The following is a 120,474-nucleotide window of genomic DNA, read 5'->3' as shown; positions in this document are numbered from 1 at the left end:
TTCCCAAATAGTCCAATACGAACTATTTGATTTCTTATATCACAACTCGGTATATTAGGTTCAACAATAAAGAGAAATTCTTAAAAGAACTCTCTATTTTTCTTTTTCCGCTGCCGCTCACACAGACGGAATAGAACAAGGAAGTGATTCTTCAAAATTGACGAATTTTTTTCTACCGAAGAAGCTCACATCTGCCACTTCAAAATTGCTGCCTACCTCTGCATTTTTCTCCCACACATACATTTATATATATGTTCAACCGAAATGCCTAAATGAAAATAATGGGCCAAGTCCAATTTGAGATTCACAATCAAAATTAATAGGCTTTCTTCCATTTTGATTTTTTGTCAAAATTATAATATATATATATATACTAATCTCTATCATGTATGTACTTTCATGAAATTTTATCTCCACAATCTCAACATTCTCTCACTTGAAGATAAAACAACGATCTTACCTCCCACTGCATGTAAACCTAGAACTTGAGTTCTTAAACATCTTTAATTTGAAGTTTAGTTTGATGCTTGTATGCTCTAAAATAATTAGTAAATTTAACATATGTTGTGTAGGTTCAAAGTTGAGTAAAGGGAGGCAATGAAAGAAGGAACTTCCTAAGTATTAAGCTTGAAAAACTAAATTAAATTATGTATGAGTTGCTCTCTGGGGGCTAAGTGTTTCAAACACTTAGTGAAATTTTAGGAGTGGAAAAAGGAGAGAAAACTAGGCATGAAGCCTTGGTGAGAGTAGTAGGAGGAATTAAGAATGGAGGAAGTAAGTCCTAAGTGTGGAAAACCAAACATTGGCCATGGAAAACTTGTGATGGGAGACTTTAGCTAAGTGTTAGACAATAAAGCAACTTGCGCGATCGGAGGGCATAGGACAAGTGCTTGATATTGAGAGGTTGGTCGAGCCAAGCATGAAGATATGAGGTAGTGAGGTGCGGTTGAAGCATGAGGTGATCGGGTGAAGTTAGTCTCGGCGGTGAGAATAGTCATATGGCCGAGAGAAGCATGCATGGGAAGGTTACTTCTCTTATGTTTTATTTGTTAAGTATTAAGGAAAATAATTTTATAATCCTAATTAGTGGACTAAGTGGCAGGATATTAGGTTTAAGCTACAGAAGATAACATTGGAGGTTAGTTTATTGGTGTTGTGGGTTAATGTTATTAAATGTTAAATAAAATATCTCATATTTTATTAAATAAATAAAACGTTTGTACATTAAAATTACAAACTACAGGACCCACGAGATTTAGGGAATCAACCCCAACATCTATGAGATGAATTCAATATGCCCATAAATATTGATTTCTATGCATGTTTTATAAACCCTGGAGTTTGAAAAGCTTGATTGATTTACAGTATTCCCTTTTTATATAATGTATGTTGGTTATTTATTAAATAGTCATTCACTGGGCTTCCCAGCTCACACATTCAAAATGTTTTTATTTCCCAGGTAGCGATCGAGTTCCAAGAGCCTAGCTTACAACTGTTAGTCTGCCACACATCTCCAAAGGCCCCTCTAGACTCAGAAGTTTATTAGGTCTATATTATGTCTTTTGTAATTCTATAGTCATGTACATACTAGATGGGAAGTAGAGAAAACTCAAGTCTGTAATTATAAAGTAGATCTTGTGGATTGAACCCTAGTCTGTAAATATTTATGTGATGCTTATGGAATGTTGGGTTTAAGTCAATAGCTATATAAGTATGAATGCCTCTGAGACTTGAGTAGAGATGTCTGATAATATATATATGTATACTTGTTTATTAGGTTATACAAGAGCGAGGAAGTAGGTTACAGGTACTAAATAAGCAATGGGTGTCATAAGAGGATTGACATTTACTCTCTTCACATCTCCTTCCAGGTTAAGAGGGTAGCCTAGGAGGGGATGTAACACTACAAAAACATAATATCTTGGTGAACTCCAAGACTATACTCCTACATAAAGGACAACCACGTACTCTCATTTTATCTCTGATCTTCTTGGCATACTCCAAGGTTCAATATAAAACTTGTAAAATTAACACAGTAATAAAACAGGAAACCATCAGATGATAATTGTAGTTCATCTATTCTTGCCCCGAGGTATGAGCAAGCTACGTGGAACTGTCCCCTCAGACATAAAGGACAACCACGTACTCCCACTTTAGCTAAGTGCTGACATCTTCTTCAACCCTTAATATATGTTCTTGAAGAAGATACATTCTACACATGGTTTGACTCTTTCCTTCAAACCTGCTGCCAAGCTGGAGGCTTTATCTTTGACCTTAGCAACTGCTTTGGTCTTCCACTTTGATGCCCTTATTCGCTTCTATGACTTTAACAATTCATTCAACTATCTGATAATTGATGGCTTGTGATAGCCATCAACTTTCTCTCTCAAACTTCCTAATTGCTTCTGAACTGATGGACATAAATGAGAATAATGGGTTAAGCCCAGTTTGAGATTCACAACTAAAATTAATAGGCTATATATATATATATATATAAATTTCCATCATGTGTGTGCTTTCATGGAATTTTGTCTCCACAATCCCAACAAAGACAATATAAACTATCTAAAAGCTTCTTGATTTATCTTGAAGACTGTAAGTAAATATCTCAAAAGAAATGCTCTAGAAACGTCCTAGCATTTCTTTAGGCTCTAAGTTTTAACTTTAGACAAGAATAATTCATACAAATATTTAGGATATTTTTAGGATCACATGCCTATAAATAAAAGAAGTAATCCCATATGTAAGTCAAGAAAGAAGAAAAAAAAGTTAGAGAAATTTAGAAAGAACGAGTAAAAGTGAGTGCATGAGTATTGGAAGAGTGAAAAAATCTTCTTTCAAGCATGTCTATATTTGTACTTCCTTCACAAAATTTTCTTTCTCGATTGTTACTCTTCCTCTTGTGCCAATATCTTCGATAAGGACAACATTAGATAATCTTTTAGTACAACTATTAAGACCAAACAAAGAAATATGTCTTTAGAAGTAGAGTAACTTGGATTAAAAATGTTAAATAACATAATCAAGATATATATATTTTACTAAAGAGAGCAGGTAGAATAACTTCAAACAGAAAACAGCCAAGCTATAGCCCATAACATCCAATGCCACAACACAAAATCTATGGCTTAGATCATATTAAAATCTCAAACACATCACAAATTCACCTAATATCCACTTTTAGTTTGTCACTTAACCCTTGAAATATTTTTTTAAGCAACCCCAATTTTCAAAAACAATACTTAAACTAACACAAGAGCTTGAGTTAAACAGAGAAGTTGAAATTTGATAAAATTTTGTTGAAGAAAAGCAAAAATGGCGAAGGCAAAATCAGAGAGTGGAGATCAAGTTCCTCTGGGTTCAAAATTTAGCAATCCAATTGGAGAAGGAGCTCAGAGAGGGCTAGCCATTGTGGACTTAGTGCTGAGAGTAATGGCAATCATGGCAACCCTGAGTAGTGCAGTAGTAATGGGCACAGCCAATCAAACTCTGCCATTTTCAACACAATCTTCACAATTCAAAGCCAACTATAAAGATCTTCCTATGTTTATGTAAATTTTACCAATTTCTTTGAATTCTTACTACACATGGTCCATTTTGTTCTAATATTTACTTACAAAATTCGATTTAAATTTTTCAGGTTCTTTGTGCTTGCAAATTCCCTAGTTTGTGGCTATCTCTTTCTATCTCTTCCTCTATCCATCTTCCAAATTATGGAAGTTGCTTCAGTCACTCCAAGGCTTATTTTGCTCATCTTTGACATGGTATTTTCTCTCTCTCTCTCTCTCTCTTTTTTTCTATTAACTTTGTTATTTGTCTTTGAAATTTCAATTATATGTCTAATAGATTCGTGATATATTTAAAATTTTGATAAAATTAATTAATTTATTTGATATAAATTAAATTTTATATATAAGGGAATTATAAAATTTCCTCTATATAACTATTTGATTTTTTATTTTTAATTTATGAATAGTACTTCTAATTGTGAATTTTTATTGTTATCCAACTTTCAACGATACTTTCAAAATTTAAGTTAAGTTTTAATAACTACAAAATAATAGTTTAAAACTTGTTTTTGTTTTTAAAATTTGGTTGAGAATTTAAATGATAACATAAAAAGATGCAGTCAATTGTAATAAATTTGTATGAAAACAAACTCACTTTTCAAATACCAAATAGTTATCTGACAAGGGACCTCTAATTTAATGTCTAATAGATATGTCAATTAAAAAAAAACAATTAGACCGAAGACTTATTAGATAGAATAAAGAGATGGTAAATTTATTGAGTATAAATTTGAAAATTCAAATCTACTATGTATAAATTTTTTAAGTTTAAGATCAAATAAGACACATTTCAGAGTCAGGGACTAAATGTACAGTTTTTTCTTTTTTTTTTTTTAATTTTGTAATAATAAAGAGTTTGTGTATATCTTTACTTTCGAGTGTTTGATGGTTCTTTGTGGTTTTATTCAAATGCATGGAAGATGGCAATGGTGCTTGGAACCGCTGGCGCTTCAACGGCAGCGTCTACAGTCTACTTGGCGTATCGAGGCAATGCTGCGGCCAATTGGGTTTCGTTTTGCACTCAATTCGACTCTTTTTGTCGACATATTTCTGGATCTTTGATTGGCTCTTTTGTTGCAATCCTTACTTTTATGTTTTTAATAATTATTTATGTTATAGCTATGCTTCGACGCTCATCATGAACATAGCACAATGATTAATAATAGATTGAAGTTCACATTTGAAAACTTAAAATGTTTGAATCTATACTTTAGTGTGATATTTTACTTTTGAAAAATAGATAAATAAATAAACGTGAGGAACTTTCCTGATTTTCAAGTGTGTGATTTTTTTTATTAATGGGGTGTGTGTATGGAAGAGATTAGAAAACATCATTTTAAATCTTCTCCAATTTTTTCTTTTTTTTCTTTTTTGCTGTGATGATTATTCAAAAGAGGCTCGAGAAAGGATGTTTTGAATAATCTAAAACAAAGTATTAGTAGAAGTAAATTAGACAATTAATAGACTATTTGACTTTTACGATCTTATCTTTGAAATATTAAATCTAATTTTTTAATTTACCTCATTTCAAGTAATACTTCAACTAATGATTAATGTATATTTAACCAAAAAAGAGACAAAATAATAATAATAATAATAATAATAATAATAATAATAATAATGGCATGTTCTAGTTTTGTGTTTGTGTTGTTAATTGTTAAATATTAAGGAAATCAATATTTCATTGGTATACTTGATATCATGTTCAAAATATTATTTAACTTCTAGCTGTTAAATATATTTAACAATTTTAGGTTGAAAAAGAAATATATAACCAACTCTTTTTTTAAGATCTAAATATATCTTTCCATATAATTCATACCTATTGAATAACAATTTTATTTATTATGATGTTTTTAGTCTTTAGTTTTAGAAATTATATTGACTTCCTCAATATTTCTTTAATATATTTGGCAGTCAAATTTTAAAAATAAAGATAAATTTTGAAAACCACATTTTAAAAACAAAATATTAAAAATCAAATAGTAATCCAACAAATCTTAAGTTTGCGGCTTTTCTTTTCAAATGAATTTTGTTTTTACATAATAAATTTTTCTACAAAGACAATTCTGTCATGAAAAAATTTGATATATAAGATATTCCTCAATGTCTTTGCTTAACAATATAAAATAGTAATAAATATTAGCCCTAATACTATAAGACCAAATTAGATTGGACCATATACTAAGAAAAATTAAAAATTAAATTGGACCATGATTAGAGTCAAAATTTCACTAAATGTAACTTAATTAATGAAATTTGAGGAAAGGTAAACGCTCGCCAAGTTTGTAAATTGGAGGGACCTCACAAGGAAGTGTCAATGAATAAATGTTAAATGATAGGTGAACTTTAAAAAAATATTAAATTATATTTAATCAACAGTATCAGGTACTTTTTAATGATATTAAAGTTTAGTTTGATAACGATTTTGTTTATAATTTTTTTTTTTATTTTAAAATTTTATATTTGTCTCCTCTCAAATTTTCAATTATAGTTTTCATCTTTGTTAAAGGAAAAAAAATTTACAACCTTTTTTAAGTTTACGTGACACCTTTGTAAACGTTACTAAAAACCGGATAACAAAGTTTATGAGTAGAAATAATGGTTAAAAATCACTTTTGGTCCCTAAACTTTCGTAGAAGTAACAATTTAGTTTCCGAATTTTGGTTTGTAACAATGTGGTGCCTATGTTTTCAATTTTGTAAAGGTTTAGCCCATGAACTTCAGAATGTAACAATTTAATCTCTACACTTTCAAAATTGTGACGATTTAGTCCCTAACGTAAAAAAATTCATCAAAATTAAAATGTCAATTTTTAATATTTTATGATGTAGATTTTGTATTTTGTAAAAAAATATTGAGTTTCTAATTAGTTTATTGGTTTGTTTATGCATGAAAATCTCATTAAACCATAGTATTCATTTCTATGGTAAGAACTAAATCGTTACAAATTTTAAAGTATAAAGGCTAAAATTGTAACATAGCAAAGTTTCAGGGACTAAATTGTTACAAAATTAAAAGTATAAGGACTAAATCGTTACAAACCAAAGTTTAGGGACTAAAATGTTATTTCTATGAAAGTTTAGAGACTAAAAGTGATTTTTAACCTATTTATAAGCTTAATTTTCAAAACCGAAAACAAAAAACCAAAAGCCCCTTTGATAAACACTTGACTTTTAGTATTTAGTTTTTGAAAAATAAGTTTATAAACATTATTTACATCCATAAGTTTCAATTTTGTTATCCACTTTCTATTCATATTTTTAAAATTCATACCAAGTTTTGAAAATATACCCATTTAATACCCATTTATTTTTTTAGCTTTAGTTTTTGAAAATTAAAATTTTTTCCTCTTAATTTGTTGGCTTTAGTTACTCAAGCTTGTTTGACCGAACGGACGACGACAACAACATGCATCTGGGGAATGATTCTACTACCACTACACCCACATTTTCCAAGCTCAAAAGGAGGTTTCGATATATATGCCTCCTTAGCCAAAATAAAATCTTTTCATGTGGACAAGATGAAGTTTTTTTTTCTTCAAATAGTGTTTTATAATGAACCAAAAGTACAAGTCATTTCTAACACTCTTGTGAGTTTGTTTTTCTTTTTCTTAATTTCGTCAAAAAGAAGTCATCTAAATTAAGATATTTCCCTATATGTATGATCAAACCTAATAAATTTTTAGCTCGATAATAACAAAACAAAATAGGAGCTCTTGGTTTGGCTGATGTCGATTCGTATGGCAATTCGGACTCGACTCAGGATGAGGATTCCGCTTTGAATAATGTTGCTATGAGCCGAAAGAGCTGGTAAGCTATCTCGCTAAACGAAAGGAAAAAACACGTACGGGTTGCCCTTATTGCAAGGGGCGGGGGCCAGTCAAAGAAGGTCAGTCGGACTTGGTTAGGACCCTTGATCTGGTTGAACTAGGTTATTCCATGCGATAATGTATGTGTATCGATATCCTCTTCAGGACCAGTTGCTTCTGATTTTTGTTTATACGTTTGGAGAAACCTGCTAAACCCACCTTTCTTATCCAATGAGATTTAATCTTTCAGCTCAAACTTTTCAATTGTCCTTAGGAAAAGGTAGTCGTACTCTTACCTTTTCCTTTTCTTGCCCTTTGGTGTCATTTAAAGTAGTAGTGGTAAACTTTCTAATGAAACAATGAATAGCTTCACTCTGTTACTTCAAACATTTGTCATTGTCGGAGTACCCAAGGTTTTAAAGAACAAGAAATCAACAAGAATTAAATCTTTATTTTCCAAAATAATTAAATAAAAGAAATTACAAGATATGGTCGTGTGGCTCGTGTCATCCACGTGTAAATTATTAAACTAACCAAAGAGCTTAATCATGTTTCCTTAACTTAGCCCACAGTGTCAAATATAAATAGTATGCTTTATAACACATGTCCCGACAAATGAAACTCAAATTCCACCAGTTTAGGCGATGATTAGTCAATAATTTAATAATTATATGACTAATTCCATTCAACCTTATGATGTAATCGCACTAATTTATTTATATTTATATTAACACCTGTTATCCCACTCCTTTATCCCATTCAGAATAAGTTCATTCTTCATTACTTTCCACGCGCCCCTTTGACCTTGCTTTTTTTTTTTTTTTTTAATTGAGTTATGGTATTTTTTAGACCAATCCAAAAATTCGGATCGGTTTGATTGTCAACCTAAAATATCACTCCAATACTACTTAACCCATGAATTAGGTTAGGTTGTTGGGTTATAGTTTTTTTCTTTTTAATTAAAAGTATGTAAATTTTTATACAACAATAACTAATAACTAAAATCTTATAAAATTCAAATGTTAAAATATCATATATCTATGATATTTATTACAAATTTTAAACAAAGATAAATATCATAACAATTTTAAAATAAAAATATTAAAAATTCATAGTAATTAAATTTATTTTTAAAAAAGGAAAAATATATGTATGATCACATATTATTATTATCTGTCTCATTGCTGTAAACCGACTTGTCGTTTAGGATAAGCAACACCTTGTCGAATGGCGGTGGCTTTCGTGTAAGAATTGGCCTACTACACAAATAAAAGCAAAATTAAAAATATTTAAATACAGCCCTCATAGGCCAATTTCAATGTATACATGTAGCATCCATTACTATTCTGTTTAGATATAGAAATTTGTCTTTTCTACTTCGTTCGGATATGAGATTCCTAAAAATAATTTTAAAAAAACAATAAAATTAAGAGATACAAAAATTTACGTAAAAAACACCAAATATGAAGAAAAAGTACGGGATCAAAAGAAAAAGTTACTATATAAAAAGTAGAAAAAAATTACTATATGAAAAGTAGAAATTTATCTATAATTCAATTACAAAGAAAATATTCTCTCGAACATTATATTACTTACACAATTTAGGGCTCGTTTGAATTGACTAAAAAAACAATACTTTTGAAAAAAAAATTATTTTTATTTAAATTCTTTTAATAAAAACGGTTTAAAACAATCTTGAAAAATATTTTAAAAACAATTTTGAGCAGTTGTCAAACAATATAATTTTTTTCAAAATTATTTATTTTCAAAACTAAACACTTGAAAAATTAATCCAAACACATATACCATACTTAAAGTCTCTAGAATTAGAATAGGCATAAATTGTTTTTATAGTGTTTATAATTCATCACTTTCTTAAACTTTCTTTTATGTCTAACAACTACTCTTTGAATATTTTATCAAAATCCAATAATTTTTCATTTCAAATATTCTGTCAAAACTCAATAGGATCCATATTCTTTATCAAATAAATAATTGAATACAAATTTGAATTACATTATACTTTTTTTTATAACACATAATCTCGAATAATTTAACAAATCTAAACATAGTTCAAACTAATCTAAATGTATGATGCCGACCTACGAGATCAAAAGTTTTAATCCCTCAATCTCATTGGTTGAACTAAAAAAAAGACTTGGAGTAATTTCTTGTGCCTGTAGAACTTAAAATTGAAAAGAGCAAATCAATCAACTAATTACACAGAATCTCTGCACATTGAATCTATATTGGAAACCATCACTTTCCCTGATTTCATTATGTAAAGATATCATCTTCTAACCTTAAACAAACAATATTCACAGTTTTTTTCTAAAGTATATTTGGATCTAGTTTCTATCATGGGTTTGATTTTGAGAGCTTTGTTTTTTCTTCTTCTTTCATCGGCTCAAACCATTCCAATCGTTGGCAGGATTGATGAATATGGCTTGATTAAAGAAATTGTTGTTCTGATTCACTTGAAAATCTGTTGAAGCAGAGGAGTAATCTAATGGCATTTCCCCTTGCTCTATTTTGCCAACATTTGTATAAGCTGCAGTGTTGTTTTGAAACCCAAGAGTTGGGTTAATACTTGAATTGTCATTGAAAAGCTGAGAAATTGGGCCTAAATAATCCAAATCCAAGAGATGGGTTATTGAAAAAGTCCTTGGAAATTTCATCATTTGTTGTCCATTATTGCCTTCTGTGACGTCGTTTCTTGTTGGTAATTCCTCTGTTTTCTCCTCTAATAACCCTTTGTTTGAATGTCTCTTCTTGTAAATTCTACACAAAACCCAATCATCCAACTGAAACAAACACAAAAATAAACAAAACCCATTATTAATAACTTTATCAGATGATTTTGAACAACATAAACAAGAAAAATTCCAAAAGAGGTTCTTTGAAAAAACTTACTCTCATGGACCCTGATTGTTTGATTGATTGCTTGTTTGATTCAATCAAACGATACTCATGCATAATCCAATCAGTTTTAACACCTTTTGGTGGCTTCCCTTTGTAAAAAACTAAAGCTTTCTTTACTCCAACATACTTTGATGCACTGTAAATCGCCTTATCGGTTCCGGTCGCCTTCCAATAACCCGATACCGCCGCTCGATTCGGCCGAACACCGTTCGGGTATTTTCGGTCTCTTGGGCTGAAGAAGTACCATTCATTTTCACCAGAATCAGCCTTCTCTGCAGAAGTTAATGGTCAAAGATGAAACACATGAGCAAATGAACGTAAAATAGTGATAAAAGTGAAGGTAAAGTTGTAGATATTACCAGGCAAATCCCAAGGATCGAATTTGTAGATATCAACTTCAGGGATTATGGAAACAGGACATGGCTTGGAAGTGGCTTGGTTTCTGAGGTAAAACATGATCAATTCTTCATCAGTTGGGTGAAATCTGAAGCCGGGGGGAAGCTCAGTACTGCAGTTTTTCTCCTTCATTTCTGAAGTGATTTTTGTGGGATTATCTGAAAGAATGTCGTATTTTAAGATAAAAGGCAAAGCAGAGGAAGAAATGAAGGTTTTTGAAATGTTGGAAAGGAGATGAATGGGGCTTTTATGTTTGGTGGGTTTGGTCGTTTTGTGTGAGTGGCAGCTTTTTATTGGTTTTCTCTTTGACTTCATCTTCCTTTGTTGGCGGCTTTCTAAGAACCCCATAACCCAAAAAATATTAAGTGCATCTCAGATTATATCTACCTTCAGAATTTTTTTAATACCGAATATCATATTGTCTCTGGTCACCTTATAAATTTATCTCATAAATATTAATAGGTTCTACATTAATATCAATAGAATCCACTCTATTCTTAAAAACACGTTGACTATCGTATAATAAATGGAAGGAATACTCTCGTAGTATAAAAAATTTTCTCTTATCATCTATGTACAACTCACCCAAATATCCAATCTCAAACACCGATATATTTAATATAAGCCTAATGAGAACTCGAATCCCTCTCAACTTTATGCTCTTTATATATATATATATATATATATATAATTGACATAGGAGTAGCTAGTTCAATGTTAAATATGGCTTTCGACTTTTTTTAAATCTAGATTTAAGCCTCACTCCTTACATCTTTCTTTCTTAACAACCTTTCGATTATAAAGTCTCCCGTCAACAAAATTTCTAAATTTATCACTGATGACAAGTGTCATGTGACAAATTTTTTTTTTTAATATTATATATTTTTTTTTAAAGATGCATGAAGTTATTCTTTAGGGTTTTATTATTATTATATTTTACTTTATTGACGTGATAAGGTTATCCGAATATTGAAGAAGATGCCATTTTAAAACCATCTGGTGGTCTTATCTTTCACACTTCTATCTTCTTCTTCTCCCATTGAATATTTGACATTTGGGATTTTCTTCATTCCTCCACAGTCTTCTTTTGTTTTCCATTCTTTCTCATTTAATCCACACAAACTAAACAAAACAAAATTCGAAAACATTTTTCCAAATCCAATAATAGAAAATTTGCAATTTTCCAGTATGCTAATCAAGTGTTCGTAACCTATTTTGTCAAATGCGGCGTTTTAAGACTTAAAATTTCATCATCATGATAGGAAAAATTTTTGGATAATTTTCTAAATATTTAGTTGTTGTTTGATGGAGGACTCTTTCATAAGGCTCAAATGAAATTCAACTCGCTTTTTTAAAACATAAATTTTATAATATTTTATTTGTGTCATTACAAAGTAAAATTATCGTATGACTCTCGTTACTTACTATTCATTTGTTTTTTCATTTCTTTTTCGATGTAATTTGCACTCCTTTTTTTTTTTTTTAATTTCTTTGTTACTCGCTACTTGATTTATCTGAAGGAATGGAAACTCAAAAAAAATGTCAAAATGAAAGAAAAAAAAAAATTCAACGAAATACATGTGTGGAATGAAATGGTTAATTTCATATATTTTTTATAGAAAAATATCGCATCAATTTTTCAATATCTATTAGTCCTGTTTGATTTAGAGACAAGAAAAATATATGTGAAATATTTTATATTAAAAAAAATGTATAACTAATTTGAAATATCTAACTATACTAAGGATCCAAAATTCAAAAACTCATTTTAGTTAATGTTTCCAAACGACTTTTCCTAATTTAAATTTTAAAAATCCTTCAACATTTATTATGTATGTGAACACAATTAAGAGAATAGAATATTTTAAGATATTTAGACAATAAAATTACTCTTTTTTCTTTTTTGCGACATTTTCAGTAAAATGGTTAGGTATATATCACGGTAGAAATATGAAGAGATATATTGTCTTTATCCTAATGGATTATTTAATTCTAGATGTCACATGGTCCTCGATAATTAAGGAAGTTTCACGAAGGACAAAAGAGAATAGTCCTACGTAGGATAAGGAAAGAGTTGTGATTAGGTGATTTAATTTGACTGTAACTAAAAACTGATTAGTGATTGGTAGAAAAAAAGAGACGATTAGAAGCTGCCACGTAGCAGAATTTGGCCTCGTGTCCCTTAATCTTGGAGTTCAGAGATTAGGATAAGCACTAAAAAGGAAGCGAATTAGGCGGAGAAGATTGATTGCTTGTGGTTGTTATCCATCCAGGTCAGCCATCCACGTCGATAATTTTTATATTCTTAAATTTTTAATTTTCTACGCTAAATGACGGCAGAGGTTGACGCGTGGCATTGGGATCAGTGAGGATTCCATTTCTTCGATTCTTAATGATGTTAATTAGAAGAATATTCTATGCAGATGGGATTTTTATTTATTTATTTATTTACTTTTGGTGGTATGGTCATATTGTTTGTCTGACGTGGAATTTCTAGTCAAAATTAGACGTTTGAATTTTTCTTTATGATATCAATCAAGATATAAGCAATGGCGGAACCAGAAATTTTATATAAAGAGCACTATATGTAAAAAAAAATATCTATAAATGAATGCAAAAAGGTATTCATAACTTTATAATTAACTAATTTAGTACATTACAATTGCCTTCTAAGAATTTTCATGTTTTAAAATTGATTCATAATAACTTCAGTATCTAACTTATCAAATAAATTATTTTCAATATAGGCTATAAAACAATCATTTATCCATTGATCTCCCATTCAATTACGTAATCGAGTCTTCACAATATGCATAGCAGAAAATGTTTTCTCTACAGTAGTTGTGGCGATAGGTAAAATCAACCCTAAAGTGAGTAATCTGTAAAATAATGGATAGACCTTGTCTTTATTCGTCAGGGCCATTTTACTGTAAGATTACATATATTTTTTAGCTCAACAAACTCAATATTTGAACAAATATCAATAATGTAATTTTTAAGTTGTCCTCAAGCATGGAGAGTTCAATAACTGAAAAGTCTTTTGGGTAAAATTGAACGAGTTGACTATGTTTTTTTTCTATCAAAAGATAAAAATGAACTACTTGGATTTAGACATGTCACACGGAGAAGCAATTTAGTATTTGTTTCAGTAAAACGATTATTCAGCTCTTGAAGTTGCATATCAATAATGGCATAGAAAACTTGAACACGATAATGATGTAAATTTTTAACTGGTTAAGATTTTCGTCTTTTTCTTCCCTAAATTAGAAATAGGTCATCCAGAACTTCAATATCATGACTATGACAGATATTGAACACGATAATGATGTAAATTTTTAACTGGTTGAGATTTTCGTCTTTTTCTTCTTCAAATTGGAAATAGGTCATCCATTTACGAACTTCAATATCATGACTATGACAGAAATCGGAAACCATATTCAACAACGAATCCCAATAAAACTCTCTTGTTCTTTTGCAATCTTTCTTTACAAAATTTAACTTCTTTGCATTGACAATATATTGATCTTTTCTTTGTAATGCTTGAGACAAGTAATTTGTGATTCCCAAGATAATTTTTATAAAATGTATATGAAAAACAAAGTCAACAAATAAAATTGAACTTATTAGAGTCATTTATTCATATTTTTGTTACGAATTTGCTCCACCTTGCATAATTGCCTCAAGTACATCAACTATTGAAGAGAACATTGTCATAAAACTCATTAAAGTGTAGTAATGTGATCCCATCGAGTATCTCTTGGTCGTTTAATCATTGTCTCCTGATTTAATCCTCAACCACTTAATATTTCACCATTATTTAAAGCTTCAAAAATTTTCATTCTATATTTCTCTCGTAGAATATCTCAACATTTTGTTGATGCCCCAATTATGTTCTCTACATTTGTAACAATAAAAACAGACCTAAGAGCTCATTGAAGCTGATGAGAAAAACAATGAATGTCAAAAACACATTTATTTTCTTTTAAAATAAATGCTTGTAATATATTGAACCGACCTTACATATTACCTGCTCTATCATATCCTTGTCCTTGTAAATTAGAAATGCTTAACCCATATTGAGAAAAAAAAATAATCTATAGCTTTCTTAAGTGATAAAGAACTTGTATCATTGACATATATGATTCAAACAAATTGTCCAATCACATGACCTTTATCCACATATTGTAATACAATTGACATCTACTCCTTTAAAGATACATCTTTTGATTCGTCTATCAAGATAGAAAAATGTTTGTCACTCATATCTTTTATAACCATATTAACAACTTCTGCTGTAATGGAATGGACTATATATTTTTTAATACTGGGTGAAGTCAATTTCAAATTATCTGGGGTATTTTTCAAAGTCACGACTTCAATATCCTTATTATGGTTGCATAACCATTGTAAAAGTTCAAGAAAATTACCTTGATTCTTCGAATCATCTGTCTCATCATGTCCACGGAATGCAAGTTCTTGTCGTAATAAAAATTGAATACAGTTAATTGATGCACCTAATTGAGTTTGGTCAGACATCCTATTTAAAAAAGTCTCAATATGTTATTTTTGTTTCAAAGGAGCCTCACATTTACCCAAAGTCGTATTGTGTGCACTATTAGGACCACCAACATGAATATACAATTTCTATTTTTTCTTCCAATTAGAAAATCTTTCACTAACAAAACTGTCACCTCCTAACTTCTTACTTTCTTTTGGTTTGAATAGATAGCTACATAAACAAAATACGCCATCATTTAAAATGCTATATTCTAGCCAATTAGAATATTCACTAAATCAAGCTGGGTCAAATCATCTTGACTTTGTACCAAATTTCTTAAGTGGAAAACTGAAAAGTATGATTTCGAGGCTGACAAGGACCTTTTAGCAAATATGCTCTACGAACTTGATCTCGAACATTATAATTATAATAATAAATTTTGGTTGTTAGACCAGGATATGCGAGTTGCTCTTTTAGATTGAAATCTGTATAAGATCAATCAGAACTCAAAACATTTTTCTTCTTTGAAGATGATATCTCTATTGTCTCTCTCTCCATATTGGTTTTGAATTAACTTTATAAAAATTTTAATAATAAGAATAATACATTCTATTATATAGATTTAAAAGCATAAAAACTTAAAGTCTAAGAAGATTTTAAAACTTACTTACTAGTTCGTATATCCAAACGAGTGACAACAAATAATCCTCTAACTTGAATTATGAAATTAATTTAAAATACATGTACAAGTTATGTGAATATAAAAATAATATGGAAACAAACGAAAATATATAGAGAATAATGTGAATATTAAAAGTATGTAAAAATTTAATGGCACAATAAAAATATCTCTCCATATTGAATTAGAGCTGCCTCTACAAAAGTATTCACACTAAAAATATTAAAAACTATTATGTAGATTTAAAAATATAAGAAATAAAAAGTCTAAGAAAAATTTCAAATTTACATATCAATGATATGATACATATAGCCTAACGAATAACAAAAAAATTATCTTGTACAACTCTAAAACTAATATATATAATGAAAATTGCGTAGGAAAAGAAAAGTAAACATTACCTATTCAAGATAACGCTATTAAGAATTGAGATTAAAAACTTTCCTAAATTTCAAAGGAAAAAACTTTCACATAAGATAAAGGAATTGCAAGTCTCGTGTAGAATCAATCAACCTCTTAATCATTAAACCACAAAGGGGATTTAACAATATATGCACATTTATTAATGAAATTATTAATTATTACTTAAAATTTTATATTAAAAATATAAAAATCGATAATTTGAGAGGCACGTGCCCACCCCTCTGTGGCTCTCCTTTGGATGTAACTTGAGTGGATAGCTCTCATGGATTTGATGGGAGGATGAATAAAGCTGGTGCCTTTAATAAATAGTCAGTCATATATCTATTTTATTTTTGAAAAAAAATTAATATATACTCTTGAAATTTAAAGTGGTATATATTAAAACTTCAGACTAATAATTTTATTTCCAAAATTTTAATCAATTTGAATTTTTTTTATTAAAAACTGGTATTAATATTAATGTATATGTCACGTGTATAACATTTCCTTAAATTTGAATTGGAGAAAAGGTAAGAATTGAATAGACATAGTAGCAACTTTTTATTAAATTTCAATGATTTTTCATATACTCTACTTTCTTTAAAGAAAAAAATCACGTGATAAATTTTCTTGATAATGAGGTGGGTTTTGGAGAAAAATATTTTTATTCTAATGATTTTGAGTTGATTATAAATAAAATGAAGTTAGTAAATAGTCTAAAGTTATTTATTTATGAAAGTTTAGCGTTTAATGCTATAATTATTAGTCTAAAATTTTAATAGATATAGACCCTATTTGGTAATAATTTGGGTAATATATTTTTTAAAAAATTAAGTCTATAAATACTATATATATATATGAAAATTGACTAAGAATTCAATCTCTATTTAGTAAATATGAAGAGTGAAGATTATAGTAAGAGAATACGAAAAAAAATAAACGTAATTTTTAATATTAAAAAACTAAATAGTTATGATAAGAGTGTAGTTGAAATTTTTCCTTAATTTCTTTGATTAAAAAAATTTCCACCTAATTGGAGGTCGTAAATGGATGGGATTAAATGAACTTTAAAATAATATTTTAGCATTACATAGTCATTTATTGTTATATTAAAAAACAGTATTTTATTTATTCATTTATTTTTAAAAAAATAGTATTGGGAGATGGTTAATTAAAAAGGAGGAAAGTGGTGACGAATGCGATGAGATAAACTTTGCATGCGGAACCAAGGGGATATGGATGCTATAGATTTTGGTTTGGTTTTGACATCCCAAATTTAAAATGTTTGGATAAATTTTTTTAATAATTATTTTTATTTTATTTTTTAAATGCCAACGTGACAAAATTAGAAACGACGACCAAGATGTGACAACCATTTTAAAATGAAACAATCTGGTGGGTAATGCATGGTTTGTTGAATTAGATAATCATTCTGTTTTAACAAAATTACACTTTTGATTAAGGTGTATATGGGTTTGATTGAAGATGGTATTTAGATTGTTTGGATTGCATTAGGTTGTTTGATTATAACTTATTTTTTAATTAATTTAAATATGTAAATTTATCTACAATATATGATTAATAACTAAAATTTCATAAAAGTCAAATATTAAATACCAAATATCTATGATATTTATTACAAACTTTAAATAGGAACAAACGTCATAACAGTTTTAAAAAAGAAAAATAGCAAAACTTTGAACAAAGAGATATAAATATATATGTATATAAATTCGGGTTGGATTGGGTCAACCCGATTTTTTTTAACCAACCCGAGACCCAATCCAATCCAACTATAATAGAAAACTTCCAACCCAACTCACCTTAAGAACAAAATTGACCCAATTCAATCCTTACAATTTAAGTTGGGTAGTTCAAGTTGTTCAAATTATCAAATCTTTTGAACATCCCTGCTTCTTATTTGCAATTTGAGGTAGATTTCATTTTAAAACTCAATTAGTACTTAGATTTAGAACATTTTCAAAATTAGTTTTCATTAGATAATTCTATTAGAAAAATTTCAAAATGGAATTGTGTCCAAGGAATTTGTAGACTTCACAATTAAAAATATCAATTATATGATTTATTAACTTCTTACATTGTGGAATGACTAAACAACTCCTTGTACTAACAACTCCCAATGCCCCAAAACACTCCCGCATAGTTAGAGTATTGATATAATTAGGGTTGGGGCGGGGTAAGGTCGGGAATGGTCCCGCCCCATTCCCCGTATTGAGAAGTCGGGATTAGTGTTAGAGAATCCCGTTAGGGATTAGGTCCCCGTGGGAAAAAATTTCCTGTCTATCATTTTTTTTATTTTTAATTATTTTATTTTTATTTAAAATCAATAAATTTTTATATTTATATTGAAATGGTATACTTTTGAGGTTAGGAGATTGTATTGTTATTGTTTTGTTTAATTAAATTAATAATAAAAAATATTTTAGCATTTCTTTATTTAAAAATTTAATAAAAAATAAAAAAATAATTATATTATGAAATGAAATTTTAAAAAAAAATTAGGAAAAAAGAACAAAAACAAAAAATAGTAGCTTTAAAGCTACTCTTATATATATACACACACATAAATAAATATATGTATTAAAAAAATTAAAAAATATATATATTTTTTTTTGGAGGGGGGGGGGGGGGGGTTCGGGGACAGGGACGGAGCGGGGATACCCTCCTATCCCCCCATCCCTGGTTCAAGGACTCGTTTTGACCCTATTCCCGGTAAAACCGGGGATTTCCCGCCCTGATCGAGGTGGGTACCCACAGAGATTTTTGCCAACCCTAGATATAATATCAAATTCACCATGCATTGACCTATGAGCTTAAAGCTTTAAGGCCAATTGATGATTTAACATGGTACCAAAGTAGAAGGTCATGTGTTCAAATTTCTTCAATGTCATTTCCGTAATATTGATTTCCATTTGTTTGGTCTTCTACATATTTCAAGCCCACTAGTGAGGGGTACTAGAAGATTAAATGTTCAAATCCCTACTCTTATTCACATGTTGCTTAACTTTTTTTTTCTTAAAAAAAAAAAAAAAAAGGGAATAATACCTTTTTGGTCCCTAAGTTTTGGCTTTCGTTTCTATTTGGTCCATAAGTTTTAAAAATGTTACACATTTAGTTCTTAAGTTTTGAGTTTTGTTTCATTTTAGTTCCTAAGTTTCAAATTGTTACAAATTTACCCTTGAGATTTAAGTTTTGTTTCAATTTGGTCCCTAGATTTCAATATTTAACATTTTTTTACCTCGATTTTTTATTAAATACTCAATTTCAATCATTGACATTAATTTCTATTGATTAATTAAAAATAATTATGAAGTGAAATTTTAAAAGTGATAAAAAGAGTGAAATTTAATTAATTATAATTTTTAATGATTTTTATTTATTAATATAAATTAACTCTAAAAACGAAAAGTGAGCATTTAGTAAAAAAATGAGGTTAAAAGTATAAATCTTGTAACATAGTGACCAAATTGAAGCAAAACTCAAGTGTCAAGAGTAAAATTGTAGCATTTTGAAATTTATTTTGAAATCTATGTACTAAATTGAAACCAAACTCAAAACTTAAACTAAATGTAGAAGATTTTGAAATCTAAAAACTAAATAGAAACTAGACCAAACGGTATTTTTTGCCAAAAAAAAAAAATAATAATAAAGAAAGAAAGAAAGACATTAATTCAAATCTCTAACTTTTAATTGAGGATCTAGTTTTTCTAGTCCAAGTTATACTTACGATCTCCATGTATAATGCATTTTTAAAACCTAACACCTATATATTAATAAACAAATCTGTAAGCATAAAATACTCTAAGAAAAGTGTACTTGTAGAGATCAAAGACTTAAACATAGATTCAAATTCAAATTGTTTCTCATTATTAAGAAATATAATAATAAGGATAATATTTAGGTACATTTCAAGATGCATCAATCTTTGTGTATCCTTTCTCATCATTCACATAAAGAAATATTAAGACATTCTAAAAATGAAAAAAAAAAAAACAAAATTTACCACATAAAAAATTATAATTAGACAATTTAGTGGGATATACAAAAATAGATGTTATCCAAGATACACCAAACTAATTTTCTAATAATAATACCCACACAAAATAATTATAAACAAACCTAAACCCCACCACACAAATTACCATGATGAAATAAAACAAGTTGTTTGAGTCTTTATTGAATATGTTCTTCTCTAATTTGAGGAGGAAGCAATTCGTACAATAAAAAACTAATTCTGTGCCCCATAGGCTTCACAAAACAGAAGCAAATGGGAAGAACAAAACAGAGGAAAACAGTAGGGTAATCTATAGCTAACAAAAGCTCTAGTAGCCATATTCATGGCTGCCAAGTTCAAGAAGAGACCTCAAAGCCTGTTTCTTCATCACTTTCCCATAAACCCCTCTCCCCAACTTCAAAATCCTCTCCATTTCCAAAACCCCACCATTATTATTACTTCTCTTATACCTTTCCACCATCATTTTCACCATTCTCTCATCACTCCCCACTGCATCTACTACACTATCCACTACCATTTCCATTCCTTGAATTCTTCTTCCCCATTTCTTCATTGCCTTCTCTGAACTAAACACTTCATGATATGCCCCCCAAAATGAAGCCCTCAAATACCCTTTTTCTTTTCCTCTCACCATCCGTCTCCTCATTCCTTCTTCCAACTTGTAAATTGCTGCTCCCATTTCACTTCCCCCGTTCATTCCCATTTCAATCTCTTTCATCTCTTCTTTGTTGCTGATTTCTTCTTCGAATCGACACCTTTTGCATTTGCAATTGAAGCCCCATGTCTCCGACATTCTCTTGCGGTCTTTCGACGACGAAAGAGGATCAAAATACGCGAATGTGATCTCTTCCCCTGTTTTTATGTCTCTAGATGCGTGGACTATAATGTGATCTCCAATGTGTAAGCGTCTGGCATTGGGGATACATGAATGGTTGATGAAAGAAGGTAAAACCCACAGCCCAACTCCATAGTAATCGCTGTTTTTGCCAAGAACTATAGCAGAAGCTGCATCTTCAACTAGGGAATTGATATCCAAAACACTGAGGATGTTACTCATTTCATTTGGGCTAATCTGATCCTCTGTTTCTGGCTTGAAGACACTCATTTCAGGAACCTCGAGATCCTCCTCTACTTCACCACACGAGAGTAAACTAATCAAATTCTTTGTTTTGGTACTTTTTGTGACAGAATCTGTGACTTTATCGACGAAATTCTTCCACATTACCAATTGGGCATTTTCGTCGCTATTTTCTGGCAAAATCCCTCTTTCAATCGCGATTGCTTTGGTTACTAGCAGCAAAGTCCCGGAATCTACATTCTTCGTTGCAAACAGCCCACGTCCACTAATCCCAGATCTTCTAATCTGTACTGGACCGATGAATTCAGCCAAATCTGGGGATTTCACACGAAACCCATTTAGAATCCAATCAGAGAGATCGAAAGCTCCAGTCTTTGACAAATGTTCGAGTTTTTTGCATTTCTCAACATACCCATTAAGATCATCGGAGTTTCCACTTACCTGTGGATCAACCAGAGCTGTTTTGAAGCATTCTAATGCCGAAGAGTACCTGTTGAGATTCAGCAGAATTTTACCTTTACAGATCAAAGTTTTGAAGTGGGTGCTCTCGATTTTCAAAGCTTCTTCGCAATCATTTAAGGCTTCTTCGAAATTTCTGAGCTTGGATCGTGCTTCGGCTCGGTTGCAGAGGGCTAAACAGAGAGATTTTTGAAGCTTGAGAAGATGGTGATTTGTAGTCGGGGTTTGATTTCTGCAGATGGTGATGAATTGAGAGTAGGTGTAAACGGCGTCATTCCATTCTTCTCTAAGCAGGAGCTCTGTGGCTTTAGATCTGAGAAGTTGCATTTCTGCTTCCTCCATTTCTGGGTCCTTGAGCTCTTGATGTTGGTCCTCCATTGCCATTTTCGAAGTTGAGTTAAAATGTGAAAATGGTTGTTTTCTTTTCTTTGATAATCGTTGTAATTTCTGAGGAAATTTTGAATTGTGGGATTGTAACGGTCATATTGCGAATCTTTTTCCCTCTCTCTTCCATTTGGACTCCATTGCTTTTAAAAAGTTTAACCGTCCAACGGTTATGTCGGGGCCGTTCATCTTCTCCGACATTTTTTCTTTGAAACGGTTCATTTCGACATTAATATAGTAATTATAATATAATTTATTATAGAATTCCTGCCGAGGAAAATATGAATTAAACTCTAAAAAAATTGAGAAGATACAAAATGACACATCATTTTTTCCTTTTTTTTAAAAAAATTTAATATTGGATTTTGAAATTATAAAATTGTTGCGATTATTATTTTTTCCCAAAAGAATAAAATTGCAATAAGAAAAAGAGACCTTACAGGTTAATGCACAATCAAAACACACACAAAAGGAAGAGAAAAAACAATCACATGATTTTTTGTCTGAATTAATTGTAAAGATGGATATATTCATTTGACAATTTCAATCAAGCTCTAAAATTCCAATGAGATATCCTATCGGAATACATTCTCCAAAATACCCTAGCTCAAAGCACAATCAAAGAATAAATGGTCTTGAATTTTAATTTTGCCCGTGTATATAACATAGACATGGGGTACTAGGACATCACCTACTAGGACGATCACGTGTTTGTAGTCGATTTCAAACAAGTCAAACAATAAAAGCGTGTATGAGACAACTACTTCTAAACTAAATGAGGCTAGACTAAAGCATCATACATGATGTCTAGACTGTAAGGAGTCCTATCCATTAGTAATAGAAAACACTCCAAAATAACAAGAGAGTCAAATCACATAAGCCTCTCTCTCACCCTTAGCTATTAGAGACTGTATTTCAAGAGTTTATTCAACATTCTAAACTTAGAATAAAGTTGTTCTAGATAGGACAACGTAAAAGAGTAACTTCATTATCCATTTTAGATGTAGAATACTAGAATGAAATTGTTTCAAATTTGGAGCGAAGATTTAAAAGATTTAATAACCACAACAACAAGGAATTAATAGAAACAATAAGAGACGAGATTGGCTAAAGAGATCATAGCAACGAATGAGAAAGGAGAAAAGAAAAGAGAAATTCAAATTTAATTTAATTTCATCAAGTCAGCACAATACAATCAAGAACTGAATTAAAAGAAAGCTTGCAACTATTTTTTCAAACAGTAACTTAAAAAAACACCAAATCCTACAAAAAGTGTAATTTACCTTTGAAATTTTACCCATTGACATTGAGCACAAAAATCTAATAAAGTTAGCTGAAAAGGTGGACCTTTTGGATTGGTAGTGGTAGCGCTGAATCTTTTCTTTTGTGGCATAGGGCTTTGGGGACAGGTCGATGAAAACAAGCGATGAACATGGGCGCTACAATCCCTACGCCAAATTGTTCCTCACCGCCCTCTCCGCCATGGTGGCGGAATCCACCACCTTCCCCATAGACCTCACTAAGACCAGGCTTCAGCTTCACGGCGAGTCTTCCTCCTCCTCTCGCTCCACAAATGCCTTCAGACTCGCTTCAGCTATCGTCAAGGACCAAGGTCCCTTTGCCCTCTACAAGGGATTGTCTCCGGCGATTCTCAGGCACCTCTTCTATACCCCCATACGAATCGTCGGGTATGAACACCTACGATCCCTCTTCCTTGCGTCCGATGGCGGCTCTGTTCCCCTCCATGTCAAGGCCCTTGTCGGTGGACTCTCCGGCTCCATTGCTCAGGTTCCAATTCTCCACATTATCATTTTATTAAAGCTCCGATTAACGATATTGTACATTTTAAAGATTTGCATTTGCAACTGCAATGTGGACAAATTTGGCACAATCTAGTTATTAACTATTCATGAAATGTATGATCTCTGGAACAGGTGCTGATCTTCCCTATTGTAATATGTTGGGATTGATTGGTGTTATAGAATTCTTTCAATGCTCTGAATTTTGTGAATCTAGGATGAATCTGAAACTCACAGCCACCATCTAAACTGTCATTTGTGAGTTTGAAAATTGACACTTAAATGTCTAGACCAGTTTACCTGTATCTTGACTACTTGACTAATCTCATGGGATAACTTCCCTATTCTTACCACATTTAGGTGTCAAGGAAACTCCATAGATATGAAATCCTAAGTAAGTGGCCATCATGAATTGAACGCATTCTCAACCCTTATCAAACCCAACTATGATGGTTACAGGATATAAATTTTACTCTAAACCCATGTGTCAAACTACCATTAAATTCAAAGCTATTGATATTCTTAACATGCTAATGCTACTTCCTTTGCTAAATGTCAAGATCTTTTTTGTGTTTACCATTAGTATTACAGGTAGTGGCAAGTCCTGCTGATCTTGTTAAGGTGAGGATGCAAGCTGATGGGCGTCTAGTGAGCCAGGGTCTGCAACCCAGATACTCAGGACCTCTCGATGCCTTAACCAAGATAGTGCACGGAGAAGGGATTATTGGACTTTGGAAAGGGGTTGTCCCAAATGTTCAAAGAGCATTTTTGGTTAACATGGGAGAATTAGCGTGCTATGATCATGCTAAACGTTTTGTTCTTCAGAATCAAATAGCTGGAGATAATATTTTTGGCCATACCTTTGCTTCTGTAATTTCAGGTCTGTGTGCAACTGCTTTGAGTTGTCCAGCTGATGTTGTAAAGACAAGAATGATGAATCAAGCTGTTAGCAAGGAAGGAATTGCCAAGTACAACAGTTCGTATGATTGCCTTGTTAAGACTGTTAAAGTTGAAGGATTGAGAGCTTTGTGGAAGGGGTTTTTTCCTACTTGGGCTAGGCTTGGTCCTTGGCAATTTGTCTTCTGGGTGTCTTATGAGAAGTTTCGCAAACTTGCTGGGTTATCTTCCTTCTAGTTAATCATTGTGTTTTTTGTGCCAAAGCAAGTAAACGTAGAGATATTGAATGGCTTTGTCATAAGCAGAACTAGTTTTTAAGTTTATTTGGTATCAGAATTGTGGATCCGGTCCTGTAGATTGATGACCCGAAATTGGAGGAAAATAAAATATACCCTACTTCTCAAAATAAAATATACCCTATTTATGTGAAATTATCAAAATAGAAACTCATATACATAGATTGATCTCTCGCTCTCTTCACCTTCTCCTCTTTCTCGCCCTCTCTTGGTCTTCTATCTCTCACTCACTTTTTAAGTTTCAAAACTCTTAAGTATTAAAAAATGGAGCAAAAACCATTTTGTGCTTTTATATTGAGTTATTATACAATTATTTCTAGAATAATTTATATTCCAATGTAAAAAAAATGTAACAATTGAAACTGTAATTAAAAAAAATTTGATTGGTTCAATACGATTAAAAGTTGATCAAATATATATCTAGGTATTCATTGCTACCTTCTGAGAGAGTTAGCCATCTAACAATTGAACAACATCGAAAGAAAAATCTTTTAACATACATGATCCAATGCTTCAGATGTGGTGTTCGCTTGAATCTAAAAATTATGTTATTCCGATTAATGAACTGCCAAAATTATTGCAAAAGCTAGTTTCCAGAAGCAGAGATGGGAGGATGGAAGATTCTATCACCAGCTGCTTTGCGCTCTTTCCTGCATTTCAGCTGCTCTCTCCTCCTTCAACCTTTGTGCAATCTCTTTAATCTTGGGGTTGAAGAAACGATCTCGGACGAAATTCCTTTCCTCGGCTTGTATCTCCTTGATAGCACTTGGATAAGGGTTAGGAGGAGGTTTCTTCCCTTGAAGACGTGCAATTTGCTTCAAGCGAGAGTAAGCCTTCTTTTTCGCCTTTTTCTCTGCCCGGTATTCCATCTGGATGACAAAAGACATTATCAACAAAATGAAGAGATTCAAGAGAAGTATATGAATAAAAGAACAGCAACCATACATTGGCTAATGCCATGGCTTCCTCCTCATTGACACCCTGTTCCTTCAGTTCAAGCACCCGCAAGCCAAATATTCGGGCTGGAGGAGGATCGAAACTACAGAACCTGTTGCAACAAAAGCCAATAGACACACCATCTAGATATCAAAATTTCGTCAATGCAAGATAAAACTCAACAAAGATACATATGCTTCAATTTGAACCACCTATTTTAGGAAAGCTGAGGTCTATTCGAGATTTATCTCAAAGAAGAAGGCAAATTCTAAGAGCATGCACAACAAGTGACATCAGAGACTTTTTTATCAGGTGATCTATTTTAAACCAAGTATGTCTCTACTGATTGATTAGAAGCCAATAGACATACCATTTAACAGGAAACAGGCCAGCTCTTGAAACACGATTTACTTTTGTTTAAGCCGTAAGAAGTGGCTTCACTCTAGTTATGATATTGATAATATTCGGCCTCAAAAGAATTAGCTGTATGCTTGAAATTCTCACTGTAGTTGGACCGTGGTTAAATGCACAATGCAGACAGACATCCAACAACCAATCGAAAAGCCTCTTAAGCAGTAGGCATGTATAACTCTAATTCATAGATATCCAACAAGAGTGTTCAACATCATGTGTAATTCAAACCCTTTAAGGTATAGAAGTTCCTCAGGAACCTAAAAACTTGAGATCTAATTTCACTTCAAGGCAGACAAGTTGCTATCGAAAGACGAAATCAATCCCTCATTCCAAACATGTATGATGTAGTAAAATGTGACAAACTATATATATAAAAGAAGTATCATACTTGATGGCATCTTCGTATTTTGAATCTGGATGTTTCTGGAAGAACTTTTTTACATATACATCCTCAGGAAGATTGATTGTCTTGACTGTTCCATCTACTCGAGGAAACGTAGGAGGTGGCGCCCTGAGCAAGAGTTTAATGAATGAAGATAAGATGATTGTTTCAAACAGTTGATCTTTTTATGCATTCATTGCAACCGCAGTGTGCTCAACTCGTGAAAAGGAAACAACAGAGGAAAAAACCCAGAAATTTGACCCCTTCCAAAGTAATTTCTCAATAAGCAGTTTAGATTTATTTAATTCAGTGACGAGTGCCAAAATTCACCAAAAATACGTCATATACATGATAGATTGAGAAACTTGAATCTAATAGTATACCAAAAAGTTCGACTAATCTAAGAAAGATGCTTTTGACAAGCTAAAACCCGAAGGTTTACAAACAAAAGAGGTATATAGAAATCCACCCCCCGATTTAAGAACAAAAATTGAACATTTTCAAGATCCTAGAGAATCAAATACTCCTAAACAGAAAAAAAAAGGTAAGAGGAGTGAGGAATAGAAGAAGAACTGACTGCTCCATGGCTTTGAGCCAAATGGGTTCTGCTTTGGCCAAGCCCTTGACGAGCTTTCTAGTCTTAGTTAGCAAGTCTCCTTTCATGAAGGACATAGCTCCTCCTTTTTGGATTGCGAATCGATCCAATGAACTACTGAATACAATGAAAATGAGAAAATCAGAAGCTGATAAAATATTACAGTAAAGCAAAACTACGCCATGAATATCATTAGGGTTTGAAACTAAAAAATCAGGATAATTAATGACTAAGATAAAGAGAAATCGAGCAAAGAAAAATTGCCAAACACTGACGAAAAAATGAAAAATAAAGAAGAAGAGGAGGAGAAACGTACCAGACGAGACGAAAGTGATGAAACTAGAGAGACTTCGGCTAATCTCTACTTCTCTGGTTCAAGAATTGGGCAAGAACAAGAAGGCATAATGGAAACCGCCAGAAATGCAACCGCCCGGACCAGTTGAACACCGATCCGTCCGGTCCGGTTCGTAACAACGGTTTAGGTTCTCTTACACTTTTTACTTACGCCAGTTGGAACAAACACAGTGTCATGCATGTGACTTAAAATTTTCTATAATAAAATTTATAATTAATAAATATTTGATATGAAATGTAGTAATTTAAAAATAGTGTCTAAAATAATGTCTCGAGTTAATTTACTATGAATATGGGATATTTTGAATGCCATTGAAAATTTATTAGAAGTTTTTTTTAAGGGAAAGTAAAATTTTTAAATAATACTTATATAATTGAATTTAATAATAGTTGATATGAAATTTAAAAGTATAAAAAGACCAAAGAAATATAGAAATAGATTAATAAATAAAAATAAAATATAAATGATGTAATTAGAATAAAAGTAAAATATTGGTTAATTCTTTGATATATCCTTCTTGGATGATAATGATTTTTAGAGGGGGAAAAAGAATGAGAGAAAAATATTAAAAATAAAAGCCAATTTTTAAAAAATGAATCTTGTAGTTTTCCCGAAAAAAAAAAGGTTGTTTGTTATTTTTCTTTGATAAAACCTCTTATTAAATTCTCTCTTCTTCTTCTTCTTCTTTTTTTTTTCTTCATATATTTGATTTAAAAGGTCAATTATAAGTATTTAAGATATGTATTCAAAATCCCAAATAATACAATACCAATAAAATTATAAGGCTATTCAATTTTATTAATTCAATAAAAATTAAAAAGAATTTAATGTTTTTGTAAATTTATTGTGGAGAAAAAATACATAAAATAAGTCATGTGTTCTAAAAAAATAAATAATTAGATAATGGCTAGGTAGTAATTGTTGCTTTAAATTAGTTTTTTTTTTTTTAAATCTTTCTGTCGTAAAATTGAGAAGCATAACGGAGACACGGATATGGAGAAAATATTATATGATAATAATAAATAAAATAACTAAAAGCATAAAATAACTAAAATTATAAAATTGGATAATATGTAAATTGAAGTGGAATTCTCACCAATGTATATATCTCTACAAAATCCACAAATGACCACTTATTTATAGGGAATTTTGGTGACACACTTGGACACTATGTACAGGTGGTTGAATGACACATAGCCAACACATGTGATAATGAGAAAATGACACTTGGTATTGCACTAATGGGCATCTATTATTTTATATAATATTTATAATACTCCCCTTAGAAACTTATTATTAGAGATGTTCAATTTTTTCGCAGGACCCCGTCCCGAACGGGGTGGGGATTCCCCGATTAGGCGGGGAATGGGGGAGGGAGTGGGGGAAAAAAATTTCCCATGAGTTAAACGGGGACGGGGACGGGGAATGCATTCTCCATCCCCGCCCCCGGCCCCGTCCCGTTCCCCGTCCCCGCCCCGATTAACTTTTACATATTTATTTAGTATAGTTATATAATGTTATATTATTATTATTATTATTATATAAATATTACATTTAAATTTAAAATTTGATTATTTATTGAGAAACATCATGAATATGTTTAAATTGAATGTTTAAATTTAGATTATATATGTGAATAATTTAATTTATATTTATTTATTTCTACTAAAAAAATTTATTAACTTTTTTAGGCCAAAATTTGAGTAATTTATCTTTAAATTCAAATTGTCATATAAAACTAACCATGATAAACAATTTGGTGATAAAGTTAATTATTTAATTAAAATTTGCTCACAGTAGTGATTAAAATTAATTGACTTTTTACAAAAAAAAAGAAAAAAAAGTAACGGGAAAAAATTCCATGCGGGGAATCCCCTTCCCGATCCCCGTGGGAAATTTCACGAGGATGGGGAATGAAATGAGGAGCGAGGACAGGATGGGGAATAGCATCCCTGGCCCCGCCCCGCCCGTGGACATCTCTACTCATTATATATATGAAATATGCCTCATTAAAACCTTATTAGGAAAAAACCACATGGAAAAAAATCCTAGTAAAGGAAAAATAGTACATATTTCATAGAATTTATACTTTCAAAAGAATATATTTGCTCCCCCTCACGAAAACATCACTTAAGACCTCTGAGTCGTCGCATTCCAATGTTGTGCACCAATTTTTCAAAAGTTACGATTGGTAATGTCTTTGTAGATAAGTCTGCCAGGTTATCCTTCAAACAAATTTGTTGTGCAGTAATGTCATCATTTTCTTCAAGATCATGAGTGTAGAAAAGCTTCTGTGAAATATGTTTTGTTCTATCTCCTTTAATATATCCTACTTTGATTTGGGTTATGCAAGTTGTGTTGTCTTCGTATAATATTGTTGGAAGGTTTTTATTAGAAGACAAGCCACAAGTTTTACGAATGTGTTGAGTCATTGATCTTAGTCATACACATTCTCGACTAGCCTCGTGAATTGCAAGAATTTCAGCATGATTTGAGAAAGTGGCCGTTATAGTATGTTTCATCGATCGCCATGAAATAGCAGTTCCTCCACATGTGAATAGATAACCTATTTGAGATCTAGCTTTGTGTGGATCAGATAAATATCAAGAATCTGCATAACCAACTAGATTAAAATTTGATTTATTTGAATAAAACAAACTCATATCGATTGTTCCTCAGAGATAATGGAGTATATGCTTAATCCCGTTCCAATGTCTTTTTGTAGGAGAAGAACTATATCTAGCTAAAGTAAATCTAGTCTTGTATTATTAGCAAGATACATAAGTGCACTATTTGCATTAAGATATGGTACTTCAAGACCAAGAAGTTCTTCATTATCTTCTTGAGGTCGAAATATATATATTTCTTTATATCCAATGAACGGACTTCCATTGGAATATTTAATGGATGTGCTTTGTCCATATAAAATCTTTTCAAAATTTTTCCCGTATTAGTTGACTGATGAATAAATATTCCATCTGCTAAATGTTCAATTTGCAAACCAATGCAAAAATTTGTTTTTCCGAGATCTTTCATCTCAAATTCTTTCTTAAGATATACTATTGCCTTTGAAATCTTTTTAGGAGTTCCAATTATATTTAAGTCATCAACATATACAGTTGTAATAACAAATTCTGATTGTGATTTCTTTATAAAAACACACGGACATATTGGATTATTTTGATATCCTTCTTTCAATAAATATCTACTTAGGCTATTGTACCACATCTGTCCTAATTGTTTCAATCCATATAGTGATCTCTGTAACTTTATTGAATACCATTCCCGAGAATTTGATGTATATGTTTCAGGTACCTTAAATTCTTTTGGGATTCTCATATAAATATCGTTATCAAGAGATCCATATAAATATGTTGTGAATACATTCATAAGATGCATATCCAAACTTTTATACACAGTCAAGCCAATTAAATATCTTAATATAATTACATCCACCACTGGAGAATATGTCTCCTAAAAAACAATACCAGGTCTTTGTGAAAAATCTTGTGCAACTAGTCTTGCTTTATATTTTGTAACCTCATTATTTTCATTTCTTTTCCTCAACGTATCCCACATGTTTAACACCTTCAAACGTGTTCGGACTACTGATCCAAAAACCTAGCGTTTTGCAAGTGAGTTTAATTCCACCTCAATTGCTTATTTCTATTGAAACCAATCTTTTCTATGTCGACATTCTTCAACAGATTTTGGTTCAGAATCATCATTTTCAAATATAATATCAAGAGCAACATTATACGCAAAAATTTTGTCAATAATTACATTAGTTTGATTCCATCTTTTTCCTGACATGACATAGTTTATTGAAATCTCATTATTATCTTTAGGTATTTCACCTTCTATACTAGTCATGTCGAGAATTTCTTTATGGGTATTTACATCCTTAACCAAGTCTTCTTGACTATTAATTATTTTTCTTTTATGAGGATTTTTATCTTTGAAACCCACTGGTCTACCACGCTTCTGACGTGTTCCAGACTCATTAGTGACAACTTGTTGTGTTGGGATATCAATTTTTTATGGAACATGGGTATATATGGCTTAGTTACTATCTTTGTATCTATAAATGCATATGGTAATTGATTTTCTATATTTTGCAAATGAATTATTTTCTTAACTTCAAGTTCACATTGATTTGTACGGAGATCTAATTGAGACAATAACGATGCATTCCATGTAATTTCTTTTTCCAACTTCTTAATTCCTCCCCCTAGTGAGTAAATACATCACCCGTCAGGGGCTTAAGATATTTAATAATTGATGGAAAATCATATCCAACATATATTCCTAACCTTCTTTGAGGACTCATCTTAGTGCGTTGAGATGGGAAATATTTGGCTCATGACCATAAGTTAATTGTAATGACGAGTACTTATGATAAGCTACTGGCCTAATATGTACAAGTGACGCTGCATGCAAATAGCATGTCCCCAGATGAATGAAGCTTAGCTCTCATAAGTAATGGTCTTGCAATTAATTGCTTTTATAAATGATTATGCTAAACCATTTTGTATATGAACATGAGCTACAGGATATTCAACACTTATCCCAATTGACATACAATAATTATCAAAAGCTTGAGATGTAAATTCACCAGCATTATCAAGACGAATATTCTTAATTGTATAATCAGGAAATTGTGTTATTAACTTAATTATTTGAGCAAGTAACCTTGCGAATGCAAGATTTCGACTTGATAATAAGCACACGTGTGACCATCTGCTGGATACATCTATTAATACCATAAAATATCTAAATGGTCTACTTGGTGGTTTAATGGGTCCACATATATCACCATGAATTCGTTCTAAAAATGCAGGTGATTCAGTCTCCATTTTAGCTGGTGATGGTTTAATTATCAATTTTCCTTGAGAGAAGCATCACATGATAATTCATTAGATTGAAGAATCTTCTGGTTCTTCAATGGGTGTCCATTTATTTTCAATAATTCTCCTTATCATTATAGATTTTGGATGACCCAATCGGTCATGCCAAATTGTAAATATGTCTGGATTCATGACCTTTAGGTTCATTGTTGCATATGTTTCAATTACTCATATATGAGTATAATATAATCCAGAAGATAAAGCAAACAACTCTTCCAATATACGTTTTTCATTTGAGACAGTGGATATGATATATAGATATTTTACATTATTCTTACTATCAGTCTCAATATGATAGCCATTGTAACGTATATCTTTAAAACTTAGAAGATTTCTCTTTGATTGACTAGAGAACAATGCATTGTCAATTGTAAATTTTATTCCTCTAGGAAAAATAATATTTGCTTTTCTAAAAACATCGATTAATTTTGCTGAACCTGATACTGTATTTACTTTTGCTTTCAGCATTGTCAATTTGGAAAAGTATTTTTTTCTTTGTAAGTATTGTATGTATAGTTGCACTGTCTGCCAGACATAGATTTTCTTTGCTCACGTTTGAGTCACCCAACATATGAAAATGATCCATGTTTCTTCATGAAAATAAAATAATTACAATAAGAAAAACAACACTTAAAATATACAAAAGTTACTAAAAAAAAACATTAAGATAGATAAAAGAAAACAACAACATTAAGTCTAGATATTTTCAAAGTAAAAAGAAACACTTAATGTGCCACTAATTGTGCCAATCTTCTCTTCAGGAGATTCAAAGAAGTCCGCCACATCTAAATTTGTCATATGGGATGGGTCAAATATGTCATTATCTTGGTATGCAAAATTTGCTTCCACATTTTTCTCTTTTTTCTGCAGGAAGGTTTGATAGAGGTCAACTAAGTGTTTTGATGTACGACAGGTACGTGACCAATGTCTAGCCATTCCGCATCGGAAGCATTTATTTTCAACACTATTTGAACTTTTATCTTGTGGAGTTTTTTCTTTGTGATTATCATTTTGTGTGGTTCTTTTAAAATTTAAATGATTAGAACGACCACCATGAAAATAATAATTATTTCTTCGTCTTCCACGGTCATGACCTCGACCTCGACCATGATTATTATTAAAATTCACAATATTCACTTCAGGAAATGGTATTGTTCCAGTTGGTCGAGATTCATGATTTTTCATCAATAACTCGTTATTTTGTTCAGACACTAGAAGACATGAAATTAATTCAGAATATGTTTAAAACCCTTCTCTCGATATTGCTGCTGCAGGAGCGTATTTGAGACATGAAATGTAGAAAATCTCTTCTCTAACATATCAACATCAGTAATTTTCTCTCTGCATAACAACAATTTTGAACTGATTTTAAATAATGTGGAATTATAATCACTTACTTATTTGAAATCTTGTAGCCTCAAGTGCATCCACTCATAATGAGCTTTAGGAAGAATTGTTGAGGTTGATGCCCTAAACTCTTGTAGGGTCTTGTAGTTTGTAAATGCATGTTTGAACAAACGCTTGTGGTGTAATAATATGAGATATTTTCTTCACTGTTGTCTATGAAATATGAGATATTTTATTTGCATTGACCACAACCAATAAACTAAGATCTCTGGTTATCGTTGTAACTTAAGCATGTATGTGGAGATATACAAGTAGATCATGCCTTAAGTGATAACCTAAATGGTTTGTAGTATATGAATATAAGAGGGAAACCTTATCCTGGTGACACAACGGATACGACCCGCTTTTTAAATAGTTACAAGTGTTGTGACGTGTTATAGATGGTCTAATCCTGATCATTCATGTGGAGACATGCGAGCGGGAGTGTTCTATACAAAAGAGTTTGTATAAGACTGGATCACAAAGTGTTTAGTCTCATTATGTAATGCTATTCATGACAGAGACTTTCATTTCACTAGGATGACCATAGGTAACATGGCCTTAATCCTGAGTGAGTTGGGAACTCCTGCCTATGAGGGCGGTTCTTTGATTTACATGGGTGCGAGTGGCCAGATTGCCGACTCAAACCTACCACTTTGGGGATTCGTCTGATTGGGGAGCTGGAAACTCAGCTACACAAGATGAAATTCACTCCTTCCCAAGAAGCAGAGGTAAGTAGATAGATTACTCCCTTAAGGGCTGATTCCGGGACTTGAACGATGTGGCACCACACACCTTCTCATGGCCCGATAGGTGTCCACTCATAGTAGGACTATGATGTATTGTTCATTAGATGGATTAGTGATACTTAAGAAGTTAGATGTAACTACAAGGGTAAAAGGTAAATTGGCCCAACTATACTTATGAGCGATCTGTGAAGGGTTCGTATTGTTGACTGGTTATATCTGATGGACACAAAAACATATCTGTAGTGAAAAGAGTGCAGCTGTCGGTCTTTAGTGGAGTGTCCAGCAGTTAATGGATGGTAGATCTCGTGATTAAAGAGTTTAGTCAGCTATTCACGTACTGTTGGAGCTTTAAGCTACAGATCCATAAGGTCCCTTTGGTAGCTCAATGAATTCAAGTTGAGAATCAGTTTTTGGGTCAGTTTGAAGTGTTAAAATTGACAAGAGGAAATTTGATCATATATTATATGATGTGATATAATTGACATGATGTATGAGATACATTAATTGGAGAAATTTGGTATAAATATGATTTATATTGAATAAAGGAGAAAAAACTATGGTTTAAATGTTACATATGATGTGATATTAAAACTATAGGTTATAAAGATAATATGATAAGTTAGTTATTATATTTATTTATAATTAAAACAATTATGAGACAATTGTGGGTGGTTTCTCCTTTAACAGTGCGTGAAAGTGGGAGGTTATATTTAGTTTTCATAACTGAAGGATAAAATGAAAAATGTTTTCATTTTATAAGTAATCGCTTCATTAAGTGCATGACCAATCGTTTAGCTAACTAGAGACTGTACGACAACCTTCTAAGCGAGAGTCTAAACGATCGTGTACTAGCGCTTTGACTAAACGATCGCGTGGCAAGCAAGATTCACTAAACAATCGTGTAAGCGATCAAGCCTGTTTTTCTAAATGATCGTGTACCTGCTAAGTTTTACTAAACGATCAAGCACAAAGTCTATACGATAATTCTCCCACTTGCTTGATCGTATAGTTTGATCGTTGCTTCCTTTATCCCTCTACCAAATCCAACAGAGTCCGCACTTCCTAGATTCTCACTCCGAGAATACCAAGGTTGCCGAGTGGTGGTGTCTAAGCGGTTACTTGTTCGTGATCTAAATGACAACGAGAGATTTGGTTAGACGGTTGTAGCAACAGCGAGAGGTTACTGGTTCAAGTCTTCACGAGAGCGAGAGGTCTTTAGAAGAAGAGTATTTCAAAGGTATGTCTCTCGTTTCCTTTGTATTTATTTATGAACGCATGTTGTAATTTGTTAGAAAATGCATAACTTATTTGTTTGTTTGTGAATGCCTTTAATTCTATCACAATGGATTTGGATCGATCGTGCTTCTGCTCATGGGTTCTCTTTGATAAGAGTTCCTTCAAGAATAACTGTTTTTTGATGATCATACCTCTCTTTCAAATTTTTCCACAAGATACAGAGATCTTTTATTGTAAGATACTCCATTTTTAATCCCTCGTGGATATGATAACGAAGGAAAATCATAGCTTTTGCTTTAGTCCTGACTGGATGCCATATTTCCTTCTTTAATAGTCCCCCCAAGATTCATAACATCTAGGTGGATTTCGACATCAAGTACCCATGACAAATAATTATTACCGTTAATATCAAGAGCGACAAATTCTAATTTTGTGAAGTTTGTCATGACAGCACTATCATAAAATATTGTACTTATGTTCGAAATTTAATAGATATTGAATATGAAAAATAACATTAAATTTATTAATTATAACAAATAGGAAAAAACTGATATATCTTTAGGACCTACCTTTAGCGGAAAAAACGACAGGAGCTCGTGCTGATAACGTGTTGTAAAATTGAGGAGCATAACGAAAATACAAATATGGAAAAAATATAATATAATAATATATTTGTTGGATTTTATGTCCTAAAACTCGTAGTTTGTAAATTGATAAACATATTCTGTTTTGTTTTACGATGAAATTGTTATTGAAATTATAATATTGAATCCAATAAACTAAGGTCCTGAGGCTATTTAATGTAGACTTGAACTTTATGTGATGACATAAAACATGGATCAAGTTCGAGCATATAGACTAAAATGGTCTATAGTATAGGGATAAGGTTGGGCGCCTTGTTCTGGGGACACTATGAATGCAACCCACTTTATAGTTAGTTCAAACAATGTGATCCTGAAATAAGAGATATGTGAGTGGGGGCATCTTATGCAATGAGTTTGTATAGGATTGGACCATGACTTAGTCACTTTTACTTCATAATACCGTTTACTATATAAAACTGACTAATTCAAATTTGATGACCTAGGTAACTCGATCTCAATCCTGAGCTAACTATGAACTCTTGTTTATTCGGGATTATCCTTAGATTTGCATGGGTGAGAGCAGCTCAACAGCGTTGGCTCAATAAACCTCCCATTTTAGGGGTAAGACCGGGTAAATAGCTGGGGACATAGGGTGCAAGACGGACTTCCCTCCTACCCGTCTCGTGTTTCATCAATATTTATATAATAATAATAAATAAATAAAATAACTAAAATGATAAAATTGGATAATATATAAATTGGAGTGTAATTCTCACCAATGTAAATATCGCTACAAAATCCACAAATGACCACTTGTGGGAAGTGGTGCACTTGGACACTATGTATAGAATGACACATAGCAAATATATGTGATAATGAGAAAATGACACTCAGGCATTACACTAATGGGCATCTATTATTTTTATATAATATTTATAATACTTTCCCCAAATTAGTCACTCATTTCTTTTAGATTTTTTTTTCATATATAAGGCAACAAATAAGTAATTCTAAAAAAAGTATTTCAAAAACATGTATTTTGATATCCAATCCAATTATTTCATTTAAGTAACAAAATCAAACTTGAAGTTTGAACATCTTGATGCCACCATGTGTTATATTCACTAGAGATTTAATTATTATTTTCTTTAAGCCCACCGAAGAATAAAAGCTATAAACATTGACAAAATATCTTAATTTCACATATCAAGCGATATTATATTCAATTTGAATTTATGTTTATTTTATTTCAATCTTACTCTATTTTTTTTAGAAAAATATTGTTAATCAAATGAATCTCCATCTAATTAAGATTTAACCCACAAAATCTGACATTGATGTGTTAATTTCAATGATTATGAATGTAAACCTTTTAACTTAAATTAAAAAAAATAATAATTGACAAAAAAAACTACTTTCTTGATAAAAATCTAAAAAATTAAACAAAATTGAATAAAAAAAATCTAAAAACTTAACGTTCAATCTAGAAGTAATAGCGTGATGGTTCCACAATTGATTTCTGTGAGTAAGGAAGCAATTGAGTTTATTAAAAAAAATACAAATGAAAGATTCAACAAAGAAAAATCACTTTTATCTCCCTAAATCTATGCAAACCAGATTTAAGTATTTTACCCAATAAAATTCTAAAAAATCAAACAAAATTGAATAAAAAAACTAAAAACTTACCGCTCAATCAATAAGTAATAGTGAGATGATTCTACAATAGATTTGTGTAATGAAGCAAGTTTCTACAAAAAAAAAAAAAGAAAAAAAAAAGAAAAGAAAAAAGAAAAAGAAAAAGAAAGAAAAATAATGGATACAAATGAAAGATTCAACAAAAAAAAAAAAATCAATTTTCTTTACCTAAATTCATGCCAATCCAAGATTTAAGTTTTTCTCTTGATAAAAATCTAAACAATTAAATAAAATAGAATCAATAAAAAGTAAAAATATATCACTCAATCAAGAAGTAATAGTGGACGAGGAAGTAATTGAGTTTCTTAATATATATATATATATATATATAAATATAAATGAAAGATTCAATAAAAAAAACAATTTTATCTTCCTAAATACTTAATAGAAATCTAAAAAATTAAATAAAATTGAATTAAAAAAAGAAACTAAAAACTTACTGCTCAATAGATGATTCTACAAATGAAAGACTCAACACAAAAAAAAAAAAAAAAATAAATAAATTTTCTTTCCTAAATCCATGCCACTCCAATATTTAAGTTTTTCTCTTGATAAAAATTTAAATAATCAAACAAAATTGAATCAATAAAAACTAAAAATTATCACTCAATCAATAAGTAATAGTTTGTAGTTAATTTGTGTAAGTAAGGAAGCGATTTGGTTTCTACAAAAAAAAAAAAAAAGTCAATTTTCTTCCACTAAATCCATGTCAATCCAAGATTTCTTGATAAAAATCTAAAAATTAAACAAAATTGAATTAAGAAAAACTAAAATTTACCATTCAATCAAGAAGTAATAGTGAGATGATTCCACCATGGATTTGTATTTGAATTTCTACTCCTGAGATTGTAAAATGGGAAGAGTAAAAGTAAAATTCTCCCATGGTAGAGAATTAAAGGGTGAGAATTAGATGAGAATGTGAACATACATCATAACAATCACAAAAGGATTAGAATTAACTAACCTTTAAATCAAGAATTATGAAAGGGAGGAAGGGTTGGGTTAAATCATAACTAACCATTAAATCTAATTCTATTTAGAAAAGAAAATCATAAAATTCAAGGGTATAATGGATATATGTCAAAGAATGAAGGGCAAAATAGGAATGCAAAAATTATCTCATTTTGGCTCCCTTTTAGTATAGAAGAGATTTTTGTTAGCTCCTCATCTCTTTAGAACTTATTTTACAATATTAATGGAATTTTGGTTTAAATACTACTTTGATACTTTACTTTTTGTTTTGATTCATTTTGGTCCCTAATTTTTAAAATATTCATTTTGGTCTCCATAGTTTCAACTTTAGTTCATTTTGGTCCATATGTTTTTAAAATGCTCATTTTGATCTTTATATTTTAAACTTTGGTTCATTTTGATTGTTATACTTTTTAAAAAATGATCATTTTTTGTCCATTCATTTTCATTTTTAAAAAATTAAAATGGTCATTTTATAAAAATTCAAGGATCAAAATGAACAAAAATTGAAAATATAAAGATCAAAATGAACATTCTAAAAGTAGATGAACCAAAAGTATAAGAACCAAAATAATATTTAAACCTAGATTTTTGTAGTAAGCATTTTTTCCCCCTCATTCCTGCAAACACTTGAATAGCATGCATTTATTTTTCTCTCAATGTATTGTAATGGACTACACATAATAGTATTTTTCTTTTTACACCTTTATTGTTGCAAGCAAGAAAAAAAAATTAGTGGACTATCAAAATTGTTAATTAATTTATGAGACCCACTTTTTAAATTCTAATTAACGTGTAAAAGCCGGTAGTAGAGGAACTAGGATTTATTTATATAAGGGTCATTAGGTAATTTCACCACTCAAGACTCCAACTCTGCAAGTCTAAGTTAACGAATCTACTAAGCATGAAATCGAAATGTGTTTGTAATATAATACCGAACTTCCAATTATGTATCTATTAAACCTGTAAATTTGAAAAAAAATATTGAATAGGTCTAGGACTTATCAAATACAAATTTAAAATTTATAGATCTATTCCACTAAATAATTTAGATATTTCTTTTAAGTTTTTTCTATTTTTATTTTTATGACAAATTTAAAAAAGAAAAAAAATCAGAGGCTATTAGATAGAAATATAAAAGTTTAGAAGCTAAACTGGTAACTAAGTTTAACTCTTTTATAATGATTTGGTAATCCTGTTCAATAAAAGGGATAATTTCTCAGTGAAGAACCAATCAAGGAATTTCATTATATCCCTTTTAATTTAAGATCGTTCAATTTTTTTTGGTATTTTGTAGGGGTAAATGATACAGAGATACATTAGAAAATGTATTTTATATTCTATGTAAGACATAAAGTAGTTCCATTTAGGAACTTCTAATGAAGATATGTGAATTCATTAGGTTCTACAAAAAAAAATTGTTTTGTTTTTGTGTCAATTCAAAATCCGGAAAAAGGTTTTATAAGATTGAAAAGGTCCGTTGAGCGCCTCATGGCTATGTCATAATAGATCCGAACACTTGCCCCAGATCAACTTCCAGATCATAATTGCTCTAGTGAATAACTAAATAAAAAAAAATAAAAATAAAGTCTATCATCAAGTATAAACTAACTGAGTTTTTCAAAAATATATCAAAGAAACCTGAGGTATGGATTAAAACACAGAAGGAACAAAACAGCTAAAGCTTGCAAAAGATATCATTCAGGTACTCATAACTTCAAACAAAGAGAGCAGATACGACAAAGGGCAGTACCAGAACGATTCCTTTGCATTCCCTCGTAAGCATAATTTATTAGTGTTAAACTAAATTTCATATGATTTTTGCTATTTTCTGTTGGATACCATATGTAAAATAATTTGTCATTTCTAGGGGACTATGAAAAGTAATTGAATGGTAATGGTCTACTTCATAGATTTAAACAATGCTCCTGTGACCCTGTCCATATGATTGTCTAACTTATAGCATAATCCAGTTTCAGTAATTAAAACATTTTGACCTCCTTTAAAGTGTATGTATGAGGTAACATCCTCTTTCTAAAAGAGGCCAAAAAAAAGGTCTAAGTTTAATATTTCATTCAAGTAGTTCTACTATTTTCATGTATTAGGGGGAAAATTGCATTTCAAATAAAACGGCAAGGCATGGGGACAAATTTCATTACAAGTCACTGAATGTTGTTATAAATCCTCATGGTGAACAAGCTTAAGCCCCCAGCTCATGTCTTCACAATGTCTTACATGTGGAACAACTTTACCGGTATCTATTCCTTTTTTTGCCTTGCAGTCATAGAATGGAGGAGCATGAAAGCAAGGCTCCATTGACATCGCTCTACGACATGGTGGATCGGGTGTGGTCATGTTCTCGGCCTTGTAAAGAATCCATGGCTTCGATCCGCCGAGTCCTTGAGCCACATACCCGAATGTTGACCATGCACTGGTCACCAATACATCGCTTAAACTTAGAAGGTACATTTCTGCCCATGCTTTCCTATTGTGAGTCTTCTTCTCTGTCTGCTGATACATTTCGTAGCTTGGCTGATAAACTGCAATAACCTCTCCGGTTTTAGTCGGGTATTCCCAGTACAAGGTTCTCAATTTTTCATAATATCCAGAACTTAAAGATGTCATCAAAACAGCTTTTACTCTTGGGCGTTCCGAAGGAACAGAAGAGAAGCCTTCCTTGTCTACCTCAGGCAATAGCTTCTCCTTTAGAGTACAGCCTAAAATCTGATCCATTATATGTTCGAATGGCCCCGGTTCACTCTCAAACACTCTTACTTGAATTCCTATTCTTTCATCAGCACTTGATAGATATGCTTTGTAGTATCTCGTTATTAGTCCCCAAACATGATTCGATGGGTGGAAAAGATACCGACCAAGATGATGGAAGACGGTATCTTTTTGGGGGAATAAGATACTCAGTTCGTGCTTGAAAGATGGGATCAAGAAGAGAGAAGGAACAAAGTAGTTATCTGTCTTCAGTATTAGCCAAGGGACCCTTCCTAAAAGAGCCTGTTCTTGATCACAGAAGAAAAGCTTGTCATGATCATCATAATCATGAGCCAAGTGCAGGTACAGATAGGATGGGAGTGATTCTAACGACATGTTTAGAGTGTTCATCTTAAGCATATTTCCATGACGATTAGGAGATTTTGAATCAAAGTTGCTGAACTGATCCACCAAGGGGAAGTCATTTGATAGCAACCAAGATTTTTCAGGGAAGGGTTCACAAAATAGATCAGCCATATCCTTCCCTGGGTCGACAAGCAAGACACGATTGGTAAGGAGGGCATAGAGGAATGCAGAAGCTAAAGTGAGTATCTTGTTTCCCAAGCCACTATAAGACATCCACACAACATATTTACACTCTGTCAAACTAACAGTACTGCCAGATCTGAGTTGCTCTACTGCTTTATCATATGGTTTCGTATGGGGACCACACCGCCGATGAAGTGCTTCGTAGTCTCTAAGCTTTGAGAGGAGGTAAGAAGAAGGTTTGTGGGTTGAAGTTCTTCGATATAAACTGGATTGATATCTGCTCAAACATGATCCTTCATCAAATCCAGGAATGAGAAGACCTCCAATAAGTTTGTCTCTATTGGAGAGTTGAGAGAAACCGTTTTCTGAACCTATAAATCGAAAACATGGAAAAATGAAGAGAACTAGTAATCAAAAGAGTGAATGAGCACTACAATTCATTATAGACTTGTATAATTCAAAATGCACAAATTCCAAAGTTTCTGTTCCCTCTCCTGTGATAATCAGATATGAAGTTGAATCCACAAATCTTAATAATGTGATTTTGTCTATCTTATGCCATAACATTACTCAGAAAATGGACGTATCATAGTGAAAGGACTTTCATAAACAATGAATTAAGTTGTATACTTTAAGAACATGCAAGATGCAATATAGATAAAAGAAACCGAGACAAATGATAAGCAAAGATTTCATGTTGAGTTTCTTAGAATATTGACAAAAAGGGTTATCAATGGTTTTCTTTAAGGATGTAATTATATGAGAAGCTCCATAAACAGTTGAGCTAGAAAAAACTAAATTCATTTTAAAGATGTAAGATTGCAACAGAAGGAAGAGATTAATTGGAAAATGTTAAAGATTCTATGGAAATGTGTACAACTCAGATCTCATTCTCAAACTGACAAACCCAAATGTCTGCTCTATGCATCTATATGCAGAACCAACCAAAAGAGATTTAATAATGATATTCATAACATCAGGAAAGACAACAGAGCTAAAATAAACAGTTCAAGAACTTAATCTTTAAAGGGCCAGCAACTACAAATCATAGACATTAATGATTGAAATTTTGGAAAGATCTATAATTAAAGAAATCAGATAACTGTACAAATGTTTCTGATGCAGAACCAACCAAAGAGCTTTAATAATGATATTCATAACATCAGCAAAGACAACAGAGCTAACAAAACCAGTCCAAGAACTTAATCTTCAAAGGGCCAGCAACTACAAATCATAGACATTAATGATGGAAATTTTAGCAAGATCTATAGCTAAAGAAATCAGATAACTGTACAAGGTTTTTCACTACCCATCACATGAAAATATTAACCTGAACTCTCAGAACCGCTATTAGTGGCCACTCTTCCCAATACTCTGGCTTCGGCAAAACCCAGAGAGAGATCCACCGCCGGATTCCTAAGCATCAAAACAGCAAAAACAAACAACGGAAGACCTATAAGCAAAGTAGTCAAGATCTCCTTCAGCTTCATATCTCTGATGCATCCAGATTTCGTAGCACCGTCCACCGATGCCCGGAATCGGAGGCGATCTATGGACCTTGAATACGAAGTTCGTCTTCTAAAAGCTCTCGTCATTCAAAATTTCGAAATGGGTAATGTGGAATAACCTGGATTTCTTCAGGTTTTGCTCGATTCGATTACGAAGTGAGAGGAAAGCAAAATGGGTATAGGTTTAAATTTCTACAGAGTTCAACAAACGTGGCGAGATGATTCAATTGTTAGTATTTGTAGTCGGTATCGCCATTGATTCAGCATTGACTGCAGAAAGGAACTAAGCGGAATATAAAGCAACCCCATGATTTTGAACTAATCTACACTGATTTGTCAAGTAATTCAGGGTTAATTGGATAAGAGAGGTAATTTTTGAAAAGAATTAGGGAAAGGGGGTTGTTTAGAAATAAAGTAGGAAAATGCTGTTTTTTTTTTTTTTTTTTTTTTTTTTTTTTAAAGGTGAAAGTGAGTATTTAATAGTAATAATATTTATATTACTATTAATATTGATGAAAAATGATTAAAGATGGGAGTATTTAATAGTAATATATATTAGTTAATTTTAAATAAATATAATTAATTAAGTTATATTTTTCATCACTATTAAAAAATAAATTTAAAACTTCGTTTCATATAGAATTATTTTAAATTAATTAATTGACATTAATGTCAAATGATGAAACTGAGTATTTAGTGTCAAAGTTAAAGTGTGAATTTTGAAACCTAAAGATCAAATTGGAACAAAATTCAAATCTCAAGATAAAATTGTAACACTGTGAAACCTTGAAACTAAGTTGAAACAAAGCTTACTCAAAATTAATTGATTAAAAATATGACATTTTAAAACCTACAAATCAAATAGAAATTAGACTTAAAATTTAAAAATAAAAAATATATTTTATCAAAATTAATTGAAGTTAAAAGTGTAAATCTTGAAACCTATAAATTAAAAATTAAAACAAACATTAAATCTTACTAGTATTACCTCGAAAAAAAAAAACTCAATGGTAAAATTGTAACATTTTTAAATTTTAATTATAGTACTTAGTAGTGTATATATGATGATATATCGAGGTTAAAGTGCAAATCTTAAATTTTATAGACCAAACTAAAACAAAATTCAATTAAATGGAAATAGAACTCAAAATTCAATTAAATGGAAATAGAATTTACTCAAAATTAATTGATTAAAAATAAAACATTTTAAAACATATAAGTGAAATAGAAATTAAACTAAAAATCTAGAAATAAAATTATATTTTATAAAAAAAAATAACATTTGACAATCTCAATACTAAAAAAACAGTTTAAAAGGAAAAAAATGAAATAAAGATAACAAAAAAAAAAATAGATGGAATTTTTTTATTATTATTTTTAAAGAAGTGGGTGCGTTAAAAAACAAAAATACAACACCATTTTCCTAATTTATTTCTAAACAACTTCCCTTCCCTAAATTTTTTTTTTTCAAAAATTACCCCTCTTATCTAATTAACCCAGTAATTCAAGTCGATTTACTACGAAAAATCTGTAGTGATGTCGAGCGTTGGACTTGGGAAAAGGGTTTAAAGACAACGATCAAAAGCTTAGAGGGGACAAAATGTCAGTTCCATGGACAATTCTTTGCCAATTTGGACAGTAACAAATGCAATAAAAATAGAAAAAGAGAAGGGAATTTGATGTAAAATGGGGACAAGTAATTAAGATTAGAGATATAATTATCTGTTATTGGATGTAATTTATAGCTCATTTCATAAATAATAAAATCTATATATTAATGTTCATTTTACATCTTTTTTCTAAACATAGGTTGATTTTAGGCTTTAAAAAAATAGCACTATTTTTATTTAGTACATACTTTTCCGGCTAACTATGAGACTAGCTAGTTTCAAGTTCATCCCCAAATATAGTACAGTTAGGATTTTTGAAGTAATGTCGTGCATAATATAATGATTAAGTCTAATTGTTAGGAGGTTGTTGATATCCTCAATGATGAATCTTCAGACCTTTTGGAAGTCTCCTATTTCATCGAGAATGTGAAGTCTATGATATTTGAATTAGGATCTATTCCTTCTCCCATTTGAAGTGTTGACACAATTTTTTGACTCATTGTCTTGCAAATAGGATGTTGAAAGAGCATGCACATTCTCTTCTTCTTCCTTCTTATCCAAAGTGTTTTATTTTTTTATCGTCTCATGATATATTTCTATCGGTTGTTTGTGATTTTGTTTCCTCGTCGAAGAAAAAAAACATTAATATATATTTGAAGTTTAAGCTATGTTCTCCATTTGTAAATATTGAAATAATAGATGGAGAGGTGATCATAATTCGATGGTTAGCATGTACTTATTTTCTTGAGATTTGAGGTTCTCATACTTTTATTTATTTGTACTAAAAAAATCGCAGTAACAATGATCCAAATAATTACTCTTTAAACTTGAAGAATTAAAACATAATAATTTAAATAAATTTCTTCTCAATTTCTTACCATAGTTGTCATTAGAAAAGTTAAATTATTAGCCAAATTTCAAATTTCCAAAATAAAATTTTAACAACTTTTTCTTTTTTTAGTTTTAAAAAATTGGCTTGATTATTGAAAAATATTAGTAGAAGGTATATAACAAAACACAGAATTTAGATGTGAAAAAAGTGTTTATAGACTTTAATCTACAAAAACTAAAAACAAAAAACCAAATGGTTACCAAATGAAGCTTTCAATAGCTAAAATAGATATATTTTGCAGTATTTTTCCCCACTTCAACAATTATAAAAGTGGTAATCAAATCACCGACCTCTAAAATGATAATTTGTAACTTATCTATTGGGTTATGTTCTAATCAACTATACTCATTAAAGTGGTACACCAAAGTAGATATAAAACGTTTAAAATTGAATAGTCAAAGTGAATTTAACTCAATGATAATTGATATGACTTTTTCCATCAGGAATTAAAAGTTTCATTCTCCATTCCGATCGTTGTACTAAAAAAAATTTTAAAATTTTAAAATTTGAATTCAGAATTTATGATTATTTTCACATATGGTCCCTCTTTTCATATATGGTCCCTCCAATTCTTAAAACATAGGTCACCGTCCGACAAGTGATGGCGAGACAAGGGCATTGACAGAAGAAGCGAATCGGCATCAATTAAATGCCAATTCAAAATTGTTGGTTACCATTGGGACAATTAAGTATATTAAAATAAATGAAATGACTTCTCCCTACTTGACTTGCTTACTAGAATGAGAAAAAGGAAAATAATATGCTTTTTTTTCTCTAAGTGGGATAAAAACAATTTAAAAACATTCAATTTTTAAGAAAATAGTACTGTGAAATTGTTAATTAGCACTAAGTTATGCTTGTATCAATCTATAATTTTCATACTTAGAGATATAAGGGTGGAGTTGTTCTTTTCGGCATAAGAAAAATAATAAAGTTAAAAATAGAAACGAGATTATTAGAGTAGTACTTTTTTCCTTCCCTAGATTTTTTTTCTATTAGGTTTTTTTTCTAGTAAGACTTTAACGAGACATATTTCATATATGTAATGAGCATTTGAGAGGGAGTATTATATATATTACAAACATAGATGCCCAATGCTTAGTGTCCTAAAAGCCATTTGTCACTCTTTCATTTTTTCGTATATTATTCTTCATATTGTCTATGTGTCTTGAAATTATACATCCTTAGTGTCCATATAATTCCACTACCTACTTGTCATTTTGCCTATAAATAGTGGCATTATGTGGATATTGAAAGTATGCACATTGGTGAGAAAATCTATTTCATAATTCCACTTTGAATTTTCATATTATCCTATTTATTTATTTTCTAAATTTTAGTTATTTATTTTATATATTTAATATTATATTATATTAATTATATCGATTTTCATGTTTTTGTTGTGCCTCGTTTCGCTCCTCAATTTCACAATACGTTACCAACATGAGCCTCTGTCGTTTCCCTTGCTAAAGATAGGTTTTTTTTTTCTTGTTTCGTTATAATTGGTGATATTAAATGTATGTTCAATATATATTAAATTTCTAATATAAATACATTTCTTTCTGATAGTGTAACCATGAAAAATCTTACAAAATTAGAATTCACATCCCTTCACATTAATGGTAATAATTATTTGTCATGGGTGCTTGATGCCAAAATACATTTGGGTGCTATAAACCTGAAAGAAACGGTTAACGAAGGGAATACAATGACCAGTCAAGAAAAGACAAAAGTCATAATTTTCCTTCATCCGAGGGATTGAAAATGGAATATTTAATAGTAAAAGATCTCCACATCTTGTGGAATAATTTGAAAGAAAGATATGATAATTAAAAAATCATTATTCTTCCTAAAGCTCATTATGAATGGATGCATTCGAGATTCCGAGATTTCAAATAAGTAATTGATTACAACTCGCTATATTTAAAATCAATTCCAAATTTTTGTTATGCATAGAGAAAATTACTTATGTGAATATGTTAGAAAAGACATTTTCTACATTTTATGTCTCGAATATGTTCTTGTAGTAGCCATATTGAGAGATGAACTTTAAAAAGTACTATGAATTAATTTCATGTCTTCTTGTGGCTGAACAAAATAATGAGTTATTGACGAAAAATTATGAATTTCAGCCAACTAGAATAACATCATTCCTTAGAGCGAATGCAGTAAATTTGAATAATCGTGGTCAAGGTTGTGATCATGGTCGAGGTCGTGACCACGGTAGAGGAAAAAATAATTATTCTTTTCGTGGAGGTTATTATAATCATCCAAATTTCAAGAGAACCACATGAAATGATGGTTATAAAGGAAAAACTCCTGAAGATAAGAGTTCAAAAAGTGTTGAAAATAAATGCTTATGATGCGGAATGACTGGGCGTCGGTCATGTACTTGTCGTGTGTCAGAACACTTAGTTAATCTCTATCAAGCTTCCCTGAAGGAAAAAAAAGAAAAATGTGGAAACAAATTTTGCCTATCAGATAATGATATATTTGACTAATCCAATATATCAAATTTGGACGTGACGTACTTTTCGAAAATATTGAATAGAAAATCGGCCCATTTGATGGAATGACAAGGACTTCCTTTGATTTTGAAAATATCCAAGATTAATGTTGTTTTTCTATAAGAATCTATCGATCTTTCATGTTTTTTTAAGCTAAGGTTGATTTTAATACTCCAAAATTTGTTTCACTATGTAATTATTTTGTTTAATAAAAAATCATGAATAGTTTCCATATGTTGAATGACTAAAAATTGAAGATTTATGTCTGGCAGACAATACAACTATGCACACAATACTTACAAGTAGAAAATATTTTTCCAAATTGACAATGCTGGAAGCAAAAGTAAATACAATATTAGATCCTACAAACCTAATTGGAGGATTTGAAAAAATAAATATTATTTTGTCTAGAGGAACAAAATTTATCGTTGACAATACATTGTTCTCTAGTCGAACAACGAGAAATCTACTAAATTTTTAAGATATATGTTGTAGTACTTATCATATTGAGACTGATAGTAAAAATAATATGGAGTATCTTTATATTATATCTACTGTCTCACATGAAAAACGTATAATGAAAATTTTGCCTACTTTATCTTTTGGATTATATCACACTCATATATGAATATAATTGAAACATATGCAACAATAAACCTCAAGTTCATAAATCCAGATATGTTTACTATTTGGCATGATAAATTGGGTCATCAAGAGCCTATAATCATGAGAAGAATTATTAAGAATTCACATGGACATCCATTAAGAGCCAGAAGATTCTTCAATCTAATAAATTATCATGTGATGTTTGCTCTCAAGACAAATTAATCATTAGATCATCAACAACTAAAGTGAGAACTGAATCACCTACATTTTAGAACGATTTCATGGTGATATATGTGGACCTATTAACCCACCAAATGGACCATTTAGATATTTTATGGTATTAATAGATTCATCCAGTAGATAGTCACACGTGTGCTTATTTTGAGTTGAAACCTTGCATTTATGAGATTACTTGCTCAAATAATTAAGTTAAGAACACAATTTCTTGATTATACAATTAAAACTATTTGTCTTGATAATGCTGTGAATTCACATCTCAAGCTTTTGATATTATTATATGTCAATTGGGATAAGTGTTGAACATCCTATAGTTCATGTTCATACACTAAATAGTTTAGCATAATCACTTATAAAACATTTACAATTAATTGCTAGATTATTATGAGAGCTATGCTTCCTACATCTGTATAGGGTCATGCTATTTTGCATGTGCGTCACTTGTACATATTAGGCTAGTAGCTTATCACAAGTATTCGCCAATGCAATTAGCATATGCCCATGAGCCAAATATTTTCCATTTGAGAATTTTTTTTTATGTGCAATATACATTCCAATTGCTCCACCACAAGGTACTAAGGTGGGTCCTCAAAGAAGGTTAGGAATATATGTTAGATATGATTCCCCATCAATTATTAAATATCTTAAACCTTTGAAGGGTGGTGAATTTACTGCATGATTTGCCGATTGTCATTTTAATGAAACAAATTTCCAACATTAGGAGGAGGAACTAAGAAGTTGGAAAAAGAAATTACATGAAATGCATATTTATTGTCTCATTTAGATCTTCATATGTATCAATGTGAATTTGAAGTTAAGAAAATAATTCATTTGCAAAATATAGCAAATTAGTTACTAATGCATTTAAAGATGTAAATAAATGTTTTTTTTTTTAAATAATGATATTTTAATAATTACTAACAAAAATAAGGCTGGGTTGAAAGTATTGATAAAAACAAAGTAGTGGAATCGTGGACCCGGTACATGATTATCCCTAAATCGTGGACGGGATCCACGACTTCCTTTGCAGTACGTGAATCTACCACATCTGGGAGTGATGTGCCACTCACAAACTACCACATGTATAGGCATGCAGTGTTGACCAGGTAATCGTGGACGACGGATAGCAGACGACGACTGTGAAGGCGACAGATGGCAGCTGTGAGAGAGGCAGAAAGGGAGGAACTTTGAGATGCGGAAAAAAGTGAAGGGAGTAGGTTGTGGGGCTGCTTTTGGGACCACTAAATCGTGTTGGTGGTTGAAAATTTGGGATTATGCTCCATAGATCTAGTATTGTGTAGGATTTGAATTGTTTTATTTATTTACTATTTTTTTTTGTAGTTTAATATTATAAGTTGGACTGAACATTTGGGCTGCAGTTGTTTTTTTTATTTTAATATTATAACTTTGGATTGTTTGGGCTGATCATAAAATAATATTTGGACTATTTGGAGTTTTGATCTAATTGATCTATTTGAATCGTTTAAAAGAAAAAAAACTTTTTAGACCGGTCATAAAATAGAGTTTGAATTATCTTTTGGACTGATTTTGGATTGGCTGTTAGTATTAACGTATTTTTTTGTTAACTATAGCATTTGTAAAGATTTGAGTAAATATGTCAATGCATCTTGAAGGTTTAGTCATTCTTGAACTTGGAAATGATTGAGACAGTGATATCGACGTAGAACTTAATGAATTATTTGGAAACGATAGAAGTGCAGTACATGATCGTGAGTTAGTACCATGAGTGATGCTCACCCAAATAGATTGGAACATTACTAATTCAACCTGTGAACGAGGATCAACATTGGAGGAAAAGAATAGATGTGTAAATAATTCTAATTTAATACAAAAGGAATGTTATTTGACACTAAAGAAGATCTACAACTGGTCGTTAAAAAAAAAAACTACGTGATAGAATACTATGAGATTGTTGTAGTAGAATCAAACCAAGATATTTGGTATGTGAGATGCAAACAGTGGAAGGATAGTTGTGATTGGAGGCTACGAGCATGTCGGCGTAAAACTCATGGGATGTTTGAAAAAACTAGACTTGAAATGGAGCATTCATGTTTGTACTCAGAATTGGCACAAGATCATTCACAGCTTGGTTCAAATTTTATGAGTATTGAAATTCAAAATATGGTTAGAGCTGATCCAGGGGTTCCTGTGGCTTTACTTCAAGAAGTAGCTAAAAAACAATATGGGTATAATATTAATTATAGACGGATGTGGCAAGCTAAGAGAAAAACATTGATTGTTGTGTTTGGTGATTGGAAGAAATCATATTTAGAGCTTCTATATTGGTTGAATGTTGTTGTGCATTACAATTCTGAAACATGATCGGATTGGTATTTCTTCCGTCTGATGTGCCACGTATGACTATTTTTGATCGAGTTTTCTGGTCCTTTGGTCCTGCAAGAGAAAGGTTCAAATATTATAGACAATTAATTCAGATTGATGGAATTTATCTGTACGAAAAATATAAGGGAAAATTATTGACTATTGATGCAAACTGACATATATTTTCCCTTGCTTTTGTTATTGTTGAAGGAGAGAACTCGTCCAGTTGGTCATGGTTTCTATGGGCATTGCGTGAATCCTAACAATATGGTATTTGCTTAGAAATAGCATGCTACTAACACACAAGCATTAGAAATAGTGGGGCCATTGATACTGCTACAAGTATGAGCTTATGAAAAATTTAAAATTATAACAACACAAGTCCAATTACCGGCCCCGGGTCATCGTTCGTTCAGTACTAGATATTATTTTATTTATGTATTTATTCAATTATCATTTTATGTAATAAAATAAATTAATTGTGTTTTTAAAATTTTTTAGATGGAGTGGTATATTAGCTGCCTCTAAATAATCAGTAAATATGTTGCTAGTATAACGACAAATATTTGACCGACTGATGCACAATCAGATAACAAATGAATATACAAACTTTTGGGTGTCTAATTATTCTTTTTTTTTTCCCCAGAATAATTGGACGCTATACACGCAAAATATTTGGTTATTACTACCTGATTATTGTTGTGATGGTCAAGACATTTGGTTGACCGTTAGCCCTTTATATGCTTCCATATAATAGAGTGACATCAACCAAATCGTGTGTTGAGACAGTTTGGTATGTGCGAAACGATTCCTTCTTTGTGCTATACACTCCCGACATTACATTAGATTGATTTGAGAAGTAAGTACAACCAAGACTGACATCAAATTCACGCAGGATATATATCGTACTGACGTGCACGTCATGATCGTTGTGTACAGGGAGAAATAATGAATGGACCAGCTCTATTAGATGTCTATTTTTTCTGGTACGATTCAATTACGAGACGATTTATCACACCTGACGGCGCTTACTTTACTGCATAATAAGAGTTTAATTATCTTACATTTCCACTATAACAAATATCACATATGATAGCTTTGAAAACACTATCGTAAACTTTTTATGCCATTTCTTGAAATGCTGTTGTAGGCAATATTATTGAAAGTCATAGGCTTTTCATAGCATTTTCTCAACGCAATAAAATGTGCTATAAAAAGTCCATTTTTGCTAGCATGTTTTCAACGCTATGAAATTTTTCATAGCATCAGCGAAAACGTTATGGTTTTCTTAATAGAGTTTTGTATAACAATGAAAAAATGCTATAAAAAACATATCATAGAGTTTTTAGGCATACTGTCATAGTTAATGTTATTGAAAGTCTCCAAGTTTTCATAGCGTTTTTCTAATGCATAATAAGCTATAAAAATTCCATTTTTATTGCATAAATTTAGGGTTATGAAAACTTTTCATTACATAACAGAAATGCTATGAAATACGTTTAATAACAGTTTTTATAGCATAAAAAAATGCAATAAATATATATAACATATTTAATCTCATTGTAGTATCTGCTGTTATATATAGGAAGCAACTTTTAATATTTTTTTGTTGCATTTGTACTACTATGAAAGTCAAATATAGCTTGTATAGTATTTTAAAAGACAAATTATCTCAAATATTTGTAAAATCAACTTCAATTATATAAACTTGTAATGCAAGTGCATTTACATCAAGTAAGAGTATAAATATATATACATCACTCGTAGTATAACTTTTTAACCACTACAACACTCCAACTTACATTATAGTAATAAAAAAAATAAAGTAACCTCCCTACTTTCTTTGAGTTACACCATATAGTCTTCACATCACATTGTCCGATTAGTGTCTTTTAATCGATTTCTACAAAAGGAATGTATATTTCCCATTAAAGAAACCTCAAACTCATTAATCAAATGTGTTTGCACAAAAATAAATAAATAAGCTATCATTAGTTTAATAGATTTATGACAATCCTCCACATAGCTCATAACACATAAAAAGAAGAACAATACTCACCTATCCAAATTATTTTACAACATAGTCCTAGTATTCAACTACACTAATGGTGCCTAAGTGCCATTCAAGACCAAAAAATAAAGCACATATACTACAACAAAGAACATAACACTATTGAATATAAAAATACTCTAGTAAGATTCGCATACACTTCTAATTTTTGTATCCAAACCAATTATTGATCGCTTCTAATGCTTTGCCAAATTGGTTACAAAAGCCAACAAAAATCACCCACATCATGCAAGTGAACTTGATTTATGTATTAAAAGCCACCAATACAAAGGAAGTCAAGAAAATCACCACAATCCTAATGAAGTCCCACAAAGAATAAGAGACATTATTGTTATTACAGAAAGGTGAAAACAACTTCAAGGTTGTTACAAATCAGTTACATTCAAGCTACCTTTATATACACTTTGTAACTACATGTAAATGTAAGAGAGAGAGTAGAAAATACAGAGTGATTTCAAGAAAGGGTTACAACTTATCTTGTATCAATCTCGTAACTCCCCTAATAAAAAACTCTCGTCAGCTTCTCCGTGGAACGTAGACTATCCTTAGCCAAACCACGTAAATCATCGTGTCCATCTTCTTCTCCGATCTTCTTTGTTCTATTGTTTACCGTTTAGCCACCTATCGTGTAGTGTTTAGCCATCGATTGTTTACCTCGGCACCTCTACCGCGTAGACCATCGTCGACTTGAACCCCATCGTCTAGACGATCTTCAGTAAAGCCTCCATCGTCTAGATGACTCTTCCCTTATCATCTAGACGACTTCTTGCTTTACCTTCAATTGGCTAAACGATAGCAGCCTCATCGTCCAGGCGATTTTCGGCAGCATCTCTCTCAGGTTCTCTCCTTTCTTTTCTCTCTGTTTTCTCTGCAAAAAGAAAAGTAAGGAATAGTCATTTGAGTTCTACAAACCACATAAATACCTATCTCTAATCACAGCCATCAAGGTGTAGGGTGGAGATTTCTCATCACACGGATTGTGCTTTTAGCACATTGTTTTGTGTTTGTGTGTTAAAAAAAGGTGGTATCCGGTATTCAGAATAGGGCCTGGATCCATTAAGCCCAAAAAATCAATAGTGTAGTGTGTTATCAGCCTATCATTTTCATTTCAAGCCCAACAAGTGGTATCAGAGCCTGCAAGAAAGCTTCAAGATTAGTCAAGATTCTAAAGAAGCAAAATCTTGGAGCTTTTCAGTTAGAATTTAAAACAAATATGGCAGTAGCAAGGTATGATATTGAAAAATTCTGGCGATTTTGGCTTATGGAAAGCCAAGGTCAAGGCTATCTTGGGACAAAAAAAAGGCACATAAGGCCCTAGAGGATCCAGCCAAGCTGCCAATCACTATAACAGAAGAAGAAAAAGAAAACATGGAGCTAATTGCTCATGGAACACTGGTTTTAAACTTGTCTGACAGTGTTCTAAGGCAAGTGATCGACCAAGAGACAACTTTTAAGATGTGAAGCAAGTTGAATGAGCTATATGAGACTAAAAATATGCCTAACAAACTTTTCATAAGGGAAAGGTTCTTTACCTTCAAGATGAGTGCTTCTAAATCATTGACAGAGAATCTAGATGATTTTAAGAGTATAACTATTAAATTCAAGACTCAAGTAGAAAAGATTGGGGTAGATAATGAAGTATTTGTGCTTCTCAACTCATTGTCGGATTCCTATAAAGATGTGAAGATTGCCCTAAAATATGGGAGAGATTCCATAACTACTGATATTTTTATTTCTGCTCTCAAAATTAGAGAAATGGAGCTTATAACTAGCAAGGAAGACAAACCTAGTGCAGAGGGCTTATTTGTCATGGATAAGTCAAAAGGAAAAAGGAAAACAAAGCTCAACTGAAGAGGGGAAAGAAAAATCCAAGGTTAGATGTAAATATTGCCAAAAACTTGGACATCTAATCAAGGATTGCAGAACTTTGAAGTGGAAGAATGAGCAGAAAAACAAGCAATCATAACCTCAACAGAAAGTCCAACCTAATCAGTCAGGTGAAGCCTCAGTTTGTAAGGACTCTTACTTCTATTCAGATGCTTTGGCTACCTCTAATTGGAAGGTAGAAGAATAAACTAATAAGAACCTAGATTGGGTTCTAGATTTAGGGTTTCGTTCCACATGACACCCCATAAAGACTGGTTTAGTACCTACAGAGAGTTGGATGGAGGATCTGTCTACACGGGTAATAATAACTTATGTCTAGTGGTTGGGATTGGTTCAGTCTCACTGAAACTTGAAGATGAAACAGTCAAGCTATTGAGGAATGTCAGACATGTGCCTAAGCGGAAGAGAAATCTAATTTCACTAGGCATGCTTGATTCTATTGGTTGTAAATACAGAGGTAAGGAAGGCTACTGTGAAGTCTTGAAGAACGGTAAGCCTATCCTTAGAAGGGTGAAGATTAATGGTGTGTATGTTGTTCAAGGAGTTCAGAAAGTTTACTCAGCTTTGATTGTGACTCAGAAGCAGCCTACTGAAGGAGATCTTTGGCACAAAAGACTCTCACACATTAGTGCTAAAGGTCTACAAGCTCTTGCCAATCAAGGAATTCTACCTAAGGGAGTTCATCAAAGCCTATCCTTTTGTGACCATTGTGTGATAGGGAAGACTACTAGGCAGAGTTTTGTGAATGCTCAGCACACAACCAAGGCCATTCTTGACTATGTGCATTCAGATCTATGGGGTCCTTCACCTTTTCTGTCCTTAAGTGGAGTCAGGTATTTCTTAACCTTTGTTGATGACTATTCTAGAAAAAGTTAGATCTATTTCCTTAAATCTAAGGATTTAGTTTTTGAAAAGTTCAAAGAATGGAAGATTATGGTTGAAAAATTATCTAATTGTCAAATTAAGTGTCTAAAAACTGACAATGGGCTTGAGTACTGTGCAGTGGAGTTTAATGTTTTTTGTAGACAATATGGTATAACTAGACACAAGACAATTAGGTATACACCTCAACAAAATGGGGTGGCAGATAGATTGAACAGAACAATAATGGAGAGAGTAAGAAGCCTATTGTCAGATGCTATATTTCCTAAGAAGTTTTGGGCAGAAGCAGCCTCATACACTTTCTATACACTGAACAGATGCCCCCATGCATCTCTTAACCTTCTAACCCCTGAAGAAAGGTGGACCAAACAACCTCCTAATCTGAATAACCTAAGGGTGTTTGGTTGCACTGGCTTTGTTCATCAGAGTAAAGGGAAATTATCTGTTAGAGTTGTGAAGTGTATGTTTTTGGGCTTCACAGAAAGTGTTAAGGGGTTTAGAATGTGGCACCCTACTGAAATGTATATGCAGAGATCTAATTCTAATGTTTCAGCACCTCAAATGAAGAATGATAAAATTGAGGTGGAGCAAATTCTTATCCCTAGTTCTGATCCTTCAAGCTTTGAATCACCTTTTGATCAACTACCTCATCTTGAAGAAGAAGTACAAGATGACATTACTGATCTCGAGCAAGAAGAACCAGATTTGAGAGGGTACAGCCTAGCTAGAGATAGGTAGAGAAGAACTATTGTGCCACCTTCAAGGTATGAAGACTACTTAGCTTTGAATGCTTTTGATTTATCTAATGATTCAAAACCCTCGACCTTTGAAGAAGCAGTGAGTTGTCCTAAAGCTAAGTTGTGGATAGACGCAATGAATGAAGAAATTGATTCACTAGTAAGAAACAACACTTGGGAGTTGACACCTTTGCCAAAAGGATGCAAGCCAATTGCATCCAAATGGGTGTACAAATTGAAGGAAGGTTTCCTTAATGATCAAGGACCTAGATATAAAGCTAGGTTGGTTGCTAAAGGTTTTACACAGAGGTCGAGTGTTGATTTCAATGAGATATTTTCTCCAGTGGTCAAGCAGACTTCTATCAGATTGTTGTCATCTATTGTGGCTCAAAATAACCTAGAGCTGGAGAAACTAGATGTTAAAACAGCTTTTCTTCATGGCTTCCTAGAGGAAATTATCTATATGAGCCAACCTAAGGGGTATGAGGTCAAAGGGAAAGAAGACTGTATGCCTACTTAAAAAGTCTATCTACAGCCTCAAACAGTCCCTTAGATGCTGGAACAAAAGATGTAGTGATTTTGTACAGAAGAATGACTTTTATAAAAGCTCCTATGACAATTGTGTTTACATAAACACAGATTCCTACACTCATCCTATCTACTTGTTACTATATGTGGATGACATGCTTTTATCAGGAGAAACTATGAAAGAGTTAAATAAAGTAAAAGATTTACTCAAGTCAGAATTCGAAATGAAAGACATGGGCAATACAACAAGAATACTAGGCATTGACATTATAAAAACAAGTATTCTAAGCATTGATCAGTCATAGTATTGCCATAAATTGTTAAAGAAGTATCACATGACAGAGGCCAAATCAGTATCTACTCCTCTAGATAATCATTTCAAACTCTCAGCAGAGAATTCACCTACAGAATCTGACATTGAACATCAGAAGATAATATCAATAGTCCCTTATTCCCAAGTTTGGGAAGCTTAATGTATCTAATGGTGTCTACAAGACCTGACATTACCTATGCTACTAGACTGGTGAGTAAATACATGGCTAATCTGGGTAAAAGGCACTGAGAGGCAACAAAGTGGATAATGAGGTATCTTAAGGGTACTTCTAATGCTAAACTAATGTACCAACAGCTTCCAGATAGTGAACCAGAGCTGATTGGGTATGTTGACTCAGATTATGCTGGAGATCTAGACAAGAGAAGATCATTATCAGGGTATATCTTCCTATATGGAAGGTGTGTCCTAAGCTGGAAGGCTACTTTACAATCAATAGTAGCCCTTTCTACTATTGAGGCAGAGTTTATTGCCTTTTCAGAGGCATAAATGAAGGTCTATGGCTAAAGGGTCTCCTATGTGATTTCGGGATCAAACAGAATAAAGTGAAGATATTTTGTGATAATTAGAGCACCATACATTTATCTAAGCATCCTCAGTACCATAACAGAACTAAACATATTGATGTTAAATATCATTTCATTTGAGAACAGATAGAAGCAAAACAGGTTGAAGTTCTGAAAGTACATACCTCCGAGAATGCCTTTGACATGTTGACAAAGACAATCACTCAGCTCAAACTTCAGAAGTGCCTTGATATTATAGGGTTTGAGCTGAGAGGCAGAGGTTAAAAAAGAAGACAGTCAGTTTAGAGAAGCTGAAGAAACACTTGAAGTTTATTTCAAGGTGGAGATTGTTATTACAAAAAGGTGAAAAAAACTTCAAGGTTGTTACAAATCAGTTACATTCAAGCTACCTTAATATACACTTTGTAATTACATGTAAATGTAAGAGAGAGAGTAGAAAATACAGAGTGATTTCAAGAAAGGGTTACAACTTATCTTGTAACTCCCCTAATAAAAAAACTTCTGCCAGCTTCTCCGTGGACGTAGACTATCTTTGGCCGAACCAAGTAAATCATCGTGTTCATCTTCTTCTCCGATCTTCTTTGTTCTATCGTTTACCTTTGAGCCATCGATTGCGTAGCGTTTAGCCATTGATCGTGTAGTGTTTAGCCATCGATCGTGTACCTCGGCACCTCTATCGCGTAGACCATCGTCGACTTGAACCCCATCGTTTAGACAATCTTCAGTAAAGCCTCCATCGTCTAGACGACTTCTTGCTTTACCTCCAATCGGCTAAACGATAGCAACCTCATCGTCTATGCGTTTTCTGGCAGCATCTCCCTCAGGTTCTCTCCTTTCTTTTCACTCCATTTTCTCTGCAAAATGAAAAGTAAGGAATAGTCATTTGAGTTGTACAAACTAAAGAAGTGCCTATCTCTAATCACAACCATCAAGGTGTAGGGTGGTGATTTCTCATCACACGAATTGTGCTTTTAGCACATTGTTTTGTGTTTGTGTGTTAAACAAAGGTGGTATCCGGTATTCAGAATAGGGCCCGGGATTCATTAAGCCCAAAAGATCAATAGTGCAGTGTGTTATTAGCCCATCATTTTCATTTCAAGCCCAACAATTATAAAGCACAAAAACATAGCAAACAAATCCAAAGTTTTGAACAACAAATTCCATTAACATAAAATAGAAGGAAAAAGAGAACAAACAACATGAGGATTAGAAAAGAATAATAATTATAATATGAAGAACTAATAAATAATAGAATAGGCCAACATTCCAATTATCTCGTATGTGTTTGACTTCTAGTAAAACGAAGCAAGTACAAAACAAGGCACTTCAAATCATGCCAAGAGTGAAGGTTTCCAAGAATTAGTTAAAACCACCCTAAAAGGTTGAAAGAGTTCCATTAAATCTTTGCAAGCAAAAGCTACAAAATGTATTTCAATTAAAGGTCAAATTTCTAAGGTAGAAAGAATGCAAATATATGATCGCATCTTGAAAGATGCTATTTTATTTTTCAATGCAGTATGATTTTACCCTACTCTAAGTTTCCGTACAAAAGAGCGTCATTATTAATTTGATGTTCTTCGTTTTAGCTATAGTTATAAGTTTTCATGTTGGTGACATGATTATTGTGTCTCAATAAAAAAAAAATTATAGAATTCTAGGGAGAAAATTTTGATATGCTAACTGGATCTACTGCAAACAAAGAGCAGACAACGCATTGCTGACCCCAGAAAAATATTTCAATGACATATAAAAGTATGAGACAAGCTAGAACTAATTCATGTGAGGAAAATCTGAGGTAGGTAGAGGTAGCATCAATTGAAAAGTAAGTCGATCTAGATACTCCTATCCCGTTAAACAGTGGATCCTCGACTTGCAAGAGCGATATAGTTTGTTGCATCGTGTTATCCCATGTAAGAACAAATTTAAATCCCATAAAAAGATTTGAAAACTAGAGATGGAAAGAATGACTAGACCTAATAGTTTGTCAAAATTAATATTCTTTTGGAAGCCTAATTAATTTGCTTTTCAATAGATCAAAGTTTTCAATTAAAAGTAGAAAATGAGACAATTAGCTCTTCAATAAGTCAAAATTTTCAATGTAACCCAAAAGCATGATGACACTAATACAATGTTTAAGCATTTAAGAATTATTTGAGAATAAAATATGCAAAAATACAAATTGTTCTTTAAAAGCTTTAGTTTATAAAGTGACCACCTTGTATAGAAATAGAAAAGCAAGTCAAATTGAAGTGCACTACAGTTTATTAGGTGTCATTGCATCCAAAGAAACTTAGTTCATATTCTGTAACTCAAACATTGTTTTAGTTCACCAATCAAAATCATTCAATATCACCGGTGAAAGAAGAACAACACATTCACAATACTTATCAATAATAAGCAATTAATCCAGTCATCAAATACTAATAACAGATAATGGATACTGTCATGAAAGTCAGTCATCAAATACTACTAACAGATAATGGATACTGTCATGGAAGTCCAACCACATTGAAATAACAAATGTCTCCCTTGATTGATTTCATCTGTGTTCACACATTCACGGGAAGAAATTCCGGCTTTAATGTCAGTTGACAACCGACATTAAAGACCTTTAGTGAAATTTCAACCGACATTAAATGTCTTTAATGTCGGTTGCAACCAACATTAAAGACCTTCAGTGAAATTTCCAACCGACAATAAAGCTTGTGTTTTTTTTTTTTTTAAAATTCTTAACCGACATTGATGCCCGAATCTGTCCTTTTTTTTAAAAAAAAATTTCGTTGCCGAATCCATTTTTTTGGTCAAAAAGTATAACATGACATATCATCATCGAATGATATGGCTATGACATATTATTCATGTATGGATTGTAAATCTATTACATTTAATCCACAAATTCTGCTATAAAATTATAATTTAAAAGGCTATACAATAATTCAGGCCTTGAAAACACAAATTACAAGTAATACAAACATTATGATTTTACAAACATTATGAGATTACTGTCCCTCTCCACTTGGTAAGTATGGATCCCTTCATAATTCTTCTTGAACAATCCCCATAGCTTCAGTAGTGTCTGGTTATAGGCATCTTTGTCTGACCACTGTTGTTCAAAGGATCACAAATAAAAAAGGTTTAAGACAAAGGATTGAAAGTGAAAATGTGATAAGAATTCATGTAACATCCCAAATTTTAGGAAAATTTAAGTTAATTATCTTAAATTATTGAGTTTGAATTTCCCTTTCATTTGAGAAATTGAGATTAAATTGAAATAATTGAAAAACTTTTATTGATTAAATTGAATTTAATTGATTAGATATTCGAACTGATTATCTTGAAAATATTGAATTTTGTTTCCCTTTGATTTTGGATTTTAGGGTCAACTTAAAAAAAAATTAAAGAGATAATTAATTTTATGTGGTTTAATTGATTTAAATATTTGGAAGGATTTAATTTGTATCAAATTGATGAATTTTATGCCCTTTAATTTTAATTTTTGAAGCCTAAATTAAGATAATTTGAAAAGTTAATTGATTTATAAATTTAATAGAATCTTTGGAGATTTTGGAGATATTGTGATAAAATATTTTATTTATCTTCTAAAAATTTGAAAAAAAATAAATAAAAGAGTTAAGATTTTTTCGAAATTAAAGGAGAGTGAAAAGAGGTAACTAACTGTGTTTATTGGGAATGTGCATAAATGGTACATTCAAGGTAAAATTCTTGTAGTGAATGTGTTGGATCTAAAGTTCCCCAAGAAAAAGCATAAAGAGGTTGCGATACCAAATATTTACTCCTTTGTTGTACTTGCAAAACAAGAAAACTCAATAGTTGAATAAATTAGAGAATCTTCTTTTTCAAGATCTTGAAGAAGAGAAGCTTGGTTACCTAGATATGAGATACGAAGACAATGGAAAATTTTCGGCAACATAACGATGCTATCACAACAAACCAAAAATTTACCTTGAATTTGTTCAAAGAAACACACTCCCAAAAATATTTCACAACTATTTGTTCTCAACAGAACTATCAGAATTCCCAAAAAATGAATATTCAAAACACATACATCAATGAGCAAATTTAACTCCCAATGTACTTCAAACCTCAAAAGTTGTCACAAAGACTACCATAGTGCATGAATAACCCACAAACTACCGTAGTGCGACCTACAAACTCGAGCACCTTGAATCAAATCTAAACTATAAATAAATAGTACCCATGAGTCGTAAACTACAAACCTCCCTATGAGGATTGCACCCGTCCCATTCCTGTTTGGCAATGGAGTTCATAATTTCAGCTAACATGAGCTATTAGACAAGGGGGTTACACATAGAACTGTTGTCTAGACAAGTAGCCCAACTTGCAAGTAAATGAGTGTCTAGACAAGATAATACACATTAAAAATTCCCTAGGTTCCACAATTAGTTTCTTCAACTTGCTTGCTTCTGAAATCATAATGTTCTAATATATCTTATTTTGATGATTTTTCGTACTAATTATCAAAACTTTATTCATACGACTCTTTGGGGCTAATTTTGAAATCTTAAATACAAGACTATGAAACAAATTATGATTTACCATCTTATAAAATAGAAAAGATGATAAGATTTCAAGTAACAACAGAGGATACTGCTACTATTTTTATTCTATATTAAGAATAAACCAACTTTAATGCTATTCCACATTAAACATATACCAAGTTAATTTTATGAAATTTCCTAGAGGCAACAGAATAGAATACCTTCTTCTGTAGTTGGATTTGTGCTCCCTGATTCGAGGAGGTGCAAATTCTGGACCTTGAAGAAATGATGAATTATGTCTCAGAGGAACTCTAAGAAGAGAAGCTGATGCTATAATACCTCCTAAAGCACGCACAAGCTCACCCTAGGAGAACAAGTCCAGAAGCTTAATAATTAATATTGTAATTGGCTGCTGGCAAACTCAAGTATCAAAACTAAATATTGGGTTTTTGTTTTTAATCCGGACTAATGTAGGACCAATCTTGGAGTTTTCTTGAATCTAATCTTTATCGAATAATACCTCAAATACAACCTAGGGACCCTATAAATAGGGTAGAAACCAACCCATGAAAACAACTAAACTTATGGTGGAACATTTTAACCACAAGTAACTAATAAAAAATTAAAATAGAAGATATTAAAATAAAGAAAAGTTATTACACAGTAACACAGTAATCGAACTAAAAATAAAACCAAACAAAACAAAATCATTCCTACATCACTCACTAATCCTTAGGAAGGCTTCACCCACCTAAGATCAACTCTAAGAAACTACAAGAATTTTAAAATACTAAATGTTCTAAAGAAAGGCTTACACCCAAAACCTTCCAGAGAGAATCTGAAAATATCCCAAGCAAAGGACCACCCAACCCTTGGGTTTAAAGATAAACAAAGTTATCAAATTTATTGAAGAAATGTTGGGTGCTTAATAAATTTATCAAATTTTAAATAACTAGGTGATATACATACCTGTATAGGTCCTAAACAAATATCTATCCACTTAATTTAATAGATTCTATATGATCAATCATAGAGTCTTATCAGTTTGATTAGGCTATCTAGAATTTATTTAGCAAGAAACAAATTAAAAGGTCCGGGAAAAGCAACTTGACACACCTAATGAGCTGAAATCAAATATCTTGAGAAGAAGTGTACCAAATCAAAATTTGGAATTCAACTTGTACAATATGATAAATAACTTAATTGCTCTATTGAAGAATGTGAACGATTACTTCTAGTAATGGCTAAAGATATTGGACTCTACAACCTGAAATACAAAGTTAAGAAATACCCCTTGGCTTTTATGGGACAATACAGTATCTTTACGATTTATAGAAAAATGGACATCTGAACTTGAAGAAGAAAGTGGGAGGTGAGATGGTGTTGGTGACCACTAAGCATTGAGAAAGCACAACATCAAGGGCATTAAGATAGGCATCGAAAGAAAATAAGGTAAAGAACATTAATTCTCTAGAGATTGATTTATAATAATTTTCTCTTCGAGGGAGCATCATACATAGAAGGGATTGCAAGATTCCAGCCGAGTAATTACAAACATCCCAATGTAAATCAAACTCAAATAACAACAATAAATAACGAATAGAGACTGAAGAAACAGAACCGAGAACAAAAAACAACATATTTCGTAACTCGTGAAATCCAAAAGATCATTCACTGATCCAAACGCAAAATAAATAGATAAATAAATAAAACAGAAACCATTCTGTCTGTTATCTTTCCAATTTTGATGAAAAATGAAGCAAAAAGATGCAATGGAAATGGAAATGGAGAGAAAGGATATCAGAAACTTACTGGAGAAGAGCGAGAGAGTTGACGGATGGAGCGGAGAGAGCTAACAAAGGTGGCCTGGAACTCGCCATTGGTTTGTAGAGGGAAGAGACAACGTGAATATTGGAGACGAGCTTCTAGATTCAAAGATAGAGAGGATGAGAGGACGCCAGAGATAGAGAGTCGACGATGGAGACCTAGGGGTTTCACGTTGTAAGGAGTCGATGACGGAGATAGAGAGGATGAGAGGACGCCGGAGATAGAGAGTCGACGAAGACCTTGGGGGTTCCGTGTGGGTTGTGGGTGAGTGAAAGACTGAGAATGAAAGGAAAAAGAAAATGGGAGGGAGAGTGAAGAGGGAAATGAAAAAAAAATGGGGGGGAGGGAAAGAAAATCAGGGTTTTTTTATTTTTTTTATTTTTTTTAAGCGGATCTTTAATGTCGATTTTGAATCGATATTAAAGGTATACCTACAATATCAGTTTAAAACGACATTAAAGATCCACTTTTTTTAAAAAAATAAAATCGACATTATACATCCGGTTTCACTTTTTTCAATCGACATTAAAGGCCAAAATTCTTATAGTGATTCATTACCAATTTCTGGGACGGTCTATCAATGAATTGTTTGAAAAATCTAAGGCTAAGAGATGCAACTTGCATGCCTCAACTGGAACTCTTTCAACTGTATTTAATAGCAAGGAGAGTGACCAAAATCCTATGTATTACCAAAGTAAAAAGGATTCATTTAATGACATGTAAGAATATAATTTAATGTACAATACAAGATAGTAAATCCAAATGAAGAACAAACTTTTCCTAGAGTAAAAAGTGAGAGGATCAAATCACAAAGCAAATTAACTACTAGGAAAATTCTAATAGCTACTTAAGAATATGAAATGCATAGTTCTCCCATTTAAATAAATATGGAGTTCCATCTCAAAACCACCTAATGATAATTATTGGGGTTCATGCCTTAAATCTCGTAGGGTTCTATAGTTTGTAATTGTATTGTACAAACGTATTATTTATATAATAAAATATGTGATGTTTTATTTGACATTTAGTTGCATTAAATCCACAAACCAATAAACTAACATCAAAGGTTATCTTATAGCTTAAACATATATGTAGAGATATATAGGTGGATCATGTTTAAATGCTAACCTAAATGGTTTGTAGTAGATGGATAAGGCTAGATACCTTATCCTGGTAACACTAATAGTACGACCTGCTTTGTAGATGTTACAATTATTATAAAGTACTACAAATGATCTGATCTTGATCATTCATGTAGATACATGTGAGCGGGGGTATTCTATACAAAGGAGTTTATATAAGATCGGACCACGAAATGTTTAGTCTTATTATATAATGTCGTTCATAATAGAGATTTACATTTTACCAGGATGACCATAGTTGACATGACCTAAATCCTGAGTGAGTTGTGAACTCCTGCCTATGAAGGCAGTCTTTTGATTTGTATAGGTGAGAGTAGCCAAATCACTGACTTAACAAGCCTACCATTTTAGGGATTCGTCTAATTGAGGAGCTGGGAACACAACTACACAAGAAAGAATTTACTCATTCCTCAACGTCAAAGTAAGTAGATAAATTGCTCCCTTAAGAGCTGATTCTAGGGCTTGAACAATGTGGCACCACACCTTTTCATGGCCCGAGAAGGGTTTGGTCATAGTTAGACTATGATTAATTATTCATTAGATGGGTCAGTGGTATTTAAGGAGTTAGATGTAACTACAGGGGCAAAATGGTAATTTTGGCCCAGCTGTACTTATGAGCAATTTGTGAAAGGTCATCGTATTGTTGACTGGTTATATCCAATGAACACATAAATATATCTGTAGTGCGAAGAGTGCAATTGTCGGTATTTAGTGAAGAGCTCGACAATTAACGAATGGTGAATAATTTAATTAATTATTCACATACCATTGGAGCTTCAAGTTACAGGTCCATGAGGTCCCCTTTGTATCTCAACGGAAATTAATAAGAATCAATTTTTGGATTAATTTGAATTGTTCAAATTGATCGAGGGAGTTAATTATATGTGATATAATTAATTTAATCTAATCATATATGATATAATTACTATAATGTATGTAATACATTATAATATAAAGTTTATTTGAGAGGAAATAAATACTTGAATATGATTCAAATATTAATTATGTGAATTGGATTCATATAATTAAATTTAATATAAATGACATTTATGTTAAATAACGTTATTGAGGGAATTAAACTATAGATTATATTGTATTGGATACAATATTAAACTATATGTGTTATATGTTATATTTGAAATAACATATATTTTAATATATACTATATGATAAAGTGGTTATCATATATATATATATTAAAGTTTTTATAAAATTAATTTATTTTTTAAAAAAAAAATTGGGAGGGAGTTACTCCCCAATTTTTGGTTATCTTCATCCTCCTTTTCTGTTTTTCGCAAATACCATCATAGAGAAAAATCATAGAAACGTCTTGAATTTTTTTTCCCATCTCCTCTTCCTCTTATCTCTCTCAATTTTCCCTCTTCCAAGATAGTCATAGCCCACACCTCCTTGTGGTGGTGTTTCTTTCGGTTCGGGTTTTTTTTTTTTTTTTTTTTTGTTGAAGAATGGTTCTTCAAAGGTAAGGGTTTCTAAACCCATTTTTATTTTTCTATTTTTCTTTAGCATATTGTTCATCAATTATATGCATGATAATTCTGTATAATTTTCTGTAAAATTTATATTCTGTAAATTTTGGGTTTAGGTCCAATCCCGTTTTCCGCTCAAGGACCTTCAATGGTTCCTTTAATTGGTATCAGAGCCAGGTTTTTGGCTCAAAATTTTCCAAAATTTTGGAATTATTTTACAGTTTTTTGGTGAGATTTTGCATTCTATAATTTTCATTTGATGAATGATGTTTAGAATTGTTGGATGTTTTCGTAATTGACACTTTTGTTTATCGCTTTCCTTTTACAAAGTTGGTTTATAAGGTAATTGCTATTGAGTCTATATTTTAAGTCCTTGAGTCGTTCGTGAGTTTTTCGGTGTTGATTTAGAGAAAAGGAGACCAAATTCGACAGAGAAACGATAAAGAAAGCGGTTGTACAGTAGAGACTGTATCGCAACATTGATGAAGAACAATGTTATGTTCTTTTTGTAGCATTGTAATGCTCCAGATGGAAAGAACAAATTGATTCTTGTCCAGTTCGATTCATAAACCATTTGGTTCGCTTGTGGTTCGGTTCAAGCGATTCAAGTCCCGATTCACTTGTTTTGAACCGGTTGATCTTTTGTTTGTGTAATAGTTAGATTTTTTTATTAATTAAATTAATATAGGTGTTATATTAATTTAATTAATTGTTTAAGTGTCCAATCCTGGTTCTATAATTTTCTTATTAGTTATGCATTTGATGTTTGATTTTATTTAAATATATATATCATATAGTATTAAATCCCACCATAGATTATGCATTTAATTTCATGCATCATTTATATTATAAGTATTATAATACATATAATTGTATGATTTGATTAATATAGCATGTTCATGCATCATATAGTATAAATGTTATAATATATGCATGCATGTATTAATAACATATACATGCATCAACTATATTATAAAAGTTATAATATAGTGTATGGATGCATGTTTAATTGTATGTTATTATTTATTTCATTACTTAAGTATATAAATGTTATGTATGTTAGTAATGAAATGGAATTGCATGAAGCATGCCGACACTTTAAGGTAATTTATAATTGTTATAATATTAACTAAGGTAATTTATAATTGTTATAATATTAACTAAGTATGCTTAACTTGCGATGTATGATTTTAATTTATTTCTTTTGCTTATAATTGTAATAATAAAATGAAATTAGAAATTAAAATCAAAAATTCAGAATTGCATGCAAACCTTAGGTTAAAATCATCTTTTAAAATTGTTTTTAAAATATGATTCATATAGACCTAAGATCGCATTTCTAATGTGATTAAAAATTTAGTTTAATCTTTTATCGGTTTAATAGGATTAAATTAATTTTAATTAAAAGATTAACATTGTAACAAATGTATCTATAAGGAATCTTTTGTCTAAGGCTAGTGCTATCTAGGCTGGGGTATTTAAGTTGACGGAACGTATCACCCTTACTTGAAAAGGTGAATTAGATAGATTTGTTACAAGCATGCAATTATTGGTTAACGTTTGTTAAAGTGTTTAATGAACCTTGATAAAAGATTGTTTAACTATCTAAAGAAAATATTGTTTTTGGGCAAATTAAACAATCACTTAGTTAAAATTAGTAGCCCAATTTTCCTAAGTTAACTAACCCTAGGTAAAACGCTCAGTGGGAGGAAAATGGGTATCTGTTACACTTACAAGAAATGTTAAGCGTGTTTAGCAATTTTTTGACCAAACAATGGTGACTGATAGTTACAGTAACAAGGAGTTGTTCTATGTATTGGTTGAGAAAGTCTCATTTTAGTGAAGGAGCATTTGATCACCCTATGGTGGCTTTTGTCCTATTTCACTAAAGCATCATTGTAAAATAGATGTCACTTAGGGTACATTAGATTATTTTGCTAAAATTGATTGGTTTTTCTAAGTGGTTTAATACAAATAGACTAATATAAATAATTTATATGGTTTCAGCAAATTTGTTCATAATGAATTTCGCGACTTTTAATTTACTCACGGCCAAAAAACTAAAGGGCGATAATTACACAACTTGGAAAAATACAACCAACACTATTTTTATCATCGATGACCTCCGATTTGTCCTAATTGAGGACCGTCCTCCCATTTCAGCTTCAAATGCTGCTTGAAATATTCGAGAAGCATATGAGCAATGGACACAGGCAAACGAGAAGGCCCGATACATCTTGACAAGCTTTTTTGAAGTATTGACCAAGAAGCATGAGCCCATGAGATCATGGAGTCCCTAAGGGGAATGTTTGGACAACCGTCCGCACAGCTCAGGCACGACACTCTGAAATACATCTTCAATGCCCGTATGCAAGAAGAGGCATCTATTAGAGAACATGTTCTCAACATGATCATCCACTTCAACGTGACAGAGATGAATGAGTTTGTCATTGATGAAGCCAATTAGGTTAGCTTTATCTTGAAAACTTTACCTGAAAGTTTCCTACAGTTTTGTAGCAATGCTGTTATGAACAAAATTGACTACAACCTGACCACTTTGCTCAACGAGCTACTGACCTTCCAGTCTTTAATGAAAACCAAGGAACAGAAGGGTGAGGCAAGTTTTGCTTCATCCTCTAAGAAGTTCTTCAAAGGTTTGACATCTGGGACCAAGTTTGTGCCTTCTTTTTTCGACACCAAAAAGTGGAAGAAGAAGAAAGGTGGAAAGGGGAAAATTAACCTTCCAGTTGTGTCCAAAAGGGCAAGAAGGCCAAGGCTGCAAAGGGAATATATTTTCATTACAACCAGAAGGGACATTGGAAGAGGAAATGTCCCAAATATTTGGCGAAAAAGAAGAAGGCCAAGCAAGGTAAATATGATTTGTTTGTTTTGGAAACCTGTTTAGTGGAGAATGATGATTCGACCTGGATAATTGGTTCGAGCCCCACTAACCCTGTTTGTTCTTCATTTCAGGGAAGTTTCTAGTGGCAATTAGAAGATGGGGGAGATGATGATGCAGGTTGGAACTGGGGACGTCGTCTCAGCTACAAAAGTGGGAGGACTTCGACTTTGTTTAAAAAAATCATATGTTATATTAGATAATGTATTTTTACTTCCAAGTTTGAAAAGGAACCTTATTTCTATAAAATGCCTTTTAGAACAAAACTATACTATCTTTTTTAATGTAAATAAAGTGTTTATTTATAAAAAAAAAAAAATGGTGTACTTATTCTGCAAATCTCGAAGATAATCTTTATGTGCTAAAACCATTAGCAACTAAATCCCCCCTTAACACTGAAATTTTCAAAACTATAGTAACTCAAAATAAAAGACTTAGAATTTCTCCTAAAGAAAATGGTCAACTTTGGCACCTGAGATTAGGATACATCAATCTCAATAGGATTGAGAGATTAATAAAGAATGGACTTCTAAGCGAGTTGGAAAAAAATTCTTTACCTGTATGTGAATCATGCTTTGAAAGCAAAATGACTAAAAGATATTTTACTGGAAAAGGTCACATGGCCAAAGAACCCTTAGAGCTAGTACATTCAGACCTCTATGGTCAGATGAATGTAAAAGTAAGAGGAGGGTTTGAATATTTCATCACCTTTACTAGTGATTATTCAAGGTATGAGTATGTTTATTTAATGCAACATAAGTCGGAATCCTTTGAAAAGTTCAAAGAGTTTAAGGCCAAAGTTGAAAATGCATTGAATAAAACAATTAAGTCATTTCGATCTAATCGAGGTGAAGAGTTTTTGGATCATACATTCCAAAACTATTTTATGGAGAATGAAATTGTATCCCAACTCTTAGCACCTGGTACTCCTCAGCAAAATGGTGTATCAGACAAGAGAAAGCAAACTTTGTTGGACATGGTTTGATCTATGATGAGTTATGCTTCCTTACCTGATTCGTTTTGGGTTTTATAATATAGATTGCAACGTATATTTTGAACTGTGTTCCATCCAAGAGTGTTAGGAGAACACTCTAAAGAAAATAAAGTGTTTATGTTGACAAACGCTACTTTTCTAGAAGAAGACCATATAAGATAGCACAAGCCCCACAGTCGGGGTAAGTAGATAAATTGCTCTTTTAAGGGATGATTTCAGGGCTTGGCCAATGTGACGCTACACCATCTCCTGGCCTGATAAGGGTTTGGTCATAGTTGGACTATGATTAATTATTCATTAGAGAGATTAGTGATACTTAAGCAGTTAGATGTAACTATAGGGACAAAACGGTAATTTTGGTCCAACCGTACTTACGAGCAATTTGTGAAGGGTTAGCTGTCGGTCTTTAATGGAGTGCTCGACATTTAATGGATGGTGAATAATTAATTAATAATTTAATTAATTATTCACATACTATTGGAGCTTCAAGTTATAGGTCCATGAGGTCCCCTTTGTAGCTCAACGAAAATTAATGAGGATCAATTTTTGTATTAATTTGAATTGTTCAAATTGATTGAGGGAGTTACTTATATGTGATATAATTAATTTAATATAATTATATATGATATAATTACTATAATGTATATGATACATTATAATATAAAGTTTATTTGAGAAGAAATAAATATTTGAATATGATTCAAATATTAATTATGTGAATTGGATTCATATAATTAAATTTAATATAAATGAGATTTATGTTAAATAACGTTGAGAGAATTAAACTATAGGTTATATTATATTGGATACAATATTAAACTATAGGCTATATGTTATATTTGATATAACATATATTTTAATATATATTATATGATAAAATGGTTATCATATAAATATATATTAAAGTTTTTATTAAAATTAATTTATTGTTAAAAACAATTTTTGGGAGGGAGTTGTAACTCCCCCCTCTTTCTCTCGAAAAACGTGATAGTGGCAGTGTTGGCTATCTTCATCCTCCCCCTTTGTTTTCCATAGAGATCATCACAGAGAAAAATCATAGAAACTTTCTGAGTTTTTTTTCCCCATCTCCTCATTTCATCTCTCTCAATTTTTCTACTTCCAAAATAGCCAGAGCCTACACCTCCTAGATTATCGTCTAGAGAATCCAGTGGAATACTTGTGGTAGTGTTCCTTTCGATTCAACGTTTTTTGTTGAAGAACAGTTCTTCAAAGGTAAGAGTTTCTAAACCCATTTTTTTTTATGTTTTTCTTTAGCATGTTGTTCATCAATTAAATGCATAATAATCCTGTAAAATTTCCTGTAAAATTAATATTCTAAAAATTTTGGGTTTGGGTCCAATCTCGTTTTCCGCTCAAGGACCTTCAATGGTTCCGTCAATAATGAGAGAAATAACCAATGTATCTCATAAGATAATGCTTTTTTAAAACCACCTAGTTCCAAATTATGCATCTCCTACCATTTACTATATTTATCTTATCAATGTGAGATCCACAGCATATCCTCAAGATAGTACCTCTTTGGGTTCACCATTCTTAGGTATCATTTTTCTACCATCTACTCTATTTATTATAACCACCTTCACCAACCAGCACAATGATTAATACACCTCTCAAACTAAAAATAATATATATGAGAAATATCCATATTCCTCCTACATACAAATCGCAAAATAAGTATCTATTTATTATGTTACATCAACTAAAAGTTGCAGATATTGTTCCAAGTCCTATCTAAGACCACTGTGTTGAATATCATAGCAATTTTAGTTCATCAATAGACCGAGTTATTTGAGCTTTGTAAAAGGCTATGCATTAAATCTTCTAAAGTTAAATATTCATAACTTAAGATCATGATTTTTTTTTTTTTTTGTACATCATGTAGAAAATTGTACAGTACTAGTCCAGAACATAGAATTTGTTTGTTTTTGTTCTCCTTTTTCGCTAGGAAAACATTAGTTAAATTTGAGAAAAAAACAAATGCAACATAGGAAAATGAATTGTCATCCAATATGTTGTAGATTTCTTTGTGTGTGGTTTCTTTTTAGGGGTTTGTTTCTTGCATGTCCTGGACACATTCTTAATATTTCTCAACGAAAGTTTGGTTTCTTTAAACAAAGCTTAAAAAAATTATAGTGCTATATACTGCAATATACTATATGTTGAGCAATGGGTGAGCTTGAAGAAATCAAAGTAGAATTTATTTGTGTTTGAATATTCACTTATCCCAGGTTTAGCCTAGCCAACATTTCAAGGAGTAGTAAAGTTTCCTCCAACAGTTTTCCAATTCCTACTTTCCTCTTTAATAGTTTATTCTCTATTATTCATTTATGAAGGTGAAGAAAAAATATTGGTAATAAGTATCAGTAGATGAACTGACTACCTGGTTTGAATGAAGATCCAAGGATTCTCAAATGAGAAAGTGTCCAATCTCCACTACTAGTGTACCAACTGAATTATGCTTATAATTTGAAATCAAAATACTCAATCAAACTAAAATGTCAAAAGAAGAAAAAGAGCATAATATAAAAAAGCATTGCAATCTAAACCAAGTGTATGATAATGGATGGAATAGTACCTCAACACAACAATTCTTCATTGAATGTGGAATTGATGAAATTTCTACAAAGAGTATATTTTGAAAGCCTTGTTAAAACATGAAATGAAATCGAAATGGAGTGGCCTTATCTTTTGATTTTTTCTTTTTCGTTAATGGGTTAAGGGCGGGGGTTCCGTTATAAATTAAAATAGTATACCCAATCCGAATCAACATATTTTTTTGTTTTCGTTAATGGTTTTCTTTTTATTTTCTCCTTCTTCATTGAGCGACACTGTGAGAAATGAAGAGGAATCGACTAATTGAATTGATTATCAACTAGGTTAAGAATATTACTTCAATTTCACCAGAAGTTCATATCTTGAAGACCAACAGTGTAAAATCAAAAGCAAAGAGCGAGAAGAAGAATAGTTCGTACTGTCCAATTAAACAAATGGGTCGGAGAAGAAAAATCCTATCACACATTTTTAAGGAAGCTCAATTGAGAAGGGACTTCATCACTTGATCATGAGTTTGAGGTTTCATGATCATCATTGACTCATTAACATTGTTGGAGATGAGGAATGTTGTCGTTCGTCTCTAGCAAGGGGTTGAGTCGTCATCGTAGTGGGAGGGCAACATCAGCGGTGGATGTTCATCGAGGAAGAAGGCCAAAATGTAGTTTAATACATATTTGGAGATAAACTATACCGATTGAAGATTGAAGGCTGGAAACAAGGAATTAAGGATTTGAAGTTTAGAGAGAAGGAGAGTTTTGTTGGAGAAAAAAATGAAAAATTGGGGAAAAAGATCATAAAATTGTAACCTTAAATTTTGAGTGGCAACCTAAAAAGAAACCGCACTTTTTTTTGCAACTTAAAAAGGAATCACACATTTTTTTTTTCAAGTTTTCTATAGCACTTTTGAACCAATGCTATAAAACAATGCTATAGAAAATGTTATTTCTTGTAGTGTTCCCAAAAATATGATATGAACATTATTTAATATTAATTTTTTTCATCGTGCAAAATAATTTTGTCCAAGATGTACAATAGTATTTAGTACAAACACAATTTACTAGAGTTTGGTTCAATGCATGACCAAACCATGCTAAATATATAAATTATTATACAGTAGATAAGATGATTCACTACTACAAAAACAGTATTACTTGACGTTTTTTCACAGTCAAGTATCAATGTTACTTGACATTTTAAAAATGTCAAGTAATCCAATACCAAGAATAAAAGAAATTTTTTTACTGCCTAAAATCGTCAAGCCACAATCTACTTGATACATTATAACTGTCAAGTATATCAAGTCTCTTGACTTATTTTAAGTGTCAAGTATTTTTAAGTGTCAAGTATCTAAATTCTTGACATTTATTATGGATCAAGTTTTTCATAACTTGACAGTTTTTACTTGTCAAATGTAATTTCTTCTTAACACCCAAAAACTGGAAACTTAAGGAATACTCGACACGTTTTGCTTATCAAGCTTTTTTTTTTTAAACTGTACTATTAGAAATTACCTATATAATTTTTTGTTTGGAGTCTAACAATGATACTCTAGATGAGATTCAAGAAAGACTGAGTGCTTATTGTTTTTGGTATATTGGGAACCATAGCCTAAGGTCTCTTTATATACTAGTTCAATTAGGGTCCACATTAAACCCTAATTAACTAGGAATGAGCTTCTACCCATTAAGTCCATACTCAATTAGGAATCTAGGACCTTAATTAATTAGATCACATAATAGGGCCCAATCTAATAAAATAACCCAATGTGATAAATTATTAATCCACATACATAGCCCATACTTTAATTAAACATATTATTATTTAAATATGTCTAACAATCTCCCACTCGGGCTATGTCTATGTACCTAATATAATTAAATCACATAAACCTTAAGCGCGCATAAACATGTTATTTCAATAATAGAATTCCCCTTTAGTTCAATCTGGTCCATCTCCTATATTAGCATGGAATCAAGGCGGCTTTCGTCACTGCCCTTGTAACTAAACCTTCCTTGATCACCAATTCCAATACATTCAATGACATAGATCAAGTATGGATGGATAGCATGGAAACTACATCAAAGTGATCTGGATCATGTCTGTTTTCATCTAGTCCAAATTCCTTAATAAGATCATTCTAAAAATTTTTATGCTAAACTGCATGCATGATAAACAAGTTCAAATAATAAAACATAAACCATCAACTTTATTCTATATAGAAAATAAACAAAATAAGGTCAAAGAACATTCTCAATAACAAACTCCCACTAAATCATGGAATCAGAAAAGTGACTAACACCCATGTGAGTAACATGCTCATGAAAAACTTTAGGTGGTAAACCTTTAGTCAATGGATCTGCCACCATAGAGTTTGTTCCTATGTGTTTTATCAAAATTTGACCATTCTGAACTCTTTCTTTAACAACCAGAAACTTCATGTCTACATGCTTTAACTTCGTATTGCTTCTGTTGTTGTTGGAATACATCACAACCGACTTATTGCCACAAAATAATTTTAGTGGTTTTTCTATGCCAACCACTATCCGCAACCCAGTGACAAAATTTCGCAACCATATTCCATGATTGGATGCCTCATAACATGCTATAAACTTCGCAGCCATGGTAGAAGAAGCCATAAGTATTTGTTTAACACTTTTCCAGGATACAGCTCCTCCAGCCAACATGAAGATATAGCCTGAAGTGGATCGTAAAGTGTCTTGACATCCAGCATAATCAGAATCAGAATACCCAATGATCTCCAAAACTTATGATTTCCGATAAGTGGGCATATAATCTTTTGTTCTCTGTAAATACCTCATAACGTTTGGCTGCTTTCCAATGATCCATTAACTATAGTGCTATCAAACCAACCTGGGGATGGATCATTGGAAAATAACCAAATGGGTTATGAGAGAGGGCGGGTATTGGGACTAAACGATCGCTTAACTATGATCGATGGGAACGGGAGGGCACTTGATAGCGAGGGGGCAGGTATGGGACTAAATGATCGCTTAGTAGTACTAAATGATTGCTTAGTAGTATTAAACGATCGCTAAGCTATGATCGATGGGAACGGGAGGGCACCGGGTAGAGAGGAGGCGGGTATTGGGACTAAATGATCACTTAGTACCATCATCTAGTACTAAACAATCGCTTAGCTATGATTGATGGGAACTAAACGATACGTTGGATTTTCTAAACGATAGCACTACATGATCGTGCTAAGCAATGCGATGAAGTGCTACGCGATAGAACTGAGCGATCGTTTAGATGTAGACTTAAGCGATCGTGGCGTGGAAATTAAACGATACGTTGGATTTTCTAAACGATGGCACTACACGATCGCTTAGCTACGACTCGCGCTAAGCAATGTGATAAAGTACTACGCGATGAAGTGCTAAATGATCACTTAATCGCATCGCTTAGTGCACGTCATAGCTAAGTGATCGTATAGTGCCATCGTTTAGAAAATTCAACGTATCATTTAGTTCCCACGCTACGATCGTTTAGGTCTACATCTAAACGATCGCTCAATTCTATTGCGTAGCACTTCATCGCATCGCTTAGCGTGATCGTGTAGTGTCATCGTTTAGAAAATCCAACATAACGTTTAGTTCCTATCGATCATAGCTAAGTGATCGTTTAGTACTAGACGATGGTTCTAACGATCGTTTAGTCCCAATACCTGCCCCCTCTTTGCACACCCCCTCTCTACACGGTGCCCTCCCCTTCCCATCGATCATAGCTAAGCGATCGTTTAGTACTACTAAGTGATCGTTTAGTCCCAATACCCGCCCCCTCTCTGCGTGCCCCCTCTTTACCCGTTGCCCTCCCGTTCCCATCGATCATAGCTAAACGATTGTTTAGTCCCAATACCCGCCCTCTCTCTGCATGCCCCCTCTCTACCCGGTGCCCTCCCCATATCCAGTCCCAATAATCGCTCAGCTTCGGTGAATATTCGTCTAACTTTTCTTCACATTGCTATACGATCGTCTAACTATTTTTTCATGTTTTTTTTATATAAAATATCATTCTGGAAATAATTTGGTGTAGATAACTTTTTGTGGGGTTATAAACAAATTAAATTTGGTGGAGGAATTTTTAGTGTTGGAATGTGAAAAATATTTTTTTGTCAATTATTTTTGGATAAAATAAGTTTTTTGTGAATAAATCTTTGAGGTGGAGAATTTTTTTGAATTAATTTGGTAGGTTGGTTGTTGAAATTGAAAGTGAGAATTTAGTAAGGGGCATAAGAGTAATTGTCCAACAAATCTTTTTCATGCTTATATCATTTTCATCATAAGGAGGTCAAATATGTCATTTTTGTCAATTTTCCAACTTGTAAAGAACACTGCAATAATACATAAACTAAAATAATTTATGTTGCATACACACTAGGAATAACCTACATATATATAATTTAATTAACGAATAAATATGTTTATACTTCCTTTTACGTTTTTCATAATGTTTGTTTTCAACATTTTTGAATATTTTTCTGGTATTGAAAGATCGCAATAGCTGTGCAGATTAACCAAGCTACAAACTGGAAAAAACAGCAGAAAGTTGGACAACAGTGCGGATTTTTGACAGATTTTCAAAACACCATGTTCTTCAAAATTCCAATGAAATTCAATATTAACTATGAAACCACCTTCAACTAGTATTTAACTCAAAGAATTGATCAACTAAGTTACCTTCAATTTTATGGACTGAACCAAAGCGAATTGAGATTTCTTATGCATATGAACAAGCCACCATGGTACGAAGTCCACCTCATCTTCTGTCTCAGTTATCAAGTTTGTGAAAGTTCTCGGCATCAAGTTTCAAATTAGAAGATTTTCTGTAACTTTAGGAAAAATAACTTCTTTGTTGGGAAAGCAATGTTCTATCAATGGCAGGTATATTTTTGGAAAATTTGTTTGAATGGGTCCAGAAAGTTAAAAAGAAAATGTGTTTGAACTTTACCATTAACCCCAAGTTGGAATGTTCAAATTAGTCGTCCACTTCAAATACTTCCCCTCAAATATTAATTTTTTCGTTTAAATTGCTAATTCAAAATACAAAAAATTTTGCTCATTTGAAAGAGTAAGAAGCCATGATAGATTAAAATCTTCTATAATTTGTAGTCACTATTCAATTTTGACCGTATCTAATTGAAATAGCTTAACTAGCTTCGAAATAAAATTCATAATCCTTCACAAAGCAGTTCAAGTGCATAGTATGCATCTCAATAAGTAATAAAAAAAGCCACAAAGCTAACTATCTTAATCTTCATTCCTCCCCACAAAACAATTAAGTAAAAATATTAAACTCACTTTCAACAAAATTTGATTTTATATAACCAACATGTGTATAATATGCATAAAAAAAGCATCACAACAAAGTCACAGGCCCAACCAACACAATAATATACAACATTCCAAAACAAAGCACATCATAAGCAACACATAAATGCAAATATTCATGGAGTATAAAAAAAATGTAAACTTAGAAAGCCAACTTAGTATAGTATGTTATGAAAAGATAAAGAAAAATTAACTCCATAAACAAAATCATCTTCAATCACACAAGGAAAAGGGTATTTGTGAGATCAAATTAAATCAAAGAAATGCAAAATATTGTCTTACAAAACCGTTGAACCATTTTGCGAGATTAAAAACAAAAAGGGACAATAACCCAGTAAAAATTAGATGAGTTAGATTTATGGGTTAGTAAAATCATATGAAAATTGAAGTGGTTAGGAGTTCTAATTTTTAGTTTTTTATGAATTGTAATGGCTTGACTAATTCAAATTACACTGACATGAGTCAGTTGTATGAAAAATACATGGGCCACGGTCTGTTCAATACATCCTTCATCCACGGTTGGTTTGATAAAGTTCCATGTGGCTTGGTCTTAAAAATGTTAAAACCGAAGGTTGGCGGATTTTTTCGGATTTTCATAAAAATGTCAAGTAATTTAAAGTTGTAAACGTCAAGTAATATTATTTTTGTAGTAGTGCTCAATGTTGTTGGTACTGATCGAAGACGTATTTATCGTAGACGATAACGACAACAAGGCAAAGTTAATCTAGAGGCACACGAAGATGACCCCTATGGAAAACTGAATGACTTGTAATTCAAACTTTTAACTCCATTTAAACTTCTATTTTGAAATTAAATAACTAATGAAATTACATTTTATCATGATACACCGAATCTAGTAAATGAGTATAATATAAAAGATCAAGAACAAAACAATCAAAAAGCAATAAAAATTGTTTTTTATACTAAAAAGAAAATTGTTAGTTAGAAATTTAAAAAAAAAATCAAAATTGGAAAAGAAAATAAAAATACTTAATCGTAGACCCCGTCCACGAGTTTGGTCCTTTGGCCAAGTTCACATGACTGACATGGACGCTGGATTGAAATGTAATCGTGTATCGGGTACATGATTTTCTCCTCCATAAAAAACTACCCTATTTTTGTCAATACTTTTGCCTTCCACACTACTTTTAAAATTTCTTTCCTATGTACCTCATTTTTATCATTACTTTTAAAAATCACATTATTCTTAAACTTATCCCAAAGAAAGTAATTAAGTCACATATATCAACTACAGACGTTCCATCTAAAATTGATATCCCAACACAATAAGTTGTCATTTATGAGTTTGGGACATGCCAGATGCGTGGCAGACCAGTGGGTTCCAAAAGATAAAAATCCTTGAAAAAGAAAAATTGACAATAGCAAAAAATATCTGGTTAAGGATGTAAATATCCATGAAGAAGCCCTGGGCATGATTGATAGTCGAATTAGTGAAAAAGGTGAAATATCTAAAGGTAATAATGAGATTTCAATAAATTATGTCATGAGAGGGAAAATATGGAATTGAACAAATGTAGTTATTTAATGTTGTTCTTGATATTATATCTAAAAATGAGGATTATGAACCAAAATTTGTTGAAGAATGTCGACATAGAAAATATTGACTTTAATGGAAAGAAGCAATTAAGGCAGAATTAAACTCACTTTCAAAACGTCAGGTTTTTAGACCAATAGTCCAAACAACAGAAGATGTTAAACTTGTGAGATACAAATGGGTACTTGTGAGAAAAAGAAAATGAAAATAATGAGATCACAAGATATAAATAAAGACTAATTGCATAAGTTTTTTCACAAAGACTTGGTATTGATTATGAAGAGACATATTCTCCTATGGTGGACGCGATTATACTAAGATATTTAATTGGTATGACTGTGCATGAAAGTTTGGACATGCATCTTATGGATGTTATCACATCATATTTATATATCTCTTATAATGACATTTTTATGAAAATCCCAAAAGGATTTAAGTACCTGAAATATATAAATCAAGTTCTTGAAAATTATATTCAATAAAGTTATTAAGGTCACTATATGGATCGAAACAATTAGAACAGATGGGGTATAATCGTTTGAGTGGGTATTTGTTGAAAGACTGATATCAAAATAATCCAATATGTCCTTGTTTTTTTATAAACAAATTACAACCAGGATTTGCTATTGTAACTGTGTATATTGATGACTTAAATATAATTGGAATTTCTGAAGAGCTTTCAAATAAAATATCTTAAGAAAGAACTTGAGTTGAAAGATCTTAGGAAAGCAAAATTTTTCCTTGGCTTACAAATTGAACATTTAGTAGATGAAATATTTGCTCATCAGCCAACTTATATAGGAAAAATCTTAGGGGCCAGAGGGTGTTTGGCTCACCAACATGAGATGAGTTGAGTTGGTATAATATACCAACTTAATGTTTGGAAGTTGGTGGAGTTGAGTTGGTATATTTTACCAACTCACCCCAACTCTCTCTTCTTCCAATGTTTTCAATGGCTCCACCCATCAGCCATTGTTGGCAACTATCGCTATGACACCCTAGGAACTAACTCTGGGCTCTGATAACCACCTCAAATGACAATCCAACAAACAACTTCGAACTCCGACAACCACCTCTGATGTCAACTTCGAAAAACAACTCCAGACTCCGACAATCACCCCCGATGACACCTCCGACGATCAACTCCGAGCTCCGACAACCACCTCCGATGAAAAAATCTGACAACCAACTCTGGTCTCCGTATAACCTTCTTGTGACCAACTCGACAACCAATTCTGAACTCTGGCAACCACCTCTGATGACAACTCCGGTGACCCAACTCTGACGACCACCTTCGTGCGACCAACTTCGATGACCAATTTTAGACTCCAACAACCACCTTCGATATAAACCCCAATGACCAACTCCGACAACCACCTTTGTAGGCTCTAACAACCACCCCTGATTACAAACTCCTACGAAAATCACCTTCGATAATCAACTTCGATGACCACTTTCGAGCGAGCAACTCCGACACCAACTCTTCAATAACCACCTCCGATGACAAACTTCGATAACCAACTCTAATACTACCTTTATGCGACCAACTTCAAGCTCTAACAACTACTTCTGACTACAAACTCCAGCAAAAATCATCTTCAATGTTCAACGACCACCTTCGTGCGACCAACTCCGAGGCTCCAAAAACTAACTTTGACGATAAATTTCGACGACTAACTCCAATACCACCTTCATGGGACCAACTTCAAGCCCTGACAACCACTTCCAATTACAAACTCCAACTAAAATCATCTTTGATAATCAACTTCGACAACCACTTCCAACTATTATAAGACTGATGATTGTTAAAGTATGTTGTAGGGTTGTTGATTATATAAATAATAGTGTTTTATCTACAGTAAGTGTAATATTAATACATAAAAATTGTAAAATATATTTTTATTTAATTGAATTCACATATCAAATGGGTGTTAATAATATTTAGATGAAAAGTTTGTAGGTAGTTGAAAAGTATGTAACATATAACCAAAAAAAAAACCCATAAAATGAAGATTTTTTTCCTAGAACATTTTCTAGCAAGAATTAGTGAAAGTTGGAGATTTGTTCTCTGATGATCCTCCAAATTTGAAGGAAATGAAAGTGAAATTATTGAAGAAAGGTGGTGACATTCCGTTAGTTGCTAAGATGATGGGGGAGATTCAATTTTAAAAAATCATGACAGAGTAAAAATACAGAGCAACAACAGGAAGAAGAAGAAAAAGAAGAATAGGATAATGAAATTCATGGAGAAAAATTAAGAATAAAAAATTTTGATTTCTCTTTGGTTTTTTTTATTTTATTTAACCATATTTCTTCAAGAAATGTAACAAGAAATGCAGCAGGTTAATTGTTGTTCATTAACTAAAAAAGAAAGAAAGAAAGAAAGAAAGAAAGAAAGAAAGAAAGAAAAGCTTTAAAATTTAAAAGAAAAATTTGCAATCCATATTGTGTTCAAACAAAGATGGATAGAATTATTGAATAAAAAAGTTCCAAAACAAAAATAGTAATCATAAAAGTAGATTATTTAGAGTTCCAAAAAACTGCACAAGATATTCCATACATATGAACTCAACTCTACACCCCAAACACAAACATATATGAACTCCAGACATCCTATCTCAACTCGGTGCCCAAAGCAACTTCTTAAAAAGATTATATATAGACAAAGCACATCCATTAAACATTTCAATGGAAGTTTGTTCACAGGACGTGAAGAAATATACATTTCAACCTTGAGATGATAATGAAGAACTTACTTCCTCAAATCATGCTGAAATTCTTACAAGTCACAAGGCAAGTTGAGAATGTGTATGACTAAGATCAATAACTCAGCACATTCGTGAAACATGTGGTTTGTCTTCTAGTAAAATTCTTCTAACAATATTATACAAAGACAACACAACATGCATAGCCCAAATTTGAAGGAGAATATATTAAAGGAGATAGAACAAAACATATTTCACCAAAATTTTTCTACACTCATGATCACAAAGAAAATGACAACATCACTATACAACAAATTTGTTCAAAGGATAACCTAACCGACTTATTTACAAAGACATTACCTATCGCAACATTTGAAAAATTAATGCACAAAATTGGAATGCATCGATTCAGAGATCTCAAGTGATGTTTCCATAGGGGAGAAAATATATTGTATTCTTTTAGGATTTTTAAATTACATGAAAAATGTACTTTTTTTCTTCCACTAGGATTTTTTTCCCATTGGATTTTTTTCATAGTAATATTTTAACGAGATATATTTAATATATATAATGGGCATCTAAGGGGGAGTATTAAATATATTACAAAAATAGATGTCTAATGCTTAGTGTCCTAAAAGCCATTTATCACTCTTCCATCTCTCCATGTGTCATTCTTCATGTTGTCCACGTGTCTTGTAATTATACATCCTTGATGTCCATGTAATTCCATTACCTACTTGTTATTTTGCCTTTAAATAGTGGCATTACGTGGATATTGAAAGTATGCACATTAGTGAGAAAATATATTTCATAATTCCACTTTGAATTTCCATATTATCTTATTTATTTCTTTTCTAAATTTTAGTTATTTATTTTATATGTTTAATATTATATTTGATCATTTTTTGCGTTTTAGTTGTGCATGTTTTGCTCCTCAATTTTATAACAATGTATAAAATTTATAATTAAATTACCAAATCAACCTAAATTCACAAAATAAAAACTGAAAATTTATAAATCTTAGGAAATAAATTAAGAGTTTTAAAACGTTAGAGTCAAATAGGGATTTTCTTTCTTAAAAAAAACATTGAATGATAATAAATAGGATGTTGTAAAATTGAAGAGTACAATAGGAATGTGGATGTGGTGAAAATATAATATAATAATAAATAAAATATAAGAAATATAAGAAATTATGTAAATAGGAAAATATGAAAAATAGAAATATGAAATGGATTTTCTCACCAATATGTGTGTGTCAACAAAATCCACAAATGACCACTTATGAAGATTTTGGCAAGTATGATGTGGTACATTTGAACACTGAGCATAAGTTGTTGTATGACATATGGGCAACACATGTGGTAATGGAAAAATGACACTTAGCTTTGGACACTATGCATGGACATCTATCTAACACCTATTATAATATTTATAATAGTCCCCTTAAATGCCCGTTATATATATAAAATATGTTTAATTAAAACCTTATTAGGAAAAAATCCTAGAGAAGGAAAAACAATACATATTTTCATTTAATTTATACTCTTCAAAGAATACAATATATTTGTTCCCTCTCATGAAAACATCACTTAAGATATTTGAATCAACGCATCCCAATATTGTACACTAATTTTTCAAATGTTGCGGTTAGTAATAATATTGTAAATAAGTCTGCTAGGTTATTTTTTGAAAGCATTTGTTGTACAGTGATGTCGTCATTTTCTCAAGATCACGAGTGTAGAAAAGCTTTGGTGAAATATGTTTTGTTCTATCTTCTTTGATATATTTGAAAGGATCGAATCTCGCAGTGGAAGCATTTGTGTGTGAGAACGCTTTGCATTCCGCAATTCGATTTTTACATAAACAAATTCATTATACTAAACAACATATAAACATGTAAATTAGCATGCTTTAGGGGAAAAGATTAGAACCATTATTACCTTTGTAGATTCCCAAGCTTCACGAACAATCCTCTCGAAGTTCCAACAAACGGTGCCTCCAATGATCTTGATCATGAACAATTTATTGAACAATCTCGAACACTACCACAAAAGTAACCCCATTATTCTCTAGGATTCCAATAGAAGGATAGGTGGTTCCAACTATTGAGAGAGTGAGAGGAGAAAAGGCTTTTGGAGAGTTGAGATGATTTTCTTTGTGGCTTAGGGAAATTTGTACAAATAAACTCATACTCCAACAGGGCTATAAGGAAAACTTTATATAGAGAAGGGCCAAACCCTTTTCCTAATCAATTTCCCATTTCTCTTTTCCACAATTAATCAATTAATTAATACTTATTTAGTTAATTTACACAATTAATATATAATACTTATTTAATTAATTCGCATAATTAAATAACACTTATTTAATTTAATTTGCATATTAATTAAATAACTATTTATACATTAAATCTAATTTAATATATATATTTAATTATCATAACCATCGTATGTATATATACATTACCTCTCTATTAATTACTTCTTTGTGAATTTAATTCACTTGAATTAATTGATTGAATCTTATTCAAATATTACTTTCAAATTTAATTTGAATTATAGATCATATCCATAATCAATTATATATTAATCACATTAATATATGGTTTCCTTAAATTAATTTGAACAATTCAAATCACCCCTCTTAAATATCCTTTAGTGAGTAAACAAGGGGACTTGGTGGACCTGTAGATCAGAAGCTCCAACGATATGAAATTAATTGGCTACACTCATTAACCAAGTTAATCAATATTCGTTAACTGTGGGTACACTCCACTAAAAACTCATAGCTGCACTCTTTTCACTACAGATATATTTTTGTATCCACAGATATAGACCATTAACAACAAGTTAATCCTTCATGAGTGTTCGTAACTCCAATTGGGTCAAAATATCATTTTACCTTTAGATTACCTCTGATTTCTTAAGTACCAGTACTCCTCTAATGAACAACCTGTTTATAGTTAAACCAATAAACAGAAACCCTCTCAGGCCAATGGAAGGGTAAGGCTCTTTGTTCAAGTCTTGGTGACACCACTTAAGGGAACACTCATCTACTTACCCTTAAGGTAGGAATGAGTGAATTTCATCTTATATTATTATGTTTCTAGCTCCCCCACTTGGTTTTGTCCCTAAAATGGTAGGCATATTGGGTTGGTGAACTGGCCACCCTCACCCATACAAATCAAAGGACAATCTTGTTGAGTTTTATGTCCTAAAACTTGTGGTTTGTAAACGATAAACTTATTCTGTAAATCAATAAATTTATTATTGAAGTTTGATTCAATAAAGTTGTTATTGAATATATAAATTTCTTATTTCATTTTAGAAATAAATCCAATAAACTAAAAGATCCAAGACTATTACATGACTACTTAAACTTTATGTGGAGACATAAGAGTGGACCAAGTTCAGTAAATAGCTAAAACAGTTTATAGTATACGAATAAGGATGAGGACCTTATTCTGGTAACACTATTGGATGCGGCCCACTTTGTAGTTGTTACAATTTGTTGCAAAGTGCTATAAACGAAGTGATCCTGATTCGTTCATGTGGTGACATGAGGAGTGAAGGCGTCCAGTGCAATGAGTTTGCATAAGATCGGAGTAAGAAATAAGTCACTCTTACTTTATGACGTTATTTACTGTTTATGACTGACTATTTCTAAGCGATGATCTAGGTAACCTAACCTTAATTTTAAGCTAATTATGAACTCTTGTTTATTCGAAATTATCATTAGATTTGCATAGCTGAAGGTTGGCTCAACAACGTTGGCTCAATAAGCCTCCCATTTCAGAGGTAAGACCAGGTAGATAGCTGGGGACATAGGTGCAATATGTAACTCATTCCTACACATTGTCAAGGTTAGTAGAGAGGTTGTTCCCTTAAGTGCTAACTTCATGTCTTGAACAAGGGGCCCCACCCTCTCATTGGCTCGAGAGGGACCCGGTTTGATAATTGGATCTCAAACCAATTGTTCATTAGAAGATCAGTGGAACTTAAGGAACAAGAGGTAATAACCTCGGGGGTAAAACTACTATTGACCTAGTTGTTATTATGAAAAATCTGTGAAGGGTTAACTTACTAATTATGGTTAAATTAAGTGGACATAAATATATTTACAGTGAGGAGAGTGCAACTATCGAGCTATAGTGGTATGTTTCGATAGTTAACGAATACTGATTAATTTGGTCTAAAGTATTTAGCCAATTAATCTCAAATTGTTGGAGCCCATGATCTGTAGGTCCATAAGGTCCCTCAACTAGCTCATAAAACATGAACATCTTGGATTAGTGAATTAAGTGATTTTGAAATATTCAAAATCAAAACTAAGTTTTCAATTGGAAGTGTTCAAATTGAATTTTAATTTGAAATGTTCAACTTGAATTTAAGGTTTCAATTTGAAATGTTCAAATTGCAAATTAGAGTTGAATTTGAAATGTTCAAATTCAAATTAGGGCTTGTATAATTATATTCGATATAATTAAACGAAATTGGAGATTTTAAAATATTTAAATATTGATTACATGAACATGATTCATGTTTAAAATTAGGTGTTTGGTTAATTTAATATTTGATATTAAATTATTTATTTAATTAATTAAAATTAAATTATTCTTTTTGATTTTTCAATTCAATTTTTAGAAATTGAATTTCAAAATTGATTTATTTTTTAGTTAAATCAAAACAAAATTGAAAATAAAATTTTTCATAGTGGGAATTTCCAACTTTTGGAAATTCAAATTGGATTCTTTGAGTCCCAACACCTACCCATTACCTATATAAAATTGAGGTGTCAATCAACATTATGGCTTATTACTTGCATGTATCAGATACATAAACATTTCAATTTTTAATTGGAAAGGAGGATGTTGCTTGATCAATTCCAGTTTTTTTACAGAAAAAGTTTCTACTCAAACCCTCTCCATCTCTCTTCACAATTAACTTCAATCTTGAGCTCCATCACTCAAATCCAAGATTGAGAATAGTAGAAAAGACACTCTTAGTGGTCTATTGCTGATTTAAAGCACAAATTTGTGGATATCAGCTCAGATTTGGAGGATTCTTCAAAGGTAATAATTCTAAAACCCTTATATTTGATAAAACTATGAATCATGCTTTTAGAACTCAAATTAAGTGTAATTAGAATGCTCATTGGTTCTAATTGTTTCTATTGCTTGCTTGTACAATCCATCAAATCTCTCGTGAACAGGAGTTCATAATATACTCAAGATTAAGACTAAGTTGCCTAGGTCATCCTTTGAAATAGGAAACTAACTAGTTAATGGTGTTACATCTAGCGGTCACTATTTCGCAGTCCAGTATTATGCAAAATCATTGCATAGGATACCCCCACTCTCATATCAACTACACGAATGCGTTAGATCATTGCTTTTGTATAAAAAACAAAGTAGGTCGTATCCATAGTGTTACTAGGATGAGGTACCCAGTCTTATCCCTATATTATAGACCCTTCAGATTGTATATTGAACATTGATCCCTGTATGTCTCCACATATAATTCAAGACTCGTAAAGCGGTCTTGGATATTAGTTTATTGGATTTAGAGTTATTAAGAGAAAATAGACAAACAACACAAACAATAACATTTGTTGAATCAACATTCATAACTCTTTATTGATGATCAATTAATAACACTTACTATCTACGAGTTTTAGGGTATAAAACCCAACAAACTCCCACTTGAACTAAAACTCTAGTCAATGGGTTATACATGATATCTGAATCCAAAAGAGGGGATTATTGTAAATAAATACAATAAACTATGACATCCATATACCCATTACACATTTTTCACTTGCCCTAAATTATAAAATGTACATGTCTCGTAGACCTAGACTCTTTAGATGACCCTTAAACACTTTAGCTGAGAGAGAGCCTTTGTGAATAGATCAGTAATGACTATTGCCCTACTGTTGTCACAAAATAAGATGACGAACAAGTCCATATTTGGAACCACTTCCAAATCGCTTAAGAACTTCTAGAGCCAAACTGCTTCATTTGCTACTAGGGGTGTACATGGGTTGGTAACCCAAATAACCTAAATAAAGTCTCTAACACAACCCAACCCAACTCAACCTTTAGAATTCGGGTTGGGTTGGGTTGGGTTGTCGGGTTATAACTTTTTTTTTCTTTTTAATTAAAAATATGTAAATTTATATACAACACATGACTAATAACTAAAATCTCATAAAATTAAAATGTTAAATACCAAGTATCTAAGATATTTATTGCAAACTTCAAATAAAGATAAATATCATAACAATTTTAAAAGAAAAATATTTAAGATTCATAAATTAATCAATACAAAGTAATTGAAATTTAAACAAAGAGAAATATATATAGTATATTTTATTTATATATATAAAATTCAGGTTGGGTTGGGTCAACTCAAATTTTTTTTAGCCAACCTATGACCCAACCCAACCAAACAAAAATAGAAAAAGTTTAACCCAACCCAACCCAAAAATAAAACTAACCCAACCCAACCCTTATGTTTTGGGTTAGGTGGTCCGGGTTATTCGGGTTGTCGGGTTATTTGAACACCCCTATTTGTTGCTTCACAAGTAGCTACATACTTAGCTTCCATAGTGGAATCTGCAATACATATTTGTTTGATACTACGCCACATTATAGCTCCGTCGTTCAGGGTAAACACTGATTCCGACGTGGAATTCCTAGAATCCTTATCAGTTTGAAAATTAGAGTCAGTGTATCTTGTAAGGATCAAATCCTCAGCTCCATACACCAACTTATAGTCCCTTATTCTCCTAAGATACTTGAGGATGTTCTTAACCGCAGTCTAGTGGTTTAACCTTGGATTGGACAGGTACCTATTGACTATTCCCACTGCATAACAAATGTCTGGCCTAGTGTAGAGCATAACTTATATTAAGCTGCCCACAACATAGGCATAGGGAATACGTCTCATATCCTCAACTTCTTGAGGTGTCTTGATAACTTGTAGAAATACAAGTTATGTTGCTTCTTTTATCTAAAATAATTAGGAAAAAGCTCTAAAAATGCAACAATCTGCTAAGAAAATTAATAGAAATAATTGCAGCATGCAATCACACACACTCAACGCCTAATCTATCTATTTTAAAGCTGAAATCACTTTGTTTAAGTGCAGAATGTCCGCTAATGCGATCAAATGAGAATTCTCAACGGTTACACATGATCACATAGCTGGCCAACTCGGTGACTCCAGGCAATAAGACATGACATGACACGTGGGCGATGGAGATTAAATCAAAGATTGAGTTGGTGGTTGATAAGAATGCTTCACTACAGAGCCAATCAACTTTTGACGCGCAGCAGGTGATGCATCAGGGTATGGAATTTAATGCACCTTATCAGCACAATCATGAGCGAAAGAAGAATAGCTACATCTATAAATAGCCATGAAATCACCATGCAAAACACGGACTTTCTTAGAGGAAACAAAATAAAACTCTGTCAAAATTTATTCTCTTACATCCATTAAAAAAACCTTAGTGAGAGCTTTGGTTTCCTGTGGAAGTTGAAGAGGAACTCCATCTCTCGATACTTGCAGTGAACCAGTCATTGAGGAAGCCAAAGGAAACAAGAAATTGTGCACCACGACTTGACTCTCTATCCCCATTCCTTACCTTAAGTGTATTTGTATTGTTTAAACATTGAAAAGACTCATTTCTTCAATATGAATACATACTCATTTCATCTTTTATCCATCTTCTCCATATTTATTACGGGTAACTACATTATTTATGGGTTGAGAAGCATCTAGCTAACATGAATTAAGCAATATTCAAACCATGTATTTTACTTGTTTTATGTATGCCTGATGAAATATTTGGATAACTCGAAAGATTACTCTAAGTAGATTAAATATCGGTTTGAAAGAACTAGAGATTTAGAACTCATAAAATGAGAAGAGAGGTTCCTTAGAAATAAGCAACATCTTTTGCATTATACACTTATTGCATGCATCCTAGAGATAGGATAATGTGGCTATGTACACTGAGAAGTGTAAGTTATAATTTCGAGTGCAATGCTTGAACGCATGATTCATATATTTGTTTAGGGATTGTTAGTGAATATTCTTCTCAACCCTATCATCGCATATTTACATGTCACAACCATTGCATATACTGTTTCACTCAAAGTATAAACCCCATTGCACATAACTTAGCATTAGAGTAGTACCAAAATCAATCATCTGGTTAGTATTCAATCGCGTCAAGATCAAAGCGTTAGTTTTCATCGCATACTTAGCAATCCCTGAGTTCGACCCTAGACTTACCAGGACTCTAGTTGAACTTGCACTTGGGTTCGACCATATAAAACAATGCGTTATAACCTCACAATTAATATTCATTTCATCGCATGGTATGATCGCATAATGTCTTAAGACATTGTTTCTTAATGTCGATAAGATATCCTAAATCATTCCCAATGAGTAAGATATCGTTCATATAAAGACTAGAAAAGCCACTTTATCGTTGATGATTTTCTTGTAGATACAAAGTTCATCAATGTTTTGATCAAAATCGAAAGATTTGATCACTGTATCAAATCTAATGTTCTAAGATCTGGATGACTTTTTCAACTCATAAATGGATCAATTCAGTTTGCAAACTTTTTGCTCCTGACCTTGGACTATGAACCCCTCGAGTTGAGATATAAGGATATTCTCTTCAAGATTTTCATTTAGAAAAGTAGTCTTGACATTCTTTTGTCATATCTCATAGTCATAATATATGGCTATGAACAAGAGAATTCTTATAGAGTTAAGTATAGCAACAGGGAAAAAAGTTTCCTCATAGTCAACCAGTTCCCTCTAGGTATAACCCTTTACTACAAGTCTAGCTTTGAAGGGTTGTACCTTTTCAGCTACATCTCTCTTTCTTTTATAGATTCATTTGCACCGTATGAGGTTTATTCCTTCAAGTGGATCTACAAGATCCCATACTGAATTGAAGTACATAGCCTCTATTTCCAGGTCCATGGCTTTAATCTATTGGTCATTGTCTATGTCATTCATTGCCTATTTGTTGGATAATGGATCCCCAACACCATCAACTGGTATGACAACCTGAGTTTAAATAAACCCAAGTAACGGTCAAGTTGTATCACAACCCTTTCACTGCATCGAGGCACTCTCAACGACTGACAAGGACAGGACTGAACTGAAGTGTTGGCTTCATCATTAATTCTTGATGAACTACATCAACAATGATTCTTTAGTAGCTTCACTTAATACTATTTTATTTCGTGGTTTTATGATCTCTCATGTGGTCTTCCTCCAAAATTGTAGCGTTTTTCGATAAAAATACCTTATTTTCTTGAGGGTCATAGAATAGAACACCTCTCGTTTCCTTAAGGTAACCAACAAATTGGCATAATCTTAAACGAGGTTTCAATTGTTGTGGTTGGTGCCCTAAATCTCATAGGGTATTGTAGTTTGTAATTGTATTGTATCAACATTTTATTTATTTAACAAAATATGAGATGTTGTATTTGACATTTAGTAGCATTAAATTCACAAACCAATAAACTAACATCCAAGGTTATCATCTATAGTTTAACATGTATGTAGATAAATACAGGTGGATCATGTTTAAGTAATAACCTAAATGGTCTGTAGTAGATAGATAAGGCTAGATATCTTATCCTGGTGACACTACAAGTATGGCCCGCTTTGTAGATGTTACAATTGTTGTAAAGTGCTACAAATGATCTGATTCTAATCACTCATGTGGAGACATATGAGTGGGGGTATTCTATACAAAAGAGTTTGTATAAGAATAGATCATGAAATGACTAGTCTCATTATATAACACCATTTATAATAGAGACTTACATTTCACTAGGATGACCATAGGTGACATGACCTGAATCCTGAGTGAGTTGTGAACTCCTGCCTATAAGGGCGGTCCTTTGATTTGTATAGGTAAGAGTGGCCAGATCCCTGACACAAAAAACCTACCATTTTGGGGATTCGTCTGATCGGGGAGCTGGGAATACAGCTACACTCTTTCTCTAATGTCGAGGTAAGTAGATAAATTGTTCTCTTAAGGGCTGATTCCGGGGCTTGAATAATGTGACACTGAAACGCATCCAAAAAGTGTGTCTTCTGGGCTAAGAATTTAGCTAGTTTTATGCTTAATTTGTGATCTTTGATTCTTTTGTTGTTTAATTGTAGGAAATCGAACAATTGGACAAGAACAAACCATTTTGGTAGATCAATGACCAAAATACCACCAAGAAGGTCAAAGTTTTGATCGAGTGTATTGCTCAATGGAGAAAAAGGAAAGAAAATGCAAAATTCGGAGGTAGGGCAGCGTTGAGGGAGCGTTGCAATGCTGCCCCATGACGCTGCAAGGTAGAGAAGATTGAAAAATAGGGCAGCGTCACGATGCTACGACTAGAAAAGGCATGGATTCACCGTCAGCGTTGCAACATTAGTTGGAGCATTGCAACGCTGTGACTACTGCCTATATAAGCAGTTTATGGCCGAGACGATTTAGAGGAGGCCAATAGAGGCATTTTTAGGGCTATTTTGGAAGCATAAAGAAATATTTCGGTGAGGCTTCCCTGAGGAGTGTAATTCTGGATAGAGGCGGCATTTTGGAGCTTCAAAGGATCAAAGATTATAAGAGATCGTTGGGTTGCGATTTCGGATTCGGGGACGAGAGTCAAGAACACGGCTTACAATTTCTTCCCTCTTTTATTTTCTGTCCTTTGTGTGTGGAAACTTCATGAATGGTCTATGCTTGTGTTGTAACCATGAATTACTGATTTTTGTTTCTAGGGTGTTGATCTAGTTTATAGATTGCAAAAACTGAATTGATTGTTTCTTCGATTGAACTTATGCATAATTATTTTAACATGTTTGTTCTTAATGCTTTTGATTAACTGATCACTAATTGAATTTCCTTTACTTAATCTCTGTCTCAAGAGAGAAGGCGTTGGGTTGGATCTAGCATGTTAAATGATGACGGGCAGAAATGCACGTCATCTTAGGCCTTTTATTTAGAATTATGAGGATTGTTAAGTGAAATATGTGGCGAATATGTTAGGAATTCATGAGAAAATGAGTTGCGTCGTTCGACATTAAGAATCTCGGCTAACCCACTATTATGCATTATTATGCGGTCAATTGTTTATTTTTGTAGCTAACGTAGGAAGCGGACGCATACACGGAAGCCAGGCTATCGCATAGACGATCGCATGCGAAGAAATTCTCCATCGCAAAGGCGAACGCATACGTTCAACACATGGGTGTTGCGGTAATCAACCGCATGCATCCATCGCATAGGAGTTGCGATCGTCAAGCGATTGCGGTCATCGTGTAGAAGTTACGGTAATCAAGCGAATGCAGTCATTGCAAGATTGCGGCTACACGATGATAACCATAATAGCGGGATGAACGCAAGGTTGGTGGAATAGAAACATTAACGCATATCTCGAGAGAATCAAAAGATGATGTCTACATTTCACCTACCACGCCGTTAGCAGCAGAGAATTCAGAAAAGGACCAACGCGCCTCGAACGTCAAAATCAGAGTAGGTCTATTAATGCTGTCGGCGATCAAGCTTTATAAATAGAAGCCAATGAGCAGAATTTCATTGTGATCCAGACGAAAGCGTGAGAAGAAAGCTTGAGAGTTCTTCATCTCCTTTATCCATTCTGAGTTATGACGGAGCCTTCAACGAAGTTAGATCTCGAGAGAGTCGGCTTCAACGCCCATCCATGACACCACTAGCAGCCTTGACACACATCTACTGGAAGCAAGACATTGCTTCCAGCTTGTCCTTTCATTTTCTCTTCTTTTCTTATATTGTATTGTATTACATTTTGGATTAAGAAATTAATACATTGTGTGTTCAATGCATTTCTATATTTCCTTCGAATTCATCTCCATCTTCCTTTACTTAGCATCCTTAACTTTTATTGCATCACTTAGTGAGATTGTTAGAGTATCGCATATTTAATCATGGGGTATAGGGATATGAAGCATGTAGCAAACCACCGGGAGGTATGTGTTGTGTGAGTGTGTGAGAAAACCTTATTTACTTAGTGTGAAGCTGTAGTAACGCATGTCTATAGGCGGACACAACGCTTGTCTATGAGTAAAGTCAACAACAACTAACTGCCCGAGAGGATAAGTGGTTGGTCGCATTAAGCAATGTAAGCAAGTGTTCACTAGAGATAGGAATAATCTTACGTCAGCCAGGTTTATGCAATTACCTTGTCTTATGAGCGCACCATTCATCATTTAGGTATACTTGGAAGAGTAGTCTAAAAACCAAATCTAAGTCTCGGGAAAGCGGATTGAATCGCATAAGCAAGAATGGAGAACTTAGAGATAAGCTCTGTTTGCTATTACACAGCGTATGCACCCTATGGAGAGGATATTACATGCGTCCAAGAAGTAGGATATGGTGGTATGCGGTCATCTTGTTTATGTGTGAGAGCACATGAGCAGGAATAGAGACTTAGGAATAAGACCTCTCGACACTTCGCATATACATCGCATGCGTCCTAGAGTTAGGCGCAAGTGTGTGTAGCATGATTGCATAGCTTGTGTTGGCTGGGGTTGCCCTTGCGATCAAGCTTGGGGTTACGATGAAGACATCCTCACATTTTATCTATTTTCCCTGCATTTTACTACCCGTCAACAGTTGCCGTGTCTCTTCCTCTCATGCATACTTCCAATGCTTCATCTGTTAGTTAGGAGTAGGAGTAGTTTGTAGCTTAAAACCCCCATCATTCTTTTATTCATCCGCTGCATACACATTACCGCATAGTATTTAGCTACAAGTCCCTGAGTTCGACCTCGGATCACCCGAGAAACTTGCGTTCGTGTTATACTTGGCGTGAGCACAAGAAAACTTGTGACAGGAACCCATGGTCATCGTATATAAGAGTAACACATATTTTCATTCCAACGCATAACCACCGACGCATGAGAACTAAGCATAGCTTAAGACATGCATCATTGCGTTCACTAATTTTAGTCATCAAGTTTTTGGCGCCGTTGCCGGGGACTTGGCAGCTAATTGTTTGTTGAGTTGTGTGTTTTTGCAGGCAACCTTTTTACCTTGGGAGTATTGTAGCCTGTGCGACCAAGTTGCAACTAGTATTGAAGTGTAGGCGATGTGCCAAAAGCTAGTATTGACCCCAAGATAGAAGGACAATTAGTCGCATGAGCTGATAGTAATTCTAAGCACATGGTGGCCAACATGTGCCCAACAATTACTGGAACTTCCAATGGTCAGGGCGAGTCCCTTGACCTAAGCAGTTGAAAGCCATCTTCTGCATGGGAGACTCCTTACGATGACATCACTCCAATTTCTCCAAGGACGTCTTCTACTCTATCTTTACCTTGCTTTCTTAGTTTAGTTTATTTTTATTGTTATTTTGGATATGCGGCTGTTTCCTTAGTTGTGGTACATTTGCTCCTTGCAGGTGCGAAAATAATTCTCCTCGGTGCGGAGTACAACGGAAGAGTTCCCTCCATCCTTCAATGCATGGCTTCGATCACATGAATTCTAACGCATGATCGCATGCGTTATTTCGCCTAAGGTTCTTTTCTTGTTATCTTTTATGCATTATCCTTTTGAAATTTTCCTTGTTCGATCGCATTCCTTTGCGATGCATCGATGATGGTATGTGTAATTCGCCGCATCCACTAACTAAGCATCGCAAGGCTCATTTTACTTTTAATAGCTTCTTCACATTTTGAAATTCTTAAGTTTTATTTTGCGCAAACCTTCGCTCAAACGTTTGTTACCGCATTCCTATTGATTTTGTTTTTAGCTTTGCGGTGGGAACGCTGCTAACCTCTAAGTTTGGGGGTGGCAGCGATCCCGGAGAATTGCGTTCATTACATTACGATAATTTATCGTAAAAAAAATTGAGAATAATAACTCCACTGTCAACGCAATGTTGTGAAAGGCACTTGCCCGTAGTTGGATGTCCGCATGACACACGTGGGGGCAAGCCAAAACAAAGGTAAGTCGCCAGGATCAACGCATAAGCATAACTCCTCTGTCGGGCGCAAGCCAAATCAAGCAAGACAAGAGTTGAAGATGGAACGCAACCGAAGTTGGATGCCCGCATGACACACGTGGGGTAAGCCAAAACGAAGAGTGTAACCATATTCAACATCGCGTTCGAATAAGTAATCGAAAAATTTTGAATTTTTTTGAACGAACGCATTCTCAAAAGCTAAACACAAAGTTTCGGAGAATGAATAAAAAATTTTTGAGCAAAGGCTTGCCGGATTCAAACTTAGAAAAGATCTTTTTGAAGAAGCAGCCGAAGTAGAGGAGAGCATTGCAGCCATGGTCAGCGGTATGAGTAAATTATATTCTTAGAAGCTGGTTATTGCAAAGGAAAGTCGAAAGATGAGTTAGAATTTCTTGAGTATAACACATGCTTGATGATAAACATGATTCTAAGTTTGCGGGTGTGATGACGGGCAGAAATGCACGTCATCTTAGGCTTTTTATTTAGAATTATGAGGATTGTTAAGTGAAATATGCGGCGAATATGTTAGGAATTCATGAGAAAATGAGTTTGAACGTATGTGTTTGCCTTTGCAATGGAGAATTTCTCCGCATGCGATCGTCTATGCGATAGCCTAACTTCCCATATGCGTCCGCTTCCTGCATTAGCTACAAAAATAGACAATTGACCGCATAATAATGCATAATAGTGGGTTAGTCGAGATTCTTAATGTTAAACGAAGAAAACTCATTTTCTCATGAATTCCTAATATATTCGCCGCATATTTCACTTAACAATCCTTATAATTCTAAATAAAAGGCCTACGATGATGTGCATTTCTGTCTGGCATCAATAAACTGTCAATCGAGTATGCACGAGAGTGATAGGAGATTAATAGAGATTGTTGATAGAGGAACTTAATGTTGTGGTTAATCAAGCGATAGAAGAGATTTGGGTTGATGGTTAGTCATTAGAAAGGGTTGAGCTCGAGAGAGGATACCTAGATAAAAGACTCCTAGGTCTATAATTTGCATGAAATCGATCTAAGGTCAAAATAATTAATTTAGTTAATCCATTTAACGGAATCATACCTTAGAACGTGTCTTTGTCTAGTTTCTCCTCAGTGTTATCTTTTCTTGCTTTTAGGATTAGATTAGATTTATTCTCATCATAGTCTGGTCCCCTAAATAAAATTAGAAAGATCTTTGAATAGCTAAAAGAGTCAAACCAATTCCTCAGAGGACGATACTCAGTCTCTTGACTATTTTACTCTATTATAATTTGACGTGTGCGCTTGCGCTATCATCAGGCGCCATAACCTCTATTGACAGTGCGAAGAGTGCAACTGTCGGTCTTTAGTGAATTATCCGACAGTTAATGGATGTTGAATAATATAATTAAAGAATTAATTATTCAAGTACCATTAGAGCTTCAAGCTACAGGTCCATGAGATTCCTTCTGTAGCTCAATAGGGATTAAATGAGAATCAATTTTGGATTAATTTGAATTGTTCAAACTAATTGAGGGAATTAATTATATGTGATATAATTAATTAAATGAATTATATATGATATAATTACTATAATGTATTTGATACATTATAATATAAAGTTTATTTGAGAGGAAATAAATATTTAAATATGATTCAAATATTAATTATGAACTGGATTCATATAATTAAATTTACTATAAATGAGATTTATATTAAATGTCATTGGTGAGAAAATTGAAGCTATAGATTATATTGTATTTGATACAATATAGAAACTATAGGTTATATATTATATGTGATATATCATATAGTTATGTATATATGTATAATAAATTAGTTATTATACATATGTATATATATATATATATATATATTAAAATTAAATTAATTATATATTTATTTTTATTTATTTAATTTAAATTCATGGGAGGGAAATAACTTTCTTCCACTATTCTCTCTCAACCAATGTGCGTTAGTGGGTGGTTAGGAAGTTATTGTCTTCTTCTCCATTTTTGTTTTTCATAGAGTACAACCCCCTACAAGCTTATCTCTAAAAAAAAACACAATTCTCTCAATCTCTCTTCTTCTCCCTCAATTCTTTCCCTCCCCAAAAATCACAGAGCCCACAAATACAAAATTCCTGTGATTCTCATCGAGAGAATACATAGGTAATTTTCGTGGTGGTTACCATTTGGAGATCATCTTATTCGTAACCTTTCTTGGAGAGGAAAAACGTGAAGTCTCTTCAAGGGTTAGTAATTCTCATCCCTTTTCTCTTCTATCTAATTAAATGCATATTGTTTCTATTGATTCTATAAAATTGGGAATTCTGTAAAAATTGGGATTTGGGTCCGATCCCTGTTTCTGCTTAAGGACCTTCACCGGTTCCTTCACCAACTTCTTAGGATTTGTCACTAGCACACATGCAGAACAACATATTCTAAAGTAATGTAAACTTTTTTTACGCCCCTTCCATAACTCGAAAAGTGTTTCAGAAACACTCATTGAGAGGACATTGTTCAAGATGTGAACTGCAGTCTCTATTGCATACCTCCAAAACGAGTTAGAAAATTGAGCATATCTCAACATAGAACGAACCATATCTAATAAGGTTCTATTTCTCCTTTCTGATACACCATTTTACTGAGATGTACCAGATGCTGAGAGTTGGGATTGAATTCCATGTTCTATTATATAGTCTTGGAATTTTAAATTCATGTACTCTCCATCCCAATCAAATTGTAGTATTTTAATTGTTTTACCTAATAGGTTTTCGATTTCAGCCTTATACTTTTTGAACTTTTCAAAGGCTTCAGACTTATATTCCATTAGATATAAGTAACCTACCTTGAATAACCATCTATGAAAGAGATGAAGTATTCATACCTTTCTTTAGCCTTTACATTCATTGTGTTGGAAGTAGCAAGCATACAACAGAAGAATTCAGGATCATTACGCACTCTAATTCATTAATTTTAGCATCAAAATCAACATGTTCATAGAATATCAAGAGGGTTTCAGAAATACCTTTGAAGAACTCATTTGATCCACGAAATCAACATCAATTATCCCTTCAAAAGCTTGTGGACCACCAAAAGATCTTCCCTACTATTCTTTAGGACCTTAGATTGAGTTGTAGGACTCAAAATGAGTTTTAGAGGGAATAATGGAGATTGTTCTTGGTTCTTCAACTAGAGAATGAAGAACACTTCTTCTCTGAAAACCAGAAAACCCAGTTGCATGGATGAATGTTCAGTTGAAAAACTTCAGTATTTTGTATCAAAACATCATTCAATCTCTTTGCATGAATGATAGCCAGTTCCTACTTCAATTTGTGAGTGGATTTTGAGTGTGAAGACAGGTGTTTATCTAAGTGGAAAAATCCCACTTTTTAGTGGATTTTTCAAAAACCAATTTTCTTATTTAATTTTAAAAATCTTTTCAAAATTAAAAACCAAATTTCAGTGTTAGTTTATTTAATTAAACTGAAATTTCATTAATTTACCAAAATTAGTTCAATAATTAATTTTTAAAATTAATAATTAATTAAACAATTTAACTAATTCTTATTAATTTAATATCAAATATTAAATTAATTAAACACTGATCCCACAACCATGAATCTCTATTCATGAAATTAATATTTAAATAAAATTTAAATATTATTTGATTCTCCAATTTCATTTAATTCAATAATTAAACGTGTAATTATATCGTATATAATTATTAATTCCCTTAATTCGAATTTGGATGTTTCAAATTTACTCATCATGTTATTCTAAGGTTTATTCTATTTGTAAGCTAGTAGGGGGACCTAATGAACCTAAGGATCATGGACTCCAATGATTCGAGATTAATTGTCAAAACTTTTTAAACTAAATTAACTACCATTCATTAACTATTGTGTGATGCCACTATATAACCATAATCAGTAAGTTAACCCTTCACAGGTTGTTCGTAATAACGGCTGGGTCAATAGCTGTTTTATCCTGAGATTACCTCTTGTTCCTTAAGTCCTACTGATTCTCTAATAAACAATTGCTTTGTGATCCAATCATCAAAATCGACTCCCTCTTGGGCCAATGAGAGGGTGGGACTCCTTATTCAAGACCCTGAATTAGCACTTAAGAGAACAATCTCTCTACTAGCCCTAATAACGGGTAGGAGTCAATTCCATCTTGCACCCTATGTCCCCAGCTATCTACCCGGTCTTACCCTTGAAATGAGAGGCTTATTGAGTCAGTGTTGTTGAGCTAACCCTCTCCCATACAAATCTAAGGATAATCCCAAATAAACAGGAGTTCATAGTTAGCTCAGGATTAAGGTTAAGTTACCTAGGCAATCGCTTTGAAATATTCAGTCTTAAACCGTAAACAACATTATAAAGTAAGAATGACTTATTTCTTAGTCTGATCTTATGCAAACTCTTTGCATAGGATACCCCTACTTCTTATATCTCCACATGAACGATTCAGGATCACTTCGTTTATAGCACTTTACAACATTTGTAACATCTATAAAGTGGGCCACATCTGATAGTGTCCCCAGAATAAGTTACCTAATCTTATCCGTATATTATAAACCATTTTGGCTATCTACTCGAACTTGATCCACTCTTATGTCTCCACATAAAGTTCGAGTATTCATGTGTTAGCCATTGATCTTTAGTTTATTAGATTTATTTCTAAAACGAAATGAGAAATTCATATATTCAATAACAACCTTATTGAATTAAACTTCAATAACACATATATTGATTAACAGAATAAGTTTTATTGTTTACAAATCACGAGTTTTAGGACATAAAACCCAACACATTGGACCACAGAGATTCAAATATATGAGCCTAAGGGTTCTTTAGCTCTATAAACTTTTCCACTAAAAGGTCTTTTAGTCGTTTTTCCTTTGAGACGAGATTTACATGGAGTTAATGAATCATCTTCTTGAATGAACCCTTTGAAAAGTCCTTGAATGGAATATAGGATCGTCTTAATTTCCCAATTTCAAAGAACACATAATTTTTCCAGATGAACAGAAAAATTATGAATTTAATTTAGAAATTTACAGCATGCTTAAATCGCAATACATAAATTAAAATTAGGGTTCATAACTCATACCTTTGAAGAACGATTCTTCAATTGAATCCCTCGAATCGATGAACACCACCATAAAATTTCCTCTGTATTCTCAGGGATAAGAACCCAGAAGTTTGTGGGCTCTGGCTACTTTGGTGAGGGAATTATAGAGATGAAAGAAGAAAAGAAGGATGAAAGGAATGTCAGATCTCTGTAACTTTCTATGTTCTCTATCAAAGAAAACACCAGATAAAGAAAAAAAAAAACAGTCTACCCCACTATCACGTAGTGGAGAGAAAGAGAGGGGTGGGAGTTACAACTCCCTCCCAAAAATGATTTTAAATAAATAATTTATTTAACAAACCATTTAATATATAAATTTATGTGATAACTACCTTATCATATAATACATATATTAAACTATATGTTATATCAAATATAACACATAACTTATAGTTTCTATATTGTATCAAATATAATATAACCTACAGTTTCAATACTCTCCTACCAATGGCTTTTAATATAAATCTCATTTATGTTAAATTTAATTATATGAATTCAATTCATATAATTAATATTTGAATCACTTTTAAATATTTATTTCCTCTCTAATAAACTTTATATTATAATGTATTAAATACATTATAGTAATTATGTCATATTTAGAATTAATTAATTATATCCCTCAATTAATTTGAACAAATCAAATTAATCCAAAAACTGATTCTCATTTATTCCCGTTGAGCTACCGAAGGGACCTCATGGACTTATAGCTTGAAGCTCCAATGATACGTGAATAATTAATTAAACTCTTTAATTAAATTATTCACTATACGTTAGCTGTTGGACACTCCAGTAAAGACCGATAGCTGCACTCTTTGCACTACAGATATATTTCTGTGTTCATTGGATATAACTAGTTAACAATATGATGACCCTTCACAAATTTTCGTAAGTATAGCTGGGCCAAAATTATTGTTTTGCCTATGTAGTTACATCTAACTCCTTAAGTATCATCGATCCCTCTAATGAACAATAAATCATAGTCCAACTATGACTAAACCCCTTTACGCCATGAGAGGGTGTGGTGCCACATTGTTCAAGCCCCAGAATTAGTTCTTAAGGGAGCAATTTATCTACTTACCTCGACATCAGGGAAGGAGTGAATTCCTTCTTATGTAACTGTGTTCCCAGCTTCCCAATCAGACAAATCCCCAAAATGGTAGGCTTGTTGAGTCGGCGATCTGGTCACTCTCACCCATACAAGTCAAAGGATTGCCTTCTTAGGCAGGAGTTCACAACTCACTCAGAATTCAGGTCATGTTACCTATGGTCATCCTGATGAAATGTAAGTCTCTATTATAAACGGCGTTAAATAATGAGACTAAACATTTTGTGGTCCGGTCTTATACAAACTTCTTTATATAGAATATCCCTGCTCACATGTCTCCACATGAATGATCAGGATCAGATCATTTGTAGCACTTTACAACAAAGCAAGTCATACTCGTAATGTCACCAAGATAAGGTATCCAGCCTTATCCATCTATTACAGACCATTTAGGTTATCACTTAAAACATGATCCACCCTATGTCTCGACATACATGTTTAAGCTACAAGATAACCTAGGATCTTAGTTTATTGGTTTGTGGTTAATGCAACTAAAAATGAAATAAAACATCATATATTTTATTAAATAAATAAGATGTTTGTACAACAATTACAAACTATAGGACCCTACAAGATTTAGGGCATCAACCTCAAAAATTTCTCACTTGACCTAAAGCTAGGGTGTGTACAATATATAAGTCAAACTAAAATACAAAGTACAAAAACAATAAACTAGGGCATAACACGCCCAATACAAATCTTCCATTTTCCCTAGTCTAAACGTGGCCTGTCTCATAGACCCATACTCTGTAGGTGACCTTCAAACACCTTAGCCATGAGGTCCTTTGTAAATGGATCAGCAACATTGTGCTCCAAAGTTATCTGCGTGACAATCACGTCCCCTCGATGCACAATCTCTCGGATTAGATGATACTTCTGCTCTATGTACTTCCCACATTTGTGACTCATAGGCTCTCGGAATTAGTCACGACACCACTATTATCACAATAAAGTGTGATGAGCTTAGACATGTCTGGAACAACTTCCAAATCTGTTAAGAATTTTCTGAGCCAAATAGCTTCCTTAGCAACTTCATAAGTTGCTACGTACTCAGCCTCCATGGTAGAGTCAGCAATGCACCCCTACTTGGTGCTCCTTCAGACTGCTGCCCCTCCGTTAAGAGTGAACATTGATCCTGATGTGGATTTTTTAGAATCCTTATCAAATTGGAAATCAGAGTCTGTGTATCCTGTAAGGATCAGATCCTTAGAACCATACACGAGCATGTAGTCCCTCGTACTCCATAGAAACTTAAGGATATTCTTAACGGCGGTCCAATGATCATATCCTGGATTAGACTGATATTTACTTACTAACCCCACAACATAGCAGATGCCAGGTTTAGTGCATAGCATCACATACATTAGGCTGCCAACAGCCGATGCATAGGGGATCCATCTCATTTCCTCAACCTCTTAAGGTATCTTAGGACACTGTTCCTTAGATAATATAACTCCATGCCTAAAAGGTAATAAACCTCTCTTGGAGTTCTGCATTGAATACTTGACAAGCATTTTGTCAATGTACGATGCTTGAGACAGAGCTAGCATTTTGTTCTTTTGATCTCTAAAGATCTGAATTCTTAGAATAAACACTAAAAGAAATCGCACTTCTCCCGACGTTACAATTCGTCGAGAAAGGGTGGAAAATGCGTCGAGAGAACCTCTCTTGGCGAATAATGGATCGTCGGGAGTTTGGTCGGAATAAATCCATTGGGAGAGGAACTCCCAACGTATGAAACAAAAGCGTCGGGAGTTGTCAAAGAACTCCCGACATGTGTATTGGGCATCGGGAGTTCCTTAAACTGTCGACGTATTAAATACGGCGTCAAGAGTTTGAGGAACTCCCGACGCCCTATACATGCGTCGATGGTACTTCGACCAACTTCCAACACCTTGTTTTATGCGTCAAGAGTTCTCGAACTCCCGACAATTTGTTTCATGCATCGGGAGTTCGAGAACTCCCAACGGTTTGTTTTATTTGTCGAGAGTTACAAGAACTCTCGACGCAGTAAAATATGTATGGGGAGTTCTTTCATTAGTTGAATATTTTCTTTTAAATATTTTTAATTTTTAATTTGTAATTTTTTTAAATTTGATCTGAATAACCTGTAAAAACATAATTAACCAACTTAAACAGATTCATATAATAAATAAAACAAAGAAAACGAAGTCCATACTATAACAAATAAATGAAAAATTACAATATCCTACAATAAAACAAAGTCAATACTAAATAAAATATATTTGTTTTCACAAATACATAAAAGAAATAAAATTAAAACAACGTTAATAAATACAAAAAAGAAAACAACGTCTGGAACACAGCATCTTGAACAATCGTCTAACCTCATCTCCGAACAGCATCCTATAATAAAACAAAAATATTCAAATGTCATCATCTTTAAACATCCACAACACGTTCGAACTTCATAAACAAAACATCCACAAATGTCATAATCGTCCAACCAAACTTCATAAATAAACAAGAACACATTAGAACTTCATAATCATCCAACCAAACTTCATAAATTTCATAAACAAGAACGAACACACATAAAACTCAAACTTTCTCCCCAAAACAATCTAAACCAATCTCAACCCACCCCCCACAACACATTAGAACTTCATAAACATTCATAAATACACAAAAACTCCAAGTTCAACGACAAAACGAGAATAATCAAACTCTACCCAGCTTCCACAACAAACATGAAACCTCCCGAACATAAAAAAACACACAAAATCCTACAAATTCAACTCCAAAACGATTACAACCGAACTCTATGCACCCACACAACATATTCAAACTTCATAAACAAGAACGAACACACATAAATCTCAAGCTTTCTCCTCAAAACAATCTAAACCAATCTCCCCCCCCCCCCCCCCCCCCCCCCACAACACATTAGAACTTCATAAACATTCATAAACACACAAAAACGATAAAACGACAAAAAATACATCAAAGTCCAGTTGTTTGGGTACCACAATTGCAGAATAGCCAACAATTCTTTATCATAAAGCTACTTAAGGCATAACTACTTTACTACCATAACTGTAGGATAGCAACATATTAGACAATTAAATAATGTAGTAATCATACCTAATGCGATGGGCCTCCTTTCTGTGATCGTATCATGTCTTCAATCATTTTTTTTCATTTCTTCCTTTTGTCTTGCATGATCTTCTTTCATTTGTTTCTGAACATCTTCAAGTTCCTTAATCCTCAACTGAGACTGTTCGAAATTGGCTCTCAATTCCTTCATCCCCCTATTCGTTTCTTGAGTAGATGACAAACTCGATGAGCTGCTACCCCTTCTTGACTTAGGTTTAGGGCCCCCACCTAGGCCTTTTGAATATCTGAGTCGTCTACCCAAAACCATCTCATAGATTTCATCCCCTGTTGTGGTTGAGAACCTTCTAGAGTGGGGTTGGATTGTAATTCTAACATTTGATTCTAGACATATTAATTAAATGTGTAAATACGAATGACTGAAGTTAGAAATGAAAAACAACACGAAAGTAAAACAAAAAATGTTACATGTGCATTTTCAGCTGCCTTGTTCACGAACTTTCCACCTTTAAAGTGTGTTTCTCTAAATAGGTCAACACGTCCTATTTCTCGACCTTTCTTTACCTGCAACTTTGTCTGAATTTGCAGAATGACTTTGATCCACCTATGCGATCGAACGGTAATTTCTCTCTATTCTTCCTATTCGTCTCCGACATTTCCTACATTTCAACAAAAATGTAAAAGACTTGTTGCTACCATATTTAATGTCATCAATGTAAAAGACTTGTTGTGCTTGGATAGCAAAGATGAAAGACTCATCGACATACCAAAAGTGTGATGTATTGATCGATTTGTATCCTAAATCCACATATGTCTTATTACTTTTGTTGTTATCCGTGTCAAACCATCTACACTTCAACAAAAAAAAAAAAAAACACGTCTTCTGTTCGCATATTGGAAATCTAATACTTCGTTTACAACACCGTGGAAATTGTTATCCACACTTCTATTCCCACTAATCTCCCCGGCCACTAGGACTCCACTATTTTGTGTAGCTCGACGATTATCACGTTTTACAGTGTGAAACCGTACCCCATTAACAATGCATCCATTATAAGAGCGCACCTCAGACGAAGGTCCTATTGCAGGTGAAGAGAAATCATCTGAGATATCTTCTCTCTCGCACCATTGTAGAACCTGATAATTAATTATACATTAAAAATGACTAAGAAAAATGAATCATCTCTCAACTTTCAATACTATGTATACCTGAGATCTGAATCAATCGAGAAATTTGTGTTGATGTCTTATATATAAGTCAGAGGCGTTTTGAGCTTCACGACGGATTAACCTTAAGTGATGCCTACAAAATTGATCATTTGAAAGTTATATCAAAGGATTTACCCTAGAACTTAGAAATTTATAAAGTTTGAAACATACTTGTGATAGTCTGTTATTTCTTTAAAATTGTTGAGAATGTACCAATGTGCGCTATGCTTTTCCTTCACTGATAGCGTCCATAAAGTTGACGCCCTTAATGGTCATACCCTCTGCCTAAATAATTCAAATTCATCAAATATCTCATGATCGGGAATGTTATCATCATTTCGTTCATCTCTATTGAATCTCGTTTCAATCCCACTTAAATATCGCGAGCAGAAGTTCCATGATTCATTCATTGCATATGCTTCCACTATAGACCCCTCGGGACGTGCTTTGTTCCGTACAAATTGTTTTAATGTTCGTAAAATTCTTTCAATAGGATACATCCAACTGTAACTAACTAGACCCACCACTTTGGTTTCATAAGGTAGATGAACTGCAAGGTGTACCATTACATCGAAGAAGGCATGCGGGAATATTTTCTCCAACTTACAAAGTATGACTATGATGTCTGCTTGTAGTCTGTATAAATCACTTACACATATTGTCTTTGCACATGAGTCGCGAAAGAATGTACACAATTCAACAATAGCAGTGGATACGTTCTTTGGTAGGTATGCTCGAATACCAATAGGGAGTAGTCTGTGAAGCAACGCATGACAATCGTGTATTTTCAACCCCAATATTTTTCCATCTTTGTCATTCACACATCGTGATATGTTAGACACGAATTCATCAGGAAATTTCACTGATTTCAAATACTTACAAAATGAATTCTATTCACCATTAGTTAATGTGTACGCTGCATGTGGTGTTACAAATCTATTATCGACCTATATTAAGTGTAGGTCCTTTCTTATCTTTAAATCTTGTAAGTCTAATTGAGTGTTCATTGTATCCTTTGTCTTTCCTTCAATATTTAACAATGTTCCCACCAAATTGTCGCATATGTTTTTTTTCAATATGCACTACATCCAATTTATGTCATAACAATAGTCTGGACCAATATGGAAGTTGGAAAAAAAATACTTTTTTTAGTCCAGTTTAGAATTCGTTTTCTTTTTTTATCTTGCTTCGATGGATGTTTACTAAGCACAGAAAAGTTTAACGTATTTATTTGTTGTAAGATCTCTTCTCCATTCATTACGACTGGAGGAGGTCTACGTTCAACTTTTCCATCATGTTGCCTACTTCGACGCCAACTATGACTCTCTGGAAGATAAGGTCGATGTCCCATAAATGATATTTTCCCTCTTATCCTGAAAGATGAATTATCTTCTTTGCATATTGGACATGCTTGATAAAATTTTGTACTCCACCCAGATAGGTCAACATATGTAGGAAAGTCATTAACCGTTCATAATAAGGTAGCATATCGTTGAAAAAACTCACTAGTAACAGAATCATAAGTTCGCATACCAATTATCCATAACTCTTTCAACTCTTCAATCAACGGCTGCAAGTGAACATTAATTTTCTTTCCAGGAGATTTTAGACCAGGTATGAGCAAAGACATGAAGAAGTTTGTTTCCTTCATCTATTTTCAAGGGGGCAAATTATAAGGAATTATCACCACATGCCACATACTATAAGAAGTGCTCATATTTCCAAACGGATTGAACCCATCTGAAGCTAATCCCAAATGAACATTTCGGGGATCTAAAGCGAAATGAGGAAATTCACGATCAAAATGTTTCTACCCCTCTACATTAGTTGGATGTCGCAAAACATCCTCCATTTCAACTCACTTATCTTTATGCCATCTCATGTCAGAAGCGTCTTCTTTTGATGCAAACAATCGTTTTAATCTCGATATCAATGGAAAATGATGCAATACCTTATGTGGTATTTTTTTACCCTTGCCATCATTAACTTTGTATCGAGACTCACCACAAATGGGGCATTGTTGTAAATCTGCAAACTCTTTCCAATACAATATACAATCATATTTGCACACATGAATAGACTCATAACTTAGGCTTAAATCACGCAATTTTCGCTTGGCTTCATAAAAGGAAGTAGGTATAGCGGTACCAGTTGGAAACACTGCTTTTAACAATTCCAACAACATGTCAAACGATTTGTTACTCCAGCCGTTGAGAAATTTGATATGCATCAACTTCACTAAAAAGTTCAAGGACGAAAATTGCGAACAACTAGGGTATAATTCATTACGTGCTTCGGTCATTAAATCCTCGAATAAGTTTGTGGTATCTCTTTTCTGACAATTAGAGGATATTTCATTCTCAATCCCTTCTTCATTTGCATCTTCGTTTTCAATTGAAACTTGTAAATCGTTTATAAGATTTAACATCTCATTTTCTTCGACAACATTACCCTCTATACTATCTACTTTAACAGTATTGAATGAGTTGTATGACTTTCAAAACTTCTAGATAAGTTTACTGGCTCTCCATGATATACCCATTCATAGTATGAGGGATATATTCCATATGTTAATAGATGTCGTTCCACGATATCTATTTTTTCCCAAATTGAATTCATACAATTCTTGCATGGACATCTTATTCATCTAGAATCATTAACATGAAACTTCACCATATCTAAAAACTGGGATACTTCTTCTCTATACTCCACTGATAATTTATTCCTTAGTTTAATCCATTCTTTATTCATCCTTAAAAATAAATCTTTTCTGAACAACTTGTAATCCAAAAGAATAACCTGGATTAGAGGACAAAGTACAAAGTCTTTATTAAGCATGAATTTTGATTAATTTAATAAAAAATTCTAAGTTTGTTCGGAGAATTTAAAATTTTAAATAATTTCTAATAGGTGATTTGACTTTTTTTTGCCCCTAATGTTATTGATTTTTTTCCCCCTAAACTAAGTCCAAAATTAAGTAATAAGTAAAAGTGATCCGTTTTTTTCCCCTTGAAAACCAAAGTGTTTTTAAGGGTATAGAGTTTAGGGATACAAACATCATAGTAAATTAACAATAACATCCATAATATTAATTACATGTAACATCCATATTCCACAATTCACAATAACATCCACAATTCACCAAATTGCAGAAATTGTAATGTAAAAACAGATGCTAAATGACAATAATCTACCAAATTGCATAAATTGTAACATCCATAATCCACAATTCACAATAATTCACCAAATTGCAGAAATTGTAACATCTATTATAGTAAATTAAGTAATCCATAACTTTAAGAATTAAAAGGAAAAAAAAACTTAATCCATAATAACATCCACAATCCATAATTCATAATTCACATTAGATTACCAACATGCTAGAAACTAAACATTATCAACATTAATTACTAACATTACTGACATGCTAGAAATTAAACATTACCAACATTAATTATCAATATTACCAACATGCTAGAAATTAAAAACAATGGCTTAAATTAATATACAAAATAAGAGAAAATAAATGAAATGGATGTGCGCGAACCTTGTTGAAAGCTTAAAAATATACAACAAATTCGCAAGCAATGAAGGGGGAAGGCAGCGCGCGAAGGGGGAAGGAGAAGGCAGCGGGCGATAGTGCGAAAGGGGAAAGGCAAGCGACGGTGCGGGCGTGAAGGGGGGCGGTGTAGGGAAGAAGGAAAATGGGGGGCAGGCGTGAAGGGTAGCGGCGGGGGAAGAAAGAAAATGGGGGGCGGGCAGGTGTGAAGGGGGGCGGCGCAGCTAGGATTTTGTGATAGAGAAGAAGGGGAAAAATGAAGGAGAAGGGGTCCCTTACGGCATCGAGAGTTCCTAAAGAACTCCCGACGGTGCTTTACGATGTCGGGAAACACCGTGTCTTTCGACGATCGATTTAGGTATTAGGGGAGCTCATTTTTCTTGTAGTGAAACTGAGCCTCTCCTAAATTTTTCATTTGGAATTGGGTTGCTAGCCAGTTCTTAATTTTAGTCAGTGGACCTACATCATTCTCAATGAGTAAGATGTCATCTACATACAACACTAGGAAAGCTACCAAACTATTGATGATTTTCTTGTATACACAAGGCTCATCAACATTCTGATCAAAGCCATAAGATTTGATCGCATTATAAACTTTATATTCCCAGATCGAGAAGCTTGCTTCAGTCCATAAATAAACCGATTAAGTCTGTAAATATTTTTCTCTTGACCTTGGGTTATGAATCACTCGGGCTGCTCTATATAAATGATCTCTCAAGATTTCCATTTAGAAAGGCAGTCTTGATGTCTATTTGCCAAATCTCATAGTCATAATATGAGACAATGGATAGGAATATCCGAATACTTCAGCATGGCAACAGGTGAGAAAGTCTCCTCATTGTCGACTCCTTCAATTTGGGTATAACCTTTTGCCACTTGTCTAGCCTTGAAGGTTTGCACCTTCCCATCAGTACCCTATTTTCTCTTGTAGATCCATTTGGAACCTATAGGTTTAACCTTATCAGGTTGATCTACAAGATCCCAGACCGAATTGAAGTACATCGACTCTATATTGAGATCCATAGTTTTTATCCATTCATCTTTGACAATATCCTCCATTTCCTTTTTGTAAAATAATGGATCCTCGACATCTCCATCAGCTACCATAGCCAGGATTTCTGTTAAACTCATGTAACGGACAGGTGGGTTCACAACCTTCCCACTGCATCGAGGCTCTTTTAACACTTGAGGTGGATTTGGCCTACTAGATGATCCAACTTCAACAACTCTTGTTGATGTGTTGGGTTATTCAACAACTCTTGTTAAAGGTTCAGTAAATTCCTTGGAAAGTTCATTCAACACAACCTTACTGCGAGACTTGTGCTCCCTTATGTGGTCTTTTTCTAGAAAAGTAGTGTTTGTCGACACAAACACTCTATTTTCTTTAGGGTCGAAGAAGTAACCACCTCTCATTCCTTTGGGGTGGCCTATAAATAGGCACAGTTTTGAATGAGGTTCTAGTTTCTTAGGATTTGTCTCAAGCACATATGGTGGGCAACCCCAGATTCTGAAATGACGTAAACTAGCTTTATAACCATTTCATAACTTCAACAGTGTTCTTGTAACACTTTTGGATGGAACACAGTTCAAAATATACGTTGCAGTCTGTACTGCAAAACCCCAAAACGAATTAGGTTAGGAAGCATAATTAATCATAGACCGAACCATGTCCAATAGGGTTCGATTTCTCATTTCTGATACACCATTCTGTTGAGGTGTATCAGGTGCTGAGAATTGGAATATAATTCCTTACTCTATCAAATAGTTATAGAATGTTAGATCTAAAAACTCTCCACCTCGATTAGATCGAAATGTCTTAATTTTTCTATTTAATGCATTTTCAACTTCCGCCTTGAACTCTTTTAACTTTTCAAAAGATTCAGACTTATTTTGTATTAAATAAACATATTCATATCTTGAATAATCATCAGTAAAGGTGATGAAATATTTAAACCCTCCTCTTGCTTTTACATTCATCGAACCACAGAAGTTTGAATGTACTAGCTCCAATGGTTCTTTGGCCCTGTGACCTTTTCCAATAAAATATTTTTTAGTCATTTTACCTTTAAAGCATGACTCACACACAGGTAAAGAATTTTCTCCTAACTCACTTAGAAGTCCATTCTTCGCCAACTTCTCAATCCTATTGAGATTGATGTGTTCTCATCTCAGGTGCCAAAGTTGGGCATTTTCTTTAGGAGAAATTCTAAGTTTTTTATGTTGAGTTACTAAAGTTTTAAACATTTCAGTGTTATGGAGGGTTTTAGTTGTTAATAGTCTTAGCAATAAAGATTGTTTTCCAGTTCAACAGAACAAATATTGACACCATTTTTTGAAATAAACATTTTATTTACAGAAAAATATATACAATAACTTTGTTCTAATAAACACTTTACATAAATTAAGTTCCTCTTCAAACTAGGAACTACATATATATTTTCAAGAAAAATATATTTATTCTGTAAAGTTAACTGGAGACCTCCTACTGCCACAGCTGAGACAATGTGCCCAGTTCCAATCCGTGCCGTCATCTCCCCAGCTTCCAATTCCCGATAGGAACTAACTCTCTAAAATGAAGAACAACATGTTTAGTTGCATCAAGTCAATTATCTAAGCCGAATCATCATTCTCCACTAAACAGGTTTCCAAAACAAGCAAATCATATTTACCTTGCTTGACCATCTTCTTTTTCGCCAAGTATTTGGGACAGTTCCTCTTCCAGTATCTCTCATAGTTGCAATAGAAACGTATTCCCTTTGCAACCTTGGCTTTCTTGGCCTTTTGGGTAGCAGTTGGTGGGTTAGCTTTCCCCTTTCCACCTTTCTTCTTCTTCCACTTTTTGGTGGCGGAAGAAGAAGGCAAAAACTTTGTCCTAGAGGTCGAACCTCTGAGGAACTTCTTAGATGATGAAGCAACATTTGCTTCATCCTTCTGTTCCTTGGTTTTCATTAAGGACTGGAAGGTCTGTAGCTCGTTAAGCAAGATGGTCAGCTATGAAACACAAATACTTTATGTGAGGCAAAGAATCTGTATTAGACACGTATCGGATACCGATACTTTCAGATACATCCCAAATACATATCTGATACGTGATTTGACATATGTATTTCTGTGCGTACTTTTTTTTAAAGAAAAAAGACAAGCAACTCATCTAATCTTTCCCAATCTAAAACTAGGCAACCTATTTAAAAAGCTGACTACTCGAGTCCAAAACTAAAAAGAAAAAAATAATAACGGACTAAACCCAAGAATAAAATCATCTAATCTCCATCTTCACATTTGAGTCTCCACAAAGTTCACCAAAATATAAACCATTTGAATATTTTTAACAATTCAATGAAGAAGTTCATCATTTATTTTCATACTTCTTCTTTAATCCTCTTCTTTGTAATATAAGTTACTTTTCTATTGCATTTTATTAACTATTATACTTCAACATCTTAGATGTTGCTTTCTTTGTATTGTATCTCAATGTTTGTATTCTATTTTGTGCTATTATTATTAACTTGTATGCTAAATTTATTTATATCCTAGAATTTTTTTTAAAGAAAAATAAAATATATCTTCAACGTATCAGTATCCTTATTTTTTAGAAATATATATATTAAAAATAAAATTAAAAAAATGGCATATTCTTAGACGTATCGTATTTTAGTTTTTTAGAAATTGATGAATCGCCGTATCTGATCGTATCCGTATTATGTAGCTGTATCTGTGTCTGTGCTTCATAGATGGTCAGGTTGTAGCCAATCCTGTTCATAACAGCATTGCTACGGAACTGTAGGAAACTTTTAGGTAAAAATTCCAAAATGAAGCTAATTTGACTGGTTTCATTGATGACAGACCCATTCATCTCCCTACCATGTTGAAGTGGACCATCATATTGAAAACATGTTCTCAAATAGATGCCCCTTCTTGCATACGACCATTGAAGATGTGTTTGAGAGAGTCGTGTCTGAGCTATGTGGACGATTGTCTGAACATTTCCCTCAGGGACTCCATATTCTCACGAGTCGTGAGTATGGGCACATGCTTCTTAGCCAAGACTTCAGAAAGAATTGCCAAGATATACGCTCGAACCTTCTCATTTTCTCATGTTCATCACTCGTATGCTTCTCGAACATTGTAGCATTTAGAGCTAGAATGGGAGGACAGTTCTCTGTTAGGACAAAACGAAGGTCATCGATGATTAGGGTTGTGTCGATCGTATTTTTCTAAGATGTGTAATTTTCGCCCATTAATTTGTCAACAGAAAGTAAACTAAGTGTTGTGGAAGTCATTTTGAATAAGTTTGCTGAGACCATACAAATTATTTATATTAGTCTATTTGTATTAAACCACTTAGAAAAAACAATCAATTTTAGCAAAATAATCTAATGTACCCTAAGTGACATCTTTTTTGCAATGATGTTTCAGTGAGGCAGAACAAAAGTCATCGTAGGGTGATCAGGTGCCCCTTCACTGGAATGAGACAATCTCAACCAATAGACAGAACAACTCCTTGTTACTAAAACTCAACCACCATTGTTCGGTCCATAAATTTTAAACTTGCTTTACATTTCTTGTAAGTGTAACCCCTTATTTTATATTCTAAAGTCCCGCTCAAATGAGCCAACCATAGGGGAAAAAACTGATCTAGACACGAAACTGAAGTAATCCTATTCACTTCTGGAGTTTGAATAACGCGTCATGCATCAATGCCATCCGTAGAGGGACACTAAAGGTGCCACAAGGTCGTGCATGACACTTTACTTCAAACTAATGAGAAGACCAAGGGATGTGTTGTCACGCGTCCTGCTCCGGTTTACTATAAACATTTTCTCCATTCACCTTGATATTGATCTATACAAACGCCATCTGTAGGGGGACACTCAAGGTGTCTCGAGGCCAAAAATAGATCTCATAGTGTGAACTTTTAGGGAGAAACGTGAAGAGGAAAAATGAAGTATCATATACCCATTTTCCTCCCACTGAGTGTTTTATCTAGGGTTAATTAACTTAGAAAAATCCGACTATTTAGGATTAATTAATCTGTAGGGGACACTCAAGGTGCCTCGAGGCTGAAATCCGACATTTCTGTTCAATATTTTTTGAACTCTTATCTTGTGGAGCTTTTCCTTTATGATCATCATTTCGTGTGGTTCTTTTGAAATTTTGATGTTTATAATGACCACCACGAAAAGAATAATTACTTTTTCCTCTACCATGACTATGACCTTAACCACGACCACAATCTCGACTAAGATTATTAAAATTTACAGCATTTACTTCAAGGAATGGTGTTGTTTCAATTGGTCAAGATTAATGAGTTTTCATCAATAACTTGTTATTTTGTTCAACCAAGAGAAGACATAATATTAGCTCATAATATTGCTTAAAACCTTTCTCTCGATATTGTCGCTGCATGAGCGTATTCGAGACATGAAATATAGAAAATGTCTTTTCCAACATATTCACATCAGTGATTTTTCACTGCAAAAAATAATTTTGAACTAATTTTAAATAATGTGGAGTTATAATCACTTACTGATTTAAAATCTTATAGCCACAAATGCATCCATTCATAATGAGCTTTAGGAAGAATGATCGTTTTATTGTTAGATATTCCATTTTCAATCCCTCATGAAAATATGACGAAAAAAATCATAGCTTTTGTCTTTTCCTAACTTGATGTTAATTGTATTCCCTTCTTTAATTATTTCTCTAAAGTTCATAGCATCTAGATATATTTTAGCTTAAAGCACCCATCACAAATAATTGTTGCCATTAATATCAAGGGCTACAAATTTCTAGTTTTGTAAGATCTGTCATAGTAATACTATCACAAAACATTGTATTTATATTCTAAATTTAATATATACTAGACATGCAAAATAACATTTAATTTATTAATTATAGTTAGGAGGAAAAAAAACGACCTATCTTCAGCAGGAGAAACGACAAGAGCTTGTGTTGATAATGTGTTGTAAAATTGAAGAGCACAATAGAGCAAGTAGGAATACATATATGGAGAAAATATAATATAATAATAAACAAATAAAATAAAATAACAAAATATAAGAAATTATGTAAATAGAAAAATATGAAAAATGGAAATGTTAAGTGGATTTTCTCACCTATGTGTATGTGTCCACAAAATCTAAAAATTACCTCTATTTATAGGGATTTTGGCAAGTAGAATGTGACACATTTGGACGCTAAACATAGGTTGTTATATAACGCATGGCCAACACATGTGGTAACGGAAAAATGACACTTAGCTTTGGACACCAAGTATGTGCATCTATCTAACACCTATTTTATAATATTTAAAATATAGGACATATTACTTAATATTGTCATTAATAGGGATAACAACACACAAGGCTCTAATAAAGGCTTTATATTTCACTTTTGTCCAACTTTTCTATTATTTTCAAAAATATCCAAACAACTTCTTAATTACACAAAAATTAGGGTCTAATTACTTTTTTGTCCTTAACTGATAATCAATTACACATATTTCCAACAAGGAAACTCAAAAGTTTCCTTAATTCACGTGCATTTTTCTTTTAACAATTTTATTTTTTCAAAATCCCCATTTTCCCTCCCTCCCTCATTCTCTCTATCCATCCCTTGTTCTCTCCATCTTCACAGCAGCCCATGACACTAAACTGGCGAACAGATCACCGGAGACCACACTTGATGACGAACGATAGACTTGGAGCGAAACTCGGGCAATGAACTACAAACTCAGAGCGGAACAGCGTGTGACTCGGTTGGACGACAACGGTGAGCGACTCGACTAGACAATAGCAAAACGATGAACAACTCGAATGACGGTGGACACGTGATGGATGGTCGAATGACGATAGGTGGGCATGGACGACGAACAGTCAAATGACGGTAGAGATGAAGATGGGGAGCCTCTTTTGTTTTTTTAACACTATAACGAACGACGATAGAGATGAAGAGATATATATATATATATATATATATATATATATATATATGTATGTATGTATCCAAGTGTATGAATTGTGTAGAAAATTGAGTCCCTTTGAGATTTATATAAAATGATAAATTTTTTTTTTTTTTTTGTTTATATCTGACTATTTTGAATTAATGATATACACTTTGATATAAATAAAATTTATGATATGTATCGTGATTTATATTGAACACTGAGTATCGAAACTTTCGAATGTTACAACCATCTATTTAAGTACATTTATATTTTATATATTGGTTAGAATATTTACAAACATATAATAAAATATTATAAGGTATATTTAAAAATAACTATGAATCCGTCAGAAAAGCCAACAAGTTGCCTTGAAACCTTGTATTTGAGTACATATCAAATATATTAATCAATATATTTCATACATTGATTAAAACATTTGTAAAAATCTAATATAATGTTCAAAGGTATATTTAAAAATAACATTAATCCATCAGTAAAACCAGTTGCTTGATACATAAAATGTGTTAAATGAAAAATAAAATCATATTAAGTGCATTTTCTCTCTCCAATTGAAATTTGGAAACAAATACTCAAATAATACTATATAATACATTTTCTCTCTCGAATCATAGATGCTTCATAAATATGGAAAGACGTTTTCAATGTATCTTCTCTCTCCAACCGTCTACTACAAAGAGTATTTTTGTCCGAAAATTCTATTATATATGAAAATATTAAAAAAATTTAGACATATATGAAATAAGTTTTGAAAATGGATTAGATGTATAATAATCCTTCATTAATATTGAAAATGTTCTCGGGAGGCCGAGCTTTGGGCTCTTGGGCCGAACAAAGGGATCCGAGCCTATTACCGACCCATTGGCCCGTGCTGTGGTTGGGACATTTGCAAATTCCTAAACCCCGTCGTCTTCTCAGTCTGATTTCCACCGCCGGCATACTGAAATCGGCACTGGCACTTGCTCGCGGCTATGGCGTTGAGGATTGTGAGGGCGCTCGA

At 32.7% G+C, this 120,474-nt stretch overlaps 7 protein-coding genes and 1 long non-coding RNA gene across 10 annotated transcripts in view; 3 read left to right on the top strand and 5 right to left on the bottom strand.

Annotated features, from left to right (window-relative positions):
• The first annotated feature begins 3,240 nt into the window (after positions 1 to 3,240).
• LOC120081222 (casparian strip membrane protein 1-like) lies at positions 3,241 to 4,763 on the top strand. The gene is made up of 3 exons (XM_039035929.2): positions 3,241 to 3,551; positions 3,641 to 3,764; positions 4,490 to 4,763. Exons 1-3 carry the CDS (start codon positions 3,316 to 3,318, stop codon positions 4,709 to 4,711), a joined length of 582 nt encoding a protein of 193 aa, XP_038891857.1. The 5' UTR covers positions 3,241 to 3,315; the 3' UTR covers positions 4,712 to 4,763.
• A 4,862-nt stretch (positions 4,764 to 9,625) lies between these two features.
• On the bottom strand, positions 9,626 to 11,133 carry LOC120080857 (NAC domain-containing protein 2-like). Its single transcript, XM_039035510.2, has 3 exons — positions 10,662 to 11,133; positions 10,294 to 10,574; positions 9,626 to 10,184 (listed from the first exon to the last, which is right to left on the bottom strand). Exons 1-3 carry the CDS (start codon positions 11,044 to 11,046, stop codon positions 9,780 to 9,782), a joined length of 1,071 nt encoding a protein of 356 aa, XP_038891438.2. The 5' UTR covers positions 11,047 to 11,133; the 3' UTR covers positions 9,626 to 9,779.
• Positions 11,134 to 20,445: 9,312 nt separating this feature from the next.
• On the bottom strand, positions 20,446 to 22,358 carry SDG35 (SET domain protein 35). Its single transcript, XM_039036061.2, has one exon. It carries the CDS (start codon positions 22,232 to 22,234, stop codon positions 20,621 to 20,623), a length of 1,614 nt encoding a protein of 537 aa, XP_038891989.1. The 5' UTR covers positions 22,235 to 22,358; the 3' UTR covers positions 20,446 to 20,620.
• A 1,220-nt stretch (positions 22,359 to 23,578) lies between these two features.
• Positions 23,579 to 25,341, top strand: UCP3 (Mitochondrial substrate carrier family protein). The gene is made up of 2 exons (XM_039036646.2): positions 23,579 to 24,022; positions 24,625 to 25,341. The coding sequence occupies exons 1-2, from the start codon at positions 23,648 to 23,650 to the stop codon at positions 25,165 to 25,167; spliced, it is 918 nt and encodes a 305-aa protein (XP_038892574.1). The 5' UTR covers positions 23,579 to 23,647; the 3' UTR covers positions 25,168 to 25,341.
• Positions 25,342 to 25,630: 289 nt separating this feature from the next.
• Positions 25,631 to 28,007, bottom strand: LOC120081194 (uncharacterized). Of its 2 annotated transcripts, none has more exons than XM_039035890.2 (5): positions 27,870 to 28,007; positions 27,536 to 27,670; positions 26,965 to 27,087; positions 26,172 to 26,274; positions 25,631 to 26,095 (listed from the first exon to the last, which is right to left on the bottom strand). In XM_039035890.2, exons 2-5 carry the CDS (start codon positions 27,628 to 27,630, stop codon positions 25,853 to 25,855), a joined length of 564 nt encoding a protein of 187 aa, XP_038891818.1. In that variant the 5' UTR covers positions 27,631 to 27,670; positions 27,870 to 28,007; the 3' UTR covers positions 25,631 to 25,852. The 2 variants fall into 2 exon arrangements, with proteins under 2 accessions (XP_038891818.1, XP_038891819.1); XM_039035891.2 differs by having other exon boundaries at positions 27,536 to 27,667; positions 27,870 to 27,999.
• Positions 28,008 to 41,468: 13,461 nt separating this feature from the next.
• On the bottom strand, positions 41,469 to 44,587 carry LOC120081881 (galactoside 2-alpha-L-fucosyltransferase-like). Its single transcript, XM_039037054.2, has 2 exons — positions 44,023 to 44,587; positions 41,469 to 43,063 (listed from the first exon to the last, which is right to left on the bottom strand). The coding sequence occupies exons 1-2, from the start codon at positions 44,285 to 44,287 to the stop codon at positions 41,613 to 41,615; spliced, it is 1,716 nt and encodes a 571-aa protein (XP_038892982.1). The 5' UTR covers positions 44,288 to 44,587; the 3' UTR covers positions 41,469 to 41,612.
• A 17,577-nt stretch (positions 44,588 to 62,164) lies between these two features.
• Positions 62,165 to 66,009, bottom strand: LOC150035247 (uncharacterized). 2 transcript variants are annotated; one of them, XR_016530821.1, is made up of 3 exons: positions 65,691 to 66,009; positions 63,035 to 64,242; positions 62,165 to 62,461 (listed from the first exon to the last, which is right to left on the bottom strand). It is a non-coding gene; the product is annotated as an uncharacterized LOC150035247 (long non-coding RNA). The 2 variants fall into 2 exon arrangements; XR_016530820.1 differs by having other exon boundaries at positions 64,100 to 64,242.
• A 54,265-nt stretch (positions 66,010 to 120,274) lies between these two features.
• LOC120081238 (Ribosomal L32p protein family) overlaps positions 120,275 to 120,474 on the top strand; it is a 2,263-nt gene continuing 2,063 nt past the window's right edge. The window contains exon 1 of the mRNA XM_039035945.2: positions 120,275 to 120,474. This exon is cut by the window's right edge and continues 232 nt beyond it. Coding sequence (XP_038891873.1) covers positions 120,446 to 120,474 — 29 coding nt within the window. The 5' untranslated portion in view covers positions 120,275 to 120,445.

The sequence above is a fragment of the Benincasa hispida genome, chromosome 7, assembly GCF_027475165.1.
Source record: "Benincasa hispida cultivar pf3 chromosome 7, pf3_genome.v1.1, whole genome shotgun sequence".
NCBI lineage: Eukaryota > Viridiplantae > Streptophyta > Magnoliopsida > Cucurbitales > Cucurbitaceae > Benincasa > Benincasa hispida.
Note: the sequence above shows the minus strand (reverse complement) of the source record. Positions and strands in the feature narration are given on the sequence as shown.

Bases quoted from the DNA above. Each gene is read 5' to 3' on its own strand.
- LOC120081222 (XM_039035929.2), top strand. From the start codon at position 3,316: ATGGCGAAGGCAAAATCAGAGAGTGGAGATCAAGTTCCTCTGGGTTCA. The intron at 3,552-3,640 runs GTAAATTTTACC...TAAATTTTTCAG, and splicing joins AAAGATCTTCCTATGTTTAT to GTTCTTTGTGCTTGCAAATT. The intron at 3,765-4,489 runs GTATTTTCTCTC...AATGCATGGAAG, and splicing joins TTTTGCTCATCTTTGACATG to ATGGCAATGGTGCTTGGAAC.
- SDG35 (XM_039036061.2), bottom strand. From the start codon at position 22,234: ATGGCAATGGAGGACCAACATCAAGAGCTCAAGGACCCAGAAATGGAG.
- LOC120080857 (XM_039035510.2), bottom strand. From the start codon at position 11,046: ATGGGGTTCTTAGAAAGCCGCCAACAAAGGAAGATGAAGTCAAAGAGA. The intron at 10,575-10,661 runs GTAATATCTACA...TAACTTCTGCAG, and splicing joins CGATCCTTGGGATTTGCCTG to AGAAGGCTGATTCTGGTGAA. The intron at 10,185-10,293 runs GTAAGTTTTTTC...TGTTTGTTTCAG, and splicing joins AACAATCAGGGTCCATGAGA to TTGGATGATTGGGTTTTGTG.
- LOC120081194 (XM_039035890.2), bottom strand. From the start codon at position 27,630: ATGTCCTTCATGAAAGGAGACTTGCTAACTAAGACTAGAAAGCTCGTC. The intron at 26,275-26,964 runs GTATGATACTTC...TTGTTGCAACAG, and splicing joins AAATACGAAGATGCCATCAA to GTTCTGTAGTTTCGATCCTC. The intron at 26,096-26,171 runs GTATGGTTGCTG...TTTGTCATCCAG, and splicing joins AAGCCATGGCATTAGCCAAT to ATGGAATACCGGGCAGAGAA.
- LOC120081881 (XM_039037054.2), bottom strand. From the start codon at position 44,287: ATGACGAGAGCTTTTAGAAGACGAACTTCGTATTCAAGGTCCATAGAT. The intron at 43,064-44,022 runs GTTAATATTTTC...TTCGATTTATAG, and splicing joins TAGCGGTTCTGAGAGTTCAG to GTTCAGAAAACGGTTTCTCT.
- UCP3 (XM_039036646.2), top strand. From the start codon at position 23,648: ATGAAAACAAGCGATGAACATGGGCGCTACAATCCCTACGCCAAATTG. The intron at 24,023-24,624 runs GTTCCAATTCTC...TTAGTATTACAG, and splicing joins TCTCCGGCTCCATTGCTCAG to GTAGTGGCAAGTCCTGCTGA.